The following is a 135,950-nucleotide window of genomic DNA, read 5'->3' on the forward strand; positions in this document are numbered from 1 at the left end:
CTCCATACACACGGTCAAATAGGAAGTAGGTAGAAAATAAGGGCGGCAGCAACTGTTGATTGTTCTCATTGTCAAGTTTGGCAGAAAAATGTTGATCAGTGTTCAACCCAGGTTGACTATAATGTACCCAAATGTCCAAAGACTGTCCTCCAGGGGAATTAATTTTGCAGCCAGTTAAAAAGAAGAATATCTTATCTTAGCATGTGGGACAGGATGAGCAAAGACGTCCAGGCCGGCTGGTGTTAACAGAGATATTGTTTCCCCTCCAGGTAATAAGAACGCCACCACCCTGCGCTCTCTGTACTACCCATCAGTGAAGTGCGAGGAGGCCAAGGAGGGGCAGCTGCGATGTGGAGAGCATTCAGACTACGGCTCCATCACCCTGCTGTTTCAGGGCTCTGAAGGACTGCAGGTGACACCATCAACACTTCCAGACATCACTGTGGATGAAGCATTTTATAAATCTATATTTCTCAATTAAAGGTCAAAAAAATATACGATCATTCCTCAGTGGCTGCTGGTTTTCAAAAACACAAACAAGGTAAAAAAAAAAAAAAAGCAAACAAGGTAAAGACTCAGGTAAGCAGGAGTTGCTTGGTGTGCTGTGGATCTTGTTTGCTTTTCTTACCTGATCTTTAGTTGAGTTTAGGTTAGTTTATCTTTTATCTTCTTTCAAATTTCTTGAAAGAAGAGTCAAACAAGAAAATAAAACATGTGCAGGTGACGTAGAAACCCATGAGGGCTTATCTCGAAACATCACCTTAAGAGATTAAACAAAGTTAAAATAAAATACAGTAAAAATAACAAAGTAAGAATATTTACTATCACAGATAAAAATTTACCCAATTGAAAATTACATACAAACATTGAAAACATAAAAATAGAGCAAAACAGGACATACAGTATGTAGACAATATAGCAAAATCAGGACTATTCACTACAAATCTTTCTGACATCAAAGCATTTGTGAGTCTCATTTTGTATCTAGAAGAAGACAAAGAATCATTAAGTAAATAAAGATGCGTGTTCCATAATTTGACTCTACGGTATCTTATTGAGTACTGTCCTCGAGATGTATGACACATTGGTCAGTATAGGTTATTGATTTGTCTAGTTGTAATAGTTCACTTGAGAATTACAAATGAAAAATGCTTTAAAGCTTTCTGGCAAGTTTGCACTCATGTATTTAACTTTACAAATAAAGCTACTTATTTGAAGAATGTTATTATCAAAGATTGTCAATATGTTACACTTCAAAAAAAGTGGGGAGGTTGCATCACAGGACTTGGATAAATTTGCCATTCTGACAAAATGTTTCTGAAGTAATAGAATTTTACAAAGATATTTTTGAAAAGGGCTGAAAATCTATATTTCCCACCTTAAAAACCCTTAGATGTGTTTTAATGTTTGTGACTTGTTTCCCTCTAGGTTCTCAGTCGGTCGGGTGAATTCATCGATGCTCCTTGCATCCCCGGCGCCGTCCTGGTCAACATCGCTGACCTGATGCAGCGCTGGACCAGCGATCGGTTTGTCTCTATGGTGAGTTGAGATGAGGTTTTTTTTTTTTTTTTTTTTGCATCAAAAAACTGTGTAAAAAAGTTTGATTTGCTTAAGTTGCATGTAATACCCTCCTCTATGTACACACATTTCTTTTCCTACCTCTTTTGGGTCACACTTTTCATTGAAGACAACAATGCAAAATGCAAATTTGACGTCAATTTAGATAAAGAACTGCAGCAAATATACAGAAACATGTTATAATCATACAAATCTGAACTCAACTAAAGAAAGGCAAGCATTAGTTATACAGGGAAAATAAAAGATATTATCACCCCCCCGTGCAGTCGGGGGCCAATTAAGACAAACTATTCAGACTGTTGAGGAAATTATGTAGAAACTCGACTTCACACAAGAAAGATTCAGGAGACTCGGATGGCTTAAGTTGAAGAAGTGTATATACTGTAAGACTCTGGAGGATGAATGACATTGACAGCACAGGCGTGATACAGTTTCTTGCTGAGCCAGTTCTGTCAGACTGTCCCATAGGCTTTGTATTTATTCTGAAGATAATGCTAAAGTCAGGGGCATGTTACCCTACCTGTTCTACGTAGAACTTGAATGTGATGTCTAAGACAATTGAGAGCAGACTCAAAGTCTGTTTCTTGGACCAGGCTGTAAACATGTTAAAATCTGGCTCTTTTGAATGGGGGGGTGTGTGTGTGTGATTTCCTCTGCTTCTACATAACAGCCTCATGTAGACATCAAGGAACTGCAGGTTTCTTGCCCATCAGCATCTGCTTCATTTTTCATCCCCAGAGGTTGCTGCCTGTTGTAAATGTGAAAGATGTTAATTTGAGCTGTCTTGTCCCTCAGCGCCACAGAGTGTTGTTGCCCACGGCTGGAGACGACCGCACACGTCAGTCCTTGGCTTTCTTCGTCCATCCGGATGATGAGGCTCTGATCAGCTGCTGCGACGGCTCAGACAAATACCCACCAGTCACAGCAGGCGCTTACCTCAAAGAGCGCTTCAGCAAATCTTACGGAAAAACCTGAATTTCTAATTAGTTTTTAATTTTTACAGTTGTAACAGTGATGGCATCGATTCATGAAGGAACATTTGCCCTGCTGACATTTGAGGTCACGTCTAGAAAATCTGTCCAAATGGTTTAATGAACTCTAATCAATGAACTAAGTGGTGAATATTAACTTTCTCACTAGTTTTGTTTTATTGTGATTTTTACAGATTGTGTTTTTAAGAAAATCTCTGCATTAATGTATTTCAAAGTGGATAAATAATAAGAGACACAAACCTGCAATCCCATTCACTTTATTGTCCACATTCAAACCTTGCACAACAGGAAATGAGTCGGTACACGGATGAATCTGCTTTTTGAAAGAGACATAAAGAAAATAATTTAACTGGCCTATTTTCTCTTGGCGGTGAACTGAATAAATAAATTAAAAGAATCATAAAAAACAATTGACACACAAACACGCTGCACATACAACCACTGTAGTATTGACACAACTGTTACTTTAACACCATCATCATTATATTAAATTAAAAATATTAAAATATACATGTTATCAGTAAAATAAATACTCTCTGCTCATATCTCTTGATCCAAAGGAGGCAACAGCTTGAGAGATCAGTAGAAGGATTATGTTTTGAGTTTTCATAACTATAAAAAATAGAGAAATATAATGGTGAAACCAAAAAGTGTGTAACGTGTGGAACTTGGAGTCATGATGTCTTCTACGTGTGACGTGAGGATTTCTGAGCTTGTGATGCACGACCAATTTTGGTGCAAACGGACAGTAAAGTGATAAACATTGTAAGAGATTAAACGGGACAAAACCAACTGATTTAAATATTGATTAACTATTTAAAGGTCACATATTCTCCTCCTCTTGAACCAATTTCAATAAGTCTCAGAGCTCCCCAAAACGTGTGTGAAGTTTCTTGTTCTAAATCCACTCTGATCCTGTATTTGATCATGCCTATAAACCCCTCTATTTCAGCCCTGCTCAGAACAGGCTGTTTCTGTGTCTGTACCTTTAAATGTAAATGAGCTGTGTCTGACCACACCCCCTCTATGGAAGGGCTTGGATGGCTGGGGCTCGCTCCATGTCTTATTGTTTACAGTGAGAAGGCAGACTCAGAGGGCAGAAGAAACACCTAGCTGTGGGAGTGTCACCCACCTGGGGGAGGGGTTACTGCCCTTTGTGATGTCACAGAGGGAAAATCTCCAAACGGCCTGTTTGAGCACACATTTTCTGAAAAGTGGAGCAGGCAAAAGACGGAGAGGATGGACTTTCCTCATAATTGGGGGGTTTGTAGACAGACTAGGGACACACTAGAGTTGGAGAAACCTGGTGACGTCTATTTTGTATAATATGTGACCTTTAAATATTCTTTGTCACATCTGAAGGTGAAACTAGAAAGAAACGCACAAATGATTGGTTAAATAAAAGTTCTGAAAGAAAATACCTTCATGGATCCAGGAAGTTTGCTGTTTTAAGTGATGTTTTGAATATGTTTTGTTTCTTATAATTAAACATTTTAAAATATTATTTTACTCTGTACACTGAATGATTGAAGTCATTAGACAGCCGCACTAAATCAACTCTACAGTAAAGTTACCAACATTATTTTTTTTTACTGAATATTATCTCCTTTATGGAATATTGCTGCCTTCAAGTGCTCTTGGTAAATATGATATTCACCGCATTTACGAGTTATGAGCCCATTAACAGCCTTCCATTGTCTTGATTTCGAGTGGGAAAGAAGTTTCAGTGATACATGTGTTGCAGAGTTGTGACTTTTCAGGTCGGGATAAAAACCGGAAAGCTTGGAGACAGTGTCAACAATTAACTGAGACAACAAGCACGGTGACAACACCTACACAGTATGCTAACAAGCCTAATTTTAGCAATAAAGCTAGCTAGCTAAGCAAAATGCTGCATTCATGTGGTGTCAGACAAATCGGGAAAAACTAGTTTCTGAGTTGTAAAATTCACATGAACACCTTCTCAACTCAGAAACTCAGAAAAGAATTAGGTTCCCGACCTGACATCAGAATCGTCATCAAATGGGAGGCTCTGCTTACTTCTAGCGTCCATGTTTGTTGCTTTATTCGACCAGAGCACTCGAACGCGTGTATGTTGTCATTATGACTGCACAACTGGGAAGTACAATGTTTCCGAGGAGCACATGAAGGCAGCATAAAAAACAAAAAATAAAATTACTCTTAAGAGACAGTGACAATGACCAACAGTGTGTCTACTAAACTTCCACCTTTTGGGCAAGAAGGTTCCTCATTTCACCATGTAGTACTTTATAATCAGAATCAACTGGTCTTGTAAAATAAAATAAAAATAGGGTTAATTATCCGCATTAAAAACTGGACCTGCTCGACATTTCCGCTCTGATTTAAGCAGCCGAATCAGCAGTAACAGGCGCTGGCATGAGATCGGAAGCCTGAAGTCATATTCTCTGATATTTACGGCATCACTTTGTCAGGTGGTGTTATAAAAGTAATTACCAAGAACAGCTTCAAATCATTACAAAGTAAAGACACATGCGTTCTCTCATACTCTCACTCACATTGCAGCACACACTCTCTCACTCACACACACACACACACAGAGAGAGTATTCTTCAATCCTGCTAAGAGTGGCCTGGCACCGGGACGTCCTGCACTGGTTGACTGTTTACTGGAACAACTGGTGCTCGGTCATGTTCAGGAACAGTCGCTCCAGCCTCTGCAAAGAGAGAAAGTCACATCGTTCATTTGATTTATGACTTTAAAACAAATGAAAATGAAAGAAGTGTGGCTTATGTCATCTGATTGGACAAGAGGCATTCCATGAGAGCTGATATCGGCCCTGTCCCAAAATCCACACCTCCATAGGGTGTCTCTAGTGTTGTTCTAGAGGGGGGCTCTTGCCTCCTTAATGCACCTATTCCATAAGTGCGCATCAGACCTCACTGTGCTCAACCAAAATTCCTGTGATGTAGGGAAACAGCTAACCAATCGGGGGAGGAAAATGGTTGTTTCCAGGTTGATCGAACAGGGAAGCCGAGAAGAGAGACGATAATAATAATAATAATAATGATAATAAATTAGATTTATATAGCGCTTTTCGAAATACTCAAAGATGCTTTGACAGGAAACAACAAAAAAAAACAAAGCAAAAACGAAGAGAACAATACAAAATAGAAATAGTGTCAAGGGAAGAGGATGAGAGTCAGTGGTTGTAGGCGGTGATGAAAGGATGAGTTTGAAGAAAGTTGTTGTTTAGTGAGTGTTACTGTAAGTGATATATGAGCAAAAATATGAGCTGACATGAAGCTGATACACAACATTATACTCGACAAATTTCACTTTCTTTTGCTTAACATAGGGACCGACAAGCTGACGTATAATTTTATCAAATTCAGGGCTATTCACAGGGTACAGAAACGCCTCTACCCAGGGATATGAGTAAGTTCACTTGGCTGATCAATTCTAGAAGGAGTACTGGGAACAATACCACTACGGCCAGTGACATGTTTCCTGTTTGGACCCCAAACAGAAATGACGCATTAATGTCTCAGTTCTGCTCTTAACAGCTTCGGTCCCTTGCAAACTTAGGCTCCACTTTCAACAAATGTGCACATTGAGGAAGTGGGTGGAAGTGCGGATATTGAGACAGGGAGATAGAGAACAACATCACTTGGACTTTTCACAGAACGTATGCCTCCGCCTCAGCCAGGTGTTCTGAATACATGAATGAACATTACAGCAGAAAGTCTTTATTCATCGATCTGATACCTCCAAACCGCACAGCAGACTCTGATTTCACCAGTTGCATGATGCATTCAAATATGCAAATATATGATCATAACACAAAGCAGCAGGGGAGTGGTAACAACGGTCAAAAAACAATTATAGTAGCAAGAGTGCAGGAGAATGTTTGGGTTGCCTGGCAACAGTCCAGTTTCAGTTAAGTTGTTGGACAAGATGAGTTGGTGGAGTTTTGACTTTTATTTGCCACTTGTTTAACTGGATTAAAAGCACGATCACATAATAGGGAGAGATGTTGTACTGAATATCATCATCAGTGTGTTGTTTAGTGACACACAAGAGGCTGCAGGCTGAAAATAATCACAAACATGCAGATAGTCAGAGCAACATCACAACCCTCTTCTCAGTTCTGATCATATCATGCAGGATACTTGACCCTGATAATATAATAACAGGTATCTATAATAAGAGGTAAAATCAAGGTCTTCCAATACAAACATATGAGGATGTTCATGTTCTTCAGAGAAATGCTGGTGCAGAGAGCACTAGGGAGCTAGCCAGACACATAGAGGATTAGGATGACTGGAAACGTAGCTTCCTGAGGACGACTGAACGGATGATCATGATTTGCATCGGAAAGTAGAGACGAACAGATTCTAAACACTAAAAGTCAGGATTTCTTGGGCTTTATACCTTGATAGTTTTTGTCTCTTGAGAGTCCTTCAACTTTATAGAGGCTCAATCTTTTCCATTTATTTATTTACTTTCTATTTATTTGGGGGGGTATTTTTCTCAGCTATTTGTGCATTTTTTTAAGAGAACAGTGGATGAGTCGAGTGAGGGGGAGAGAGAGAGAGGGGAATGATGTGCGGGAAAGGAGCCACAGTTCAAATTCAAACTCAGGTCGCCTGCTAGGAGGAATACAGCCTCAGTACATGAGGCTTCTGGCGCCCCCTAGAGGCGCAATCTTGATCAGCAAGTCTAGCCCAATAATTCAAGAGTGTTAGTGTGAATGTCTGTGTTTGTTTAAATCAACAGAAATCACTGCGTTACTTACGTTTGACTTCCGGTTTTGTGTTTTGGGATTTTATCCTCTCTATGTCTTCTACTGCCTGATAAAAAAAGGGAAAGGGAAAATTTTAGAGCATCACAAAATTAGAAGGAACACTTCTCAGTTTTTTTATGTGAAAATCTAGTAGGAAAAAAAACCCATCACTGCATGATGAATTACTGTTTGATGCACATCAGTATCTACCAACCAATGATATAAGAAGAAGTTAAAGGAGCAATATGTAACTCTGACACGCAGAGTTTAAAATGAATACTGCAGTCTGAATTTAAAACATTAGCGAGAGAGCTGTCTCCCCCCGCCCCCTACTCTCTAGAGTCGATGTGCACACAGGTCACCATGTGGTGAACACTGAAGCTTCAGTGTTTAGCCAGCTCTGCATCGGTCTGTAAACCTTTCTGTGTTCTAACCTCTCTCCATTTTTCAAAAAGCATCTCCAATATTGATCCTAGTTTGAGCACGTTTCTGCTCGTGGAGCTTATTAGAAACATGCAGAGGCTTTTTAGGTCGAGTACAATCACTTCTATCTTGCCCGCTTCCATCGCTGCAACACCTGTTGGTTTGACCTAATAACTGGTCTCATCTCTGACAAACCAAGGGGCGTCCAAAACAGCTATGTGGGGTTGCCTTAAAACCGCCTACCTTCTCTGGTCCAAACAAATCCAGAGCATTCAGGACCAGAATCTAAAGTTAGAAGGAGGACATACTGGCTGCTGAATTGTTGTCAGAGAAGCCAGCACTTCAACACAGCATGTTTCCTTAATGTCTGATCATATAGTAAGGTCACTTTTATCATTTCATTCAGTAGATATTTTACATATCGGTCCCTTAAGCGTTGGTGTTGTTGGCTCTTCCCTGCGTAATGCAACTCAAACTTCGAAGCAGATACAAGAAGCAGAGTCTTCTGGATATTTTTCCATCTACTGTCCTTAAGCAAATGCAGACTTTGTTTATGTTCTTTGTTCACCTGTTGTAGTCCCAACTTCTGAGCATTAAGTTCTTCCTGTTTCCTCTCGAGCTCCTCTCGCTGTCTCTGCAGCTCCACCGCCTTCTTGCTTATGTCGTTCTCCTCGTTGGTCAAATGCTGTTCAAACTCTCTCAGCTCCTCCTCAGTGTACAGGGGGTTATTGTCTAAAGTCTGTGGACAAGATAAATTCTGGTCAACTTCTCAAGAAGGATATTACAACTCCTTACTCAGCTGTGAAAGCATCAGTGTCTTTAGGTTAGCCTCACACATCTATCAAACCTTTTCTTGAATCTAGCTCTTACCTCCCATTCATCCTTTTCCAAGAACTCATCCTTCTTCGTAGCAGCCATGAACTCGTTCAGCGACACGAGTCTGTCCTTATTGGTGTCCACCTAAACAACAACCCATAAAGCAGCTTGAATCAATGTCAAGGAAGGCTGGTAATTGGTCTTTATATAGAAAGAATGGCTGAAATTTAAACTCTCATCTTTAGCCCTGTTCAACATCTGTCACTCTAACACATGTGTTTAAAGTAAACATTCATTTTAGTCCACACTGAGGCTGTTTCATGTATATTAATGTGGGCAGAGGCAGAAAAGGGGGGGGTGAGATTTGTGCACAAAGTGAGGATTTTACTTTTCTCAGTGTATGATATGTACAGCCAGGTGAGCGTGTGTTAACGAGGCTGGAAATGAATGCTGGACGCATGAAGCATGGATGAGAGACAAACCGAGATACTGCAAGTAGCCCATGCTACACTGGACGACCTCTTGTAGCTTAATTTAGGAAGAATGCTACAATATATTTTGTATTGATCAATAATGAGAAATTTCATTTCCATTTCCATTTGAATGGGAAAGCCAACTCTAAAAGGAGTTTTTGTACTGTTTGTTGGTTAAGAGGGGAGAATACTGTGTGAATTGAAGACATTTGGATGGATATCTAACACAATACTGTTCAATATCTTACGCACAGCCGTTGGTTGGAGACTACAGCCTGCGACATATGGGACGCGGGAAATAAGCGCTAAGCTATCCTGCGCCCCAATTGTAAAACACTTATAACTTGTTTTTTTTTAAAGTGCTGTATAAATAAAGTTTATATAGTTACTATACCTCCCACAGAAAAAGTCAGAATCTTGTAACTTTCTGCTTTCAAAGCATGCCTGTATCTTTTGCGATGCCGGAACATCATCATTAAAACACTTGAGAGAGGCGTCACCTGTGTTCTGTTATTGCTTACCTCGTTCATCACATGCTCTCTCATCCGCAGCCTCTCTTCTTCCATCTCAACCATGTCGTCTTCTTCATTCTCAGGGTTGTACACCTTCTCCAGCTTAGAAACACAAAACAAGATTACGTTTTTTACCAACTAGGTTTCATCATTTGTGTAATAAATCATACAGAATCAGGACGTTCAGATGAAAATACACTGACTTAAATACCTCTTTAGTGAAGAGAGCTTCAAGCTCGCTCTCATCTAAGAAGCCGTCTCCGTTGCTGTCTGCAACACAAATCAGTGAAGGGAAGACTCTGGTCACTAGACTGAAGAGTTACAAACATGAAAACCTCCGATAGGCGGTTTGGGCTCTTTGGACACATATTTGGTCTCTGGTTACCAACCGTGCATTTTGAAGAATGTCTTGGGATCGAAGTCTTCTGGGTCCAAACCATCTGCCTCCTGCCACACCTCTTTCAGCTGGTCCCGACTGCCCTGTACACACACACACACGCACGATAGCAAGTGTCAGGTCATGGTTGTGTGCATCACCTCACAGCCTCGCTCTTTATCATCTCTTTTCCTGTTTTTATTTTCAAAATATTCCTGTATGTTTACAAAAAATATTTTCCAGTGTGTAAGAAAATGGAGAGAAAACTTTAAAAACTCCTCTTAAAGCTTTTTCACTGGAGGAGTTGTAATCCTTGTTTGCATGAATGAATTTCATCACAGCAGGAGTCTTACAGGGTGGTGAACTTTAGGATGGTCGGCGTGTTTCTTCTTCAGCTCCTCGTAGTGCTCCTCCTCCTTCTTTCGATCCTCCTCGGGCATGGTCTTCAGACGCTCCCTCCTCTCGTGCTCCTTTATCATCTCGTACTTCTTGAACTCCTCGTGTCGGTCCTTGTCATAGTTCTCCAGGTCTTTGGTTGCCTAAAAATAAAAAAATAAAAAGTTAAGAAGCTAAGTTAAAACTAAAGAGAACAGCTGGTACGCTCATTTGACTAAAATGGAGGGGGGGGGGGGGGGGGGGGGTACGGACATTTGACAGGCTGAGGGCTGGAGAGGCAAACACGGTGTGCACTTAAAAATCTAAAATGGCAGTGACAAAGACCCCAATCATGAACTGAGTGTTGTTATTTTTTCCTATTTATTAAAGATTGGGGGACTTTGTTTTTGAATCTAGTTTTTTTTAAGGAACATTTAAAAAACTAAGGAAGTTCTTGTTGATAAATGAAGAATTGGATTTTCACATCCTTGAGAATCAGGCGTTGAATGTTTGTACCCTGGAAGATACATCGCCAAGAAAGGGATATAAAACACTTACATTTAACCATTTGTTTCATGGTTTTATTCTCTATAAATAAATATTATCAATTTGTGAAATATTGATTACTCTTAACTTGAATCCTAAATGGTTTTTTTTTTCCGGTTATTTAAACTAGTTTGCACATTTTTCATGGACAGCAACCTTCATTTCCAGCTGTTCTGAGGGAGTCTTTGCATCACCAGCTGGTCAAAATGTTTGCAAAATGTTAATAAAGGGTCATCACAGGGATGGTTGTATAAAAAACAAAGATTTTTGGTTTATAATTGGTAAACGGGCCAATTAAACTGCAACATATCCTGGGAGAGACAGACTCTAATATGGAGAAATAAATTATGAAATGGTGTTATTCCAGCCCATTTAAGGGTAAACTAAATTACTGTAGTTAAACTTTCACCAATTGTTTCGAGTTGATGTTGTAAATATTTCTAATAGGAACAGAAAGTGTATAACCTCTGTTCCTCCGTACTCTGCAGCAGGTGGTGTGCTTTGTTGTGGAACCCAACTGATTAATCGGCCAGCCGATAATATATCATTTCAGCATTTCAAGTGACTATCGGCATTGGCCTTATTTTATCTGGGATATGCGCGGATATCACTAGATTTATTCACCAGTCAAACATAATTTCATTTGAGTTTCATTGTATTAAACTATCAGTTCTCTTTCACCAGCAGAGGGCGCTATGGATCACAACAAGCATCACCACCCTCCATAGTGTGAAGCGGTGATGCACCTACATGCACAGTTATTTTCCAGTTGAGTGACCATCTTGTTTTCATTATATATCTGGAGTTGTTCTCTATATCGATCTATCTCTAAAGATTGAAGACAGATCTAAAAAAGATGTTGGCTATCAGATTTGCTCCTTGTACCAGATCCTTGCTTGTGTTGTACTTACTCTCTGATGTACGTCGCTTTGGAGAAAAGCGTCTGCTAAGTGAATTGTAGAATTTGTTTTTTGCCCCTTTTATCAGTATCTGCCCCAAAAATCTCATATCAGTCAGGCCTTAGTTTGTTGATATGTAATGTAAAACTTTCTATGCGCCTTTTTCAGGTATAGCTAATCACAATGTTTGCATTTTTACTTTAAGTGTACTTTTATGCCTTATGGCCATAAATACACATTTAATCATCCTTTAATGTCCTAATAAGTGTGTTCAGGTTCAGGTTCAGGTTACTTTATTTGTACCCGTAGGTAGATTCGTTCGCAGCCAGCAAGATCATCCATCATGACACACAGATTACAAGACAATTGTAACAATGAACAACACATAAGAGAGAAGGAGATCTAAACCAACTCAAACATGTAACTAAAAAAGATAGGAAGTGATAAAAGCACTCAAGGTTCCACCAATCAGGGCATAGGTGAGAGAAATCTCCACCAATAAGATCAAGTGTAGTGTAGAGCAGAGCAGTCTATACCTGTTGATACCTAAAGGTGTATCTGTTTATTCCTCAGCCATGCATCTGCTCACAGTGCATGAAAATGTCTCGGTCATTGAAAGTTTAAAATCACATTTTCTCACAAAGTATCGTAAATACTCAGGTCTACCTGTTGATCTTTACGTTTTATACAACACCCTTGTTTGCAACATTTCCCTACTGAATCCAACAAAAGTCCGAAAAGCATTTTTTTCCCCACATTGTCACCAGTTAATCTGAGAGGAGTTGATGGCTAGCTCGAGCTCTCAGGTGGACAAAATATTCTGCTAAATGAAATAACAACATTGAATCTTCATCTGGCTGCATCAAAATGGTGTGAACGTATGGCTGTTATACTCATGGTGTCCATCCAACAGATAAAATGTACACATGCTGAGTGAGAGAACATGTTTCAGTAAAACATTCTTTGTTATTACTGCGATAAATTCAGATACCTCTGATGTGTTTTTTTGTGAATGTTGATATTGTCATAGTAAATGAAGTTGGTATTAATTGTGCAGCCCTACAGGAAAAACATCCAAACCTACAACAACACAATGAAATATGAGGATTAACATGCATTCGACTCCACTGTAAACCAGACAGCCACGTAAACCAAGAGCTCGCTTCCCCTTTGTGTTTCCTTAATTCACAGGAAACCTCGGCGTCCCCTCATGTTTATCTCTGATGCACCATCATCCTCAGCTCTGAATCACCAATGCTTCAGAGTTGTTACAACATTATCTAAGACAGTGGTTCCACTTTTACCATGGAGCCACCTCAACCTCGGCTATTCTGAAGCCTCCGCTCTCCTCTAGCGGCACACCTCCAACCCCCCTCCACTAGCATTCACATGAAGGAGTTATCAATTATAATGCACCATAATTAAGCACCATTAAGCGCAGGAGGCGGACAAAATTGTTCTTTACTCGAGCTGCAATCGCCTGTGTCCTGCATTGTTGTGTTAGCATGCTAATGTTAGCGCTCTTCAGTTAGCTCATAGCTTCATATTGCACATAAATAGACACAGAATGACCGAGATCTAAAGACACTTAGGTGACATTCAAATAATCAGTGAGTATGTTCTTCTTCTCTCTAGTCCTTGACCAAAACAGCTTTTATACACAAGGGGAGGAGCCGGCCGTCCCGTCCATGTAAACACGACTCTGACAACAACACAGCCAGCGGGACTCGAGCTTCCCACTCATTGTAGACACTCATGACTCAGAGACACATTTACACAGGATAGACTGGATTTCTGCTTTCTTTATGTGTAGAATTTCGCACATTCTAGCTTTAAGAAAAACACATAAATACATGTGAAATATGTCACACAGATATCCCAGTAGTACTGACACTACTGACTGTGTTTATGGCTGCTATGTGTGTAGACGGGAGGCTGAAACAGCTGAACAAATTTGTGCTAGTTGAAAAGTCAATATGTCCAGAGGCTACAACGGTTCATCTTCTGAAGTGAGTGGTCTGTTTATTTTGGCTGTGTGTGATGTTTGCTCACAATGCCAGAAAGGGTATAAAAAAAAAAAGAGCCCGTTCTCAGTGGGGTACACTTTGTTCGTTATTAATGGAGTCACTCTATATTATATCACATTATTAGCTTTCAGAAGAGGGAGGGCGTTAAAATCCTTGACAGGAAAAAGTCGGATCTGCAGCAGAAAAATCTATCTTATGAACAGTGTTCAGGTTTTTACCGATTTGATGAGACGGTCCAGATCCACCACCTCAAACGTGTTCGGGTTCATGTGGTTGAGGTGTTCAAACTGTTTCAGCAGCGCCTGGTGGTCCACTTTCCAGCCTGCAAGGAGAGGAATAGTGTTTTTTTTTTTTTTTTTCACTTAACACCGCCAAATGTCCAGTAAGTACTTTGCGGCTGTGGCTCAGTTGGTAGAGTCGGTCGTCTCTCAACTGGAAGGCTAGGGGTTCGATTCCCAGCTCATGCAGCAGCATGTCCGATGTGTCATTGGTCAAGACACTTATATAAAGAAACAAATTGCTCCTGCTGCTTTGTATGAACTGGATTAGTTACTTCTGATGGTCTCTTTACACAGCAGCCTCTACCATCAGTGTGTGAATGTGTAGGTGTGACCTGCTGTGTAAAAGCACTTTGAGTAGTCAGGAGACTAGAAATGTGCTCTACAAGCTCAAGTCCATTTACCATTTAATAATATATCTGACCCTGTTATGTCCTCAACCTGTAATTTAGAGCTTTGACTTGCATGACTTTCATATCTAACATACAATTCATCCATTCATTCATCTGCTCATGCTGGTCAGTATAAAGTCAGTGTTATTTGGTGCTGTGTAACATCAGCATCTAACAGCCACATCCTATATTTGGTGATGACCCAACCTCTAGTGTGTGTTACAAAACTTCTTGCACAACTCCAAGAAGCAAAAAGTTTTGAGAGAGACACGTCAGCACGGGATGCCGAGTACCTACCATTCCCTCCCTGGATGTCGTGTTTGGCTTTAATGAGCATCCGCAGCCTGTTCATCTCCTCCCTCTTCAGCTCGTCCAGCTTTGTCCGGAAATTGTGGTGAACAAAGTCCAGCTCTTTGGAAAGTTTACCGCTCTGCAAGCAGAACATCAACACAATGCAGGTTGAGACTAAACGTTCAAGTCAACAAAGGGCTTACAAATCAATGGCATGTACCTTGATGTCATCCATGTTGGCATTTTTTAGCTTTTCTTTAAAGTGGGGGTCTTTCTCAAGGAACTCAATGACTTCCCTGAGGTAGCGGTCGTAGTGTAGCCCAGTTTCCTGAAGCATAAACAGAGTATCAGTTGTTGTCCATACTAAATGTTTTAAAACAATACAATCTCATTTATTTTTATAATCCACAGTATCAAAAAGTACCAAACATAAGAAAAAACTTCATATCTGCAGACATATTTTAAATATGTCTGCCACAAGTGAAAGAAAGAGAGAGAGAGAGAGCACTGTCTAAATTGCACAAATTCAGAAATGTTTTCAATGTATTTCTGCTATTAAGACAGTGAAGACTGGGATTTTTAGTAAATAAAACTAAGAAATACCGGATAGGGGGTGCATAGGACTTCTATAAAACAGGTGTTGATATCATTTTTTACCAGTATCATATTGAAGTTTATAATTCTGGTATCATCACAACCCAAAGACTGTACAGCCTATGTGACGACTATACAGTGTGATAAGCTATATGACCCTGTATGCTACAGTCATACTCACAGCACTCTGTGGTGGCTCCAGCTCCTCCTTCTGAGGCTTTTCATTTGTCTTGTCCACACTGATTGGAACTGACTGGATACAAAGCCACAAACTCAGCAGAACTAGCCCGCAATGGGCCAGCGCTCGACCCCTCACCATCTGCTCAGGAAGGTAAAGTGAGAAAAAATAAGACATCAGTTCATTTTTAATGCTACATGAATAGGATATGATAGGATAGTACTTTATTGATCCCTAGAGGGGAAATTCAGGGGTTGCAGCAGCACAGACAAGTAAGGTCAAAACACACATGGTATATGTCTCTCAAGACTTCAAGATGCTTATGTTTTCTCTAATAGTGGTGTACAATCATCTGAAATTCTTATGCTGGGAGGCACCATGGTGGGGATTAAATATAAAAGACAGACAATGTAGTAGCTATGATGAAATAAAATAGATTTGAATAACCGAATAAAGGATGAAAATGTGGGGTTTTAAGAAAGAAATGTGCTTTACAGTACATTTAAATCAAGTAAAGTTCAAGCCTTAAAGTACATTTAAAGCAGAATATGTAGGCTACATTTAAATCATACTTCAAATCTTTAAGGCTAAATTGTGTGACCATCACGGTGAGTGCACATGCTTTCTTCTCTCAGAAGAGGAGCATTGTGGCAGAGCTGCAAAACATAACTTTATCTTCATGCAATATGTGACGATCTTGTACAAGTCCTAATCCCAAGCAACTCTTTGCCACTTGCTGTGCAATTACAAAAAAATAAATAAATACATTTCTACCATAGCAATGCAACAAAGAAAGTGCTGTCAACCTGTAATTTCGTGATAAATATCCCACTAATGTTTATTGTTTTACGGATAAGGTGTCTAACAGATGGTTCAGGCAGGATGGCTCCGTGAAGATGGTAGCTAATTTATCAACCTGTTGAAGTACAAATCGATAAAACAAGCTACTATACATATAAAATAGCACTAACCTTTTGACTGGCGCTTATTCTGTGTTCCTCTTTACACCGTTTATCCCCTTTCACCGTTTAGTTTCGCTCCAACTACCTGAGTTCTAGCGGCGCTTGTTTATAGCTGTCATCTATCCACACTGCAAGCCTCATATGGCTGCAACCTACAGGGGGGGAGAAAAGATTGTGTTCACCATGGCAACGCCCCGCCCTCGCCTGCCCCGATTGGATAGAAAAAATTTCTACTTTCGTTGCAAAACAGTCGCGTTGAGTTCTGATTGGACGGTTGAACTGTCAATCAGAGTGTGTCACAGTATCAACCCGTGGCTTATGGTGCATTCATTAGGTGTCGGATACATCGGAAAAACGACTTTCCGAGTTGTAAAATGCACATGAACACCTGCTCAAGTCGGAACAACAACCCGGAAACTCGGGTGCCCGACTTACCGACTTGACGTCAGAATTTTCATCACGAGGGGCTAAATATTTTTGTTAATTTTAACATACTTTTTATTAGGCGAATTCACGTATTGCAAATCAACATTTTGCTGAAATATAACTTGTATCAGAGACATTCAGACATCCCGAGCTGAAATCACGTGAACACACTGAAGCCGGAAGACCGACTTCACAACTCGGAAAATGGGTCCATCCGAGGAGCACCTGAATGCAGCATTAAGGTGCTTTGAGAGCATAGAGAGCTGCTGTACGTGGCGTTCAGACAGTCCCCCACGAGGGCTGAGTGAGAGTTTCATTCAAGTCAAAGCAATAAAATGAATAGAGATTACTCATGTCTAAATAAATATTTCTGCATGACATCATCTGCCAGTGCAAAGTAATCCAACAAAGATGGAAAACATCATTCGTTTTAACAGAAATAATCTAAATTCTCTTGATGTTTGAGGCGAAATTGCTCGCTCAGTATACATTTACATGGAAAACAGAATCAAAACAACCAAAGCGCGCCGATGAAATTCTGGAGCGATCAAATACAAAAAATAAAAACAATAAAAAGGTTCATTTATTTGCTTGCGCTATAAGTCCGAATTGATGATCGTTAAGATGTGGATGTTGTTCATACTATGAAGCCTGCAACATTTGCTTTACAATAAAAAATAGAATTATAATAAATAATCTCCATCTTTCAGACACTTAAAGACACTGAGCACAAGTTAAGATGTTAAAATATCAAAAACAGCATAGTATAATAAAACTAAAAAGCATATCTGAGTCCGGTGCAAAGTCATGTCGAGCCTTATAGATTAATACATTTATTTTAAAATCAACACGAAAACTGCCAGGCAGTCGGTGTAAAGGTTTTAAAATTGATGTAATGTGTGCTCTCCTTCTGGTCATTGTTAGCCCTCGTGCTGCTGCTGTGTTTTGAATTAATTGCAGTTGATTTACTGTATTCTTTGGTAGACCAGAAAGCAGAGCATTACAATAGCCTGCTCGTTATAAAAGCGTGCACCAGTCTCTCAACCTGTCTGATAAATGATTGCTGTCAGGTCACTCTACATTTATATAGTGTCGATATGAATGTCAAAGAAACAGCAACAGAAGTGTAGGAGGAATTATGATGCACTTGCACTGTAATTGAACTTCCATCAATCTGCTCATACTATATCATTTATCTATTCTGTTATATTATATATAGAGTTTATGTTTTTGTTTTTACATGATATTGCTCCAATGCATTGTATGTACATACATACTGTATGTTGCTTATTTCTTATATAGCCTATAGCTTACATTTAAAAAAATAACATTTACAAATTTTAAAGAATGCTTTGATGACAACATTTATCTCACTTTTAAACGTTTCTGTATGAATTAATGTTACTCACTTCTTAATCTTCATAACAGCCCTCTGGGACTTACTTTCTAAAATAACTTTAATTTCATTTACTTGATTCTATGAAGTAAATTAAATTTGAAAGCTAATTCTGAATATAACATGCTGATCTTTTGAACATGCTGATTTTCTTTTCTTACATACTTACATAGATTCAAGATCCAAGATTTTTATTTGTCACATGCTCATACAGATGTGCAGTGAAATGTAAAGACTGTTCCGCAAGGCCATGCAATAACACATACGCACATACAAACTAGAGACATGCTTCTCACACACAAGGGCCTGAATTACAAACATGAACAAACAGGATCTGTAGACATGCATTAATGGAGAGCTGTCAGAGTGAGGCTGCTACACAGTGAGCGCGCCAGAGCCATTTGGGGGACCTTGGCAGTACTCAGGAAAGGACCTGGCACTTCTCCAGCCAACTTCCGTATTTTGGTCTGCACACTCTCGTTCCAAACCCAAGTCTCTACAGCCTGAGCTACCCCAAAATCCTGAACTCATAATTGTTGGGAGATACATTTGAGATGATCAATATCAGTTTGAGAAGACACAGGCCTGTTTCTCACAACCTTAATCAATATTCTGATTTCTTGCCAAACTTCACAAACATAAAAGCAGACTGCTGCAAACGGCCTCTTTTAATTAAAGTATGAACTCTTCTTTGGTCTTTCTGTGAATTAAAAACATCATAAATCTCTAAAGAAATTTACCTCTTATTAAAATATGTAAATAAAGTCAATCATTTGTGTAATTAAGGCTTTATTTTTTATCACCCTTGTACTGTCTCCAACTATTGTTTTATGTTTCTATTATTTATTATTTGATTTCCATTATTCTTTAATACATATACAGAAATGAAACATCATACAATGTTATGTTATTTGTAAAGTACAATAAAAAAAAATTAAAAATTAAAAAGTTAAAAATAAGAAAAATGTTGTTGTGTGCTCAAACAGGCTGTTTGGAGATTTTCCCTTCATGACATCACAAAGGGCAGTAACCCCTCCCTCAGGTGGGTGACACTCCCACAGCTAGGTGTTTGTTCTGTTCTTTGAGTCTGCCTTCTCACTGTAAACAATAGGACATGGAGCCAAGCAAGAGTCAAATCGGCACAGAAACAGCCTGTTCTGAGCTGGGCTGAAATAGAGGGGTTTATAGGCATGATCAAATACAGGATCAGAGTGGATTTAGAACAAGAAACTTCACACACATGTTTTGGGGAGCTCTCAGACTTTTTTTTAAAACTGATTTAAATTGAGGATAATATGTGACCTTTAAATAGGTAACAATCAATATTCAAGATAACAGCTGGTTTTGTCCCTTTTAATCTCTTAAAATGTTTAAGATATCCCTTTTTTTTCCTTTTGCACCAAAATTGGTCGTGCATCACAAGCTCAGAAATCGTCAAATCACACGTAAAAGACATCATCATGACTCCAAGCTGCACCTGTTACACACTTTTTAGTTTCACCGTTATATTTCTCTATTTTTTTATAGAGTTATCAAAACCCAAAACATAAAAATCTTTCTATGGATCTCCTGAGCTTTTGTCTCACTTGGATCAAGTGCAATGAGCAGAGAATATTTATTTTACTGACGACACAACATGTAATTTAATATGATGCAGTTGTAAGAATAACAGTTTCTTTAAGAAACTTCACAGACATGTTTTGGGGAGCTCTGAGACTTCTGTGACGTACTGTATGATAAACAAAAATAACAAATACAATCAAAACAGGATGAAATAAAATTTACAAAAATTATCTTCTGTTGACATTTATATCAGGAAGTGAGACCATCAAAGAAGTTACATTTGGGTGGATTGGTACTGGAGAAAATAAATAAAAATTGCAGAGGAGATACGAATTCCCTTGGGCTACAAAGCCACAGGCTGAGATACATGCAAAAATAGTCTCTTTAATTAAGACATGAGTGGTCAAAATTACAAGGTGCAACAAGGTGAATAATAAAAACAGCAGCAAGCTTTTCAGTCCTTGTTTTGACACTTCCCCCGTCTGACCACACGGTGGCGGTGCTGTCCCATTTAACATCCAGCACATCGACTCATCCGAGCGGAGAAGTAATCCAACCAAAACTCCAACCAACCTCCTCAACAGGAACTGACGTCCCCTCAGTGCAAGTGGACGGAAAAAAAAAATGCAGCTGCAGGAAAAAATGGCTCCAAACACCGCACCGCTAAAAGGTGAGTAACTAACCTTTTGTACGGTAAATGTTTGCGAGTTAAAGTTTTGTTTTTCAGTTGCCTGAAATCGTCGTTCGCGGCTCCATAGCAACCGACCCCATAGTAACCGACCGTTTCCCAGAAGAAGAAAAAACTGCATCTCTTCCTTGTTGTGAGCAGTTTGCAGTTTCCTTGGTGATTTTTTTAGATTAATATATCAGTGTTGTTAAAAAAAAAAGTACAGAGCAGGCACATTAGTGAAGCTGAATTCAGCCGTGTTATTTCTCAGTGAATGGTTTGTTTGCCTGCCGTTGCGTGCCGTGCTGTGCTGTTTGGTTCACGGGCTAACAAACTTAGCATCCAACAAAGTCTGAAGTTAAAGTTCCAGCCGCTCTCTAAAGTATCAAGAAGTGACATTTGATCTCTCCTGCCGCGGTCACTTAGCTGGATTTTAATTCGTATTGTCTATTGATACCCCCAGATGTATCTGCTTTTATCAAATCAGATAGCTCTTGCTTGTATGTGTACAACGTGAAAAGGACGAACGTACATAACTTATTGACATTTCACTCCGCATCTTTCATCGTGAGGTGAGCATCAGCCGAGTTATCTTAGTCATCTAGCCGACATGTAAACAGATAATGTCCATGTCAACTGTTTGGCATTTTAAAGCCTCAACACTGACAAAAGGAAATACCTACTCTACAGGTTGTGTAACTGCAACACTTGTATTTCTGTCGTTTAAATGTCTACCATAGTCAAGAATCACCCCTGATAATACAATACCTTAGTGCTAACCATTTACACCTTGAATTAAATACTTTGTTTTGATAAAATTGATTAATGATAATTCCTGTCATCATGTTGTTCATACTCTAAAGCATGCAACATGTGCTTTACAATTTCATTAATTAAAAAATATGATAAAAATAAATAAATAATGATATGTTTTTTATTTAAAAAGCACATTTCAGACTCAAAGACACTGAGCATTAGTTTTGAGTTAAACAAACATTTAAACACAACAACAAAGGATGAACAAATGAATACTTGGCGACATTACACACAGGTCATATAATCAACAACAAACTATACAACATGTAAAACAGTATGCACATTCACAAACATGGGTACACATGTAATTTTTATTATTGTTTTTGGGTGAGCTTTTTATAGCTCATTCAAATCTGTCTATCTGAGCAAGGAAAAGACGTGATGTCAACTATCAAGAGAGGCAAATCACACTCATAACCAAGCACAGATTCTACCTGATTTTAAATGTTTGATCTTGTTCTGTTTTCTTATTATAATGGACACATTTCCATTTCTGAGCGTGATTTATGAGAGATATGCTGCAGCACGTAGGCCTTGTTGCTTCGCATGCATTCTCTGCAAGAAAATATTTTTTTTCATTGTTTATTAATATGTCAGCTATCTTCAGCAATGTATTTACTTTCCAATTAATTTGTTTGTATTGGGACATCAATACATATAGGCATTGTTACGTCTAATTACAATGCAACTGATGCAATGTTTATTCTGGCCATGGCTAATTTACAATCCTTGTACCTGGTTAGTCTTCGAGGAAATAACACACGATACAACAACACTGAAATAGACATCAGAACTGACGATTGTATGAGACGTATAGGCAGTGACATACATATGTAAAAGCTAACAATAAAGCAGACATAGACGGGCAGATTGATGATAATGACTCATAAGAAGTTGAGAACATGATGACGGTCTGTGTTTCTCAAAGTCTAATGAGAACTCTTTGGATGTCCAAAATGTCTTGTTTTTGTCTACATACTACAATATTTCAGACTTTCTTTGAGAGTTGTGTGAAAAACACCTGAATATTTTCATTGAAGACCATATTACAAGATTATAACCTTTTTCCTACTAAAAATAATTCTCAAAACAATTAACAATCCTATATACAATTAAATTCTTTAGTTGTTGTGTCTCAGATATATACATTTTTTGGAGGACATTTCATATTTCTGTCCCATAGTGCTCTTAAATTGTCATTTTTGTTTCTTATTATGCAACATATGTTCTAAAAAGGTGAGGCAGCAAGAGTTCAGCTGTGTTTTTTCCTCATTGAAAAACCAATTAACATATCTTAGGAATCTATAAACTTGACCTGGTTACTTATTTTCCTTTTTAGAGATGCTGCACTGTACTTTGCTCAGCTGCCAAGTTTACTGCCAACACCTGCACTTTTCACAGCTGTGAGAAGCTTAACCTGAACTCAGTCCCATAAGAACAAACCTGAACATAAAGGATAGGTTCACAGTTTCCAAAGACAGTGTTAAAACAAGAGCCCAGTGCCCTTTATGTACATTAAAACTGTACTCTTTACTACTGTTACTGCTAGATACCAGGAGATCCCTATTTACTGTCACAACAGAATTTTAAACTAGAATATGATACTTGTAAAAATCAAACAAATTTTACACCCGTTTCGATACCACAACAACAAAACTTGTGTAGGTCATAGTAGCGCCCGTTTTTAACAAACAGGGACAGGACGGACATACAGTGCTTTTCTTCTCAGCGCACAAACGCTTCATACAAGCGCTCCCGAGCGCATAGTGCGCTTTTCTGATTGAAAAAACTGCTAGGAGGACATGGGGTCTTAGTAAGCACAGTCTAAAGGTTATTTGTCCAATCAAACTGATTGATGCGACCATAAAACATGTAATCAAGGACTTAAAATACACACTTAGCTTTATTAAATTGAAACCAAAACAAGACGATAAAGAAAAGTGTGTGAGTGTGTGTAACAGAGAAAAATTAGATGTACAGACTGTTTCTAAAGGGAAAATTAAACTGTACGTTTAGTAAAGAGAAAACATGACAGTGTATCTCTTAAAGGGCAATCTGTTATTGTAACCTCTGCATTCTTACATTTCTAAACTCAAGCAACCTGGAGGTTCTATCATTTTCGAACTACTTGAAAGGTATTTATGTCTTGCTCAGACGTTGAAAGTATCTTTTACAGGACCTCGGCTCTACCATCCTCTTCCATGGTGCAGATGAAATGAGTTTGCAGTATTGTTCTTGGCTGTCGTTGTCTCTTTTTTCCCCATACGTTGAGTTTGAGCTTTTCTTCCATTCTTTGCATGTCTCATGTTGCCATATATTGACTTTAAGCATATGGCTATCTCTTGAGTCAGGATCTTACAGTAAGACATCTTTTTGGTAACCTTAATGTACAACCAAACCCCATACTTGATTTGGCACTATATAGGACTGATGAGACCGATCTGCAAAGCTCTCTATTGGAACTATGTTTATTACAAAGTGTAATCATGTTCCATGCTTTCTCAGATTAGCCCTGTGTTTACATGCAGAATCAGGAAGTAGCTGCTGTTAAATGTCTGCTCCAGGTCAGGCTTTTTGACCTTTTGACTTTTGAACAGTGACTTCAACTACAAAGCGTCCATCTCTCAGTACATGCACTCTCACTGTGTGCAGAATCAATGACATACGGATGAGCTGCTTTGGCCAGACCATGTGAGGTTTTTGTGCACAGAATTAAGCTCTCGATGCCAACAGGCTCTACAAGACTATGACCTTTGTTTTCATGCATTTCGTGCCCTCCAACTGTGTTCTTGATGAAGTTGGCTCACAGATCTCTTGTTTGTAATCTTAATGAATGCAGCCACATTGTCGCTGCCTGCTGGTGTGAGCACAGCTGATAAGACAGTCTTGGGCCATGGTGCTAACATAATGCTAACAGAGTGGGAGAAGGCCAAAGGAAGAAAGAGAGAAAGAGGGAGAGAGACCCGTTGGGCTGCTTAGCATGCCAAATTCCTCAGCTGCACAATAGTGCTAGGCCAGCCTGAGCCCCAGCACAGCCAGCCTTCTCCACCACAATGGGAGGGGAAGCTCAGGAGAGGCCGTGACGCCTGGGGAGGGAAGGAACTCACTCAACCCTGGGACTGTGATCATTCGATGAATGGTTGCTTTGAGAAGGCGCTGTGTCATTTTAGGACCACAAAACAGTCTTTGCAGCAATGTTTTAAACAGGTCCTAGATATTCAACCCTGTCTTCTAGATTGTATGTTTGTGAAGACTAAACTACTTTCCTAATATGATATAGTGACAGGATAATCTTTGGCAGGATTGAGGTTGTTACAAATCACGATACCAGAATTTTACACATTGATGTGATACTAGTAAAAAATCAAAAAATATCAACACCTTTTTCAGTTCCACGGACAAACAAAAATAGAAGTCCTAAGCTCTTGAGTTTGTTTACTTTCTTGTTTTTGACCACTAAGAATTGCAAAGTTTCTGCAATTTCGGTACCAAACAATTGCCAATGTTTTTGTGCAACTTAGACACTGTGTCTTTGATTGCTTGACAGTATGGTATAGACCCATTTAAAGATATTCCATTATCACCAGTAATCCAGTTGAACCAACCTGTGGATTTGGATGGACTACAGCTCTCTCCCAGGTCACGCTTGTCAGTTTTGGATTAAAAATATTTGACCTTACCTATACTATAGATCATTAAAACAATGGAGATTGTATTGTTTAAAAACACATCACTGTTTCTCCTACCAAATTAATGGTAGTGGACCTGACCCCCCCCCCCCCCCCAAGTTAAGCATGAGTTATGTTCACCTCTGTTGAATGTAGAAATACATGATCTTTGTACAGAGCTGCCACACCAGCGTCCAGAGTTTGACTTAAATTTGACTTTAAAAACTCCAGGCTAAGTAACTCCAGGCTTTACGCTTCAGTCAAGTGAAGTCAACGAAAGCACTTTAGTTTAGTTTTCAGAAAGATTGTGTTTTTGGTTAGAATTCATTTATAATCTAATGTAAATCCTTACGTTATTCTGTAAGAAACCACAGCGAATAAGAATAGTGCTGCTGTCACTAGGTGTGGTTAATGTACTGCAAGATTGCAAATTTAGTCAAACCATAAATACTTGTTGGTCAACATTGTTCTTAAATGTTCTGTAACATTTTAACAACACACCTTAAAAAACATTTCCTCACGTTAATAGAATTAATTAGTTAATTGGGTCACTCTCTCGTCCAGTTTTCAGCATCAACTATTTTTCAGAGTTTGTTGGCAACACAAGCACAGCAGTTTTGCATCAGAGAAAAGCATTGGTACATGAATTAACAACAAAAATAGTAGTGAGTTGCTTGTGTGCACAGTAGTAGATCTACTAGTCTGCATGCCAATATGAGTCATCACATTTACAAATCACTTTGCACAATTGTTTGAAGTCTTTATTAGGTATGTGGTAAGCCTGGCTGCTCTGTCAAAGTGATCAACATAAAGGTCCACTAAAAGAGGAGCGTTCTCTGAGAGTAGGCTGATCAATTTAAATAGCCTGAAAATGCCAGATATGTAGACCATGCTGTGGTTATGTAACCTAACCATTGCCCTTGGCCTTCAAAACAAATAAGAGTAATTATTGGCTGTCAATACACGACAAATGGCAGCCAATCAATGAGAAGTCAAATGCTGGTTACAGTAACAAGGCCGGGTGAAACCTTATATAAAGAACTGAAAATCCCCTTCCAGAGAGGGGCGTGGTCAAACACCTCTCTCTTGCACATCAAGCTACAGACACAAAGATTGTCATTTTAGTTTTTATAAATCTGCAACGTGGTTGTTATTTCGGCAAACTTGAGACTTGTTTATGCAAGTAAATCACAAGATAATAGGTTTCTTTTTTTCGCGGTCATATCTCTAAAGTAAGCCAGAGTGAAGCCACTCTGTAACTTATTATCTGTTGAATTGAGACTCACAAGAAACAGGTGAACATGGGCTACTCAAGTGAGATGGATAAAGAAATGATGGTGGTCTTGTCTGCAACGTAAACACCACATGGAAAAGGAAGAAGTCTTGGCCCAAAAGTTGTAATGCTAACCACTGGCTTTACTGGAATTACTGAGAAATATAGCCGAAGGGATCAGAGTAGAGGTGGGCGATATGGGAAAAATATCATATCACAATTTTTTTGGGGGCAAAATCACGATCACGATTTTATCACGATTTTTTTCATACTGATCTTTAGACAAATTTGTAAATTACTGACCAGCTCAACCAAACTTATTTCCCTGTATAATGTTTTTAAATGCACAAAAACTGTGCTGACAAGTTTAATCTATTTGAAAAACATCTTTGTAGGAGGTCTGGAGGTCTCTCACCCAGAACATCTTTAGCAGCAGAAATGTCTTTCCTTCAATTTGATCGATATTTATGAACAATTTGAAGGTTTTCCTCACCACTTTGAAATTATATGTCCTCTTTTTATGTTCATCAGGAACATTTTCACACAGTGATGCATTCATTTAAAAACATGTAGACTTTGAGTTCTTGTGTTCCTGTTCTATTTAACCCTGCAGAATTCCTACAGCTGAAGCTCTGCAGCCTTTGTTGTTTTTTATGACATCATTGGACTAACTTTAGTTTTGTTTATATATAATCAAACATATTACAGAATGTGTTCATTCTGTGACACATGATCAAAGTAAGTTTTACTGACAGAAGAGTTTAATTCATAGGGGGTGGGACATTGTTGATTGACAGACAGACAGTCACTATGGTTACTCACTCTCACTTGCCTGCTGCTTTGTAAAATCGTTTAGCCTAATCCCTATAGGGATCACAAAGCTTCGGGTGGAGAGGCTTGATAAGTAACTTTTAAAAACTGAGAGAGAGCAGAAAACACTGACAGCAACATTTTAAACACCGGGGTTATATCTCCCATCACTGACTGTCTGAGCTCTGCCCTGTCTGTCTCTGATTGTTAACATCTCTCCGTGTCGCTATCTGAGATGTAGGCTAATCTTAACTGTGCACACTATGCAGATAAGTTAACTGTTGCTCACAGCGTGTCGGTTTGGAAAAATATCAGAACAGTTGCATATAACCGAGATGGAGTTGTTTTTGCGGACGTCATTTTTAAGTTTTGTTTTCGTTTTCACCGCTGCAGAGCAAAAAAGGGGGAGATGCGTCTGTCGGAGCATAAACTGCAGCATGATAGAATAAACACATAAGCCCGGTTCTACGATCTCTCTGCTTTGGCAGATCGTCAGCAAGTTAAAATCCTTCACGATCTAAGATCGTTATATCGCCCACCACTAGATCAGAGAATTGTCAAAACTTCATATTTCTGGTCAAGGCTTTGTTAATGAATTCTTGAAGCTCCTTTGAACCTGTTTGACCTCCTCTTCAAGCTACCTAAATTATGTTTTTCTCTTTTTCAGGTGTTTAAAACATTTTAGCGGTACCCCTTGGGCCACTCTGACTTAAAGGCTGAAACACCCATGGCACCTTTTAGTTGACAGAATGGCCCAGATTTCAAGTGGTAATGGGTTCAAGCTGGATGTCCCCCAGCCGAAAGGGGTTGTGGGTAAAGAGGAAGCCCTTCGCATGGAGGAAGAGGCTTTAGCGAAGTTGCAAAGGGATAAGAGACCGACCCTATCAACTTCAGCCCCGTCGTCTTCCTCTGCAGCATCCTTCTCAAAACCAAAACCATCAAAGTCGACCACTGCTGCTCCTCAACCATCACCCTTGACTCACAGACCAGAAAAGGACCTCATTGTCTTTCCAGAGACCAAGAAGCAGGCAGAGCAAGACCAGTTCAGTGACATTGATGTGGACAAACTGACTAATGAGGAACTTGAAAAGCTCCTACTGGACGAAAACTTTGGGGCGAACAGCAAAGTGCCCCGGCCCTCATCACTGCTGGGGTTTAACCTCAGTGCCTCCTACCCAGGGGGCCATGCCTGTAGTTCCTCTCCTTTCCAGAGTGGCCAGTGGACCCCTGTTCTGTCCACCCCATCTAGCTCCAATGTGTCCACTCCCACCCATCAGCCTATCCCAGTTTTCCCCTCGGCTCCATTCCCCAAACCAGGCACATTTCAGAACGGCTTCACTCCAACCATGTCTCCCTTCATGACCATGTCGGCACAGCAGCCATCCTTCATGGCATTCACTCCCATCCAGCCTGCTGCTGCCATGGTCTTCCAGCAGCCAGCTGTGGACCCGCAGATGGCCAAACTCTTCGACAAGATTGCCAGCACCTCAGAATACTTGAAGAATGGCAAATCATCCAGCACTGACCTAGATTCCTCTCAAGCAGGCATAGCTTCCCTGGCACCCAACCCACCACCCCAGCAGCCAGCAGTGACGGAGTCCTCTAGCATTAGTCGCTTTGACTGGCTGGATCTGGACCCACTTACGAAGCGTAAAGCTGATAATGAGGATGCCTCCCCGGCAGCAGGAGACCCCACACAGACAGCACAAGGACCTTCTGCCGGGGATCCTTGGGACGCAGTGCTTGAGACTGAAGGGAATAGCACAAACAGCAGCAGCCCACCTCTGGAGGGGAAAGCATCTCTGTCAGTTCGCTCACCGGCCAGGAGAATTTCACCAGGTGCTGGTGTCACCAGGAGTCACTCGCTCAACATCCCAGGGACCTCCTCTCAGCACAAACCAAACAATCAGGTAGGAGCTCTGTCACAGAAAAATGTTTGAAACTGAAAATGTTTCCTAACTGCTGATAATTCAGGCAAAGTCAACTCTGTTCCACAATTGGCATCATGTCCTATCAGGAAAATTATTAACATGTAGCTTTTTATCCTGGCACTGGTGTCCTAAATGAACACAGATTTCTCACACAGCTACCTTTCAGTCTGTACTCTTCCCACTGACACGGCTCAGTTGAAAAGAGTTTGTTACATCCTTCTGTGAACTGCATCAGGATCAGTATCAGTCTCATTATTTGTATACAGGGAAGGAAAGTATCACCTGCCAAATGCAGGACAAATATTGACCTTAGCAGGCTAAAATTATGGGTCTTTCTTCTTATATCATTAAATGTCATCTTTATAATGCAATACTAAAATAACAAATAGTCAAGTTTTAACTTTACATGATATATGTGATGTTTCTGTCTTATTTCTTTTGTTCTCGATACCATACAATCTCTCTAATTTGAATGATCGATGTTATCAAAAAGTACCAAAGCAGAAAGAAGTCATAATCTCAAACAAAAACTGCCACACTGTCTAAATTGCACAAATATTGCAGGTACTGAAACGTTGCAAAAGTATTTATGCAATTTAGACAGAGTTCAGGAATTTGCCTGTATTTTATGGGAATTAGAAAAAAAGAACTTGCCAAGGACTTCATATTTTGTTCCTGTGGTATCATAACAGGTTTTGATTTCTACTAGAATTATATCAGAGTTTAGAAATCTGAATGATTGGAAATGTTTAGTCACATGTAACAGTGGCAGGTCAAGAAAACATTTAATTTCAGACCCTGTTTTATTCTATACACTGTAAAGTAAAGTGATCAAACAACACAAACAGTGCTCTAATTAAGCAGATTAGCTGAGTTTTAGAGCATTAGTCTAAGGCTCTTAATTATTACTCATTCACTTTTGGGTGTTTGTTGATATTGGGAAAAAAAACTAAGTTTGAAATCAAGTTTACAGTTTTTGATAAGGGGGGTAATGTGAGTGAGAGTAGTGGGCCCTGAACAATGGAAATATGGATTCTTGCTCAATGATATGACACAACACTGGGCAGAATCGTGCAATTCTAGTTTTTTTGCTATCAAGGAATTGAGCTGAGAGGTCCAGCCATCTGTCTTTTTTTCTTTTAAGATTTATTTTTGGGCTTTTTGGGCCTTTATTAGAGAGACAGGACAGTGGATAGAGTCGGAAATCCAGGTGGGAAAGAGAGAGAGAGCGTGAGGAAAAACATGCAGGAAATGAGCCACAGGTCTGATATGAACCTAGGCCTCTGTACATGGGGCGTGAGCACTAACCACTACCCTACCTGCTAGACTGTCTGCTAACTGAATTGTACTACCGGAACCCCCCCCGCAGTCTATCTTTGTAACAACATACTCGCAGTAAACTTTCAAATGAAACCACAGCTATTACATTAGTGAGTCTAAAGTTCACTCTGAGCACATGATGGTAGATCTTCTTGTTCAACCAAAAACACTCATCAAAGTCTTTCTAGCTATTGCATGCATACTCCTCAGCCCTTCCTAGCACATGCCCTTACATCCTCTTTCCCTATGATCCCTGTAATTAAGTTTTTCATCGTGGTAAGCTGCCCACTGTTTCACCCCACAATTTTCCACAAGCTGCATTTTGTGATTAATTTTGCCATGCAGGACTCGCGAGATCTAACCCCTTGTGATGCATATTTAGAGCATTCATTTGGGACAGTGCTAGGGGCAAGTGGCATGGGATATTGTACCCTCTAAATCTTTTTATTCCCCCCTTAAACGAGTCAACCATCTGCCATTTGGCTGAAACAAGACAAGTGTTTGAGTCTTCAGCAGCACACCCGTCATCCAAACATGAACTTGTCGCCCTCTATTCCTTCCTCTTTATTCAGTATTGAAGCGTCAGATCATTTCAGAGTTGTAGATCTTGTTGGGAAATGAATGGCTAGAGATATGACATGCTAGTTCATCAGGATAATACTAACCCCTGTTCCTCAAGAAATCTGCTAAGAATTTTAAAGCTCTGAACAATCTGTTCTATCATTGTGTCAGTTCTTTTTGCGGTTTTCATGACACACACTTCCTGCTCATTGTGTCCTGCTCTGTGTCATGACCGAACAATTAGTCTCTGTGGGAAGTTTCTTACACCAGGGAGATAATCAACCTTGCAGTGCTGTACAAGGAAGGCCCTGGTTTCAAGAATTCCCCTTGGTTTTTGGAAAACCAGGAAATGTGACATCATTTTTGAACACAGTGTTTGGGAAGATTATAGGTCAGAACAGTAAAAAATGTAGAGACAGGTCTTAAACATGAGCAGCCGAAGCTTTTTCAATCTACTTTTCTAGTTGGTTTTTAGTCTCATATGTGGGACTCGACAGACATATACTTAGCTACTCATCAAAGGCAACTTATCTGGTCTGTACGCCCTGCTGTGTCTTCCAGGGATGAGGAATGTGTGCCGCTTTGAAAGGGTGAAAAGGTGTTTGTTTACACTTGCCTATATGTTATGTCTAGGGGGGAGCCTGCGTTAGTTGGTTGGACTGCAGTGTTATGTAATTTGAGCCATTTGAGTTCAACATCCAACCCTCTTACACTCACTTGTCTTTTTATTTGTATACAAATTACCTGCAGTCTATATGAGTTTGGGATGGTTTGTGTGTTTAAGTTGCCCCTTTGTTCCATGTGCTTTCCCTGGCAGTCTGCACCCAGGAACAGGAACAAGCCTGTACAGCTCACGATCAGAGCAATCTAAGAAATGGCCCTCATACCGATCCGTGCCAGCGCCACTCTTATTTAGACTCAGGGCAGAGAGATGCTAGGATTACAACAAATTAAGATTTGAGTGACTGGGATAAGATCTTGCAATGGTGGGAATCAACACAACGCACTTCAAAAAGTGTGGAAAGTAGGGTCCGAACCGATTTGTGATTTTTATTGCTGATGAATTAGGGAGAGTGAAAAATCTGATACCGATATATTGACCGATATCTTTCTTTGATCAATGTTTGAAGAGATAGATACACATTTTTATTGTGTTGATGCCTCAAATGCAGTTATCAAACACTTGTGTACAAGGAAGACAAGTTGGTCACTCATCTGGAAAGTAACTGCGCATGAACATGCATCACGGCTTGACACTCTGGAGAGTGACAATGCTCGTTGTAAACTATATAAAATCCTCTGCTGGTGACGGCCAGAAAGAGAACAGTTAGTGTGTCAATGAAACTCAAATTAAATGCTATTTGACTAATGAAAAGAAAATCTAGTAACATCGGCATATATCTGAAATAAAATTAGCCGATACGATAGTCACTGGATAAGCTCATATCGGCCGATATTATCAGCTGGTCAATTAATCAATTGGGCTCTTGTGGAAAGTTTTTCATATGAAGCAGCAGTTTGAAAGGTTGAACACCAAACATAAATCAATGTTTACTGGAGAGCCATAAGCAAGGGACCATTTGAGTGAAACTAGACTTCACCCAAAGAGACTAGAAAACCAGGAACTTCAAACCCCATAAAGAGTCCTTTCAAAAAGGGGCTTTCTCTTTCTCTGCCTGCATGGAGCACACAGGTCAGTGTACAGTGATGACACAGCTTGGCTGAGGTGTGATCCAGGTTTTGCCTCACTTTCAAAGAAGCGGACTAAAGCATTCTATTCAGCAGCAAATAGGTTTTTTACTTGCTTCCGTTTAAAGACCAAACCAATGTTTTGCATGGATTTTGCCCACATGTTATGCAATAACTTTGCTGCAAAAACAGATTTCAAAGCAGGCACTTATGTGGTAAATATTATTCAGGGGTTTTCCTACAATTTCAGACGGCTTCTGAGTGAATCACCTTACAAAGGATCTGAAACATTTGTAAAGATGCATCTGTTTTTGTTGTTGTCAAAGAAACTTTATCTGTAACTTAACTGTTTAAAATGTCAACTTTCATTGACTAGAGGCTCCAGAAACACAAGAGCCATGATGAGAGTGAGATACCAAACAGCATTTTATCCATGAGCTGTGAAAGAAGTTCAAACACATTAGATTTAAAAACTGTGTTGTTAAGAAGCCAAGTGTTTTCATGCTACTATTACTCATTATTTTCATAACAACCCACGGTAAAATTATTTCTTTATTGCACAGACTTCCTCTCAACAGTGTGAGCGATGAGAGCGAACGCCCACCAGAGTTTTAAAAATAACTCTGCACCACATGTAGGATGATTAGATAGAGACGATGGTCTGAGTGTCGGAGCAGATACAGACATTTACACACGGCTTAACCCTTTGCATTAAAAGCTGAATCAAATGTAATAAAAAGCTTGCAGCACAGTTTGAAGCACTGGTTCTATTCACGTCTTGGATGCAAGTGAAAAATGTCTCTACAACTATAACATTGCATCTCCATTAGCTGGTGTGGTAAAAAAAAAACAATACTCTGTAATGTATAGTCTAGTTGTGGAAGCTAACAAAAAACAGTTTTCCCTTCCGGGTGGAACACCTGACCAGTAACAAAGGTTCCTACCTTAGATAACCGTAAATTACCCTGTGAGATCCTTTTTACTAACACCACATTATTTTGATAATCTGCTCCTTAATTGGTTTTTGTGTAGGAATCAATGCAAGGGACAATATTTGTATGAGTTTTGTTTAATGTCATTCAGTATAAAGCAAGACTGGCAACTAAAGGAAACAGAATCCTCGGTGGGATCGCCTTTGTTTTGGAGGTTAATTCTCTCTTCTCTATCAATTGACCTGGGTTTACCTCCAAATGGGCCAAAGAGTCCGTGTAGTGTAGTGGTGGGGAAACTCAGAATTCCTCATGAATTGCACCACGTATGATTGTTATTGCTGTACTCCATTGATTCACTTTTTCTAATATGTCTGAAGGACTTTTTTTGGATGACTGTACTCAGCCTGAAGTTCACGATCGTTGTTGTGGTTGACAGTGTAACGTAAGATGTGGTGGTTTGGGCAGAGATGCACAATGGAACAAATGAATGGAGGCTTAGTCAGAGCCGGGCTATCGGCCATGAAGTCACACCAACTCTATGATAGTTTGCCTTCTCTTTCTCCCCTTCATTTATCTATTATTATCAGTTTCCGCTCTGTTCTATTTTTCTTTCTCTTTCTGTCTCTTCTGACTTCACAGTGTCTCACTTAATGTGTTTATCTTGATCACTTTACTGATTACTGTCAGCCCTTCTTCTTCTGTCCTTATATTCACTCAGTGCCTCTTGTGTCTGGTTACTACTCACTTGCTTTAGACTGTAAAAGCAGGTTAGTGATAATCATCAGTCAAACAAATATTTCCATCTGCACTTAAGCTGTTACACCTCACTGCACCATCGCCTGTTCAGACCTGGCTCCTTCTGTTTACAAAGCAGCTGTCTCAGTAAATGCATCTTTAAGTACAATCAACACTCAAACTGGTGTTAGACAGATTCATGTCGGTTATTGCCCTAATTGTTTCAAGAAGGGTAGCTTCACTTCATTCAGTGTGACTTGTTTTTGATCAAGCAGTACATCTTGAAATCCAGAGAAATGTCAGGATTTTAGTGAGACCTGTGCGTACAAGCTAGAGATGGGACTGATCCGATCTTTTATCGGTATTGGGTCTGATATTGACATATGGACTGACGGTGCTGATCATCGTCACTGATCAAGAACGATGGTTGGACACTTTAAACATTCTCAGCTCGCACAGTCTCTCTTTGAAGTCGTTCAGATTGAACTGTAAGTGTCCACAAATCATCTCCATCATGACGTTCAGACGAGACGGAACAGGATCAAAAGTACAATTCTTACACTTCAGTTTAAAATATTTATTTTGAAAACCTGACAGTTGTTGCTGCTTCCTGTTTGTATGTGAAGCCAGCACAATGCAATGCAGCAACAATAACACTATTGGTTCCGATATTGGAATCGGATCGGGACTGAAAAAAAGCGGATCGGTGCATCTCTAATCCAAGCATTAATGACTGAAATGTAGAAGCAAAAAGATGAAAAATGCAGGACATTTGAAGCAGCTTTGTTGGTCAGACTAGATTATTTATTCATCTTTTACGGAACCAGTACCTAGGGTTGCACAGAGATACAGTATAATAAAGATCATGATTAGGTTTAATAACCAGTCAACTAAATGAAATGTTGTGCAGCAGTGTTAACACACATTAACGTACTTTGCACGCCCTTTTCATTGCACTCTAAGCGAACATGTCTGTACCTGTGTTTTCTATCACTATCACTGATCCTTCAAAATGACCCGCAGGCTTTTAAAAAAAAATCTCATCATGTGCTGTGATCCAACATCACATATCTCTGCTTGAAACTACGCTACACCAGCATGCATTGTACATCTTCCCAACCAAGTTATGCACAGTCAAATCTCTCCTCCCCCCGCAGGTCTTCAGAAGCTCTATAATTTCTCTCACACCTCCGCACCATCCCACTCCAGACTCTGCCCCATTTTCTTTCAGTATCGTCTAATTACACCTCAGCACGACTGTTAGACGAAGCAGCAAACTTAACACCCTCTTAAAATTAATATTCCAGCGGAGGGATTGCAAGGTTAAAACATGTTGTGCTGGGATGTGTGAGTGTGACTCACTGGGCAAACAGCTTTTGTGTGTCTCATAACCTTTGACTTTGTTTAGTCGCAGAAAAAAAAACAGGAGACATATTGTGGACTAGGAGTGAGGAATCAGGTACAAACCAGACACTGATGCACATAACAAAAACAGAGCCAACGTGTTCGGGGGAAACATTTGAATTATGCAATGTTTTGGAGAAAAAACATTCCAGTGAGTGAACAGATTGGAAGCACATTACTCAGAGCTCTTCCAATCATAAAATAGCAAACAAGGGCTCGACAAGGTGGCAAAAGAAATATGATCGTGATAAGGGCTGAACGATGTTAGAGAAAACTTGCGTTCTGATTTGAAAAATGCAGATAATTAAACCATAAATGCAGTCTAATTTTTAAGTACAGATTAGGCCTGTATGATATAAGAAAACTGTTTGATATGTTTGTTTAATATTTTGATAATGAAATGAAGTGGGTATGGCTGGGCGATATATATTGAGTTTTTATGATTTATTAATACATTTTAAAACAAGATATCGAGTAAGACGATATTTTTAATATCGATATGGTTTGTGTTGCATTAAATAATGTTATACATGTAGAGCCGCCAGTTCAACTGTTTCAGTTTAAATTTATGTCATTGATTATGTACATGTTGACATTGTGCAGCTGACTCATTTGGGGTTAGGCCATGTGGTTTTGACGAGAAACAGGAAACGCTGCGAGGAGAAAGTAGGGGGAAGACATCCAGCGAAGGGCTCGGATTCGAGGGGACTATAGCCTCCATATATGGGGCACGCGTCATAACTGCTGCTACCTGCACCCCGTAATAGGCTGTTTTTAGGTTGCATTCCTACAGTATTTGTCTTTCATAACACAAATGACCTGCACAGGCACCCCCCACTCTGCTGTATGATTAGCTTTTGATATGTCCTTATATTGTAAAAATCTAAAATTGGGGGTGCCGTTAGCCGAGTGGTTAAGGTGTGCTCCCCATGTGCGGAGGCTGTATTCCTCGGGGTGGGCAGTCTGGTCTTTGTTATCACATATCCTTACAGCAAACTAATCAAAGTGCGTGTTTGAGAGCTTGTCTGTCCCTTTTACCACGGGGAGTTCAATTCATCACACAGGAAGTGTGAGTTCTGTCACTTCCTGATTTAGAGAAGAAGTTGATGTGTGTTTTCTAAGCTGCTTGTTCCGCTCAACTGTGGCGTCTCACAGGCACCCAGTGGTATCGATTGAAACAGTAGTGTTAAAAAAAAAATGCTCTTCACGTATGCAGCCAAAAACATTTTAGCCCCCACTAAGAGGTTGCTGAGTATTCACAGCCCGTTAAAAATCAATCCTCATCTCCTCACTAAGTGCTGGATCAGCATGAAGGCATCACTCACTATTTCAAAACAGAGCTTTGTTGTAAATAAAGCCTGCAGCAACAGCACTACACTGTGAAAGGTTGAGACTTGCATGTTGCAACTCGAGGTTTAAACTTTTTATTTGACACATTTTTGCTGCTTTTCTCAGATTTGAAGTTCAAGCTTCAAGCTCATGATACACTGACAGTCCAGGTTTCCTTTGCACAGTCCACAGGCTAATTGTCATTAAGCTGGCACAGAGAAGAGGAGAGGAGGTGTCTGATGTCTAGATGAGTGCTGAAACTCAACACTGGTGTTGGGATTGGAATTACACGCAGCCGCAAGTCGTGGCTGAAGTCTTTCAGTTCTGCTGCTGAGCTGAGACAGGTCTGAGAGTGTCCCATGGGAGATACCAAAAAGGCTCTCCATCTCATAGGTTTTTTGTCTGTTTCACTCCAGAGTCAACACAATGATTATCTGCTCTAGTTTGACATCTGTACTTGATTAGCAGCTAAACAAGGAAACGCTTCAAAGTGATTAAGTGTTTGAAAGGAGGTGTTTGCACATCCAAATATCACAGTACTCTTGCATGGCATCACTAATTTATTATTGTCGAGTGAATTGCTCCCGCTGCTTCGTCAGCGGCGTATGAATGTGTGTGAATTGGATTAGTTACTTCCAATGGTCTCTTTAAATAGCAACCTCTACCATCAGTGTGTGAATGTGTAGATGTGACCTGCGGTGTAAAAGCACTTTGAGTAGTCAGAGGGCTAGACAAGTGGTATACATCCATCAGCATTTACAACACATTTACAACACAAATATAATGTACGTTTCATTTATTATGCAAAGGATAATAAAATGGAGAATTGTACATCTGCTCTTTGTTGTCTGTTGGTTTATATCACATTTATCTAAAAAGAAGAAAATCAAAGTTATATATCATCATCAGCATAATGGTTCAAACTGCAGATATTGAACCTCCAATAACTCAGAGTTTCTGTTCATAGTAAATGTTACTCATGAGAATACCTTGTGCTATCTTATTTGTAACAAAGGTTTTATCAGCATGTCCTTCTTCCTGCTTTGTTTATATCATAGATATGTTCATGAGGACATGGCTACATGTGTGCACCACATTTCTTTTTTTTCTTTTTTTTTTTAGAAAAAGTGCCCAATTGGCACCAAAGAGCCTGTGACTATAAGACATCTCACCATCCCTGTAGTTTTGGGCTCATGTTGTTTGTCCATTAAAGGAAAAAAAAACTATCATCATTTAATATGTCTAAAAAACTGTTGTGTAACAGTTCTCTTCTGTCAACTTTGAGGTTAAGCTGCCCCAGGAAAATAGCATGAATAGTTTGATGTCTGTGTCATTTAGTAGAAATGACATTATCACTTTCATTATTTGATCAAGTCTCACTCTGGATCAGAATGTGGCCAGCTAAATGATGAAGGACATCCAGGACAAAAAACTCCTCTTAAACACGCTTGCATATTTCCAATACAGACATTTGTCCAAACAGTCTGTCCTATCACTTTGACGAGTTCCTTATCTTGCCTGTCTACAAGTTAGGAAATAGGCATCAAGGAAATCATCTATCTTCAAAAAAATAAGAAGAATTTCACATCATTGTTGGGAAACATATTTAAAAGATCAACGTAATTCACCAGTTTAACTAAGAGTATCTTAAATGCATTAATATTGTTCACGTGATAATGATAGGGGGAAATATTGATGTAGCATGTTTTTTTTCCCAATATTCTAGTCCATCCTGTCTCTATGACAACACTGTTGACAACGGCCGCTGTATGATCAACACGGCTCTGTTACTTTTTACTGCATATTTTATATTTGAGATCGTTTATTTCCCAATCAGACACAGAGCAAAGAGGATGTGGGTACAAGACACGATCTGTAGGCTGCAAAACTACAGGGAATATCATACATTTTCAACTTGAGCGCTTGGAGAGACCACACAAAAAAGGCAAAGTGCTCGGAAATTGGACGCTGGCTGCTGCGCACGCTCTATCCTAATTGAAAACAATTGAAAAGAAGATGCTGGCGCACAGAAAAAATCACTAGGTGGTCTCAGGGCCTATCAGTTACAGTTTGAAAGACAATGGATGGAAATCTTCATAATGACAAAGATGTTTTAACAATATTTTATCTTTCGGCCTCTGGCAATCCCCAAAGAAACAGTACCACATAATAATGGACTTTTTTACATATTAGGGTCATCTCTGTTTAGATTTCCATCATTAAGCAGCTCAAACCACAGATCACACACTGCAGGTCCCTATCTCTCTCTGACCCTGAATACCAGCCTTCGTTACGTTTCTAATCGTCCTTCATGTTGTACAGTGTGTTCCTGAAATCACAGTCACTACTTTGACACATCACAATGAAAGCAGAGAAAAGGATAAGTCAACGTGTGAATCATATGAAGCCGTTCTCATGACTTGAAACACCAGGAGCTCTACGTCCGTGTCCAACAAAAATCGATAAAATGAAACAAAGCTGGGCCTGTCCCACTGTACGGCCTGCTGAGTGTGTGTGTGTGTGTTGTACTGTGACAGCTAAAACGACCTCTTTTGGAGTATTTGTCCATGTTTGTTTTCACTGCAGCAAACCTAACTCAAGCATAAACACTTGGAACATGCTCTTTTAGTCTACTTCTTTCTATTTTTGTTTATGTTTCCTTCAGCTATCTCTATAATTTTTACTCCCTCTTTGACCTTTTGTTTTATGACCTCTAAACCCTTCTTATTTTGTTTCTTTCCCTATCTCTGTCACCTCACTCTGTCACATAATTTGTCTGTTCTTTAGACTTTTTTTAAATTTGTAAAGCTGTTAAAAAGGAGGGAAAAATGGAGACAGAAATTGTGCAAGCAGGAACCCAGTGTCCTCTCTGTGCCTTGCTGGGAGATGCAGGTGGTTTGGTGTCTTGCTTGGCCTCCTTTCCAGGCTCCATGCTGACTTAGAGATTTCTATCTCCTGGTGGTTAGTCAGCTCATCTTTGAACAAGACGTCTCTGCTCTCAGAGCTGCACTGTTATGGTCTAAATCAGGGGTGGGCAACTGGCGGCCCAGGGGCCACATGCAGCCCCCATCAACCTTAAACATGGCCCTCAGGTCAATTTTTACATATCTATTAATTGGAAACATGAAGAAAACATGACAAAATCTGCCATGAAATCATGAAAACCAGAAAAATATGTCCATAATAATATTTGATCACTGGTATATGTTGAGTTAAATTTGAGACATTGACTGTAAACATTTTTGTATTCTACAATTTGGCCCTCTGGCAGTGAGACTTTAATGAATGTGGCCCTTGCTGTGACCAAAGTTGACCATCCCTGGTCTCAATGATATCTTGGGTAACTGTTCTGGACGTCATTGTCGATCATTTTCTGTATTTTGCTTCTTACAGATAGTTGTAGGTCACAGAAAACAAGGAGAAATTAAACTATTTGTATTAATTCATGAAATGTTTGAACTTGCTCCACTGAACACAGAAAGTATTGGTGTTTTGAATTCAAAGCAAATTGATTATCTAATTGGAAAAAAAGAAATTGGCAGGAATTAGGGCTGGGCAAGAAATGTATTTTATCGATTAATTCTTATTTTAGGCTACACAAGTCTCTCCCCCCTCATAGCTAATTGTATGGTTTGCCATGCATTCTGACTTCTGTGATTTGTTTGTTTTAGATGCACATATTGCAATAATAAAGAAATTCTGATTAATTGCACCGCCCCAGAGTAAAGCACATTGACTGTCCTCGTACACTGAAGCATGTTTTGAGCAGGATTCATCTATCATGGCATCCCAAACATTTCCCTTTTCTCTCCTTCTACTGCTCTCTCTCTCGTTGGGATGATGTCAGACTCACAGATTTCCAACCCATGACAGAGCATTTTTGCAGACAGCGCAGAGCTTAGTACAGGAAGGGGCAGGTCCCTTTCACTTCTCATTTCCTGCACCAGAGGAAGCGCATTCCTCAGCGACTGGCAGTAAGACAGCAGTAAAAAAAAAAAAAAACGTCGAGTGTAGCTGTGAGTTCCCGGCAACAAGCCAGCCTCCTGGAAAGAGGGCTGTCTCAGTGACTCTGTGAGTGAGAGAGAGAGAGAGCGAGAGACAGACAGATATAACTCTTTCAACACAGTTTTTTAATGTCTATGAATTTAAAAAAAACTATAAAATTATGTTTTCTTTGCTTTCTTAAACTTTTATTACTATAGAAAGCCAGATAATTGAGAGAAAGAGAGACTATGATTGAAAACTAAACCTTAGTTAAACGTTAAACTAATGGGTTTATTTTTTCATTCTAGGAGACAAAGTGAGAAAGAGCTGGAGATAACTTTAGCCCCTTGCTGACATGTTTTTCACTCTGTAGGATTCATAGCTCAGAGGTGCTTTTAATAAATCTGCCCCTTCTTTAATCCTCAGACACAAATCACCCTAAAGACGTCGCCTCAGCCTTGTTGTCCTCAGTCAGTCCTGTCAAACTGATAAACGGGGCTCAGATTTGCTCGACAAACTATAAATGACAAAGGCAGTCACTCAATGTCTGCATATCCTGTGACTCTCTCATAGCCTGCTTTTGTTTGCAATATATAATATCTGCATGTTTTCCATGTGTTCTACTAGTTCCCTGACTCTGTCTCTCTTTTTCTCTTATAGGAGAAGGGGAAAGGAAAGGGCTTGGTGAAGAATGCTGCCCTGGAAGAGCAGGACGCCCAAAACCTGGAGGTTGTCGCCTTCTGTGAAGACGTAGCAACGTAAGATCCTTCCTGCTGCCCTGAAATTAAAGCTCTCCTTTAACATGTCCTGACCCTTTTTGGTTTGTTTCGTTATTTTGTTCCAATTTAAAGATGTATTAAAGGTCACATATTTTACTCATTTTCAACCAGTTTAAATAAGTCTCAGAGCTCCCCAAAACATGTGTGTGAAGTTTCTTGTTCTAAATCCACTCTGATCCTGTATTTGATCATGCCTATAAACCCCTCTATTTCAGCCCAGCTCAGAACAGGCTGTTTCTGTGTCTTTAGCTTTAAATGTAAATGAGCTGTGTCTGACCACGCTCCCTCTCTGGAAGAGCTTGGGTGGCTTCCAGAGAGGGAGCTATGTATGTCCTATTGTTTACGGTGAGAAGGCAGACTCAGAGGGCAGAACAAACACCTAGCTGTGGGAGTGTCATCCACCTGGGGGAGGGGTTACTGCCTTTTGTGATGTCATGAAGGGAAAATCTCCAAACGGCCTGTTTGAGCACACATTTTCTGAAAAGTGGAGCAGGTAAAAGACAGAGAGGATGGACTTTTCTCATCATTGGGGGGGTTTGTAGACAGACTAGGGACACATATTAGTGTAAGAAAAACATGGTGAAGTTTTATTTGCATAATATGTGACCTTTAAAGGTTTAATGTGCTTTGCAGAACTGCTAACCTGCTCCACCTGGAAGAAAAGAAAGTAATAACAGATATTGTCACGATATTGACATTTTAAAATAATTAATGATACTAGTACAAATCAGACAATATGGATATCTGTTTTGATGCCACAGCAACAAAAAACAGAAGTCCTGGACACCCAATATTCCTTTTTAAGTTCAGAGGCTTACGTCCTCGAGAGCAGGCGGCCCCAACCTGTGGCTCCTTTCTAGCATGTCAGTCTCTGCTCTCTCTCTCCCTGGTTTCTGACTCTATACACTGTCCTATCTCTTAAAAAAATAAAGGCATTAAAAAGCCAAAATTATCTAAAGTTGCAGGCAAACTCCTGCACACGGTCTACATTGCACAAAAAACATCCGCAAGATTTATGTATTGAATTTTTGTGCAGTTTAGACAGTGTGAGGGAGTTGGCCTGCAATTTTTCTTGGAGTCATTACTCTCCTACTAACCTATCTTATGAAATAGATAGAATATAGAATCACTGCTATAAGAGAGATTCTATCAATTTTAAAAATGTAGTCGAAAAATCCAAATCCTTACAAAGGCTTTTGAGACATTTAACGGCACCTGAATATGAATATCAACGTTACAGTGGTAGGAGCAGAGACGCTGTTGGTAATCATCATCTGGGAACAATGAATGGCTGAACCAAATATTTTGCCAGTCTATTCAATATATGTTGAGAAAGTAAAGGATAATTGATGAGTGAGCTTTCTGGTGAAAAGTCTCATGAGACCACCACAGTCAAAGGGATTCATTCTTCAGGGATGAAGTAGTTGTTTAGATATTTATGTCAAACCAACAGGGTCCATGTAGTATGTCTGGAAATAGCATTATTTTGTTTTTTGTACGTAATTGTAAATGCATCCTTACACATTTCCATGTATATAACATAATTGCATGTTTTGCGATCCCTTAGTTTCCTGAGCTCGCTCGGTCTCTCTCTCTCCTGTAGTTAGTTTGGTTGGAGTGATGATGAAGCTGCACTTAGGGAATCTACTTTCATTATAACACAGTCGACGCCTGCTGAATGTTCTGGGAGTCCACTGCTTCTTTGCTGATAAACACACATGTAGTTTGTAATAAATACATTAAATCTCTCATAAGACTGTAAATGAAAGAACGTACATAATGTTTTATCACCTTTTACCCTCCCTCTGAAGATCAAGCCAAACATATCACATAGTTAATGATTACAGCAGATGGACACTAGATATGAGGAATTTAAATAACTTCATCAGTACATCACTTCCACATGCCAGGTTGACTCTGGCGGACTCTGATGTGTTTTCATTGGCAGAGTAGATCGAAACAGGGGGAAAAATGTTGACTCTGCTCTGTAATGGGTTTTTTTCTTCCCTCCTACCAGACTGCGCTCCAAGTTCCCTCATGTCGACATGTCCACCAACCCGGGCTACGTCCTCAGCCCGGTCATTACCCAGAGAGACGCTGGAGGGGACAACAGCTGCTCTGTGAAGGTTTCTATAGAGATCTCTGAATCTCAGCAGCCGGTTACCTTCACCTGTGACGGTAAGCATCCAGTCACAAAATATGTTTTAAAGAACTATCTTTGAACCAGACTGGATAGAACTGCATTTAAATTTTTCTAACTGAAGCTGTTTCACACTTGCACTCATGAAATAATCTACATATCTGTCTGGTTATCTTCTTGACTAGCCTGTTCGATTATGTTCCTCACAGTGGGAGGCTTTCACTTTTGGTAGGTTATCTACTCCGCCCACTCACTGAGATTCATTTCCTTGAGAATTTCTTGATTCATTCCCACAACGGCTCACCCCGACTTCATACCTTTTTTGTCTTTAAAATGGCTTCTTATAGATGACAAATCATGCCATATTCCTCTGCTCACCCCGAACATTTGCATACATTACTATGAGTTTTGTGCATGTGTAAATAGAGCTTGATTTTAAACGTTACCTACTCTTGAGACACTAAAGCACACAAATCCTGGATGTTTCAATTTCAAGAACTTGCATCAGAATTTATCTAATAATCAAAATTCAACTATTATCATGGTCTTTTAAGGTTTTAAAGATAAACCTCTATCCAAATGTAATACCATCACATTGAAGTCAACCCAAAAGAAACCTTGTACCCTCTTTGCCTTTAAGAGTGAGCAGCTCAGATTGCAGATATGAGAGTTCTGAAGAAGGAAACAACATTCACAGCTGCCAAACTCTTAACCCCCCTCCCCACCTTATTTTTTTCTTTTGGGTTTTTTTTTCAGTCGTGGGAAGTACACTTTGTTCCTTTTTCCGCACAAATAAAGGTTTGTCCCCGCGCCATAGTGTAGCCATGTTGGGCAAAAGGGACTGGAGTCTTGTTTTTTTTTTCCAAGGCTTCCTCCCCTCGCTGTTTGAGGAGCTGTTATTTGCTAACCCTTCTTTGTACACACACAAAAGTGCAACTACTGTGATTGACATGTCTTTTGGGATCTCGAGCCAAGTACACTAAAGGCTGTCTGCCAATGCAGCGGGCTTTTTTTGTTCGACATATTATCCCCAACTGTGCAACCAAGTTCACCGCTGTCTCAGTGGGTCCCTAAGGATCAGCAGAAGACCGCTGTATGTGTGTGTGTGTGTTTATGTATACGTCTATGTTCTCATGTCTGCCATCTGCTTTGTGTTTCTACGTCTGTGTGTATATTCATCTGACAGTTGTTTCTTTTCTAACAGCCACTGCATACATTTATGCATAAGTGTGTTTATGTAACTGTCCTACTGACCCAGACTCCGCTTGTTCAGCCCACTTTAACAGAAACAACCTATAGGAAGTTTATTTACCACTTTCCCTCGATCTCCATCCGAAATGTTCTCTCCTGTGTCGACTCCTGGCTCACTCGTCTTCCTGCTCCTGCCAGAGTTCGCCTTCTTTTCTACCGCTGCCTCGGTCACTTCCTCGATGTGTTTCCTTCTTTCCTAATATGCTGTCTAGTTGGTTGTTTCCTGGTTCACATCCTATGTTGTCAGCAGCAGCGTGTTGACCCACATTGTTGCTGTTTGGATTCCTTTACCGGAATCTGCTCTCCGGAACAATAGGGCTCAGTTCTGGTCAAAGCTTGGATAGAAGGATAAAGAGAGGGAGAGAAAGAGAGGACTTTCTTCTCCTTTTTCTGTCACCCTCTTGCTTTATCTCCTGTCCTATTTCTGTTGCTTCTCTCATTCTGATTATTATCTCATCTGATTATTTTACAGCCTCACTCTTCTCCTTCCAGAACATAATTTTCCTCCACCTTGATTTCTATGTAGAATCTCCTAATCACTCCTTCTCTCCTCTTCCTCCCTCCTTTGCTCTGTTGTCTGCCTCAGATTCTAAATTTGTGGTGCATATAATTAAGAAATGTATCAGCCTCTTCTCTCATGTATCTCTCTGCAGTCATATTCTCTCTCTCTCTCTCTCTCTCTCTCTCTCTCTCTCTCTCTCTCTCTCTCTCTCTCTCTCTCTCTCTCTCTCTCCTTGCCCCCTTCTCACTTTCTGTTTCCCCCCTCAACAGTATATAAAATATCTACTGAAACCAATCATAAATAACCTTAATGTATTATCATCAGTTGAAGTGTTGGTTTCTCTGACAACAATGCAGCAGCCAGTATGTCCTCCTTCTAACTTTAGATTCTGGTCCTGAATGCTCTGGATTTGTTTGGACCAGAGAAGGTAGGCGGTTTAAAGCCTCCTCCCACATGGCTGTTTTTGATGCCCCTCGGTTTTCCAGGCAAATTTCAAACCAACAGGTGTTGCAGCGATGGAAGCGGGCAAGAGAACTGGTTCAGATAGAAGTGATTGTACTCGACCTAAAAAGCCTCTGCATGTTTCTAATAAGCTCCACGAGCAGAAACGTGCTCAAACTAGGATCAATATTGGAGATGCTTTTGAAAAATGGAGAGAGGTTAGAACACAGAAAGGTTTACAGACCGATGCAGAGCTGGCTAAACACTGAAGCTTCAGTGTCTGGGATAGGCGACCTGTGTGAGCAACGACTCTGGGGAGGGGGGGGGGGGGGGGGGGGGGGTGTGGCACAGCTCTCTCCAATGTTTTAAATTGGACTGCAGTACCCATTTTAAACACTAGGTGTCAGAGTCGCATATTGCTCCTTTAATCATCTTACATTTCTTGTTCTTTTTGACTTCATTTAAAGCGCTGAAGGATACATTTTGTAACTTTGACTCATTATTACAGTAACAGTTAACGCATTAACGTTAGCCGATTGTCTTGTGTAATTTAATCAGAAGTTACAATTAAAAATGTAGTTTCACAAGATTGTTCTTTTGATGAACTGCAGTACAGTCATTACTCCCACTCTGTTGTTGCCTTTTTTTTAAACTTAAGGTACTATACTTTTTCTCAAGAGCCGTCAGAAAGACAGACATGCGATTCATCCAGGGCCGGGCTGTGAACTAATTGGCTTCTGAGGATTCCTGACATACTGTGGTTGAAGAAGGGAGAGGGGAAATTAATGCATAGAAAGAATGAGAGAGAGAGGGAACACAAAGAGGGGTAGGAGGATGAGAGATGGAGAGAAATCATGAGTGGGTGAAATAGGAGAAAGTGGGTGAGACATGACTTCATAAACAATCCCTAAACGTTTTTAAAAATTAATAAAGGAAAAATTACAGAGTGGAAAAATGCTGGGAGTTAGGCTCTGGTTTCTGTCTGTGGCTGAGAGGGTGTTAGAATGGAAGAAACACCAGCGTGTTCAATTAAGAGACAAGACCTTCAAGGACCCCCAGAAACATTTATTTCTGAGAGTAAAGAAAGTGTGCAAGGTATCTAATGAAGTATTTACTGAGTTTGAATTATTAAAGGCTGTGAGTCTACCATGATTAAAGTAAAAGGAATGATCCAACCTGTTTCACTGTGTCTCAACATGCTTCAAAGTTTAAGACATTGTGCTGTTTTGTTTGCATTTATGTCGCGCTGCATGCAGGAGATTTCAGATGTAGGTTACAGTTCAGGACAACAGATGCTGACATGGCCGAAGTGAAAAAGAGAGGAACATGTGAGATAAGTTCTCAGCTTCTTAGAGTCACATCAGTTGGTTCAGTGTGTCTTCATCAAGATGATCCTCTATACTATGTGTCCCTCCCTTTGTCTCTGAATGTGTTCCCAGAAGCAGACATGTCTGTTTGCTGTGAGTCATGAACTTTAGGATTTACATCATTTCTCTTTAACACCCGACACATGCTGTTCCTGTGAGTTTAACAAGTGCTGAGTGACTTCTTGCCTTGCTCTGCTCTCTCACTAGCCCTCACGCTGTGGAGCCCACACTACTCTGAGAGGACCTGAAACATATTAAGTTACTTATTACACTAGTTACAGTGCTAGATTAACTATTCCCTCCCTAGTCTTAAGATGTGTGCATGTGTTTGTGTCACACTGACCTTTAATATACTTTTTCTTGTACCCTTTTTTTTTTTTTTTTTTTTTAAACCTCCTAATGCCATTTCCCAACCTGGTGTGGAACAAATACTTTTCGATACCGGGTGTTTTTAAACGATACACCTCTTGGCTTAATGATTAATAGTAGTGCAGAAGCTACGCAAGGATTGAAGTCATCAAAAATTGCAAGCAAACTTCTAAACTCTGTAAAAATTGGCAACATGTCAATGTTTTTCAGATTTATTTTAGTGGGCTTTTTATGCCTTTAATTAGAGACAGGACAGTGGATAGAGTCAGAAATCAGGGAGAGACAGTAGACACAGATCAGATTGGAACCCGAGCCGTCCACATGGGGGAGCACGGCCTCCGTGCAGAGGGCCACGCGCCAACCACTAGGCTTCAGGCGCCCCCGTATTTGTGCGATTTTGACAGTTTTTAGGAGTTTGCTTTTGCAATTTTTGAAAATTGAATTGAAAGAAAGTTCCCGTATTGCTCTTGTTTTTGTTGTTGTTGAAGTGAAATCAAAGCAGGAATCTTTTACTGGCATCATATTGAAGTCTAAAATGATGGTGACAACTTTCGTTTGAAGTGGTTGAAAGCTTGATGGAGGAACGTTCGCCTCCTTAAATTGGCTCCTTTAAAAAATGCCAGACAGGGAATCCCCTTCCCACCTCAGCACTTTCTCAAAATGAGGTGTGGTCTGTTTGAATTGCTTTGTTTCAAAACATTGTAGCACGTGTAAAACCCCTGCGACCACCCTGCCACAGCCACACAGGCATGCAGGACCTCAAACTGAATCTATAAGAGTGAGAAAAAGACACGCCATTCTTCTGAGGGGCGGAGGTTCGTCCTTCTGGAGCCAGGGGTGGTCTCCCTGCCTGTGTGTCTGTGTGAACGTCTAATAAGTAACCTGTGCAGTTACAGCTTTGAATGAAGCGTCCTCTTATCTGTCTGCTCAAGCTTACGAGTGTGTTAAACCTCTTTGTAGAAGTAGCCAAAACAGCAGAATAATCCGCCAGGTGTCAGGTTACCCTCTCCATCTGATCGTCCTTTAGTTGGACACATCAGATATCGGAACGAACGTAAACACCACAAAATCCCCCCGCTTAGTATTGTTCCACAACACACACACACACACACACACACACACACACACACACACACACACACACACACACACACACACACACACACACACACGGCTGTGAGTATTCAACACATTCAGGAACAGTTTTGAGATGAAACCTGAGCCGTTTTGAAACTGGTAAAGAAACTTTCCAGTTGGAAAGTTGTGAGGTCCAGAGTTTAGTTCCCACAGCAGCACAGAAGACTTTATTTTAAAAGTGAAAATTATGATATTGTAGCACAACATGACCTCTAATTCCTTATTAAAAAACATGACAAACTCATACAAGTGCTGGGCAGGGATGGACGACCACATCAATTTAATTCTTACTGTCGGAGGGTCAAATTGTACGATACTCTCAATGAGAAGAATATATCTACTTATATATATCTAAAAAAATGACCAAATATATGGCTTTCATCAGATTTATTATAGTCTACCATCATTTTTTTATTTTGTATACTCTTAACGGATTACTTTGAAAAACTGCTGGTATTTAGGCTGCTTCAATTCCTCAGACGCTTTATTTGAACCTTTAAAGAGCCATTTCTTGTCTATAAATCTTTTATTTTGTAGCTTCCCAGTTGCTTTAATTTCCCATTATTGGAGTATAGTGTTGTTGTATTTTCTAGAGTATTCAACATCACTCTGATTACATCTTCTCTCTCCCCCATCCCTCCCTCTCCACCGTCCCCTCACGTCTCTCCCCCGTCTCATGTTGTGTCTTTCTTTCTCTCTCTCTCCATCAATATCCTCGATCACTCTCTTTCCCTCCCTCCCTCTCTCTGCCTTCATCATCCCATTATGTTCACCGGCCCTCTTCATCTTTCTCAGTGAGTTCTCCGGTGGAGTTGCTGATCAGTCAGACTCTGTGCTGGGTGCACGATGACCTGGACCAGGTGGACTTCTCCATCTACCTGCTCAAAGTCTGCGGCCGGGAGGAGGTGCTGCAGAAGTGAGTACAACACAAACAAAAAAAGTTCAGATCAAAAGAGTATTACTTCATCGAGTGGTTGTAGGAACGGGGTTAAATTAATTGACTTTTATCTGACTAAACATATTCCTGGGCATTATTTGTTTTCTTTTGCCCTCTGACTCTCTCTCTCTCTCTCTCTCTCTCTCTCTCTCTCTCTCTCTCTCTCTCTCTCTCTCTCTCTCACAGTTTTTTATCTCTCATTTGTTTTCTTGGCTTCCTCCCAAAGTCGTGTACAAAAGGGGGCTGACGGATGTTTCTATATCTCACCATGTGCCCTCCTCCAAATTCTCCTCTCCCTCTAATCTTGGCTACATGGGAATGGTTACTCTCATGCCCGGACTTAAAGGCCCAGTACCAGCAAATTATCAAATGTGTCAGGGTTATAACTGCCAAACAGATGGATGTTGTGTACATGCTGTGAGATCATATGTGGTTCTCAGCGGGGCAGTTAGAGAAACCAGATACACACATTAAGAGCCTTAGATGTGTAAAGACCTGTAAATTAAAATGATAATGGAATATTTGATGCATTCAGCGGCTGTGGCTCAGTTGGTAGAGTCTCTCGTCTCTCAACCGGAAGATCAGGGGTCCCCAGCTCCTGCAGCCATATGTTCGATGTGTCCGTGGGCAAACCACTTAACCCCAAGTTGCTCCCGCTGCTGCGGCAGCAGCGTATGAATGTGTGTGAATGGCATTAGTTATTCCTGATGGTCACTTTACACAGCAGCCTCTACCATCAATGTGTGAGTGTGTAGGTGTGACATGCGGTGTAAAAGCGCTTTGAGCAGTCAGAAGACTAGAAAAGAACTATACAAGCTCAAATCCATTAAACATTTACCATTTACATGATTGCTAAGCTCGTAATAGTAAAGACAGCCCTCTTAGATTGGCAGATTTAGTATTTAGTGAGAACTCCCACACAAAACTGTGGTTACTCTTTAAACGGTGCATCTGATTCCTTTGTATGCAGATTTTTGGACATGTTTCAGTCAAACTTTGTCCCACCAAAACGCACTCCACATGTACAGAGGCTATAGTCCTGGCAGCGGACGTGGGTTTGAATCCAACCTCGGCCCTTTTTTGCATGTCATCCCCCACTCTCTCCTCCTATCATTTCCTGTCTCTCTTCAGCCATCCTATCTAATAAAGGGCAAGAAGTGCCCAAAATATAACTTTATTTTTTGTTGTTTTGGCAGATGTTTGTTTATTTTTCTCCTCAGTAGGTTAGACAGTGCGCTGGCTGGATAAATTGATTGTGGTTATTATGGTAGCTTTATGCCAGATGGAAGCTGTTAACAACCTTAGAGACTTAAAGAATACATCATATCGTAAATGGTTTGATTTCCCATCGAGTGAAATGTTATTTAGCTTTTCTAGGAGGTGTAGGAATAATTCAGTTATTGAAGTTGACCTAAACGTATCTACTGAGGGTGTATTTACGCCTCGTGTTGTCGCTCGTTATTTCCTTCCACATATACTGTGATTTTCTGACCCTTGCCTCTGTGTTGCCCCGTGCCACAGTAAACACAGCCTCGGCAGCCATGAGTACGTCCAGAACTGCAGGAAGTGGGAGAATGAGATCACATTACAGCTCCTCTCTCACTCCACCATGAGAAGAGACTTGGCACGCACTGTAAGTCACTCAGTCACGCTAACATATGAGCTCATGTAAACTCTGTGAGAGGTTTTGATGAACTGTGACATAAAACATGTCACACTGTGCCACTGAGAGTCATTTTAAACTTGCATCCCTCTGCTGAAAGCTGACAACACGTAGACCTTATTTTAATGCATCGATGATCAAGATCTCATCGTATCACTGTGGCTTACTTACCTGCTCACCTGTAATCTTATATGCTTGGTGTATAAATCTTTGATAAATGTTTACTACTTTTGTTCAGGTGGAAGATGACAACTCTGCGATAGATTTAGAGAAGCACCTCAGCCAAGTGGAGCGGCCTTTCAGGGAGAACGTCACCAGGTACAATATATATAGCGCTTTCAATCAAGGTGATGTACATAGCTCATTTAAAAATACATTTTTAAAGATTTCAGACAATTTAAAAATATTTCAAAAACAAAAACACACTAAGACTCAGAACATCAGGGAGACATACAGACAACTCATGACTCATATGCAACATTAAACAAGTTTAGCTTCGATCACCTCACCAAAACATACCGCCATAATGTACAGAGGTCAACTGTTCAATAAAGTTGGAGCTCACCAACTGTCTTCTTTTTGACCTTTGGGACACTCGAAAGACCAGTCCCCTGGAAACACAGAGCCTGTGCAGGCACATAAGGGTCACCATGTCAGACAGGTACTCTGACGCACTGCCATTTACAGTTTTACAAGTTAACAGCAGCACCTTAATGTTTCCAATGAAGCCAACACCTGGGCGATATGGTCATATTTACACGCTAGGGTCACTCTGAAAACTCTGCAGAGCTTCTTTTGCAGACCTGAAAGTAAAACATTGCAATAATCTAACCTAGAGGACACAAAGGCATGAATAATGACCTCGGCATCCTCAGATGACGGGATTGATCTGATCTTCGAGATGTTTCTTAGGTGTCATTCTTTTCATGTCTTTTAATTGGCACCAATTAATCTGAGGGTAGCTGAGAGCTCAATTGATCTAGTTTTTATTTTAAATATTTAGTTACAAGTTTCATTTTATTGATTGAATTTACTAATGATACATTTTGAAGTCGTTTTTTTATAAGATATGATCTGACCCAATGATAGTGGGTTTTCTCTCTCAGTGCTGTCTGTACATTACATTGAATTTTTTTTTTTTTTTAATGTTTTTAAGTTCAAATTCAAACAGAGAGTTGAAACATTTAAATCTTTGCTTAGCTTTAGTTACATACATATAACTTTAGTATTCTGTGCTTATCTGATAATAAACTAAACACAATCTATGTCCTTACTTTGTTGTGACTTCTCCTTCTTGGTGTCTTCTTGCAGACAAGGCCTGGCTGACTATCTAGAAGGCTATCACAATCAAGTCAACATCTGTCTTCAGAATGAGGTACATGTGGTCCTGTGTGCTGGCCGTGAAGTAAACTGAAAGGATTATTGGGAACAATTTAGCTTTCTTTTAACAAGGTTTTGTATAAGGTTAAACAAAAAAAGGGGGGAGACCAGGAAGTCCAAGCAGGAATAATGTAACTATGAGGAAGGAAATACTGAAATGCACAGTATGTAAATTCTACTGTCAGGGGAATAACAAAAAGATGACAGTTGAGGCTGGCGGGGAATCATGAGAGTGATCCTCTCTGCTTCTCTAACCCTGATGAAAACAAACTCCGAGTTGATCGTATATGTTTCCAGACGAGCTAATGTTTCAAATTATAATGTATATGACGTTTTTATCACAGCAGCACATACAGCAACAGTTCGGCAGCTTTCAGTTGCAACTCACGCCTCATTATGCAGCAGTCTTCAATGTAACATCTGGTGTTTCCGTGGCAACGATAAACATTTAGTTTAAACATTAAGACACGTCCCGTTACGGCTCTAAAATAACATATTTCTCTGGCTTTGATAACTGTTGGAAATATTTGTGGTAATGTAAGTACTGATTAAAAAAATATATTCTATAACATAGGTTCAGTCTACTTTTAATTAATTTAGACATTTGAGTGTGTAAAAATTCGAAATATTACACCTTTAAAAGGCCTTCGTTTTAACGGCTAAATGAACAGTATTTACAAATATAAATAAGCCTCACATTTTGTATAGTTATATTTGTAAATATTGTTCATGTATTCAATTCCCTTTGTACATCGCTTATTATTCCTCAGATATCTTACTTCAAGTACTTATTCTATTTTTTCTATTTCTATGTTATTTCTATATTTCCTTCTGCTATTTTGTTCTGTTAAGAGTAACTGTAACAACAAGCATTTCTGATTCTGATTCTGATAAATAATTTAAAAAGATGCCTTGTTTCGGCCTTTGAGGTCTTCATCAGGGTTTACACCTTATAATATGAATTTATATTTGTAGACCAGATGCTCATATGGCCACTCCATCTGCGCTCTGGATAGTGTGACCTTTAATTACTTCAACAACATTTATTTTCGAGAATAAATAAAGCTTTGAATTGAAATTGCTCACAGTACTAGTGTTGGTAAACCAGGACATTCCTGGAAAGCAAACTTTCTAGAAACAGCACATCTGTTTCTCAGCCAGTGACTCTTATAGTGGAGTAATTGAATGCAGATTAAAGTGAGGACCAGCCTCCGCCCCCAACCCAAATAACCGTAGCAGTCAAGGTTATGAATGTACCCGTAGCATGCACAAGTTGTTGTTTGGAGCCTTGTTTGTACAGACTCACACGCACACGCGCACACACACACACACACACACACACACACACACACACACACACACACACACACACACACACACACACACACACACACACACACACACACACACACACACACACACACACACACACACACACACACACACACACACACACAGTAGGCTGGTTTGATTTAAAATACTGGCCAGATGATAATTTGTTAGATGTGTTGTTGCTGCTGACCTCCTGATGTGTTGTTCCCGTGTTAAGCAATGGGTTTCAGTGTTTATAGACCGGCTGGAAACAAACTTTCACAACAAGCACCAGTGAAGATTGATTCAGTTGTTATGAACTATATGCTGTATCAACCTGCCCTGTCCGTCTGCATTCAGAGTACCCAGTATAAGACCGTGGACCGGTTGGTGCAGACGATGAAGAACCTGTGTTGCGCCCTGGACGAGGTGGAGACACAAACTATCACAGAGGCCATCAAGAGACTGAAACACTCCGTCAATTTACCCAGGACACGCTCGCCCAAGGTGAGCTCTTAGATAATTTACACATTCAGACATTTAGATTTTTTTTAACATGTCTTCCTAAAAACCAGCATGTTTTCCTTTTTAGTTGGGGTCTTCATCATCTGGTCAATCATCAAATGGTAAGTTGTGGACACACAGTCATTTATGTATCTGAATAAAGATCTCCAAATAAAAACAAATGCACCAACCAATGACCATAAAATCAACATGGAAACTTGTTTAAACACCTGGGATTGGTATCATGTAGTGTCTGGTACATACATGTGTACATAGGTACGTTTCTGTCCTCATAAAAAGATTAACCCTGAACACATGTGGGGTCAGAATAATCTGTAAAATACTGTAAGTCCCCACTGCTAAAGTTCATGTGAACGTTTGAGGGAAGTTTTGCTCCCTGACTCACCGAGTTAAAGAAGCTGTAATAATGTTACACATAAATAGAGCTACAAAAATAAATGTTGATGGAGAAACTTTTTTTTATGAATCCACGTTGCATATCTACAGAAGTCCTTAGAGGACATGCATCCATACATTATATTTTACTCACTTTTCTAGTCACAAAGGGCCCCATTTATTACCATGATACCTCTGTGAATTCACACTCAATCATCGACAGGTCAAACCAGTCCGGTGGAGGAGTGCATGGCCTCGCTGACGCAGGCTGTGTACGACCTGGGCAAGCTCTACCTGCGCTCCTTCTGCCCCCCTTCTGCCTCGTTCAGCTCCCCTTCGTTACCCCAGCCTGCAGAGGGAGAAGGTGTAGAGGGCAGGAGCAGCAAAGAAGCTTCGGGCACCACAGACCACCTTCAGTTCACTCTGTTTGCTCTGCACGGCATCCCGGCCAACTGGATCAGCAGGTAAAGAGAGAGCGGAGGAACAGCTCTACGCTCACATGCATGATTAGAGACACAGATGACAATTAAGAGGCACAGTGATGGTTTAAATACAAAATATAACTGCATCTGTTTAACACATTTAAAATGGTCAAATCTTAGATTAATTGGATATCAAGAAATTGATTAGCTGAATTTATTGATCAATAAAACAAATGAAATTCTGATGCCTGAAAGGGGAAGTGAAATCACTCATCAGTATCGCTTGAAATATCTATTTGCATGAGTCAGTAGCAGAAAAAAATGAAATTTAGTACGACTCTGAGGTAAATAATTGTAAAGCCATCTGTGCAAAACAGCCTGAATACATTTTTTAAAGGAGTGTTTATCTTTGTTGTAAATGTAGAAGTTTGAGTTTAATTTAACGAAACCAAGATCACTTGCAACTGTATTCGTTGTTGCTACCCACTTAATTGTACTGCTGCATGTTAGGATCAAAGATGAAGACAGAAGGCAGCTCAGAATTATAAGCTCTTCATTTTTCATGTATAAAGCAGAATCGCATTAAATCCACATGCAACCACTAATACTGCATTCAAAAACATTGCTTGTCTTTAGAAAACACGGAACACGAAACTATTTATTGGTAAGCAAATCGGACCGAGGGGAGTCCTGCTGGCTGTGTTGTCACAGCAGATAGTCTTGTTTTCTTCTGCTAAACAAACGGCTCCTGTGTTGCTCCCTGTGTCTTATTTTTCCGTGCCAGTGTCCTGTTTCACTCTGACTTTATCTTCTGCGTGTGTCTGGAACAGAGCTCAGCCAAATTTTCCGTTCCCAGCTCTCTCACGCATCAGTGGCCCGGATCAGTACACTTTAGACGAGCCCTGCCACAGACAGCGGCGGCCTGCGTCTGGAAGCTCGAGAAATGTAGAAACCTTGAACTCCATTGGTAAGAAAAGGATGGAGACTAAAGAGGGAGACTAAAGAGGGAACGATACATTTTTTAAAAATCTGTCTCATGCAGTTCCTCTCCTCCATGGTAATTATCTGGGCGGTCAGTGATGCCTTCATAAAGACGGAAACTGCTTAATAACAGGCCTATTTACTCCAGCACTGCCTCTTCTAGCTGCTATTTTAAGCCAGCACCAAACATTGCTGCAGTGACAACCATTCCTTCAACACATCCAAAAATATTTAGCTCCTCTCAACCCAAGGCCAGAGACACACAGCGAGTACAGTGCTCCCCACACAGAGGAGATGCTCAGCATATCTGTAGCCGTGTTGTGGTTATACTGTAATGCGCCCTTATTGCTGGCTCAGTGTTTGGACTTCTTGTGGATCATGTGTCATCCATCTGGAGCTCAGTAGTTGCCGGGGCACTGTCAGCATATTCAGACACCATGACTGGCTGTGGAGCTGCCAACACAGATGGCTATGAGCAGCGGCTACCAACTACTGTAGGGGTTAAAAAATGTAACTGATGTGATTTTATATTCAAACCCATAATATATGTAGCTATGTTTCTACTGATGCAGAATGAAGCTTGCAGATTTGTCATGCTTTATTTATATTATGAAATAAAGTTCCTTTCCCCGTCTGGCCTGTAAATAAAATGCACATCAAGGAAATTTTCCTTGTATTGTTGCAACATGATTGCTGACATGGTGTCTCTACATTACTCGTAGGTGTGAGTGTGGCTGGTTGTCTGTCTCTGTGTGTCAGCTCTGTGATTGACTGGAGAACAGTCCAGGGTGTACCCCGCCTCTCACCCAATGACAGCTGGGATCGGCCCAAGCCCCTGCTGGTATAGATAACGGATGGATGGAGCGTAGTCTTACAGTTTTTTTTACCTTTAATTATTGTTACATAGCCATCATTTTTAATTACATTTACAGCACTATATGTATGTACATTTATACATGTAGAGATGAGGTTTTCGTGTTGAAGCTTGTCCTGCACTCCCAATGTGTTTAATTGGAAAAGTGATTTTCCGACTGGGAAAATTCACCCAAATCTGAACAATAAGCCTGAAAATCGGAAAAGAAAATGTGTTACCCAACCTGCCATGGTGACATATTTGATTTAAATTATACAGAAACATGGCAAACCAAAAGTATGGGCATTTAATTTTGAATCATTTGTTGATTGTAACTCAATAAAAGCTTTAGGGCTCTAAAGGACTCATGCACAATATGAAGAATATAAGTAGCCATTGATTTTCAGCACTTCTTCGGCAGGTCACAGTTAAAGGAACACAGCTGTAAAATAGCACTGATTAAACTAGAGAAACACACAGATATACCAAAAGGTTACACAGAGCCGTCTTTCACACACACACACACACACACACACACACACACACACACACACACACACACTTGATTTTATAGCTGCAGGAGCTTTTTGTGAACGTTCATGTTGTTTTCACTGATACATCCTTACTTTTGTTTTCAGTTATGTTACCTGATGAGTCCCCTTCTCAGGTCTGTTTGTGCAGGTGTTTGTGGGTGTTCAGGGCCTTATAATGCTATAATGGCTCTGGTTCCCAAACTTTTCTGGCTCGTGACCCAATTTCACAAAACTCTGTCTCCCCGGGACATCCAAAACACATTCAGCTTTTTGCTCAAATTGATTTGTTTTCAATCGTGTAATAGTTTTACTATGGTGTTCAATGTAAACGTTCATTAAAGACCACATTAAAGCTTTCTCGTGTATATTATTGTGGACTGAGCAAGAAAGGCTGGGTCGACGTTTCTGCAAAATGGATGACTGACAGACAGAGACTCTGCAAAAGGCCCGTAGTAACCTGTGTTCTATATATTTTAATATACAATATATTTTTTAATGATAAATAAATAAAGATTTTAGGCGACCCCATTTGACTTCCATGAGACCCCACGTGGGGTCTGGACCGAAAGGTTTGTAAACCCTGTAATATGGGTTAATGTTATCATCAGGTTACTTTAAGTTGCCTTTGCTCTTCAGCAAAGAAAAATTGGAAAGCATGCGTTCTGATAGTATCATGAGGTGAAAAATAAACTCAATATGTTTAATATCTACATACACATGCATTCAAGAAGGGCTTTCATTAAGACACTTCCACAACAACCTGGACTCGCTGTACTTTAGCAATACTCTTAAATGCTCATGTCCGAGCAACCAATGAGAACGAACCTCACCAGCAAATTTCTACCATTCAAAAATGTTTAACAATGTGAGACGAGCTTAGGGGCTGGTTGTTTCACATGTCTGTCGGAGCCTCCGATCAGTTCGTAGTAACACTTAAATTTGTTGTTTCGTTGCAGTTATGAGAAGTACTTCCTGATGTGTTCGCTCACCCACAATGGCAAGAACCTGTTTAAACCGGTCCAGTCCAAGAGAGTGGGCACGTACAAGAGCTTCTTCTACCACATCAAATGGGACGAACTGTGAGTCATGTCCTCTTTTCTTCTCCTTTTCTTAATTTAATTACTATTTCAAATTCCACAAACAGCAACATACCTCCCTGGTCGTACTAAAGTTGGATACATTTTTAAAAGTTTGATACATTTCGACGCCACTAGAATTAAAATAATACAATCTCCTTAATAATATTAATGATCGATAGTATTTAAAAGTACAGAAGCTTTAAAAATGATTCAGATCCAGATGTCGTATCAGATGCATTTTTTTGTTATTAAGAAAATAAGAAATGAACCAATATTGGCTGCTCAGGACTTGTGTCTTTGTAGCCGTTGTATCGACACAGGTATCAATATTGTTTTATTTTTCCTATAATTCCTATAATATACGTTTTTAAATCTGGTATTATTACAACCCTTCCATCCTTTTAACACTGTCTCTATGTCCTGCAGGATTAACTTCCCCATAGCAGTAGCTGTCCTCCCACTGGAGTCCATACTGAGCCTGACTCTGTTCGGGATGCTGAACCAGAACGCCAACGGCTCCCCGGACTCCAACAAACAGAGGAAAGCTCCAGAGCTGCTGGGCAAAGTCTCCATGCCGCTGTTTGACTTCAGAAGGTGAGGGGTCTTTCAAGTCGATTTCCAACTTCTTATCGACTTTTTGAATGTCTTAAAACAGCTGTGATGATTGGTTTGGAGTTTTTTGTTGTTGTTTATTGCTGCTTTTTGTTTTGTTTTTTCGTCTTCAGGGTGCTCGCCCGAGGCAGCAGGTTGTTGTGTCTTTGGACGTCGGCCCAGGGAGCTGCTGCTGCTTCTGCTGCCAGCTCCACAGCAAGCCGCAAGAGGATGCCCACAGAGAGAATAGTGCTACAGGTAGGTGGTGGTTCTTGTATCTGTTTAAGTATCATTTAATATTTGTAATGGTTTGACTGTGGTGAGTAGTGACTAGTGATCGTACTAGAAGTAGTGTTGTTTGACTTCATGGTAACGCAGGGGTCTTAATTATTTTTAAGCAGCAGTGGTACAGTAGCAGTATTGGGCGTCTTTCTTACTGACTGGGTATTTATGTTCCCCTCAGGTGGACTTCCCCAACTCACCTGTGGATGTTTTATATGTGGGACCAAAGGAAGACCCGAGCCCGGAGCCCACGGTGGAAGAACTGGACCCGGATCTGCGACGTAAACTTGAGAAAATCTGCAGCAGAGCTTCTAATTTTGGGTAGGACATTCTGTCTACATGTTTCACTGCTTTAAAGGGGAGATGGTGATTGAAGAGTCGAAACAATCCACATTTCTAACTTCTGATGTGTCCTTCTGATCCATTCTGTCTTTCTCTTTATTTCCAATACTTAGTAGGGAAATTATGTTTGCAGAAATACTTTGAAATGAAGCGTTATTTCCACCAGAGAGGTGGTCTTAATGCTGCTTAGCATGATGTGCAAAACAGACACGCCTTTGTACAAACACAATAAAGACTTGAAAACAACAGCTGAAATCACTCATCAGTAACGCTTGAAATATCTATTTGCATGACTCAATAGTGGAAAAAACAGAAATTTAGTACAACTCTTAACTAAATAATTGTAAAGCCATCTGTGCAAAACAGCATGAATACAATTTTTAAGGAGTGTTTATCTTTGTTGTAAATGTAGAAGTTTGAGTTAAATTCAACAAAACCACGATCACTTGAAATATATATAACATCCGATTCAGATTTTTTATTTTTGACACTTGTTTTGCAGCAGGAGCACACAGAAGATAACACATAAAATGACAACATCAACAGTAGAATCAAAATTAAGACAAAGTTAATACAAATCAGACAACACAAATTAAAACACCTCAATAAAATCAGTCAAGCGCTCAAACCAACATGGACATTATTACTAAGTCATTAGAGTGCAATGTGGAGGTGAGCAAATGTGCAATGAAAGTGCAAAAAGAGTAACCTAAGGGCTAATTGCTATTTAATATATTAATCACACTGGGGACAAATGAGACATGGAGTCTTTGAGTTTTCCTCACATGAGCTCTAACGGCCTGAGGGTCAAAGCTCAAACTCTCTGTGAAGTGGATGATTTGAGCAGACCACCATAGCCTTAGCTCTTCTCGGGACCTGCTGGTTATAATTGATCAGAAGAAGCCCAGTCTGACACCTCCCTGAGATTTTGCTACTTGTTTTTTACAAGCCTCCCAAGTCTGTTCTTATTGGTCAAGTTCAGGGATAAAAACCATGCAGCAATACAAAAATTAAAAACAGATTCAAATACAACTTTTATAAAAGAAAGTCATCATCTCAGAAGAAACACTGCAAGATTTATATTTTTTATTGAAGTTTCATCATAGTGTCGGACTCTCCTTTGTCTGCCATTTCTGCGTTGTCCTTGTAACGTCATGTCCTGCCTCTTGAGACCCCTTCCCTTCATCCCTCAGGTGAAGTCTCTTGCAGTAAGGTGCATATATGAACAGCCAAGACGGGAAGATTTCAGAGGCAGCCTGTCCGAAAATTGTCAAAGGAATTTTCAGGAGTGCATTTGTGAAAAAGGTTTATGAGCAGAGTCAAACAAGCATGCAGAGAAACAGTATTTCTTGGTGCACTTTCAGCCCCGGCAGACAGATTTTTGGCGCTCTCTCAGACCACCCATAATCATTTGGACTTACTAGGTTTAAGAAGAGATTTTTAAAAGATGCCTCTGACTCTTGCCAGCCTCAGTTTCCCCATAAACGCTTGTATACCGTCTTCTCCAGCGCGTCTGTTCTCTTCCAGCTGCTGCAGGCCCAGCTAAATGCTCTCTTACGCCTGCTGCCAGCCAAATCTCCTCCACGCTGCCAACATCCATGAGACTCAACTGGCGCTCCAGCACAGAGCGCGCTCTCACTGGGCTCCCTCGCCGCCTGCTTTCTGTCCTGTCCATTCATTCCTCCAGCCCTTACCAGACTTGTGGAGCGATACTTTCACGGATCTGTTGTGTGTTGTTTCACTTTGTGTAAAATTCCCTAATTCCCTTAAATGTAAAATTGATGTTTTTATGTACTCGCAGGACAAACGCTGCAAAAAAAATTTAGAAAGTGTCTTAAAATGAGATGCACTAACTTATGCAGCTAAAGACACTCAGCAAGAACATTTTTCTTCTTCTTTTGTTGCTTTTTATATCTTGAATATAGGGGCATTTTTGCCCTTATTAGCTAGGACAGCAGAAGAGAGGAGAGAAAGTGAGGGCTGACATTTAGTAAAGTGCAGAGGTTGGATTCGAACCCGCGGCCACTGCAACGAGGACTATAGCTTGGCCTCTGCCCTGTGCATGGGGGGCAAGCGACAAAACCGCTAGGCTATCACTGTCCTACTTAGAAGCTCCTTTGTTCCAGCAGCAGTCAGATGTTTTAATGAGCATTTTTAAGTTGTGGCTCTGACTCATGGCTGTAAATTATGTCTCCAATGGCTTCAAATGAGGTGTTTATTATTGATTTACTCGTTATGTGTTGTGATTTTATTGTCTGTGTGTGTTTGGATTGACCAACAGGCAAATGAGTTTCCCCACTGGGAATTAATCAAGTTTTTTAATCAAATTTATTTCATGTGCTTCAAGCTACCCTGATGAAATACTAAGCACGGTTGCAGTGCCGACATTGATGTCGGGTTCTTTTGCTTTGCTTTTGTGTGAAGCTATGACAAAGCTTTTTATTCCTGTTGGCAGGATAAATAATAATGACTAAAACAGCCAAGTTCAAATTTCTCAAACACACAATTCAGTTAGTTATATGTTAGTACTTCATGTCTGTCGTTTACCTAACGACAGACAACTAACCCTAACCCTAACCCAAGTAAAAAAAAAAAATGTGGCTAAATATGATGGCTAAATCAGAAAAAAACTCATAACACAAAAATCCTTTGATATTCCTTTTTATTTGTATATGCATTTTTTTTATTACAAAATTAAACTTCCCCTCCATCTCTGTCTGCTTTCTCTAGACTAAAACGGGCAGATCATCAGCTCCTGTGGGACCACAGGCTCCACTGTCGGAGGGACCACCCCAGCAGCCTCCCCAAGGTGCTGGCCAGTGTGCCCAGCTGGGACTGGGCCAGCATGGCTCACATCCACTCCATGCTGCACCACTGGCCCGTTCTACCTCCCGTCACTGCACTGGAGATGCTCGAATCGAAGTAAGAGCTCTACTCTACACACTTTGTAATAGTTTGAGTAGATGGTCACATATTCTCCTCCTTTCCAACAACTTAAATAAGTCTCAGAGCTCCTCAAAACATGTGTGTGAAGTTTCTTGTTCTAAATCCACTCTGATTCTGTATTTGATCATGCCTATAAACCCCTCTATTTCAGCCCAGCTCAGAACAGACTGTTTCTGTGTCTGTAGCTTTAAATGTAAATGAGCTGTGTCTGACCACGCCCCCTCTCTGGAAGGGCTTGAGTGTCTCAGGCTTTCTTGCACCATGTCCTATTGTTTACGGTGAGAAGACAGACTCAGTGCAGAACAAACACCTAGCTGTTTGGGTGGGTGGGGGGGGGGGGGGTTACTGTCCCTTGTGATGTCATGAAGGTAAAATCTCCAAAAGGCCTGTTTAGATCACACATTTTCTGAAAAGAGGAGGTAAAAGACGTAATTTGTCGAATAACTGGGGGGTTTGTAGACAGGATAGGGACATAGATTAATGTTAGAAAAACATTGTAAAGTGCATTTTGCAAAATATGTGACCTTTAAATCCTAACTATACTCAAGTCAGGGTGTAATGATAGAACCAACCGTTCACAGGCCCTAAAGAAAACAGAAAATTAACCCCAGATAAACCTAACCGCAAACAGCAACAACAAAAAACCACAAACTGAGCAGATTCAACTTCTGTGTTATTTAAAAAATGAGGCAACAAAGACCAAAGAAAAGTGCTTATTCCTAAAATTAAGAATGCTCCTGACATCACAAGAAAAGAAGCTTCAATTCAACATCATGTCTGTCTTTTCTTCAGTTAACAAACACAAACTCAACAGCAGTTCATTGAGGCACAATGCATATCATTTTTAATTCATTTAAGCATTAAATGAATTAAAAATAAGGAAATGCCATTAATGCTCACGTTGTAAAAGAAAATCAAGAAATACTTGAAATATCTGAAATAACTGGAAATACAGTATTTCTCAGTCACATTTCTCTAGACATTTTAATTAGCTATTTTTGAGAAGCAAAAGAGAGGATGGATAAAGAAGTTTCTGTATTTTTAACTCTTTGAATCATTGTCATAAATGTGTAAATTTTTTATTGCGAACCTGTGATCGAAGGTTTGCAGACACAGAGGTGAGGAGCGTGGCGGTCAGTTGGATTGAGAAGAGCAGTGATGATGAGCTGGCTGACTACCTGCCGCAGCTAGTTCAGGTACAGCTGGAGTGGGCACACAAACACACACACACACACACACACACACACACACACACACACACACACACACACAACTTTATTTTCTTTCTTTATTGGCAACACATCACAGATAAAAAAAAAAACAGAGATGCACTTCTCTTATGTCTAAATGAAATACAACTAACAGCTTCCTGTTCTTCATTTATACACACTCTCACATTCTCTCTCAGTCAGTCACTCCTTCACTTACTCAACTTGATTTCCTCGTGTACTTACTCAGTTCCTCCATCCATTATTCACGACCTTTGTCTGTTTCCAGGCATTAAAGTTTGAGTGTCACCTAAAGAACGCCCTCGTCATGTCCCTGCTGTCCAGAGCTCAAGGCAACATCAACATCGCCCACTACCTCTACTGGTGAGTCTAAAGAAGCGCTGAGACCACAAACCTTTTCATTGTGCAATTCTGCATCGACGCCGCAACAAATCTCCTCCATCATCAGCCTTAAGACATTCATCATATTGATCCCGCAATGGTGTAATATTGATTTCCCATTCTGTGAATTCATAGTTACGGTGTTGCAAAACTCCCCAAAAAAAGCATGGCATGGTTGGAGCTCCACACACACACACACACACACACACACACACACACACACACACACACACACACACACACACACACACACACACACACACACACACACACACACACACACACACACACACACACAGTGTTGTTCCTCCCTGCTGGCTCCACCCATCCTGTCTCGCCCCTGTGATGCCTCAGTTACTACCTCTGAAAGCGGCAATTAGGGGGGACCACTTAGTTCTTCAGTTCTGTGTCCGCGTCAATCATATTGAAGGTGAAACTTCACAGGGAAGTAAATACCTGATAAATCCCTGATAGGGATGGGAACACGCTGTCCGAGCTGTTTCTTAAAAACATCTTGACTCTCTTATCTTGTATCCCATGATTAGCAAAAGCACAAAACAAACATTGAAATAGTCTTCACTTTAATTATTGTTTTGTTCTTAAAAATGCCAGAGAATTCAACCGATATCCCAAGAAGAGAAGCTTTGTTATCTCGAGATGAGTTAAACGAAGACCTTATCATTGAAAGACATTTTTATGTCAAGATATCAAGAAAATAAACGGAAAATGTAGTAAATAAAATTAATTGATGCATGTCCTCGTAAGACTTCTGTACTGAAGTAAATGAACAAGCTAAGAAACATATCTAAAAGAAGTGTGCTTCAATTAGTGCACAAATGTATTGTTTTGGTAGCCAATTTATTCAATATTTATCTTTCTTTGATGTTAATAGATTTACTGTCAAGTCTGAAACATCCTTAAGTTCCTGTAATTTTCTGTGCTGTTAACTGGCTTGTAAGATTCGTCGCACAGCATCAGTTTTTTTTCTTGATATCTAGAATTAATGGGTTCCTAAGGATGCGTATTTAAACTTAGATCTGTTGTGTAAATAGTCTTGAAGTTTTTTTTTTTTTTTAATGATCTCAGTTCTCTCTGTAGAAAAATGTAAAACTAGGAGCTCACTTGTTGAATCCAAACACCGAAGCCATGCTTGGATGCTAAGCTGGAAATAAAAGTGAAGGACAGGCTGTTAAAATGTGTGTAATTTCTGCAGGCTGCTTAAAGACGCTGTGCAGGATCCCGCCTGGGGACAACGCTACGAGCGAGTGCTGGGTGCTCTGCTGTGTCTGTGCGGCGCCAAGCTGAGGGCGGAGCTCGAGAAGCAGACTAACCTGGTGACCCTGCTGGGAGCTGTGGCCGAGAGGGTCAGACAGGCGGGGGGTTCTACACGACAGGTTAGTGTGGGGTTGAGATTTTACTGTAATATTATGTTCTGTGTGTGTGTGTGTGTGTGTGTGTGTGTGTGTGTGTGGGATATAACATCTATATATTTGTGTTTTTTGTGTGTTCAGGTGGCGCTGCAGGAGGGCCTTGAAAACGTGCAGAACTTTTTCCAGAGGAACAGCTGCAGACTTCCCCTCAGCCCCAGTCTGGTGGCCAAGGAGCTAAACATCAAGGTAAAACACACAAAGACACACACACACCATTTCAAATTCAAATTAAAAAAACTTTATTTGTCCCTAGGCCGCAATTCAAAGGCACATAGAGCAGTAACATGAAAACCATCACTCAATATGTGTCTGTTGAGGGTTGTTGATGGACTAGCTGTTAGGTCGTGCCCAATATACGGAGGCTATAGTCCTCCAAGCAGGTGACCCAGGTTCAAGTCAACCTCTGGCTCCTCTTCCCCTTGTCTTTCCCCACTCTCTCCTCTATTTCCCACTCTATCCACTGTCCTATCTAAATAAAGGCAGAAGCACAAAACTAGTCTGTTATTCTGTTAGTCTGCTTTTCATTATAACTGTATTCAGGTATTTAAACCTTTCCTACCATACTGTATGTACCCGATCCACAAAGATTCTACTCTCGTGACCAAGGTTGAATAATTTGTCTCTGCTTTGATACTTTTTGATACCACATGTTTCAAATGATACAATCTCTGTTGTTGAAAAGTACCAATACTTAAAAAAATACAACAGATCATCAGTCTGTTGTGAGTATGAGAGAGAGAGAGAGAGAGAGAAGCAACAAAGAAAGACACGATTGGATCCTGTTGTAAAGCTGAGACTTTGCAGTATACTGTGGTGTGGAGGATGAAATCATCTGTGTGTGTGTGTGTGTGTGTGTGTGTGTGTGTGTGTGTGTGTGTGTGTGTGTGTGTGTGTGTGTGTGTGTGTGTGTGTGTGTGTGTGTGTGTGTGTGTGTGTGTGTGTGTGTGTGTGTGTGTGTGTGTGTGTGTGTGTGTGTGTGTGTGTGTGTGTGTGTGTGTGTGTGTGTGTGTGTGTGTGTGTGTGTGTGCGTGCGTGCGTGTGTAGGCCTGCTCCTTCTTCAACTCCAACGCAGTTCCCCTCAAACTGGCGCTGGTCAACGCCGACCCACTGGGAGAAGAGATCAATGTTATGTTCAAGGTGCTGTACCCACACGCTGTTATGTCAAATAAACACACATCAGGGGTTTAAATGTATCTTTCAAATGTACTCTATCAGGTTTAAATAGGGGGGAGTTATCATCAGAACTGGTAGTGTCCTCTGTTGTTTACATGCCTCTTATCTGAACCCTGCGCCCCCTGGTGGTTGAAGAAAATTCCAGCTGGTGAGTGGCAAACAAAAGCAGAATGTTGTTTTGATTTTGTTTCTTGTTTGGGGTGTTTGTGTGTCAGGTCGGAGAGGACCTGAGGCAGGACATGTTGGCGCTTCAGATGATCCGCATCATGGATCGCATCTGGCTGCAGGAGGGGCTGGACCTCCGCATCGTCAACTTCAAATGTATCTCCACTGGAAAGGACAAAGGTGACAAAAACTGACCTCGTGTACACGTTTCATTTTAAGTTCATGGTGGCAGATAAAGTCCAAGTCACCATTAAGACATTTTAATTTATTCGCTGTCTCCATTTGCGCACGTGGTTTGAAGTGAGTCTGCCTTCAGTAGAGAATGCTATGGTCGAGATTCAGATCAGTCTGTTTGGAAAGAGGCAAAAAAATCCAGAAAGAGAGACTAAACTCTGAACTCAAACACTTCAGTTATCACTCAACCAGTTTGGTAACTGCTAACAAATATCCATAAAGTAACACCAGCATTTGATTTAGTTGTATTTACCTCTCAAGCCCTGAATCCTACCTCTGAAGTTCGTTTTAGCAGCTTGATTTCAGTCCCTTAAATACTTCTTGAATGCATTTACTCTTAGCTCTGATAGTGATCCTGATGATCTTAAAAAATAACAATGTGAGCCCAACAAGCACTTTTAAAGGACACATTTTGATCAGGCTGATTTATAACCCATCACTAAACCTAAAGGAGCTGCAGCTTTAGGAGTAGGTTTTACTGCTGTCGGCTGAAGCAGCTGACTTCAATAAGTCTGTCACGGCCAGCTCAAAACCTTCGACAAATGAGTGTAGGAGACAAGGAGTTACGCTCAACAATACATGTAAGTTTATTTACACGACACCAATTTAAACCAAATTATACGGGGCATTGGGGAGCAGCCTCTCTCCCCAACCTCTTTCTCAAAGTCTCCCCCCCCTCGAGGAGGAAGCGGGGCCAGCTCTTATGGATCACACACAGACACTTCCACTGGCACCTGAAACAGAGAACAGCAGAGACGGCAAAACAAGGAACAAGGAACCAAACTTATTTTTTAAATCATGACTCATTTTGGCCCCAAATTCAAAAAAGAAAAAAAAAGAAAAAAGAAGAAAGGGATGATGAGGAAAACTGTCAACTCAGAAACTCAACTTTTATTTGTGCCGTCTTTGACCAAATCCTAAACAAACTGCGGAAACACTTCTTTAAGACAACCAACAGGATCTTAAAACACTGCACCATGAGAAGAACAGAAATGCTCTTCATAGAGGTGTTCAATTATTGTTAAAATATGATTATTTCATGTAATCAGCCTTTGATTTTGAACAGACTCTTTCATTTTGATGATCTGTGTGATGTCATAGTCATCAAATCGGAGGGTTCTGAATGATTGTCTATTTAACATGATGATTCATGGTAATGTATTACTAGTTTTTATGACCAACAGGGTTCCCCAAGCACAGTCGACCTACACGCTCAGGTGCCTGTCGGTTGCAGGAATACAATCAAATCGCTAACCTGAGTGTGCTACAGGCGTTAACCTTGTTCAATCACAATAAAGTCACCGTAAAGTCATCTTCAGTGTGCTGTGGATTGTTTATTCAGTTACTGTTTTTTTATGGTTTTAGTGACATTTCTGATGTATTTCTTTTTAGGCATGGTGGAGCTGGTGCCGTCCTCCGACACCCTGAGAAAGATCCAGGTGGAGTACGGCGTCACCGGGTCCTTCAAGGACAAACCTCTGGCAGAGTGGCTCCGCAAGTACAACCCTGCTGAGGACGAGTATGAGAAGGTAAAAACACACGAAGTTCAGCAGTGTTGGTCCTGTTTTTCACTCAGAGTAATGATTTTAAATTCATTCTTAGTTTGACTGCTGAGCTGCACTTTGATGCTTTGTGTCGTAAACTTGAAGGTAAATCAAAACACTCGCTCTCCGTCAGTAACTTTTATAGGTGCTGAATCCTTAACCAAAACATATTATTATGTTTAAGTATTTCAGGACAGAAAACCAGAATCTTAAATATCTGAGTTTGTTTGCCTGAAACCTTTTAAAGAAGGCTTGTGTCTGAAACGTCTGCTGCAATAAAAACAAATAAGAGTGGATATTTAAGATGTTGGTGTGATGTCCTGAAATACTTCTGGTAAACTTCAGAGTGAAACGGCTTACATATTAAAACCATAAATATTGTTTGGCACAATGATTTGGCCGTGTTTAAAGTAAAAAAACACAGTTGCGGAATCTTGGAGGTTTATAGCAGTTATAGAGCTTTGTGACCTTTGACACCAATAAATGTGAAATCGTACTCCACACTCTCAACCTCTGACCTGAAAATCTAACGCACAAAGTCTGACCCTGAACTTGAGCAGGACACGGGTATAAATTTGTCATCAGAAACATGCATAGACATAGAGCACTACTGTTTTTAAAGCTGCAGCTACACCGCTAATGTTAGGCCACTTTAGGAAGTCTGCACAAAAACTTCTGCTTTTAGTAAACATCTGGAAAAGGAGGTGATTTGTTTTTGTCTCTTTAGTCAGTGACTTCACTTTCTTTAAAACCACCCGGTCACCCAAGAAGTCAGCTAATAATATAGCTAATATAATATTACAGGCCTTTGCTCTCTCTCTCTTCTCCCTCTCTTCAGGCGTCAGAAAACTTCATCTACTCGTGTGCAGGATGCTGTGTGGCGACCTACGTTCTGGGCATCTGTGATCGCCACAATGACAACATCATGCTGCGCTCTACCGGTCACATGTTCCACATCGACTTTGGCAAGTTCCTGGGACACGCGCAGATGTTTGGCAGTTTCAAGAGGTGAGTGTCAGATGTGCTCATGTGCACGTGTATGTGTGTTTGCATGTGGGGGCGTGTCGGATAGATATGATTACGTGCACTATCAGGGTTTTCATATCATCCATAGAGGTCAGATTGTTTCCTTTTCTATTTATGTTTCATTACTAGGCAGTTAGGAGATAACCAGCGTCTTTTAGAAATACATCATCATAAAAAAATTAATGAAGTGGCTTGACATTTGGTTTACTGATAACATGACATACTGGGGCTGTCACAATACCAGAGTTTTAAACTTTGATCGGATTCCAGTTAAATTCAGACAATAACAATTACCTGTTTCGATACCACGGCAACAAAAATAAAAGTCCTCAGCAATATTGGGTAATTTCTTGTTTTTAATGAACACTTTCTAAATTCTAAAATGATTGAAGGAGTGCTGGATAGCCTCGCACTTCCCATATATGGAGGCCACAATAGTCCTTGTCGCAGTGGTTGTGGGTTCAAATCTGAACTTTGACCTTTTGGGGGGGGGGGGGGGGGGGGGGGGCGTATGTTATGTGTTTTTTTAGTATTTTCTTTAAGGTTGTTCCTGTGATAGATCTAGAGTTTCTTTACTTTCCTGATCCTGATTTTCCAAAGGATTAAAACCAAAGACTTTTGAATCACAGACTCCTAACTTGTCTCCCAGTTTAAATCCTCTCCCCTTCTTTCCCATCAGGGACCGAGCTCCATTCGTGCTGACCTCTGACATGGCGTACGTCATCAACGGAGGCGAGCGTCCCACCAGTCGTTTCCAGCTCTTTGTAGACTTGTGCTGCCAGGCCTACAACCTCATCCGCAAGCACTCCGGACTTTTCCTCAACCTGCTGTCACTGGTGAGACACAAAACACACACACACACACACACACACACACACACACACACACACACACACACACACACACACACATACACACACACAGTGATTTGGAGCATGAAAACAGAAACGTGGCAGCTATTTATGCACACATACATGAAAGAGACAGCAGATACATAGAAAGAACAGCAGACCAATCTGTTTCAGATGTTTCCATGAAGCTGATTAACTCATTTTTAGTATGGCTGTCCTCGTTTTTTCAGCAAGGACTGAAACTTTTGAATGGATTCAGTTTTTAGTCTAAAAAGTTTTAGAAACAAGTTCATTTATTTATTTATTTCTGTTTGAGTTTAAAATGACTCCAGTCTGGATCCACTCTGCAGGTAAAGAGTCCACATGTGGATCCCCTGAACAGAAAAGGCGGTTTGTCCCAGTGAAGATTTATGAAAAGTCTCCTTTACAGTCTCAGTTAGATGCTCCCCGTCTAACAGCGGAGTGGAACCACGAAATTAAAAGATATCACAATTTCCTCTTTAGGTGTCTTTCATTTTAATATATTCCAAAACTCAAAGATGTTAACTTTATGACTTTGAACCTTGTAGCTGATTGTTTTCATGTTTTATTTTTCTACTTATTCTTCTTCTGTGGCTGAACTGATTCTTCTTTTACACCTAGAAGAGCCAGAAAAACCAGAAATGCAAACCAAGCAGTTTTGATCTCATCATAGATCTGTGTTTCACCGTCCTGTAAATGTCTGTTCATACTTCATGCTCTAGTAGAGGACGGAAGAAAGCTCACAGGGCTTTAAACGAAGAATGATGAAATGTGAATGTAGCTAACTGTCGTCACACAGACCCCTCGTCAGTTTGACCCCAAAAAACAAAAATAACGAGTTTCAAATGAAAGTGATTTTAATCCATAATGATGCTCCTGTTTTGTGCTCTCTAATAATTTGTATTCAATAAGTCTTCTTTTATAGATTTTATACTATTTAGAAGGTTTGATCCTCTGTGTAATTCCCAGAACAAACGAGACAATAATCAGACAATGTTAGCTAAACATACATGATAACATGCACAGCAATTTACTGAAAGTAAAGTACAGATGAAGATAATAAATGACCTTGATGGCTGCATGCTACAAGAGAGAAACTTAGTCCATCATAAACTCTGATCAGAGCGTTGGAGTCCATGCTTAATGTTCTACTGTGAATCTAATTCATGCGAGAGCGGTCCAAAGTTACGTCAGAAGCAACTTCAAATTAACTATCATAGCATGTGCTCAATAAAATAATTATCATGAATAAATATTTTACCAAAACCTAAACATTCATGGAATCATTTTCTTAAAAGAATAATAATTGTTCTCTTTGTTTTGTAGGCTATACAATTTGAATGTGATAATGTTACTTATTTGTGCAGCTGTGCAAAAACTCATAGATATGTATCTTAACCTGATTGGTTATCTCCTCTCTGGTCCCTCTTTGTTACAGATGACGTCCTCGGGCCTCCCCGAGCTAACCGGCTCTCAGGATCTAAAGTATGTGTTTGACGCTCTGCAGCCAAACAACACAGACGCTGAGGCGACTATCTTCTTCACCAGGTAAACTTGTGAGCTTCGTTTCTCCCACTGCTGAGCCAAACTCATCTGCCCAGTCTGTTTTAGTAAATTAAAGAAGTGTGCAGTTTGTGCAACATGTTGAATATCATTTAAGTCTGACAGAAACATCATATATTAAAGTGTGAAATCAATACAGAGCTGCTGTCTGGTCAGTGATGTTGTTATTATTATTATGAAGAGATTCAGTTCAGGGACAATTGTTTGATTTCTTTTTGGCTGCAACAAATTCCAACTCCACCAGGTGGCAGTATAGGTCATTTAAGGAAAAGTTAAGCTGTCTCAGATAACAACAACTTCTGACACAAGATAACGTGTCAGGTAAAGCTTATCAGTTACATTTCAGAGATTTCCGTCTAAAGTGTTCAACCTTTATTCCTCTCCTACTTTCCCTAAACCTCGTCCTCGTCCTCATCCTTCTTCTCCTCCTCCTCCTCCTCCTCCTCCTCTTCCTCCTCTTCCTCCTCCTCTTCCTCCTCCTCCTCCTCCTCCTCCTCCTTCTCCTCCTCCTCCTCCTTATCATTGCAGGCTGATAGAGTCCAGTCTGGGCAGCGTGGCCACCAAGTTCAACTTCTTCATCCACAACCTGGCTCAGCTGCGATTCTCTGGACTGCCGGCCAACGACGAGCCCATCCTGTCTTTCTCCCCCAAGACGTACACTCTGAAACAGGAGGGACGCATCGTGCACGCCTCCATCTTCTCCTTCCAGAAGAGATACAACCCCGACAAGCACTATGTGAGTCTTATTAATTAGTTCTGCATGCTCCATCGCACACCTCAGTGTAAACTGACAGCTGATTGGCTGTCTCCCTGTCCTCTCTGTGCAGACGTATGTGGTCAGGCTCCTCAGAGAGGGTCAGAACGAGCCGCAGTTTGTCTTCCGCACTTTTGATGAGTTTCAGGAGCTCCACAACAAACTCAGCATCCTCTTTCCTCTCTGGAAGCTACCCAGGTAAGACATCACCTCTGAAAGGGTTATCCTGAGTTTTAAACCTGCACACTCAATGACTTACTAACAAATGGTACTGCTATACCAAGTAAACTTACTTTATTTTAAAGGCTCAGGTGTTATTTAAAATGTCTGACATTATAAAAAAGTTTTATGGGAGGCTGTGGCTAAGTCAAAACAGGGACAAAACTAATAAGACTGCCCTTTACTTTGTCCTTCAGCGATCAAGAGTGTGATACAGGACTTTCCTTTATTAACCCCGTAAGATTTACTTAGAGAGAGAATCCAACCGTCACCTGCTGGGTGAACACACATGAACCTGTCACCCACTTAACTTCAGCTCTGTCATTGTGTGTTGTTGCCATGCAGCCTCAGAACATAAACACTGAGGAGTTTCAGTGGAAAAGCAAACACCCTTGTTTCTCCCATTCTCTCTAGTTTTACCAACAAGATGGTGCTCGGCCGCACTCACATTAAAGAAGTGGCAGCAAAGAGGAAGTTTGAGCTCAACAACTACGTCCACAACCTGATGAGGAGCTCCACAGAGGTCAACCAGGTACACAAACACATCTGAAATCTTAGAAACCTGTAAACTCAGCGGGGGAATGTGAATGTTCTCCAGCAGTCAATTAATGAATCTTCTGTTTTTTGGTTTTTAGTGCGACCTGATCTACACCTTCTTTCATCCGATTGCACGGGACGATAAGACAGAAGGTTTGGATGCCACCTCAAAAGCACCAGGTACATCTTAACCTTTAAATTCTTCATAGTATGATGGAGGAATATTGAAATTTAAACAATCTGATTTATGGAGAAAATCATTTCAAATTTTGGTTATAATTGACTAACAACGATAAGGTCTACATCTACCCAAGAGAAAAGCCTTTGTTGTTTTCATAATTTCAAAATGTCCTCTTGGTGGGAACAGCTTTACTAATGTGATGTGTCTCATTACTGCAGAGCCTCCACTCAGTCCCACTTCTGGTCGAGTTGAAGGAGAAGTGAAACTCTCGATCTCGTACAGAAACAGCAACCTGTTCATCATGGTCATGCACATCAAAGATCTGGTAAACACAGCAAAGATTTTAATCCATTTCATAACATGCTGCCTTCAAAGATTATCTTTTTCATTCCATCGTTGTTTTTGTCTCTATCTGCTTTTAATACAGTCCCTTCCTGTGCTCCTTTCAGGTTTCTGAGGACGGAACAGATCCAAACCCATATGTGAAAACCTACCTGCTTCCAGATCCGCACAAGACTTCCAAACGCAAGACTAAGATCTCGAGGAAAACCAGGAACCCGACTTTCAATGAGATGGTTAGAAAACAGATCTTATACATATACAGTATATGCTGCCTAGAGATGAAACATATAGACACTAGAGCTGGGAATCTCAGGGTAACTCAAAGTCAAAATTCCCAATCTTAGCTAATAATTCAAAAAAACTGGACCAGTAGCTTTCAGTAAGTAACCCCTGCAAGGCTTCAAAAAACACAAGAGATGGGTTTTAATGTGAAGGCACCAATAATCCTAAAATAGATCACCATGAGTTTGGTTTAAAAATATCAAATACATTCTGTTAAAGGGAGAGTCAGTAGCAATGTTCGTTGCAGCTTGTAAACACAACTTTCAAATTAGGCCCCTCCTCCTGGGCTCATCACCACCAGAAGTGCACGCCCACTGCCGAGTAAGAGCGTACGTTTACTGCTGGTACCTACACTGCAAGCTACTGGAGAAAATTATACTTGTTGTAATGGAAAACCTGCTAATTTAGCACGCTAGCAGAAGCTAACCGCATGTTCAGCGCCTGCCTGTCAAAAACAGAAAGCAGACCACCTCCATGTCCGCAGGTGAAAGCAAACCCAAGGTTGAACCTCGTTTTAGAGCAAGCTTTATCCGCTCAGCATTTTGCCTCACTACGATTATATTTTCTCCTCTTTGTTAGTCCGCAATGTTTGCCAAACTTACCTGTGCGCCGTCATTGGCTGGGGAAGCACACACTTCCTGTCCTGAAACATATGGACGTATGTCATGTCATGTTGATTGAGCAGGATAGACTCTTCATTCACCTTCTCCTCCTCTTGCTTCACAGCTGGTGTACAGCGGCTACAGCAAGGAAACCCTTGGCCTGCGCGAGCTCCAACTGAGCGTGCTCAGTGCTGAGTCGCTGCGTGAGAACTACTTCCTGGGCGGCATCACGCTCAGACTCAAAGACTTTGACCTCAGCAAGGAGACGGTCAAGTGGTACAAACTCACGGCTGTCCCCTACTTCTAACCCCTCCCCCTCCTTCGCCTGCCTCTCCTGAACCGTGGAAAAATGACTCCATCTCCCAAGAAAAACAAAATCAGATTTCATGCATTATGGGAAAGGCGGTAAAATGCAGCCTGACTGGAAAATCCTGCACACCTCAGTTTTTAGTTTCTAACAATATGATTTCAGAGCTTCCAAGATTTGTGGCTTTGACCGTCTTTGTGAGGATCTTAAATCCCTCAAATTGGAATATAAGAAGTGATATTTTCATTTAAGGTTGTACACACCAAATGGACCTTTTCTTTAGTGTGAATCATGTGATAATCATTGTAATCCTTTAGACGCCATGGCAGGATGTAGCTGAGCTTGTTGTGGATACACATGCATGAAGAAATACATACGTGTTGAATATCTGATCAGAAACCACCGGATTCCTCAGAACTTCATCATCCTGTTATTGCAGCTTCACACAAGGATGGACACTGATAAAATGATCATGATACTTCGGTGGTTATTCCCGTATGACATGAGTGCAGGTTTAAAGCCGCCTCCAGGTGCACCCTTATAAGGACGATGGAGCAGGAGGATTCACAAACCTTGAAAGGGGAGCCTGCTCTGCTTTTCTTTTTCCCCTCTCCCTCTTTAACTAATCATGATTGTTTCTGTGACAAACAATCGCTTCTTCTTTTGTCTCTTTTCCCCCACTAAACTATAACAAAGAGCTGTAATGTTTTGTACATTTTGATATTAGAGGACCAAAACGGCTTACTTTCAGAAGAGTATATATAGATTGACACGTTTATTTTTTAAGGAATAGAAAGGGGTGGGGTGGGGGTGGGGGTCTTTTTACATTTTCCTTTGTTTATTTTCTATATAGACAAATAGGAGGCATCAGGGTTTCCTGCTTTGCAGCAGACACTTCTGGGTAGAGTAGTCCAACACACCAAGATCCAGGAAATCAACAGTGACCTTATGATTCCCCCCGAGAATGTGCCAAAAGTAACGAGAGATGCGGCACATCAAACCACTCTCCTGAGTGAGGGAGCTTAACAGGGTGCCTTTGTTTGTGCTCACAATCTCTTTGAATGCTCAACTTGGCCTTATTGTGATATAAATATATTTTATTAACGATCTAAAAATTTCCTTATTAAAGAAAAATCTATATTCTGTAAAGCTATATCAGAAATTCTTCCAGAGCAGGTCAGGTAAATTTTCTAACAGTGGACTCTACCAGGTCTCTCTCTCATGGTATTACTTGACTATTTTCACACCTTAAAAGGGGAATTTGTATCTCAAGCTTTGGCACGCTCTTTTCTGCGATCTGGATGACGAGATTACGGTTGCCTAAAAATGCCGATCATAACCGAATCAGCAGCTCAGACTTTCACAAATCGGTTTATGGACCGAGTTAAGACTGGAGTCTGGATGTGAGGCTGTTTCAGCTAAGACATCAGTACCACACTCACTCACCGTGCCTAACAGTGGTTCAGTGATACAGAAAATTTTGAGAAATTATCTGTAAGAATAACTGCCAGTGAAGTCCAGATCCAGTCTGGTCTTATGATATTAAAGTGAGAAAACGTCCTGGATGTTGAGGGGAGCGATCGGCGCTGCAGAGGCAACTGGATCTTTAAACATCTTCACAAAAAGGGAACACATCCTGTGCAAGAGATTCGCTGCTTCTCCTTCCACTCGCTAACTATAAAATGTTGTTCATGTTTAATAAAGAAATGAAGATGAATTTATCTGACAGTTTTTTTATGAGATCTACAAGTTTGTTGTGATCAAAGAGTAACACTCACACTATGAATACTAGTGACTTGATCCTCTCCTTTAGGGACTGTACAAAGAACACGAGCAGAGTTTGTATTAACATGGCCAGTTATTTATTCTTAATTGGTGACCTGTAACCCGGATCAGTGTGTACTGTAATCCCTCTTTCCTCAAGCAGATTAAATGTTTTTGGATCAAATATGATGATGTGACACTTTGTTTCTGTCATGTAAATCGCAATAATCACTGACATGCTGCATTCCCATTTTTCAACATGTTTTAATCCACCTTTACCCAAAGACTGCATTACACAGTGATACACTAAGTGGGGTGCAGGGCTTCTAAGGGGGCTGGCAAGGCTTAAAGGTCATATATTATGCTAAAAACACTTCACCATGTTTCTCTCACACTAATTTGTGTCCCAATGATGAGAAAAGTCCATCCTCTCCATCTTTTACCTGCTCCACTTTTCAGAAAATGTGTGCTCAAGCAGGCCGTTTGGAGAGTTTCCCTTTGTGACATCACAAAGGGCAGTAAACCCTCCCCCAGGTGGGTGACAACCCCCAGCTGTCAGTTCTGCCCTCTTCTCAACCAATGCCAGCCAAGCCCTTCCAGAGAGGGGGTGTGGTCAGACACAGTTCATTTACATTTAAAGGTACAGACACAGAAACAGCCTGTTCTGAGCAGGGCTGAAATAGAGGGGTTTATAGGCATGATCAAATACAGGATCAGAGTGGATTTAGAACAAGAAACTTCAAAGACATGTTTTGGGGAGCTCTGAGACTTATAAAAACGTCTTGAAAAGGACATATGAAATGTGACCTTTTAACAGAAACGATGCACACAATTCTTTCCTGTTAGGGCAAACTTCATGAAAGGACCTCCAGGTAAATATAAGGCTGAAAATGAATCTACAACAGATGTCCCAAATGTGGAGGTTTCATCTTACTGTATCACTTTTAATTGCTTTCTCTTTAAAAGTGGCTCGTTAGTTTTTCAAGTTTGTTGTCTTACACGGTAGTTGCTTCTGTCATTTTCACAGGGAATGTTTGAGATCAATTCTATGAATATAGGGATTTTTTTTCAAAAAGTGACTGACTGTGTGGACGTCGCCATACAGTATAGCCCCCTTTCAACCAAAGGTCCCCAAAACTAAAAGCTTTACACACTGCTATATCATGCACTGGAATACAGACGCTAACTTTGGAACACCTACTAAATCCGTCTGAACACCAGTCACACACAGATTGTGGAAGCAGTCCTGGACTTTATTTCCTCTGCAGGATTACTCTTTAGTCTCTTTAGTACTATTATTATTTACTTTATTTACTAAAAAAAAAAAATACCAAGTTTCAACTAAGAGAGGCAGCAATGTGCCCTAAGGGATCTAGTCTGCTGGAAATATAAAAGTAGAAGAAGGTCCTCAGAACTTGTAGTTCCAGGGTCTTCTCTCTCCCAGGAACTAAATGGTTCCTGTGGCTCATTGTTGTCAGCATTTCCACCGCTGCCTAAATTCAAATTGATTCATTGATTAACAAATGGAAAGATGAGTGCTGGTGGTACAGAGGATTTAAAATGCCTCAAATGCTCAATTTGAAGCAAGACAGATTTTAAAAGCCATTGCAGAGATCTTCACTGAGTCCTTTTAAGGAAGATTTCTGAAAGATTTACAGTCACCAAAGTTTGAATATAGTAATTAAAGATGGTGTTTTAATGGAGGAGTTTGGCTTGTTCAGTGCTACAATTATTTTTATTCTTGGAAAACTGAAGTAGACCTGAGATTAACGACTTGTCCTTAATATCCTTGTTATCTATCTGGAGTGAAAACAATAGATCTATATAAAAATTGGTAACACACAATAAAATAATATAAACTTTGTAACAGAAAATATCCTAAAACTTTACAGCGAGTCCATATTTTGTCTTTAATGTTTGCCTTGCCAGGAGTTTAACGCACATTTCAACATCTTGGATCCACGCTTGTTTGACGTTGACTGGGCAGCGTCTGAAGAACGCTTCTCAACGTCATTGCGTCACATCCGACGCAGGCGCAAAATACCATTTTCTGTCGCGTGTGCGGCCTCTCTTCCTCTACCGCCATCATGGGTCGCATGCACGCTCCCGGGTGAGCTCTCCTTTTACGGTTTTAAACTAAAATATTGTGTCTCTGGATCGGATTTACGGGGTCGATATTGCTTGTAAACACGTTATGTATACAGGAAGACTAAAATTAATGGCTTTATTCAACATTGGACTGAGAAAAAGACTTAACAATACACAGCCTCAGATCGACATCCGTCTCCAGCTAGCTAGCATTAGCAATGCCCAATGGCTGCACACCACGATTCTGCTGGACAACTTAGGTTTCAAAGTTAGACAGTGACAGAAACGTGTTCGTATCCCAAATTATAGAGTTTTCCTGCTATAAATGATAGAAATACGCCATTGCAACGTAATTTTTTTTTGTCCAAGTATGTAAAGTAACAAGCACACTGTACCTAGCATTAGCCGGCCCACCAGACCTCGCTGGGTTGCAGATGATTTTCTTTCTTAATTTGCTTTATTATTTAATACACCTGTATTGCTGATATTAACGTATTGTCTTTCTAATCTTCTGATGTGTTTTAACTTATCTCATGATGTTGTTTCCCGCAGAAAGGGCTTGTCCCAGTCAGCTCTGCCGTACAGGCGCAGTGTTCCCACTGTGAGTATTAAGAAACCTGTGTTTGCCTTTGACAGTATATTAGAGAGAAACTATGCAGAGACTTGTTCAGGTGTTAATGACATAATCGATACTTTCAGTGGCTGAAGCTCACTTCTGACGATGTCAAAGAGCAGATCTTCAAGCTGGCCAAAAAGGGTCTGACCCCCTCTCAGATCGGTAAGTTTTAAAAGTTAAACTTAACTGTAGGTCCAGGGATTTACTAACATGGGACACATTTTTCTCTGCCACAAGACATGGCCACTTAAAATGTTTTACTAAATGAAATACTTTAGTGCCCCCCCCCCCCCCAAAGGAAAATAGATATGATTTACATAGTTGTTACAGGAATACATCAAATGAATCTGTTTTGCCTCAGTCGCTCCAAAAATGGAGGTCGGTGCTCTCAGAAGGACTTTGACATAAAACATTTAATTAATTGAATTCTCAGGCAGAATCCAAAGAAAGAACCTGATCACATAAATCACTCAAGGTTAATGTAATTGGGTGCAAAGGACTCTAGTGTCGACGCACATCTACCTTAAAATCATCCGTCTGTGTCCATTAAATTATATTTTGTGCATGTATATGTAAATAAACACAATGCCTAAAAGATAATCCCTCATAGTGGTACACAACAGTCAGTGTGGCAGTTAAATAGCGTCATTGGCTGAGGAAACAAAGCTCTTTTTGAGAGGACCTATTCAAATGAAGCTGATTCTGCTTTCTATGAAGGATGTAGTTATCCAGACCACATGCAGATGTAATAAATCAGATTTTAACTTGTGTAGAATTGGCTGAATGTTTGATGGACTGCAGAACAAGCACACGTTTATCACAGTGTGTCTTTGAAAACTGATGAGTAAGTAGTAATATCGTAAGTTTGTGCCCCATAAAAATCCAGAAAGTATATTTTTTTTGTGAAAGGGAAACTGATATAAGAAAAGTGCTCAATGCCTGTCAGGTCTTGTTGATCAGGTGGGACCTCTGTTAAATTTTACTCAATACTTTGTTAACAACTTGGCCAGACTTTTTCCACAACATTCATAAACTGTCTTTCAAAGCCCCCCCTAAAAAAGATATATATACTTGAATCCCAAATTGAAATCGCGTTGACAAAGCTTCACTGATTCTTCATAATAGATCCAATGAGGTCAGAGGAATCAATAATGTATTTTGCTAGTTTTAGTCTGTATAAATCATACAGACTATTTTTTTGTGGCACACTGGGAAAATGAGTGTGACGCCTGTTCACTGGAAAGAATTATAAAGTGGTATTAGTTCAGCACAACTTTCTTGCATGAACTGTTGAAAGACACCTGTATCAAGAAAAAGCAGTTTTCTGTAAGTCCTTTTAAAGGTTAAGATCTATATTAGTCATTGAGCATATGACACAATCTTTCTTTAAGAGACATTTAATAAAGGAACTTAAAACATGTTGAAGTTACTGTTTGAGCCAACACCATACAAAAAGAGCTGTTTGTCGGATTTTTACTTTAATGCATGACACCACTGAAGTTTGACATTTTTGTAGTTGCATTGTGTCTGCATCATTCTGTCTGCTACAGTTTGTAGTCTAGTTGATTAAGTATTTTAATAAATGACAGACTGCGGATGGGGCAAACTTCACGTTAACACTCGTACTTTCCATCATATGGGGACATTTGTCAAACATTTAAAATGGTCCTTTTATAAATAAAATATGTATTTTGATTGCAGCTTTTAGTGGAGAATGCTTTCTCATTTTTAATTTTATTTCCCCCCCCACTTTTTAAACTTTGAGTCTGTTAGCTTAGATAAGATGACTCATAGCTAATGCTCCAAGATTTCCTGTTGTCACCAACATTTAAGTTTTATGATACATTTCTCATAAGAAAGCTGACATGTGAAATGCATTCAGCCGTTTTTATGAGCAGCATCCAGTGTCGCTGTTTGAAGCCTTGTCTTGTCACATTGTCTAGGTGTGATCCTGAGGGACTCCCATGGTGTGGCCCAGGTACGTTTTGTCACTGGCAACAAGATCCTGAGGATCCTTAAGACCAAGGGTCTGGCCCCTGACCTTCCCGAGGATCTGTACCACCTTATCAAGAAGGCTGTGGCAGTCAGGAAGCATCTGGAGAGAAACAGAAAGGTACAAACATGACACCATCTATTTTATATTGCTTTTTTTTTAACACTCAAAGTTTTTAGGGGCAAATTTTCACCCAGTAAAGCAAGCTCTCTTATCATGAACATGCATTACACTTCATTTCCATAACTTTTATTTTACTGTGTTTGTAGGACAAAGATGCCAAGTTCCGCCTGATTCTCATCGAAAGCAGAATCCACAGGCTGGCCCGTTACTACAAAACCAAGAGAGTACTGGCCCCCAACTGGAAGTAGTACGTATCTGATCTGCTTTGGGAACCTTTTTTACTTGTTATAATTTGGTTTTAAATGCATTTTCCAACCTCTAAAATGTTGACTGATTCTGTATGTGGCTGAGCGGTAAACCTGCTGTTGTTTTTGAAGGCAGTTAAGTCAAATAAGAATTGGCTTATATAAATCTAATATTACTGGAAGTAATATTAGATTTGTTGTAATAACAGAATGCAAGTTGAACTTTATAATGTCTTAACAGCAAAACTGAACATGTTATACATTGACTCTAGAGATGCACAAATCATTGTCCTGCTCTTCCTTCATTGAGAGTTGTGATATTTCTGTTGTGCTAGAAAAAATGGAGGTAAATTAGCAGAGTGGCTACATGGTGCCACATCTGCCAGTCCCCTTCGTACAAAAGATTATACATGTTGTTTTCCACTGTTTGCATTGGACTGACTGACACTGGAATTTATTATTCTGCCTTGATCTAAATATATGAATTTGTTGCATTGAATTTAAACTACATGCTGATAATTTCATGGACAGACACTCATTTGTACTATTTTTTCCTCCTAGTGTAAACTTGTCCCCCCTCTCTCTCCTAGGAGTTACACTATGTTCACTTTTAGTAGTGCGCCCTCTAATGGTGTGTTTCTCTTTCTGTTTACAGCGAGTCCTCTACAGCTTCTGCTCTGGTGGCATAAACCCTACACTTTTTGGATAAAAAATAAAATGAGTTGAAATTGGAAATTGTTTGTCTTTCTTTGTTGAAATCATATACTTGTTTACAACTCTTCTGTAAGAGGATTTTAAAAGTTAAAAAAAATGTATTTGCCTCTTGAAAATATTTGCCTTTTTTCCCTTTTGTAGTACAAACAAGATTCTTAAGTTATCAAATTTTGAATTAAAGAAATATAGCAATCCATTTTTATTATTTTTGTTGTTTCATGTAAAGCTCTCTGCCTTTAGGAAGTGCTATGTATACAAAGTCATTAAAGTTGTTTGTCTTGTAAAGTAGTGTTGCCTAAATCATAGCACAGACAATAAATATGGGAAATGTAGATTTAATGCTAAGCAACAAATCGACAGTCAAATCAGAATGAGAAATAATTTTATTACCCAGGAGGAAACTTGTTTGTAAAAGTTGCTCTTACAATAAAGGAGCAGAAATGTAGTGATGAACATAGAAATAGGAATTAAGAGATAATTCAGTAAGTGAAAATGAGTCATTGCACAATCCTTTGGGAAACTATGGGACAGTGAAAGCCTTTGTGGATTTTGCCTTTCTTTATCTATGGGAGTTTTGAGAAATCCCTACAGTTTATTTCTGTCACCAATTTCGTTTTATAACCCCTATTTACTACTAAATGCACGTGAGGCCGCTTAAGGGCTTTCCTGATAGCTGAGGAAATTACGGGCACTTTCTATGCGTCACACTTTTGGTAAGGGGAGGCGGGGCTTGTTGCTGCGTACGTGACGCTTGGAGCGTGATAGCGACTGAATCCAATCAGAGCGCGGCCTGACGTCACGCTTGTTTATTTTAACGGACGCTGTTGCAACAGCGAGTCATTCACCTTTTACTACGACGACGAAGACACATCGACTGACAAAAAATGGAGAAAATACACGAGAACATTTGACTAAGGAGATCACAATATGGCGCGAACTTGCCAGAAAATGAAGCGACAGTACATCGACGCCTATCGGTCACTGACAAATACAAGAAATCTGTTTGTTTTTGTCGAAGAATACCAGAATACGTGAGGTCTTTCTTTTTTTTGTTTCTTTTCATTACCATCCCTGTCATCCACGGAGAAGAAAGGAGTACAACATGTCTACGATTCGTGGTTCCGAGGAGGGTTCTTGTGAACGGACGGCTCTGGAGAGGTTCGGTAGCGGAGGGATGGCTCTTCTTCCCTGGACTAAACAGATGCTCACCGTGCTGTGGGAACAGCTTCGGCTGCTGGTTCAGGTCATTTACTACACCTTCATGTCAGGTAAGAATGAAAAAACTCAAAACTTATTATTCAGTGTTATTCATCACCGTTAGTTAACCTTTAAAGTCCTCTCCTTTTATTTTGAAATTACAAGTTATAAAACTCGTTTTTTAGTAGATAATTCCCCTATTATCTATTCTTGTCAGAAACATAAACAAATGCTGGTCTTCATCTTGTTTACATCCTACAGTAATCCTTACATCAGCTCGATTATAAATATCCTTTTGTTTCTCTGTAACGCCAAAGATAGATTTATATCTCATATATATATTTATATCTGTTTGTTAAAAATGCTGATGCAACTTTAACCGGTCGCAGTTATTTAGTTTCGACTATTTCATAATGTGTAGCACTGCTGCTCACATGTGAACCTCACCTCTCATTAAATAAATCTTTTTTTAGTATCTAAAGAAATACAGATAGTTGTTTGAAGTCGATGAACTGCAGTGTTGGTCTTCCTGTTGCTGTAGAAAGAAGGAAGAGCATTTTTTAACTTGTGCTTGTTGTTTTTCTTATCTGGCTTTTTAATAACAGAGAATGCAACTTCAACACATTCGCAAACTTCAAACCCTTTTTAATGTCTTCCTCCTGATTTCCCCCCTCCCCCAGTTTTCCAGATGTTCCGGTTTGAGGTCCATCTGAGAATCACAGACGAGACAGGGCAACACATCCAGCACATGACCGCAGCGGCCAGCCAGACAGATTCCTTCCTGTTTTCCTCGCTGTTTGACGGAGAAAACGGTGTGATGGTCGGAGGTTCCAATCCCCTCTCTAACTTCTGTGCTGACGTCCCTTTCACCGGGAAATCGACTGCCGAGGCCCTGCTGTCCAGTCTGCGAGCCGACGACCTCTGCTGCGGATTAGTGGACGACTTTGTGTCCAGAACAACCAGCAAAGAAGACAACATCTTTCTGGGACACCAGTCCAGCTGGAAAATGGGCTTCCCCGGCGACTGGAACTTCTTTTTGTCGAGCAGTGACAGCTCCAACGACGGCTGCCACCAGAGTTGTGAGAAGAATTTCAAACAAGACACATCAGAGGAAGAGAGGAGCTCTCACTGGAGTAGTGAGGAAGACCACAACGTAGTAGAATTCGACAGTGAGGAAAGTAAGGCGCTTTGGGAGTCCCTGTCAAGATCCAGTGATCCCTACAACCCTTTCTTTTTCTCTGCCTGCATTTCAACAAACACAAACATGATGAAGAGTAAAAGTGGGGCAAAAGACGGCAGCGCTACTGACGTCATGTCAGTGAGCAAAGCCACCGAGGAGATGTTCGGGCCTCGAGGCCTGAACATCTGGGTCAGTCGCTCTGACAGCGAGAGCAGCTGGAGTAGCTGGGCCAGTTCGGACAGTTCGAGCCCCGACATCGACAAGGAGGAGAGCGAGAGGCTGCTGGACTTCTTCACCAGCCCAGAAGACCCCTACAATCCCATGTGCTTCACTGCCTGCACAGTCACCAACACATCAGCTAAAACCACCAACACCAGCACAGTCTCTAAACCCTCTCCTGCTCCTCCTCCCAAGTCAGACACAGACACCGAGGAGAAGACCAGCAGCTTCCCTCCTTCATCTGAGGAGGACGAGGAAGAGCAGCTCCTGTGGAAATCCCTCTGCCAAAAGGACGACCCGTACCACCCTCTCAACTTTCAGGCCTGTCTCCAGAGCTCCCCAACAACAACAACAACACTCCAGTCTGGAAAAGATCAGGCTCCCCCTGATGTTCCAGACACTAAAACCCCTCCCATGAAGAGCAAAAGATGTGAAAAAGAAGCTGAAACACCCCAAAAATCCAGAGCCAAAAAGCCCTCACTTCCACAGAGGGTGTTAAAGCAGCACTCCCATCCAGACAAAACTCTGGTACCCTGGAAAAGACCCGGACAAACACCTCCATCAAAGCCAGAGGAGAGGAAGGAAAACAAGGCTGGCAGCACCCAGAAAAAGGTCATTATTAAATTCTAATTTATAATTAAACTGCCTGTAAGGGTTAAACACAGCATCCAATGAGAGACATGTAGAGTCTGTCATAAGAACAGCTGTAAGTGCTCCTCCTAGTCTTAAGCACTGAAAAGGGGTTAAAACAGCAAAACAAAGGCATCACATACTTACATATTCAACTCTATTCAAATGGTTTTTACTAAACTTAAAACAATCTGGACTCTATCCCTTTAATTTGTAATGCAGAAAGCAGATACATGGGAGCGGTTAATCCCTTGATTTTAATTAAGTACATATTTCATAAGGGAGTGTCTTCTGCTGACTGCTGCAGTTTCTTTTGACACCGCCAGTCTAAGACGAGGTTTACTTCCTCCTCCAGCAGACATGTTAATGTGTTAGGCTGAGCTGTTGTTTGTTGTCGTTTAGCAACGCCGCTGGTCGTCATGACTAAGCCAGTCATGACTGCGGCAAGTCAGCAGAGAGCTCGACTTCCTCATGGACTAAATAAAGTTGCAGCAGTGTTGCAAAGTCATTGTAAAGCCGTGAGGATTAAAGGCCTGTTTCGTCAGGCCCCAAAACATAAAGCCAGAGGCAGAAAGACACAAAGTCTTTTCCTGATAACGAGCATAACTAAGAACTCTGCGGGCTGCTGGGAAAGTACATCATCTCTAAGGAGTCTGTGTTAGAGTTTTCTCAGTAACAAGCTGTATAACTTTGATATGACACCAGTATCAGTCTAATGATACTGATGCCTGTTTTGATACCATGACAACCATTACCATACCATTACAACCTATTGAGTCATTTTCTTGTTGCAGACAAATTCCTAAACATAACCAGCTCACCCTGCAACATGTTGGTAGTGTACCAAGTGTAAAGTTGCCGATGTAATTGTGAAATTTAGACAGTATGCAGGAGATTGGCAGCAACTTTTAATGGATTAATTCCTCTCCAATGGCTTTAAAAAGTATCAAAATGTTGACAGCTGTAATCAGTGTAGGGTGTTTATTACAAAAAGCCCTGGGTGAGATTAACCATCTTTATAGGGACTTTAATTTGAAGTTTAGAACCAGCAGCGGGCCATCAACCCAAGATCACACTTTAGAATAAATTCAGCATTTTTTAGGCATGAAACAACAAAAAGACAAAAATGTCCATTATATTGTTCTGACATCATGTCACCATCAGTATCCTTTTTACAGAATGTATTAAAATGTTGTCTTCATTTTCTGCTCTTCAGGTGCGATTCTCTCCTCTAGTCCAAGTCCACGTCATGCAGACCTGGCCGTTTGCCCGGCAGGCGTCTCGCAAAGGACACTGGGAAGAAATGGTTCGAGACCGGGACCGCTTCCGAAGGCGGATCCAGGAAACGGAGCAGGCCATCGGGCACTGCTTCACCCCGCCTCACAGAGAGAGGATGCGGGCGTATGTGGACGGTGCCTTGAAATAAAACACACACAAAAGAAAAGAGTCCTGAACACTGAATGTTTAATTTCCTTTTTTGGATGAGAACTCGTGATTGGTTGCAATGCAACAGTGATTTTTGATTTAGGCCAATTAGAAAATGGATGTTAGGCCAACTTTAATGTTGTGTGTGGAGTTGAACAACCTTGTACCTCAGAAGGTTTTTTTTGACATTGTGTGCACTGACTGACACTTTCTTCTATTAACCTCAGCATTACTGTGTGGAATGTTGTTTTTGTATGCCTTATATACTGACCTAGTAATGTAACTTATTTATGCCCTATGGAGCTTGTTGTTTATTTTGTACCTTTTTGTATCGTGTTTTCATACGTGTGAACAAACCTGAGTGGTGAATCTAGAGGTAACAAGTAGATCAGTGGTTTCTCAACTGGTGGGTCAGGACCCAAAAGTGGGTCGCAGAGCCGTTTTTAGTGGGTCGTGAATTTGTGCCTGGAAGAAAAAAGTTGTCAAGTGCTTTTTTTAAACAAGTTTGTGTCATTCAGTTTCTTCTTTTTAATTATTTTAGCATTTTTGACTTTATTGGATAGGACAGCTGAAGAGAGACAGGAAATATTGGAAGGAGAGATGAAATACAGAAAAGGGCAGAGTTCTGATTCTGTCACATATTTTGTTCAGTCTGAGGTCTAAACTGCGCAATCTTTCTTTAAATACATCTGATTGATCATTTTTCCCGACGTAGTAGTTGGTGGGTCCTGAGGCTCTACCGGTTGAGAACCCCTGACGTAGATTTTATCTTCTAAGCAGGCAGAGTTTTATGGTTCAAGGTGTTTGGAAAGTTTTAGCATGTCGGAGACAAATCATTAGTTCTGGTGCAATCCTGGTCGTCTTGTTCAAATCTTTGAGTTGTTTCAGATGTTGTTTTGTCTTGTAATCTATTTATTTTGTATTTTTTGTGATGGCACTGACTGTGGAGATGGACTTCTGTATTGTGATATTTAATGGAAAGATTCAAACACTCAGTTGTTCATGGCGACAACATGAGCCAAAAATAAAAACTTGTCAAAAAAGCTAATTTTGTCAAAAGGTGCTTTTTCAAATCAATCAAATCTGTCAGAATGAACTTCACTGTTCCCTGATTTTGGAAGTTTATAATCGAAGTAAATCAAGTTTTAAAAAAAGAGGGAGATGCGGGCGATACTTCAGATTGTTTCCTACCTTGCTAAGAGAGACAAAAAAAACAACCTTTTTTAACCCTGAACGTTTCTTCCTCATGCATGTGTATGCAAATGAAATGGAGTTGAGCGTAACGCTGAAATGGAGAACGTACAGAGTGTTCCTGAAATCTGAGAACAACACACACGTGATATGTTTTCACAACAGAGAGTGCATGTTACAGTAAACACGTTGGGACAAGTTGTTGGGAAATGTTCTTAGAAAAACAGAAATGTAACACCGTCAGCCTCTGGTCAAAGAAACCAGTTTAACCTCTCCCCCAGTTTGAACAAACCCAGTGTACACACCTGTGCATATCTGTCTGTGCACAGGTGTGTATAATGAGACTGCTGCTCACTGGACTGTGGACCTCCATGCTGGCACTCATTTTATGATCAGCTTCTTGGAAGATTCTAGCAGGAGGGGCTCTGAGGAGAAGATGTAGGTAAATGTCTGCCCATGGCGTGTTACAAAATACTCTTTATACAGGATCTTTTGCAGCACAGCTTAAAGTGTAGGACTCCATTATCCCCTTCCTTCTGATGATACAAAATCTGACTCTCTCTCTCTCTCTCTCTCTCTTTCCCTCCTCAACACTCACACACACACACACATACACTCGGGGCTTATAATTTCCCTGAGGGTCTGTGGGTCTCCGTGCTCTGACTGCTGTAAGGCTTTCGTAAGACAAGGGTTAAAAACACAGAGTATGATGAAATGACTTTCCAGGGGGATGAAATCAATTAACAGGTCTCCATCGTTCTCCCCTCCCACACACACACTCACACACACACGCACTCTGACACACACACACTCACACACACACACACACACACACACACTCTGACACACACGTTTACAGGGATGGTGCAAAGGTGAGCAATGTCTGACACTGTTGCTGTGTGTTGCTGTGTCAACTCAGCGGTGGGTCTTTTGCTGGTCTCGTCCCACATGGTGCTGCTGATGTAAATGAATCTCCTGCTGCTGCTGCATGCAAAGAGACAAAGGACCTTTGTTGAGGATCATGACTTGAAAGGACACTAAACGAACTTGATTTAAAAACATTGAATATCTAGTTAGCTTTCTATGCGAAAAGAAATCCCTCATGTTGGAATATTAATTCTCTTAGTTTGCATTTTATCTTTGTCACAAAGCTGGAGCGGTTTCTGTGTCGCTTCAGAAAAACCTCCTTGTTGTCATTCCTGCACAGATTTAAATCGAGGGCTCCATTTTCACAGAACTGTTTTCCAAATCAACTAAAACTCTGTTTAATAAATGGGAGTATTGCTGCAGCATATAAAGACATGAAATAAGGTGTTCAAACAAAAACAACAATAACATGTCAAGCCCAGAAATTCAAAACCAAGCAAGCATGAAGAAGAATGCCACAATGAATATATATATTATCTTTATATCAAAAGATAATACACATACCTCCGCCCCCTCACTAAAATACTGGAAACATTCATTTAACAGTCCAGGGTGTAACCCCAACTCTCGCCCAATGACAGCTGGGATCGGCTCCATCCCCCCATGAGATGAGAGATGAGATTCAACTTTATTGTCATTACACATATACAAGTATAGAGTAACGAAATGAGGTTTGACATCTCACCAGAAGTGCAAATAAGCAGAAAGTGCAAGAGTCTGTGCTATGTACAGTAATTACAAAATTTACAGATGTAGACAAAAAAAGTGAATTATTAGGTAAAAAAGTGAATTATTAGGTAACTAATGACTCTGAATGACCATGACTCTGAATGGGAAAAAGGGATATAGATGATGGATGGATATTCAGAAATGACACTTTTGTTTTATTATAGATAAATGCACATCAAGACCAACAGTCCAAGGATTGATGGGATTTGTAGGCTGTGAGCTGCAGAACGTTATAAGTGAGTTTTGGCTTTTTCCAACATTTGAAGACAGTAAAAGGTCCATGAGTTCATCCTTTCTTTTTGTTTTTAACATCAAATCCTTTGATTAATTAATAACCTGATGTTTTTCTTTCCCTGCTGATGGTTTTTAGAGCATGCATCTTTTATTTATTTGCAGCTATCAGGGGTTTTCCCATGATGCAACCCTGAAGAAGCCTCTTAGTCAGGAGGGTACGTTTCTTCGAAGGAGCTGTGCTGTTGTTGCTGGGGCTTTTGTAGCCGACCTGATTGCATCAACACTGAGTCAAGAAATGAAAAGGAATATGTGATGTTTGTTTTTCTATGGTATGTGAAGACAAAGCGACATTTTGATGAATTTGTTTGTCTATCTGAAGCAGCTTAACATGAGAATGACACTGGTGCGATAAAAGGAAAACTGTCTCCTTCACACTCACTTCCACTCTCCTTTTCTTCCTCATTTACTTTAAGCCCACTCCTCTCTTTGTATCTTTGTCTCCATCTTTCCCCTCCTCATCCTCTCCCAGCATCATTAGCTCTGTGGCCTAGGCGACCCCGTCTCCTGGCAACCGGCGGGAGTGGCGAGGGCGTTGAAAGGATTGCAGGTGATTGCAGCAGCGCCAGAATATCAGCAGCAGAGGCAAAGGGTTTTTCCTCCCAGACACACACACACACACACACACACACACACACACACACACACACACACACACACACACACACACACACACACACACACACACACACACACACACAGGGCTACCCCTTTACTCTCCTGCAAGAGGAGGCTGTTTTTTCACATTCGATTTAACCTTTTACTGAAGGAGAAATGTTCCCAATAAAATGCTAAAATCTCTTCAGAGAGGGCAACATAAGAAAGTCAGATGTAAAAAAAAAATCAACAACACACTTCTACATCCAGGAATGACATCTCCTGGGTCACAATTAGCTGATGATGCAATCTAGCAGCAGCTATTGTGTCTGACACCGACTCATGCAGACAGACTGCACAGAGTGCAAAACGCAACAAAGGCAAGCGTCCTGACTGGGCTTTGTTCGGTAGAAATGATCTACACCTCGTCTGTATCTGAAGAGTGTTCTTCAGAAATATCTTCACATGACTTTTAATCATGTACAGGACCAAACCTTTTCATCATGTCGGACATTGAACTAAACCATTATGCTATATTAACGTTAACGTTACATTATCTATATTATTATCATTTGTATTATCATCGAAATTGTTAAAGTCCAATCTGATGCAAGGTTTGGTTATTGTCAGTACATCATAATCAACACAGTTTGTATTTAATTTATACCCACTACCAACCCCTTCAAGGAAAATCTGTACCTACATTTCTAATATTTTCAACCAATCTGAATTATTTTTTAAGATTGTGCAGTTTGGACCCCAGAAGGTACAAAACACACAAGCTTCAATTCTAATTCACAGACCTTTTAGACACATTTCTTTCTCAGTGCACATTCTCTACCCTCTTTAGGGTCCTGACCCATCGGTTGAGAACCACTACATTAGCCCTTCAGATGCAGAGGGCCCACAAATGGTGCTCAAGTAAAAAGGGTAATGCAAAAAATATGAAGGTTTGCTTTTCATCTTTTCAATATTGGTCTTATAAATCCTCTACATCCTGTAAATTGAGCTTTTTTAATGTTTATTTTATAAATGTTTTGTTACTTTGTTGTTTTTAACTCTGCTTTGTAAGGTGACTGATTATTATTATTATTATTATTATTATTAATAAATTACTTTTCACCTCGACTAAATGAATTAATGACTAAATCTGCCACTGGTATTCATTTATCCTTTATAATTATTTTTAATTTGGCATATTTATGAACCCATTTTAACTTATTTAAGAAGAACTTATTTAATTGTTTTCATGTTTATTTTTATTTGTAGAACAAAGTAGGCATAATGTATGTTACATTTCATATTTTCAATATGTTTTAAAGCAGACTTATAAAAGTGTGTACATAAAGGCTACACTGTTCTTTGGATTTCATTGTGAAAACAAGCACTCTGTCAATAATCTTTTAAATAATGTCTAATGTACAACAACATGTGGACCCTCAGGGGCTTCAATATTTCACTTACATCCACCTGGTCTTGCTCAGTGATTAACTTAATGGACTTGAACGCCCCTTTCAGGGGCTCAACCTTCAGTAAATAAAGAGATTACTCAATTAATTTTAGGAAGCTAAATAAAAACAACACTTTCAGAGAATATCACTATTATATCTTGTGTGTCCGCAGCTCACTCCGCTCATTATGAACCAGACGGTATAGACATAATGTGACAACACTTCTTTACACAGAGTGCAGCTCCAAGTGCTTTAAAAACATCTGCATTCTATGTTCTTGTCAGATCTCCATAGTTTCTACTTTACCTCTAAATGTTCCTAATGTGTCACAAAATACCATCAGTGATTGAGACTTGTTTTAATAACGCTCAAATGTAGCCTACTGCGTCTCAATGGACTGGATATTAATGATTTAATCTGGCTTTGAAATGATATCCCCAGTCTAAGGTTTTAATTTCATCTTTAAAAAAAAACAACATATTTAATCCTGGTATATATTTTGATTAGTTTTTTTTATTTATTTATTTTTTACAATTTTAATTTTAACATTTTATCTATTATTTTTGTAGTTGAGCGAAATTTCCTTCATTGTTCTAATTTTCCCTCTTTAAATGGTTTTTCAAAAAACTCGAATTGAATAAAAATAGAAATCAAAACACATCACAGGCACGTAAAAAAGAATAAAACAGGCAATAAATAAAAGCAGGCGGGGACATTTTTAATATAAACAAATAATAAGAGTGATATTTAAGTGATAAAGTGAATAAAATAAAGTTTTTAAAGGAGAGTAAAATCCTTTGTCTGCTCTCATTCTATAAAAAGGAATCCAGTCATCATTGAGATTAGTCAAGCCGCTAAATTTAGGTCACCATGGCAACAAAATTCCTCTGTTTACTGTCTCAGTGCATTTAACTTGTTTGGCGCTTCCTTCCACACCCTTCTGACCATATATGGGCATACAGCATCATCGTGATCTCAGGCAACAGCTATGTAACTCTGCTGCCCTCGTGTGGCTAAACTGAGAGCTGCAGGGGCCCAAAATGGACAGGGTTTAAATGGGTTGCTTCTCCTTTGTGCCTCAAAATCTTCCTCTTAATAGAGGAAAAGACACAACCAGCTTTAAGCCATGCTTTTTCATTTAGGCTGTAATCATCTAACTCTCTCCTGTATCTTTCACTATTTATTAAAGCTAGTAGAGAAGAAGAAGAGAACAGTTTGTGGCATTAGCACACATATTCTGTTTACCAAGATGTGGAGGCAATTGTTTTTTTAACCCCTTTTATGGTCCTGCCTTTGCCAAGATTATTAAACTAGGAAACAACATGCTCAAGTAAAGTCACCAAATAGCTTGTAAACAGGGGAAATCATCCTCAGTAATCCAACCACTAAGCTGCTTTCATGAGATTCCCCGCTCTGATCCTGCTGATGAACCAGCCTCAGATTAACCTGCAGCAGTAGTCGTGTCATCGAGGATCTGAGATTATGATCTCAAAAAAGTCAATCCCAATGTGTTTGGGCAAAGAGCAGTAGGATTTATAAACTTGCTTTCATCATTTGACCAGAGTCCTTGTTGTATTTTCAGGAACCATAGACACATTTCTCCCAATAGTACCAAAGACTTTAACTCATACAGGAACTTCCAGCCATTGTTTCCAATGAAGTTTTATTCTGGGGATGAGGCAAGCAGCTGCTGTACTCAACCTATCATAAATGTTCAGCATGTCAGGTACTTTTGGAGAATCCTTTGGGCGATAAAACGTCATCCCCAGCTCTTAGACCCTGGTCCCTGCAGGTTCTCCAAAAGTCCCTTGTCCCGGGGGAAAGTTCCCTGAGTTGTTTATCTGGTGGGGGTGTCAAAGTGTTTCAGTGTCAGTCTAATGGGATTTCTCAGCACAGAGAGGAATGTTTAATCATCATCATAATCATCATAATGTTTAATGTGTTAAAGTGACATCACTGTTCAGTTCCCATCATTCTGTCAGTCAGGGTGAATCAACAAAGTTAATTTAGGATGGTGTGAAACCCTCAGACTCTCAGTGTTAGAGCTGGGGCTTATCATGCTAAAGTTAGCCTCACTTGTGTGATTCACCCAACAGCAACATATTTATCATAGTAGAAGAGAAAACTAATGTTAACTTCTAAGGCGTACCTCCTCTGACTGACCTTTAACCTAGCAGAACTCCAGGGCTGAGAAACTGAGTCGAAGCAGAAAATCTGCAATGTGCCAATTAAAGGCGTCTAGCTATAGTCTCGTCTACTCTGTCGCCCCCTGGTGGTGCAACGAACTACCAAACTATATTGGCTCTGCAGAGTCCCTTTGTACCTCTAAGAGAAAAGAAAGACCTGGCTCCTTATGAACACCTATACTCACTAAATCATATTCATGATGATGATGACGGTATTTAGGATGTTTCTGATTCTGATTAGAACTCTTTGGGAAATGGATCGAGCCAAAAGGTAAAAGCATCCAAGAAGTAAGTGAAATGATCATCCTAGAACAGTACTTGAGAATGTTATCCCCTGAAATTCAGGTTTTGATCAAAGACCATGACGCTGATTCAGCAAAAAGGTTCCTTTTCTAAAGCACAACTAAGTTTTTCATAATCATCTAACAAGAAGAAATCAATATTAATGGAAGACATTTTTTCTAAAAAACATGTCTGATAGGGGCGATGGTGGCGCAGTGGTTAGTGCGCGCGCCCCATGTATAGAGGCTGTGGTCCCCCAAGCGGGTGGCCCAGGTTCAAATCCAACATGTGGCTCCTTTCCTGCATGTCATTCCCTACTCTCTCTCCATGATTTCCAACTCTATCCACTGTCCTATATCTCCAATAAAGGCATAAAAAAGCCCAAAAATAAATCTTTAAAAACCCCAAAACATGTCCTGTTGCTCCCACTGCTTCGTCGACCACATGTGAATGTATATGAATGGGATTAGAGACTGATGGAAAATTTACGCAGCAGCCTCTGCCATCAGTGAGTGAATGTGTAGGTGTGACCTGCGGTTTAACGGCACTTTAAGCAGTCAGAATGACGAGAACAGCGCTGTACAAGCCCGAGTCCATTTACCATTTAGTTAAAATACTTCCTACAGCATTTTGGACAACTGGAGCCGTCCGATAGCATCTTGGCTGGGGAAGGAAAGAGAGTTTGATTCCCCTATAGCTCAGTGTTTGGCTCCAGACTGAAAAGAGAGAAGAAGAGTTATGATGAGAGCAGACAACAGATAGAGTAGAGATGCATTTACATACTGCTGGTCGGTTATTCAAAACTTTATAGCCTCTGGACTTATCATTGGTTAGAATGAAAACGGTGTGAGCTACCTCTGTTTGTACCTCAAACCCAAAAAAATGATATTTCCCACCACTGAGTATGAATCAGATTCAACTGTATGGGAAATTCTTTTAAACTATCAAATGGATGTGCATCATTTCATATTTGATGCTAAAAGCCTAAAAGCCGTGTTTTTCATTCATTTTATCTGCAAGTGAAAGACAGACATTAGCATCACATTATTGGTTAAGATCTTACATTTATGCTTACCTTAGCTTGCCTCTGCAGTGTTCTGTCCTGAATGTCAGGGGGCCGAGCTCTCCACCAATCAAATCATGAATATTCCCCTTGATACTGGACACATGGCGAAGTTCCATCCCTCTAATCCTCAGCGCACATGCACCTATACCTGGAAACACTCACCTGGCTTTCTGAAACAGACCTCTTGATTTTCATTGCTTACAAACACATTAAGGTAAGGCACATTTTTACAATTAAACTTCACCCTATGCATGTAAGTTGTTAACCTTTGTGTAATAGTTATGCACACAATGTTCTCCCTGCATGCATACTTATTGATTTGGTGTGTATAGCTATTATTTTGAATATATAAATGAGCAGTTTGATTCGTCTGAAAATTGCACTTTGACCAGTTCTTTGGTGGCTCTCTGTTTGTTTTGATTCTTATATTTTGCTGTCATATATGAGCACACAGGAGATTGCGAACTAGCTTCATCCTCTTCTGTGTTGTCTGTGCTGGTTTTTCACCCCAAGAGGCCCCGATCTCCTGGAGATGGCACACCTGCCTTTCAGAAGCCATAGCAACTTTCCCCAAAGACGGGCCACCCTGTTTCCTGAGGTAGCCAGGTGTAGAGTCACGCTGACACTGGAGGCCGAGTCATGGGAGACTGGTTCACATCCAGCAACAACAGCAGAGGAGCCAAGCCTCCCAGCAGAACAAGTAAAAGACACAGACGCTGTACTATTTAACAAATGGCTGAGTTTTACTGTGTTGTTGGATTGGAAGAAGACATGTCAAATAATTACTTATATGTAACGTTAACTATTATATTTCTCAGATGTGAATGACACCAAATCTCTATCTTTTAAATAGCTCTGCACGTCTGGATCCTGTGTAATAAAAAATGAGTCTTGCAACGGAAAGATAACCACAGCCTCTCCTTCATCTGAAAAACAACAAAAACTCTCAGCTTTATTAAAGAGATTAAGGTAAAGTAAAAGAACATGTTAGGCCAACAGAACAGCATGGAAATCATATTTAGAGGAGTATTTTGAGATTTAAGGATATATCATTCTTCTCTTTCTGTCAAGAGTTTAATTGGGAGAATGTGTGTACATAAGGAGCTGAAACAGGGAGGAGCTTAGCTTAGCATCTTAGCTTAGCATTAAGAGTGAAATAAAAGTTTGATCATAATTAGGGTGTTTGTAGACAGACGAGAGACACATGTTAGAAAACCACAGTGAAGTGTATTGAACATAATATGTGACCTTTAAAAATGGCCCTTTAGGCTTTCTGTAGTTGTTTTGTGTGCTCTCAATCAGGAAGCTGATGTTCATTTGTTTCCTAATTTGCTGATTTAGAGCTGATATCTTACAGGTTGAGCGGTTGTAGGCTTGTAGCCACCTTGTATTTAAGATGTCCTGCCTGTTTTAAGAAACTATTTGCATGACGAAGGTCCAGTACAAGTTCCCGATAGGCCACATGTGTTTACAAGACACTGAATATGTGATGAAAAAGCTTACCCAACCAAAGTAAAATGTCTTGCTAGTGCAATAAAACATAAACATAGAATTACAGTATTCATCTCTAAGCCTTCATTTATTCCTCAGGATTCACCCAGAGGCCCAAAGAATTCTGGGTACTTCCTGCATACCTGTAGTGAGCTTGGAGCAACTGAACCTGCAGTCTGTGTCCTTATCATGTCTGCAGCCAGTGGTGTCTCTGGTGCGACTGCCATGCCAAACACAAGCAAAGATCCACAACGACGTCTCCTGCTTGAGACATCCTCCTCAGGTATAAAGACAAAGATTAATAAATGTACAATAAAAGTATTTTAGGGATTATTATGAGCACTCTTTGATGATTATCGCTCTCCTCTCCTTGTCTTTTTCTGTAGCCTGGATTCAGTGAAAATGAGGACGATAGTTTGGATATAACTGAAGCTTCTCTTCAGTCTAAACCTGCAGAATCGTCAGATTTCAGTCGACCAGAATCATCCTCCTGGACTGAACCCTACTGTCCCGACAGCTCCCCCTCTGAAGGACCAGAGCAGGACTCGGGCTTTGACTGCGAATCTAACCCGGATCAGCCGTACATCCTGTTTGAGTCTGCATCGGAGGAATGGGATCTAGATGTAAACATTGACTCAGAGACGTTTTATCTGGACCCAGATCCAGAGCAGACGTTGGTGATAGAACTGGATCCAGAGCCAGAAATGGATCAGGATCAGTCCCTTGAGCTGGAGGACGAACCTGAAACAAACTGTGAAGTAGATGAAGTACAAATGGAAATCAGTGACGATCAAACACCCGATCAGTGCTGCTCTCAGGGGGGCGGAGACTCATGTATCCAGCAGCCTGGACCTGGATCAGGGCCTGAGGAGATGGAGAGTGACGACTTCTGTGCTGTTTGTCTGAATGGAGGAGATCTGCTCTGCTGTGACCACTGCCCTAAAGTTTACCACCTGGCCTGTCACATTCCCCCTCTCATCAGCTTCCCTCTGTGAGTGCTGTGTGGAAACCAACCGGTGATACATTTATTCAGATACTGCACTTTGGTTTAACAATTATTTAGACTTAAAGGCAGGGTTGGTAATTTCCTCCAGATGCACTTTTTCAGATTTTGGTTGAAATTGTCTTTAGGTCCTGACAGAAATTTATTAATTTCATTAACTCGTGTGCTCTGAAAAAGGAATGAGGAAAATCCGTCATCTGTAGCAGTTGTAAGCGTGTAAAAACTTTGACCAATATCTGCCACGAGGTACCAATCTGATGAACCAATCAGGCCTCCCTGTCTCCCTGCTCGCTCTCTTTTTAACTTTTTATCTGGCAGATCGGATAAAAGATCCGACCTGTGACAAAAATCCGTGATTCAATCAGAAACATGACTTTTGTGATCTGTTGCCCTCACTAGTCAGATGAGGAATCTGATCCATTGTAGATTTTTTTGAATTGCCCCCCGGGGACAAATTAAGTTTTTTGAATTGAATTGAATACTGCTTATCCTAACAGAGCTCCTGTGTGTCTTACAGAGGCGACTGGGTGTGCTCGCTCTGCAGAACGGACCAGGACCCCGAGGTGACGTACGACTGTGAGGACACACACTCCTGTGGTGGAGTCAGAGCTCCGTACACACTGTCAAACCAGGATCAGAGGGTGAGCCGTGTGATTTCTGTGCTGCTTTTTGAGTCCCATCAGATGCTAAGGAGTAGTACTGTTTGTGTAGGTAGGACAAAGGCTATACCTAAATGTAGAACCCAGCACCCTAAAGAAAGCTATAATCATGTTATCAGAGCATCCAGAGCATCAAAATAACATTTGATTCAATAAGTAAATGATCAAGTGTTTTCAGTGACTGTGTGTGTTTGTGTGTTTTTCTTGTGCAGAGGTGTGTGAAGCTGACTCTGCTGTTGTATTGTCACACACTCAGCGCTCCGTTCCATGAACCTGTCAGCCCTCTGGTCAGTCCGACAGTTCATCACTTCAAATACAAACTGTGACATGTTTATCTTTATTTTAAAATCATATCAGATGAAATACTCTGACAGTCCTAAATAACATTCATGTTACTACAGAACTGTGCAGGTATGTGTCACAAATACTTAAGGATTTATTTATTTATTTTTAGCTTATAGCCCTTACATTTATTTAGACATTACAGTGGATAGAATAAGAAATCAGGGAGGGAGAGTATTGAATAACAAGTAGGAAAGTAGCCACTGGTCTGTCCACAGCTTATTTATTCATATTTGTAAAAGGACCATGTGTAATATAAAATATATAAAATGTTGCCATTTAAGGCATTGAACCAGAGTTAGCTTAGAGTTGGTTAAGATCTGCAGTCCCCCTTCTGTACATGGGGCGCGGCACAAATGCTAGTCTATCAGCCTTAGCAATTATCAATTAGAATATGAATAAACCAGATATCTGTACCTCAAACTCCCAACAGCAGCTCTCATTTAGAGCACTTAACATAGCAAACATTCACAGGCTGTTCAGTTAAACAGTTACATTTAGGTTTGGGTTTGAAACATTTGGTAGATTCTCGTGTCTTTAGGCTACATAGTTTGCAGACTTTGAGTAGTCAACTTAAATCTTTGTAGTTCAGCTGTGAACCCCCCTCTGATCTGTCAGGACCGGCTGTGTCATGCTTTACTGATATAACAAGATGATGCATCTGAAATGCATTCAGGCTGGCTGAGCAGAGACTCAAGAGACAATAAGGCCAATGCTGTAAAAACTGGATCAACACAAAGTGCAACTGAGGAGCCGATGTTGTTCAGAGAAATGCAAGCTCATTATAACTCATATTTCTGAGATTCTTATCTCGTAAATACAGAAAGTCAGAGCTGATTTTATTTTCTCATGGGGAATGCCACGCGCTCGTGTATATAATCTACATAAAAAAGAATACAAAGTCAGAGTCTTATTTCAAGTCCAATAGCCCAATCCACAGGTCATCTTTAAGACTCTGCATGGCAACAACATGACAGCAGTATATGTAATGGTTATGATAACCTAAATAGAGAAATCTTTACTGTGCATACAAAATGTTCTACTTAACCCCTGTAACAGACAGAGTGGTTAAAATGAAAACAATGTCCATGTACGATGATCTAATGTCTGTAAATTCGCTCCAGGCCAGAAACTACTACCAGATCATAAAGAGGCCCATCGACCTGTCGGTGATCCGCAGGAAATTGGACAAGAGCAACACGCTGCACTACTTCACCGCCGAGCAGTTTGTCGATGACGTCCTGCTGATGTTCAAGAACTGCTCCACCTTCAACTACGTGAGTTTGTCATAAGGTCATTAGTGTCAGAGGTGGATTTCCAACTTTAATCTAATTTCTAGTGTAAGTGAATCATCTGTGAACTGTAGCCTGCAGGGAATAAGTTCCACATGTATCGAACTGGGACACATTTCCACTTTTGATTTCTGTAGGTAGAGACGGCCAATCAGGCTGTGTCAGGCTGCCAGTGAATACAAAACCTCAGGTGTTATTTCTAAAAGTCAACCGCCATGATGTCAGCTCCATGAGGCTCTTCTCTTTGAGCTACAACTGTAAATGCTAACATCAGTAGACCGATTTCATCACTATGATCAGAATGAGAAATACTTTAATAATCCCTAGAGTGTAATTCTAGGGTTGAAAATGTTCTTGTACAGAATTAAAAAGGTATGAGATATAAGTGATCACAATGCTAAGATGTGTATTGTTTGTATGATGTGAACCATGATCTAATGGTTTAGCGTGTAAGCGATCTGATATTTGATTATCACACCTTTCAAATAACAGCTAAGCCTAATTATAATGTTTAAAGAGGACATATTATACTCCTTTGTCACCTTTTCAAACAGTCCCCTTTGGTCTAAATGAAACATCTGCGCTGTGCTTTGGTCAAAATATAACATGAATCAAGCACCAGAGGAGGTTTGTGACCCTTTATAAACCAGCTCTCTCAGAACACTCTGTTTTGGTGTGTGTGTCTCTTTAAATGCAATGAGCCCCCCCTGAGTTTTCTCACATCACTCCTTTGCTAGCGAGAATAAAAATAGCAGACGTGCGCACAAGTTTTGTTCTAGGCTGGGGGTGGAATCCATGGGCGGAGGGTATTTTTTTTACCATAATCCCATTGTGACGTCACAAGGAGAGCACATTTGAAATTTTCTCTGTGTTGTAAGACTTATGCAGACCACAAACAAAGGACTGAATGGGTTTATTTCACATTTTGTGGGTCGGTAGACACTCAGGTTACCCAAACCAAATGTTATAAAACATAGTGAAAGTGGATTGTTCATAATATGTCTACAAAATATGTCATTTATTAGCAATCAGATCTTTAAATACCTTCTGCTAAATGTTTAAATAAACCAGTGTGAGAGCCTCTGAAATGATGTAAAATGAGTTTGAACTAGTCTGCTGTTTGTCGAGTACACGCGGATGAATTAAGTTTTAAAATGAAAAATAGCTTTTGATAATTGTTGCTACATTAAACTCTCTTTGCTGTGCAGCCAGACTCCGAGGTGGCTCAGGCCGGTCGAAACCTGGAGCTGTTTTTCTTGAGCAAGCTGAGGGAAATTTTTCCCGATCCAACGTTTCTGTCGGCCTGCCGGGACAGAACGGACGGAGCTCGCCTTCAGTGGCTCAGGAGGAGGAGGAAGGAAAACTACAAGAGTCACGCATCAAGCGGGAAGAAATATTTACTGTGACTTATCTATTCTCACTACACGCAGGGTTGTTTTTTTTTCTTACCTTAAAACATTTGAAAAAGAAGAACATGTAGAGTTGAAGTACAACGACCAGAATTTACAAATTATCACAGGAACTAAAGTAAATCGAATGTATGGATTCATGTCCACTTGGGGCTTCAGTATAATCCCAACCTTCCCAACCATGTAATGTTGTGGAAACTATAAATAAACATAAAAACAAATCAGATCCATCTGGTTACTAAAGTTCTGACTTACTTTCAGCTTAATGATGGAAAAAATGTCCTTAAAATAATGTGAGAAATATTATCAGTAAATAGCAACAGAGTGGATTTTTTTAAATCTTTATGTTACATCAAAATAAGTTCATCTTAAAGGGATATGACGTCAAGTTTTTGTCTAAAAAGGCTTTACGGTCTCAACTGGTCATGAGCCACTCCAGGCTGTCACTGTGGCAGTACTTTACTCTTCCACCAGGGGGCGAGCTTTCATCTAAGCCTTTATATGGGAGCCATATCTTCTAAACATGCTGTCAAAGGTTAAAGAATATTTAAGGACGAAAAATATAAATGGCTTAATAAGCAGAAATATGTCACTCAAACATAAAAAGTTAGATCAAGTTTTTACCTTTGATAAAAAGCTGAGCAAATATTCTTTTTTTATTAAATCTGCTCTGTGGATTCATCCATCAGACGTGTCAGCCTCTGTTTGTCCTGGACTCTGCTGCACTTATTGGTGGTCTCTGTTCATTGTGTGTGTTGTTACTGTCAGTTTGATAGTGCTTTTCAATATACAGCTCTTAAAAAAATGAAATTCCTCTTCTTAAGACGGTTTGTTCTTCCAGGATTCACCTCGATCATCATTTGTCAAACAGCAAAGACCACAAAGTGACTGCATGCCTTCTGATAGTGCAGACATTTAAGCCAGGAAAGCTGTCATAAAGTTATGCCAAAATGCTCCACTATGAAATATAATCCTTCAAGAAAGCTGCACCATATGTGATATTACTCCCTACAGCTTATAAAAAAATTCAAAATGGACAAAACCTTGCTGATAAACCGGCTCCATGCTGACTTTAAACAGAGTTTGGCGTCTTTTATCTGCATGTAGGATGTATAAAAATGGTCAGGCATTGAATGAGGAAACACAGAAACATGAGAGGGAGATTTCAGGGGCCGGCAGCCCTGTGGCTAATGTTCAGATAAAATGGAGGAAATTGACCGTGATATGCTTTCAAAGGGAAGTTTATTCCCCTCTTGTGTCTTTTAAACCCACTTTATTCAGGCCAGTAAACCTTGGTCACATGTCTGCTTTCCTTCTTTCTTCTTCTGTCTTTTCCCCCCCTGTTTTGTAATGTGCAGATGTTTCATTTAAGGACATCAAAAGAAGCTCTCATCTCTCCTCTCTCTGTCTGAAATCCAGTGACTCACTAATGCACAAGAAAAGAAAGAAAACGAGGAACAGGCCGGAACTCCTCTGTCTGCAGCGGTCTTCTTTGAGATAAGACGTGCGTGTAATGTTTAGAGCAGACTGGGGAGCATGCATTAGTCTGATTACACACCTGATATGTTTCATTTATCTCACTTTGTTGTTGGAGACGTATGCCTCCTCCAAGAAGCTGCCTGCCAAGATTTGAGTTGGTCCTTTTTTGTGTTATTCAGACTCCTTTCCCCTCGTTGCATCTTTCTTTATGAGATTTTACATTAGAGCAATACTTTATTAAATTATGGAGTCTGGAAGTGAGATAAGTTTATGAAGTTTTCTACAGACGGTGCTGAGAGCATTACTGTGGAACCATATATTAAACCTTTTAGTTTTAAAGGATAAAGGATAAAAAAAAGTTGGTTCAGTAAAGACAAAGTTACTTGTATTTCTGACCATATGTCATCATAAAAGCTGTAGGATTTCACACAAAATCTTGTCAGTGTTTCACATCATTTTCAGAGGTTTACCTTAAAAAAGCACTCTTCGTGATCTCTCTGTGTTAAATTACAGTCATTTACTTATTTAGTTCTGTACAGTTTGGTAAAGTTTGGTACGGTCAACCCTGAGCTTGCTTGCGTTTCGACAGCCAACCGTACTCCAATGCCCCGTGTCTATCTAGCATTTTTTTCTGAGCGCCAGCATCTTTATGTTTTTACTTGTTGTCAATGAGTAGAGAAAAAAAACCCAGCGCCCATCATCTTTTTTCCGAGCGCTCTGCATTTCTTTGTGCGTCCGCTCCGAGCGTTTGAGTTGAAAATCTTTCAACTTTTCAGAAAGGTGCTGTTGATGTTACCAGTTCTCCAAATGTATGATTCACCAAATTTTGTACCGACATCTTATTTGCTCCTCGTCTGATTGGGAAATAAAAGATCTCAAATAAAAAACATGTAGTAAAAAGTAACGGAGCAGTGTTGGTCATACAGCGGCCGTTGTCAACAGAGTGTTGTCATAGAGACATGAGGGACGGACAGCACTTCTCTTCTCAGCGCACAAACGCTTTATGCAAACACTCCCGAGTGCACAGCCAGCGCGTTTCTGCCCGGAAAAAACACGAGGTGGACACGAGGCCTTACTTAACGCTAAACTACGCTTGGCGCCCCAACAGAGAAAAGTAGGCTGGTACAGATTAAGGTGCCGTCCAAACGTTTGCCCTGTTAAGGAAAGATTTGATAGCTATGGGCTACATTTTTTAAATTCATCATTTTAACATCCTTTCTAACCAAATTTGGGAAATGAAGAAGAAGTGTCAGAAGAGAAAGGAGAAGAAGCGAGATGAAAGGTGTCACACATACTGGGACTGTGGTTCAGTTACATCATCAACATGTTGGTGTGAATATCTGACCAGTACGAACTGATAAATGGACCCAGAACTGAAGAGGGTGATTACAGGTTTAAAAGGTGCATTTTTAAACGTCATTCAGATTAACTACAATATTTAGGAACAAAAACAAGTGTGAGACCACTTTAAATGTGATTAATGGGCGCCATCTGACGTATGTTGGTGTTTCTGTGAAAGTGGCCGAAGCTTGGGATAACACTTTCCATAAGTCCGGACATGTCCTGTAAAAATAAAAAACAAAGGTTTTACTGAAAAACATATCAGGCCTAGTGGAGAAGTTTCCATATATTGACTGCAGCTGCTGGAAAAATCCTGAAAGACAAAAAAAACAAAAACACATTTTACATTTTGCTTCTCAGCGTATAACAGCAGAGAAAGTAACTAAATGAAGCTACTGAAGTAAAATTTTGTTCAAAATCGAGCTCAGCTAAAATAGTTAGGGCTGTGAGCAAGATGGATCAAAGTCGCCTCACATTCTCACACAGATTGACAATGTTTCCAGATACACACGTGGCTGTTTCAAGATTTCTTCATTCCTAGAAGGCAGTCATTTAAAAAATATTTCCCAGATCACAAAAACATAATTTGGAGGGTTAGAATAACTCCACACTGACTTTAGTATCCCACAGGAATCGGACACAGAGCGTTGTTCAATGAAACCAGTTTGTCTTGACAAAACCAGGAGCCAGCTGCAGAGCTAACGGGTATCACATCAACTTTTTCTTTTTACCTTTGCTTTTTGCTGCATATTTCAAGCAGGCTCAGACAAAAGGGATTTAGACTGTCATCATTGACAGCAATAAAGAATATATGCATGTTATTAAGGCCCTGACACACCAATGAGATCGTAGCCGTGAGCGATCGTCGCCCTAGTTTTTGCGGTGCGTCCAGCCCCATCAGTACTCGTTGGTCCCCGTCTGCCTTTTTCCGGCCGATTCGACATGTTGAATCAACGTTGGTCGGCGCGGTTGGTGAGAGGAATCACTCTCTGTTGGCTGTGCAGCTAAGCAAATCATTGCACAAGAGACTTACTTCCTTTGGCCGCCGGCTGTAGTCTTTGCGGTGAGTTCAAGTGCAACCTTTTTGCCAAGACAAAAGGCGTCTTGGCGAGGTCACAGGCGGCCTTCGTCGCCACTAGTTCTTTGCCATCTGTTTGGTTTGTCAGGGTGCTTCAGGGCCTGCTATAAAGAAGGAGCTGTCATGTTTGATCTTAATCATTTATTTAACTTGTATTTGGGTGTTGGGTTGTTTTATTCCTGTTTGTCACACTTTCTAATCTTCCTGTCTGTCTGATTACACACAATTCTGGTGAAGCCAGTGGTTAGTGTTAAACGACTTCAAGGCAAAATGTATTTTAGATCTGCAGAATGTAAGTTTTACAAAGCGGTTTCTGTGTAACAGCTTCATATGCATACCACGAAAATGAAACCAATTTTCTTGTGATTTACTTTCAATTTACTGTAGGGGTCTTCAGGGGTCTGCCGAAATAACAACATCATGATGCTGAATTGTAAAAAGTTATGTTGCATGCCCCATGTACAGAGAGTATGCTTGTTACAGCGGCCATGGTTTCCAATCTGAATGTCATCACCCCCTCTCTCCTCCGGACATTTCCTGTCTCTCTTCAGCTGTCCTGTCTAATAAAGGCAAAAAAATAACAGAACTAAAAAATTGTAATCGTCAGCCACTGGAAGGTTCACAGTCATTTGAATTGGCGTGCAATTAATATTAGAAGATGTTAGGCCATGGAGGATGGACAGGATGCATCCTCCATGGCCTTAGAAAAGTAGGAAGCATTTTTTAGCGACATCAAAATCGGGACTGCGGCTTTGACGCCTTTCAAAGGATGCAGCTGCTGAACTGAGACACAGCTTGACTCTTTGTGTTCCCTGTGGATTTTTCCTCTTGGCTCTTCCTTGATGGAGTTTTGGTTGGATGTTGTTTTTCCTCATAGATGTTGGATTCCGGGGCTGTTTAACAGTAAGCCTTTGTTTTTTTCTTGTGTTTAAAAAAATTATTTAGAAAGTCTGTTCTTGGGTCCTCTATCTTTGTATCAACCCTAATTGAGATAGGAACAAGAGGAATGCTGTAAAGCAGTAGTTCTCAACTGGTCTAGCCTCAGGACTCCCAACCAACTCACTCATGAAAAATCACGACCCAGATTTCAGATATTTTTTTAACAAATCAGATTTGTTCAATGAAAAATGTTGACACAAGATGAAACAGACATGTTTTAAAAGCGCTTAATAGACTTTTTCACACAATATTTTTTCCAGGCACACATTCAAGACCCACTGAAAATGGCTCCGCGACCCACTTTTGGGTCCAGACCCACCATATGAGAAACTCTGCTGTAAAGAATGATCATGTTAATTTGTCAGTTATTAGATTTATTCACCGCCTTATGCTCTTTCCCATTTATATCTAATTTTACAACTGAAAGTCCTGCGCCATTTGGTTGAATCCATTTCTCCTGACTGACACAACAAGTGGACTTCATCAGTCTTTCATCAGTCTTTCATCAGTCCTGGTGGAGGCTAAATGATACATTGTGAATCTGTACGAGATGCTGCGGCCCGTGAAAGAGTGCCGGTAATTTGGGGACATGGGAATGAGAACAGGCTGGTAAACAACAACTACTGATTATAGTTTTGTGTTTCTGGAAAATGTATCACGCTGCCCACTTAATTTAAAATGACATCCAGAAACAGCAACCATTCAGTTTGGCAGTGGCATCTCCTGTTTTGGCAAACAGCCATGATGAAATTGTTCAACATCATTTTTTTCCCCATGTCATACGTGGCAGATAATCTCATTAAAAAGAATAATAAACAGAAAGCTTCCGGACAGATTGCTGGTGCACAGACGCTATGCAAAGATGATGCTGATGTGTTGATTTGTTGGGGTTTGTGTGTGTGTGTGTGTGTGTGTGTGTGTGTGTGTTGGTACGCAGCTGGTGGGAATAACTTGTTTCTTGGTGTGTGTCGTTTTGTGGGCACATGACGTTGTCCCATGTGAAAGCCTCTCTGCAGCCACGTGTTGATCCTCTCAGGAGAAATGTTTTTTTTTCCTTCTCTGCCTGATTAGAAGCTGCCATGGATGGCTGGGCCGTCCATTGTGTCCTCACCTTAGAAGTCAAACACAAAAATTTGTTTCTTCCTGATTGCAACAGGATGTTTTGACAAAGAGACGCATGAATGGAGACGTTATTTTATTACAACTTTTACGATGTTGGAGAGTAATGCCGTTCTGAAGTAAAGTGCATGCAGCTGATTGAGGTCATGAAGATCAAGTGTTTCAGCATTCAAGGCTGATTAAAATTCTTACTTGACTGGTTTGAGATTAGGAATGATTATTACACTGTCCACTGCAAGGGAACCTTATGGGACACTTTAACCCCTGCATGAAATTCCTTTTGAAAATTTCAGGACAGCCTGCCCCTGACATTTTCCTGAGGTACCCTTTCACACACACATATCACCTCACAGCAGGAGATTTCCCTGTCTGACCCATGGCAGACAAAGCAACAGAATCCAATGCTAAGATGACAAATGTTGCCGTTATATTAATGCTGCATGTAATTGGACGTTTCCACAGTTTCAATGAACAAGCAGAGAAGAGCATACTGAGTATGAATCAGCTTTATACATGCACAAAGATCAATCCTGTTTCTTATGGGTAACAGGATTTAAACATTATCACCCCCGCTAACTGGAGGGGTGTATACTGAATACTTCCTGCTGCGTTCACACATCAGCTCGAAGCTGACTTATTGGGGAAATGTTCCAGGGGGGGAAACAATCCAGGTCAAGTCAGGGTAACTCATTTGGCCTTTGTATTCAAACATGCATCTTCTCCTGAAAATGTTGGGATGCGTGAAAGAGGCTTTTTGTGTTATCTTCATCAGAACGACAGCGTATCATGTTTTATCTATTAGATAAGCACCTTTGGGGGATTTAATCATGATTTCTCCACAGAGGGCACATCTTGTTCTCCTCAGCTGATGGTGGATGACAATCAGCTGGGAGGTAGGTAGAAGTTTCCCTGCTCAGTTGGTTGTGTGTCTCCAGAGAGTCAACACCATCCGTTGGCTTTCTGTGTTTTGTTGTTGAAAATCTCAGTTGTGTGTTTTTTTAAAACATATCTTTCTTTCAGCCACTTGTGACTCCTCCCATTACCCCTCACTGACTCCCATTTCTTTTGCTTTGGCTCCAATTTAATGTTTGTCTATCATTTTGCTACAATCAGTGGGTGGTCATGAAGGGGTTTGTTATTCTGCCACCTTTAAGAAACCAAAGACTAGTAACAAGTGCAATGTTTTCTTAGTTCCCCAACTCGTTACCCCTGTCATTTAGATTTTGTTTTCTGCTGAGAACGTAACACTGACACTGTAGGGCTTTTTATGTTGAATATTTGTTTCGAATGTGGTGGCACCACAGAGAGGAAATATTTTCTCAATGCACATAGTTAATGCCATCTTTTCTCAAATTTCCCCTGTATCATGATGAGCAATTTAATGTATTTATGTTCTGATGATTTCAGTCCTGACCTGAACTCATAAAACGTAAAGTTACTAAGTATTTTTTTTTTTCAAATGCAGTCAAATGACTTAAACGACTGAAAAGAGAATGAAATAAACATTTCAAAAGCCCAAACTGTTTGTAATTCATGAGTGGATCATCAAGAAGAATAGAGGCCACAATAACTTCAAGGAAGGCGGTTTTAAAAATGTTTTTCACTCTTTCATTGATTGACAGCTTTCTTGATGCAAAGACTAACATATGGAATAAAAGAGGTTGTTTATACAATGATGTAAAAGCCATGTTCACATACATTATGTTTCAAGGGACTGTGGGCGTATTCAGTCCAACTAAAGTCATCACAAAGAAAGTATGTAAACACACCAAAACAACCCAAACTAAGGGCTTAAAGCTACATTTCAAGTGAAATGCAGTTAACACCAAAACAAGTGCAGCCAAGCCATGACGGCCCTCTGTAAAGCCGAGGGTAAAATTTAAGACTTTATTTTGGAAGAGGGTCACTGACTCTGCACGCACGTATACGAGATCAAATGAAGCCAATTTGGAAGAGAGCCCGCAATGCCCAGAACGAGCATGATGCAGGAGGGTCAGGGGGGACAGAAATGTGGTTTTAGTCTAAAGTGTATTCATTTTGTTGGCTGACGGTGGTGTGTGTGTGTGTGTGTGTGTGTATGTGTGTGTGTGTGTGTGTGTGTGTGTGTGTGTATGTGTGTGTGTGTGAAGTTACTGGAGGGTGATTTATCGGCCGTGTGTGCCACATTTTGTGCGGTGGTTGAAGCTGAAGGAGACGAATTGCTCGTCTGAATCTGTTTAGTTTGATGTCAGGAGTCTGACTGATGCTCTAATCAGTGTTTTCATTTATGACCCTCTCTGCGCTCAGAGCCTCGACTTCACTGTATTACTTCAGTCTGTTGAGCTGTGATTGCGCGCTTGAAAAACGACGTAACCAAGGTAATGAAAATGTTTTCCTGATCATATCACTACCTCCCCGTGATGAAAACATATCGACTTCCGAGAAGGCTGAATGTTATTAAGATCTGACTCAGCAGGACGGTGCCAGATCTTATGGAAGAGAGGTCAACAATAACTCCACCACCAGGGGTTATAAATATGCAGCTTTCTCCTTTCTGACTGAATGCAAAGCCACATTATATGGAAGCACTTTAATGCCAATTTTTGAAAAAAATCGGGCTGTTTTGAGATATTACCTTTGTGACATCACAAAGGGAAGTAACCCCTCCCCCAGTTAGGTGTTTGTTTGCACTTAAAAACAACACAACACAAAATTGATGAGTGCAATGCAGACAGTTTTGGTGGATCAGACATTTTGACAATTCATCCATCCATACATACCATTTCCCATTTGAGGTCATTTGAGGGGCTGGAGCTGATCCCAGCTGCCAATGGGCAAGAGGCAGGGTTCACCCTGGACTGTTCACCAGTCAGTCAGGGCTGACATGTAGAGACAGACAACACGCCACACTCACATTCACTCCAACGGGCAATTTAGAGTCACCAGTTAACCTAACGAGCATGTCTTTGGACTGTAGGAGGAAGCCGGAGTACACAGAGAGAACCCACACATGTACAGGGAGAACATGCAAACTCTACACAGAGAGGGGATTTGAACAATGAACCTCCTCGCTGTGAGGCGACAGCACTAACTACCGCACCACCGTGAAGCCAACAATTCATGTTTTTTTTACATTTTGATTGATGTATTTATTAAATATAAATATTTCAGGTGGCAATTCCCCCCGCCAAAATTCTGATTTTGTTATTTCTTCTTATCATAAGAAGTTCTGAACATTAAATGGATTCATCATTTCTCGTCTTTGTGGGAATGGGCCTCCATAAAATAACACCAAGAAGAATTACAGTAATGTCTGTAGATGGCAGCCGGACTACAGTTACAGTGCCAGAGTTTGAATAGCACAATAGGTTTAGTCAGACATGACCTTTAAGTAACCTCTACAGAGGAGGGGGGAAAAGAGAGCTATATGGGAGAAAGAGAGGGAAGGAAAGAAGGAAAACAGATGGATTGAGAGGGGAAAGGAGGGCAGAGAAAGCTTTGTTGGTTACAGGAGAAAGAGAGAAAACAGAGAAAAGAGAGGTGTGAGAGCGTAGAGGAGAGTTTGGCACACGGACAGACACGCAGAGAAGAAGGGGGCGCTTGTTCCCCCCCACCCCCCCACCCCCCTTCACCTCCTCTCCCTTCAGCTTTAAAACAGCTCTTTGAAGAGGAGGAGAGGGGGGCCGTCCTGTACACCCCCATCCAGCCCGGACTGTAAGGAGCGTTTAGTGAGCCGACGTGAACCCAGATCCCAGATACAGAACAGAGCTGAGGAGCTGACAGAGCGCAGGCATGAACGACATCAAGCTGGCCCTGCTGGGGAGCCCGGGGGCCGGGAAATCAGGTGAGGGGCTGGAAGTGATTCTGTACATTTCAAACAGCTAAAGAACAATACCTGCGGTTATTCAATCAAAAGCAGATTTAGAAAGCTTCTTTAGAAAGTATGTTGCAACACTTTTTAAAAAGCTTGAGACTTTTCTACCTTTTGTGTGAAAAAAACCTAAACAGGAAGTAAATTAAAAGCCTGGATAAGTTGCCTTTATTTGCTACAGAACATGTTCAACCTTTGGAAGACTTTTAAATAATAATGTGTTGTGACCTCTTTGGGATAGATTGTGAAAAACTGGAAGGTATTGCATCTGATACGTCAAACAGTTTGTGTTTAAAATGCAGTTTCTAGACGAGGAAAGTTTCTTCATTACAGTAGAAAAGTTTTAGACTTTTCTGATTTGGTTTGAGTAAAAGAACTTAAACATAAAGTACATTAAATTAAAAAAGTAGTCTTATTAACTACATTGCACGTCAATCTTTCACATAATCTTTCTTTTTAAGATATAAGGGAGGAAAAAAGGAAGTCATAGATAAAGGTATTTTCTCCCTTAACGACAAAATGAATTGGTCAAAAATAAGCATCAGTGAATACAGAAAAATGTGCAGAAATTTCAATTTCAAGGTGGCATGCGCAGATGAATTATTTTCTATAACTAGCAGACCAAAACACAAAGATATTCAGTTTGATCATAGACATCAGGAAACAAAAGCAGCATATCTGCATGCTCGAGAATCTGGAAACGGAAACTGGATTATCACCTCATCTATTATTTGACCTTGTGTCCCAGAGTTAACCTGCATGCTTTTCCATTAGAAAGCTCTGTGATTCTCTGCTCTCAGTTCTATTTGATTACATCCAAATGCCCCCTGTTTTATCAAGTTGCTTTTTAAATAAAGGGATTTAGTGTTATCAAAGGCCTAATCAATCAACAGTGACTGTATGATGAATGAATTACACATTTCCCCTCAACGAGGGGAAATGTGTAATTCATTCATGCGCTGAGGACTCAGCAAAGACCAACGATGAGCGGATCTCCTCATCAAATGTTACAGTCTCATTCTTCAGCATGACGCATAGATCACGTCTGCTTTGGAGACTTTTTATGGCGAACTGTTGGTGCAGAGTGACAGGGTTTGCATGTGAATTTTCAGGCTCCATTAAAGCATATAACAGCTCCCCCTCAATGTGTGAAACGGTCTCTAATGGTCATGGTGTTCAAACGGCGACAGCAGGAACACATTATGACGAGCAGCTCTTTTAATGACACCCCACTGTTCAACATACTTTTCTATTTCTTTGCCTGCCGTTCTCTCAAAGTGGATTGACCTTCGGATTAACATGTGTCACTGCTCTGAGTCAGCTGAACCCTTTTATCCTCACTGACTTCAATTAGTTGTGTTTCCATTAACTGTGTTGAATAACACGCACTTAAAGGCAAAATATGTAGAATCTTAATCTAAGCTTTTACACTAAAATATCAAAATTACTAAAAGAATGAACTAAACCTTTGTTATGTTTTTTTGTATAGTACATACATTAACTCAAAAACTGTTATCCAAGCAAGACAAATCTGTAATTTTAGAGTTGTGTCTTGCCATTACAGACATGACATGTTTATTGTTGCTGTGGAAACACCAGATTTTATGTCAAATGTCAAAAGGAAGTGTGAGCTGCTACTGAAAGCTGTCGTAATGTTGCTGTATGTGCTGCTGTGATAAAAACATCATGCCAATTATACTCGGATACATTAGCTCGTCTGTAAACATATTCTCTTCCTCAGGTCGGTTTCAACCGTTCATCTTGACTACGGTCAGCTCAGAGTTAGTTTTCATTGGGGGTTGGGGTAGCAGAGAGAATCACTCCCATGATTCCCCGCCAGCCTTGACGTCCTTTTTTGCTATTATTTTGATTGAGAGCCCCCTAGTGGCAGAGTTTTCACACTGTGCATTAAATGGGATATGCAAACATCTCAGACAAATAACTTCTGATGTACAACAGACAACAACTGAACCATTCACACTTAAATCAGAAGGTGCTCATAAAACACCTGGAAGCATTCATCTGTCCATCAACTATAAAAGCACAATTAAAAAACAATTGTGCAATAGAAATAAATTCCTGCTGAGAGCTCCCTGTTTTTCTCCAACAGAAGGGCCACAACCTCCATTTCTTCTCCTAAGGTTATCAGTCATGTGTAAAAAAAAAAAATGAGGCCGAACTTGAAATGCCTTAAACCTGCACGCTTTCCTAAAGGCCTGCAGAGGGCGACTACACTGATTGCTCCAGTTAGTCTAGTTTCCCTCCACTGGTTCTGTTTATGTTGTAATTATCTACATGAAGCTTTCACCTCTGGCTCTGCTCTATAGCCCTGCTGCCACTTACATTTTGTTTACATAAGACACAATGTGAAAGAGATCTGTACTATGGGCTGAAAAACCTCCAAAGAATCCACCGGAATATTTTTTCCGACACTTTAAGCTGTTTATTTGACCACATTCCTTAGGTTTTATTTCAGAGAAAATGTGCCGTCTAAGCATCACAAGGCGAGTTATTGGACCCTTGTTGCTGTTTGGGGTCTTGTTGCATTTACCAGTGTTCAGTGTGTCTGGCTCTGTGCTGTTGCCAAGCTTCATAAAACAATGGGACGTCTCCACTCGCTCAGCCTGGCAGTGAGGCAGAGCTGTTACTGTGGAGATGGATGTGTGTGTCGGGTTTATATGTTTTCTCTCTGCGTCATTCTCCTTGTCTTGTTCTTGTTCTTCAGAAACACATAAGTGTTAGTGTTTCATAACTCAGGAGTAACGCTATTGTGTTTTTAAGTCTCTGAAAACACACATTTATGACTTTTAGCCATTTCACAAATGCACAAAATCTTTTTTGGACTTGTTCTGTCCTGAAATGTCCCAGAAATAGTCAGCGAGTCTGTTGGGGCCCTAGGAAAAAATCTATTGAGGGGCCCTCCAATTTTCTCTCCAATAGACGGATAATTCCTCTTCATTTTTTTTTTTACTTTCATTGACAAACTTTAGTTTTTACTAGAATAATGCATGCGACACTTAGCAGGGCAACAAGAGTGAGTGCTGTCAGATAGAGCCCCCCTTATGGAGGTTTTCTACTGTCATTGCAAAATTTACACATTTTTGGTTTAAGTTTGTGTAGCCCGCAGGGACAAGCAGGTCCAAGCAGTTGCCTAATGCCTGTTAACAAACAACGCCTCTGATGGTCATGAGTGCATGTGTGAAAAGGGCTACAGACTCTAAAAAGTAATTAAAGGTAGTTTCCACACAATTTTAAATATTGTCATTTAAACTTTATTCATTGGCAGAATTGGTTAAGATCTGAATTTTTCAGTTCAACAGTTCATTTCTCAAACAAAGTCTTATGTGTTGAATTCATTTATTTCCAGGAATGCAGGCATTCCTGGAAATAAACTGACTTTTAAGGTCGTTGCCGTATTTGTGCGACCCCTTAGTTACCCATAAAATAACCCCCTTCAGAGCCAGCTGACCACCATCAGCAACAAACCTCAAGAGTTAAGCACTTGAAACTTCAGCCCTTAATGGTGACTGATTGTCTTTGGGTTATTTTATGTGCAGCTGGCAGTCAGGAGATGAAGCAGAGGGGAAATATCACCATGCAGGGTTGCCAAATATGCACCCAGGTCGTCCAGAAAAGCCACACAGCCTCTTTTATGATAGGCTACGGTTTCACAAAGACTGTTGGCACCTTACTGCGCCTGTGGGAGCGAATGAGGGTCATTTTACCCACCAGTACTGCCACCTGTGAGGAGAGAGAGTGTAATGATGCCTTTAGTCATTTAGTGGGTTTTCATCTTGTCTGTTTCTTTCAGCTGTCCTCGTGCGGTTCCTGACCAGACGCTTCATCGGGGAATATGCCTCAAATGCCAGTAAGTGTTTCCACATTTGATGAAAGCTGACTTGCATGTAAGTTTTAAGTCCTGGAGAACACTTTGTGTTACTTGGATAGGTGTTTGCATGCTGTATGCTTTTTGGTTTAATTGTGTTTTTTTTTTTAACTTGTATAGATGGATGAATGCTTTTAAATATTTTTTTTCTCTTGCAGATGTTTTAACTTTCTTTTGTCAAGCACTTTGTAACTTTGACAGCATTTAGCTTCACTCACTTACTTACAGGTATTTTAAAAAATAGAGTCAAAACACCAATTTTTATCCAGCTAGAGGCATAAGAATGCTTTGTTTTCCACTAACTGGAGAAACATGCGCTGAAAATATGAGTCACATTTTCACCTTGACCAAATTCTGTGCTGCACGTTATTATCCGGAATAAATGAAATAGCATACTTTGAATCTGTTTTGATTTATCTCATGCCAGTTTATGAACAAAGGTCCAATAGTAATCCTCTGAGGGTTATTTCCAACGACGTGAAAGTAAATATCTGTCTTTTTATGAAGACACAAAACAGTCAACTTGCTGATTATCACACCAAAGCTTGCTTCACAGCCCCCTTCCCAATTCTTAAAAAAACAAAAACTTTAATCTGACCTCAGATATCTAACCTCTATGCTAAAACACTTCAAGAAAACAAAAGAAGAAGTTTGTAAATCAAAGAGACATTTCTCACACGAGTCCAATGATCTATTATAAACACAAAACGTCTGACTATTGCAGTTTCAAATCAAGTTTTTTTTGCCAAATCTAGCTAAATATAAGACCTGAAAACTAGCAAGGACAGAAAAGGGTCAAAACATTTTAGGAATGACTGACACCGTCACTGAATGTATATCACAAAAATCCTTTCGATTTCTGAATTCTTCTTCCACCAGTGAAAACTTCACCAGTTAATGAAACTGTTCATTTGTTTTTCTGACTCTTTCTGATCACTGTTTTTTAGATTCCTTGTACCACAAAAGGCTGTCGATCGACGGCAGGCAGCTGAATCTGGAAGTTTTTGACCCCTGCTCTCAGGTTTGCCACATCACCTACACACACGTTATAATTCATATTTGTCAGCAGTTTTTATCAGAAAAGCAGAGACTCAGAATGTTCCTGTCTTGAGATCTCCAGTATCCTATCTTCCCCACTTCCTGATTCTGAGAAACGATTAGTTAAACAAACGAGAAACTGACACTGATGACTTATTGTCAAGAGAATACACTAAAGCAGTCCATTTCAGAGTTTCATTTGCTTGACTTTATTTTGATTTATCAATATTTTTTTACCTGTCCTATGATTATTTCCAAAGGAGGAGATACATGATAAGTATTGGAAGAAAACCTGCTTTCTCCAAAATGCCAAGAGGAAAACGATGCTCTTCTCTTCTGTTTTCAGAATTATTTTAAGATTTATACTCTGTGGTTGAAAGATTTTTTTGAGCCCAAGTATGGAAGAATTTTCCTGAATTGATCCTCCTTCTGAGGTTTAAAGCTTAATAATACCTCACTAATAAAAACTCTGCACTGTTTTTAGTCTTTTTCGGGCAGCACATGCACACGACCCTGAGTGAACTGTGATCAGATGTCTACCTTCGGCCGGCACGTGGACAATCCATACTGCACTCAGAGTTAGGAATCTAAAGACTTTATGAGAATATCCCGAGGCAATGTGTGCCAAACGGCTGTCTCGTTGAAGAACAGAGTCATATAACTTGCCCACTTCTCCTTCAAGACCTGAGAGGCCTTTTACTGCAGTTTGGATTTTATTTGAATACCTCTCCTCAGGAGAACAAGAGCCTCTCATTGTCTTTGTGGGATAAACTCACAGTAACGCTCGCCCTTTCATAAAAAGGGTCAAAGTCCTGCCCTTCTGATCTGCACTGCATGAAGAAACTATGGAGTCAATAAAGACAGGTTGAAGAGGTTTTTTTTGTTACAGTTGTCAGGCATTTCCATGTCCTTCCTGCTCTGTTTTTGTCTCCTCAAGGTCGCTGAAAGTCATTCCATTCTCGCTCTGCACGTGTCTGCATGCTGGTGTTTTCAAAAACAGCTGTAAAAATATCTCATTGGATAACTGTAATGTTTTAATGTGTTGGCGCTATTTACAAGTTTTATACGGTCAAGTAGCATTTTCCCACATGCACAGGCTGCCCCTTTCATGCACCTCTCTCTTAGAGGGAGACCTTCATGGTTGGACAGGACGGTTTTTGGTTGGGGGGTTTTCAGGCGGCAGGACATGAGGTAAAAACGAGATGGCAGATGAAGCGACAATGTCTCATCAGCCCCCCTCGTCTGCTCAGTGTCTGTGAGCTTTGCTTATAGTATTACCTGCTCAACTTCACGTTAACTTTTTACTGGAAGGCTGGTGGGAAAAATTAAGCGTAAATTTGCAGCAGACAGCAAAAGATCCAGTAAGTTTTCAGGAGTTTTGCATGTGTATGAAGACTTAATTTGTCTAAACTTTACAAGACCTTGGACTAAAAGTTCTGGGCGCTTTTAGTGGAAACACAGTTTTACTGTAAAGCCTTTAAGCTAAGAATCACGGAGCATGGAAGGTTTTTGTCTCTGGTTTCATCTCCCCCAGTTAAAAACACCACATTAAGAGCCTGTGCTGTGCTGTCTCTGCAGAGCTCTGAGGCCAGGTGTATCCTGGAGGAGCCGGTGGACTGGGCAGACGGCTTCGTGGTGGTGTACAACATTAGCGACCGCAGCTCCTTCATCAACGCCAAGAACATCCTGCGGCAGATACGAGAGACGCGCATGGACAACTGCAAAGGGTCAGAAAAAAAAAAACAGTGAGGCTATTTATTGTAAAAGGACTTTGGAAAACCACTTCAGGGTTTTAGAAAATTAAAACGTGGAGGATCAGAGCAGCTGCCAGATTATTTTTTCAAGCCTTTTTTTTTCCAAAAACGTTGAGCTGGATGATGTAACATGAACCGTATCCTGTACCGAGGCAGCTGAATGGTTTTTACAAATATTGTCTTGTGAATTATGTGCTCTATGGGGTTATTACATAAAGGTCTGGGTCCAAACGTATATAAACAATCTCAAGAATGTGTTCAAATTGAACTAAGAATCTGGCATTCCTAGTTTGAACATCCTTTTTTGGTGAGTATATACCTCATAACTACAGTCTAACAACAAATGTCAACAGTCCCGTTTGTGAAAATGGTAAATGGACTTGAACTTGTATAGCGCTTTTCTTTTATCCAAAGTACAATAATGCCTATACTTCATCAAATCAAAATGGATGAGTTGAAAAAAAAAATCACCCACCCTGTACAGTTTGTGCCGATCGAGCTATGGGCTAACCAGGCCATTAACATGTTAATTTCTGCTGTAAAACTGGCTTTTAAAAAAAAGGGTGCATGTGTATGTGACTTCAAATGCTTCTGCAGCCAGCCTCAAGCGGACCCTCGATGAAAACTTAGACTTAGACTTTCTTTATTGTCATTCAAACTTGTACTTTACAGTGCAGATAAGAACGAAATTTCGTTGCATTTGGCTCATTGTAGTGCAGGATAAAAACAGCAGCATGTATTTACATATAAAAAATAAAAATAAGGTGCAGATATAAATAGATATAAAAAGAAAAACTATGAGTAAAAATACTATACAGATAAATATATTGCACGTTATATTGTGTTTTACAGTCCAGTGAGGTAGTCCTGTGTGGGGGTTTGAGGGGGAATGGAGGGATTATTTTTTCCTGTTCAAAAGTCTTATGGCCTGTGGGAAGAAGGATGTTACACTTCCACATTGGTGTCATTTTTCAGTTTAAGTTGACAAGCTATGACTTACCATATTATTATATAACATGCTGTAAATAAAACAAAGCAAAACAGCTGTATTGTCTTGAAATTAAGCAGCGTTGGAGGTCCAAAAGTGATAAAACTGATGAATAATTCATGATAAAAAGGTTAGCTATTCACTCTCAGGTATCTTGTAAAATTGGTTTGCTGGGAGAAAAAAACATCCATCAGGCGGTGTGTCTTGGACTAAATCCTCGTCATGATGAGGAGGGAAGAGATTTATTGAGTCTGTGAGAGTTTGGGAGTAGAAAAAGAGATCAGTGAGTCTTAATGGAGATAAAAACAGGAATTATTTGACTTGCTTTTGTTTATGATCGCGTAAATCAAACACACTTATTGCCAAAACTATATAAATAGAAGAAAAAAAGTGGTGAAACAAAGTTTAGGGAGAGTTTTGGAAAGAAAGATGTTTCAATAAAAGTGCCTCAAAGTAATACTCATCCTTTAATCCTCATATTACATACTTTATCTGAAGAATTTAAAAGAAACAGATGCTTTTATTTGCTCTCAATCCTCTACGTCCCAGCTCCAAGGCCAACCTAAGATGTTTCTCACAGGGAACATCATTTAAAACTCTACTGTGCCTGACCGTAGAATCCTGGAACCTTGAGAAAGTAGCATCCCCCTAGCAGGGTCTTTTTTAGGGTCCTGCGGTCAAAATGCACATAGTTCCTCAAAAGGCCCTATAGTTCTTGGGGTAAGTTCCTGCGGTTGAAAAGGGGCTTCTTTCTTCTGATTCAAGGAGGTAGAGGTTGAAAACTATGACATTAGCTATACTGTAAGGCGCCATGTGTCTTTGCAAATGTTAAACCTTTGGAGCTTTACTGCAAAATAAAAAACATGGACAAAATCATCCCAGTGATGGGTTCAAGAAAGTTGAAGAGGATTCAGATTAAATCACCCCATGCAAAGAAAAACCCTCCAGGAAACGGAAGCTTTTATTGGCTCTCAAATCCACTACATCCCACCACCCAGCCCACCCTAATATGTTCCTCTGTCTCTGATTCAGGGAGGTCGAGGTTGCTGTGTGTCTGGTCGGCAACAAACAGGACCTGTGTCACGCCCGGCAGGTCCGAGAAGACGAGGGCCGCTGCCTGGCTCAGGAGAACCACTGCAACTTCCAGGAGGTGTCAGCGGCCGAGAGCTACCAGGACATCGCCAACCTGTTCACCCAGCTCATCCGGCAGGTGATGGATCACCTCAAGTACAGGGCTGACCGACGGCGCTACAGCGGCTCCAAGTCGATGGCGAAGCTCATCAACAATGTTTTCGGCAAGAGGAGGAAGTCAGTGTGATTCCAGAGAGAAAGGGACTGTGATTTATGTTTGCTTAAGGGACCCTGGCCAAAAGGTTACAAGCTGCCCTGGAAAAGTGATTTAGCAGACAAATTAACCCTGCGTTCACTGTGAGCAACATGAAAGGCCATTGGAGGGTTAGTATGGTGTCTGTTAGCGTGACGCTACCACCTATATTGGCAATCACAAGTCATTTACAAATCCTTTGTTTGTTGTTATATTTTTGCATTGGATGTATTTCTATGCCACTTTAAAATGACTAATGAAATTGTTCTGAAGCAAAGCAGGTTGTTGGGGTCAGGACAGACAGAAGGACTTGCAAGGTAATAAACAGGGCGTAAAAAGCATGAACCGTTACGTTGTACTGATGAGGATGAAGTGGGGTTCAACATACCGTAAGGCTTTAGGGTGTCGCAAGGTTGGGAACAATTTAATGAGGGTAATGCTCAAAATATTTCAGTGTCAGAACCAAATTGCAATCACCAAGAAGGGCTGAGAGGTGAAGCAAACCGCAGAAGAGCAGAAAACTGCAGTTCTTCAAGTGGCCACTTGGGGCTGGCTCCAAAAGTGAGTCAATCCCCACTAGGCCCCATATTAATCTGCCCGTTGTTTCAGCAGCAGTAATCATTTTTATAGTCTTTTTTTTTTTTATCAGCTTAGCATATGTTTCTACTTATAGATATGATACACTTTGTTGTCCTCTTAGGGAAATTTGTCTTGGACTCACAGTGCTGCCAAACATTCAGCTGCTTCCACTCGAATACATAAATAAAAACAATAGAAATACACAAGCACATGTAAACAGAAAGGCACATACCAATGCAAGACAACTCAACATATATTGCACATTACCAATATTGCAAAAGATCTGCATAAACACAGCATGAGAGATGCTAACTGTACAGACGCTGACGTTTAACTCACCCTTTTAATTTATATTCAGGCTTATGTCTGCATAATTAATTGTGTAGTGGGCTCAGCTAGCTGTCTGCAATGCTTCACCCCAGATAATTCAGTCAGAGTGTGTGAAACACACAAAACACACAAAACAACAGTTCCATTGTTTTGCTTTTTATTGTACAAACAGTGAATTCCTAGTATATGCTCATCTGGAGTGTAACTCTAGTCATATTTTCTTGATATTGTAGCACTTTTTAACAAGCATTGGTGTTCATGCTCACCATCGTTGGCTTGTTAGCTTGTTAAGTATTTGTTGTGTATTGATTATTTTAAGGCTGTCAGGGGATATAAATCAATTTTATTGGTGGCTTTTCTGCTCCTGATTTCAGGCCCCTGAACTAAATTGCGTCTACATTTTATTGTTGCAGACTTTTTTTTATCATCTGCAAATATTGTTCTCCAAAGAATCAATATAATACTACTAGCATCCACAGCCTTTTAAATACATTAATTTTGGCTGGTTTTGCTTTTTATTTTTCCACATGAAACCTGATAACTAATAAAAAAAAGGTTTTAAGAGTTTTTAATATTGACTTAAATCTGCTTTGATTGTCTGTATTTATCATCGCTCATCAGAGACACCATCATAGAATGAAATCACACCTTGCAGGAATTGCAAGTCTCCCAAAAGTGGGGCTCCGGACCTCTTGTGGGATTGTGAGCCACAATGTAAAACATTTTAAAATAATTTAAAATAGTTTATTTGACCCATTATTGTAAATATGTGTGTATCATTGGTTCAAATAAACTCTTATAAGTGAAATAAAAATTAAATAAACATCTTTCTAAACATCCACACACCTGTGTGTCTTTTCACTGAGTTCAGTTTGTCTACTTAGTGCTACAGACTTTAAATTAAAATGACTTGTATTCTGCTTCTTACTTTTCTTACAATAAATCACAATATACAAAAAAAAAAGTTTTCTTTTGACTCTTGTGTTCTCTTGTGTTAAAAGTGTTTGGATAAGCCTATAAGCTTGTGTGCGGGTCTCTGTGATGCATTGTGCCTTGACCACCTCTGGGGGTCTCTGGTACCTTTGTTTTTGGGGTCGCGACCTGAAAAGTTTGGGAACCCCCACGTTAACAATTGTTGATTCGCTTGTGAAGCCTACAACTCCAGCTCTGACAGTACATACAGTATGTCTGTGCAGGTTCTCAGTCATCCAGGTCATGGTGAATACAAAGCTGGAACTGGACTGGTAGAAGATCTTGAAGACGTTTCATGTGAGTCCTCCTTGATCAGATCCACAGAGGCTTACATTTCTATCTCCGTCCACCAGATAGTTTAGAACTGAAGAAGCATTTCAGAAGAGGAGAGTGAAACGTCTTCAAGCTCTTCAACCAGTCCAGCTGCCTTTGGATCAAACTTTGAATTTCTTTCCCTTGAAACTTTTCCGATCCATGTGCTCACTCTGTGAACAGTTGGCTGCAATTTTAAAAAAGTTGTTCATGAAGGTCTTATTGACTTTTGGTTAGTAAAAAGTCTGTTTTTGATTTTACTTTATTGACACTTTTATTAACTTTTTATTGAAATATTTTCATTGCATACATCTCTTTGGGAGCCATAGTGTTTTTTAAACTAGTTCATTATATGTTGATTGTAATAAGTACCAATTAAGTAGGCCCTATTACACATTTTATTTTTTTTAATATGTTCATAGTTTCAGAGTAATTGAAAAATATCTCAAACGTGATCAACACCTTAAAACTTGATTTAAAAAAAAAGCACAAACCATCTAAGGGCATGAACTCATTGTGTTGTTCCTCTTAAACCAAGTTATGTCACCATGCACAGAAAGAATGTACCACACGTTGTGAAACATACGCAGCGTTTCGTGGATGAACGTGTCTTTTTTATTTTTAGTAAATACTGTAAAAACATCGGCTGTTCCAGAGGAAATTAAAGCCAAACACTGCTTAATAAGACGCCTGTTTTGGTTCCTCAGAGGGGCGAGCTGTTTCCATTTGAGCTGAGCTTTAATTAGAGGACGAAAGCTGCCGGAAAAATTAGGAATTTCCTGTGTTTAGCTGCTAAGAATAGCCACTTGAGAGGAAGGAGATACGAGAAATGCTCCATTATAACGCTGAATTCCCTAGGCGGTGTTCCCTAAAGTGACCACGAGATGGCAGCACAGTTATCCAAACACAATGATTTGCTCTCTCTCTCCCCCTCTCTCCTTTTGTAATGATTTCCTGCTCATGGAGCCTGACCTATTGCTCACTAAATCGATTCAAATTATAGAGATAAATGAGAGTGAACAATCAAGGAAGCACACGAGGGAGAAATTAAAGGGAAACCTGTTCAGTGGCTCCTTTTCAGTGACAGTAATTGCAGTTCATTTGTTTCGCCAGGCATTTATAATGTTCAAGTATTTTTGTTTAAAATGATCTAGTAGTTACAGCCGACTAAGAGAAAATGTATACAGTTTGTTTGGTTCCTCAATGAAGCGTCTTTTCGGGTCTGATGGATTTGGAAGAAATGCAAACATGAACCACAAGTGGGAATTTCTTATTATCCAACCATAACATATTGTTTGAAAGATATTTCTTGGGGACCCTTTAATATTTATGAAATAAGACAGCTGAAGAGAGACAGAAAATGTTGGGAGGAGAGAGGGATGACGTGCAGAAAAGGGCAGAGGTCAGATTCAAACTCACAGCTGCTGGCTATAGCCTCTGCATGGGTCATGCGATGTGACCATTAAGTTACAAGCGCCACAAAAAACATGTTCTTTTAAAGCCAAACAGTATATGATGTGTAACATGTTATAGACACATGGAAGTATTTTTTCCATCATTTTAACTATTGATCACGGTGTAGTCTTCATGTAAAGGTCAGTTTTCTCATCAGGGCTTGCCTGCCGTCATTTTGATGTAATGGTGTTTTGCTAACTACAAAAATCTTAAAGAGATATTTCATACCTGCTATACCCTTTTCTTGCAAGTGAAATAAATGTCTCGTCTGATTGCTTAGAGCCTCTTTGAAGTGATGGACGTCAAAGTTGATTCTCTTCAGGAGTCTTTTTCAAAATAATTCAGAATCAGCTCCATCGTGAGGTCACGGCTCAAAAAGTCCTTTAACTTAACCCCCCCACCCCCTTTCCCCCTATGCCATTCACAGACACACATTTAAGGTTTCCTTTTGGCTGTTCATTTTTAAATTAAATGACTGACCCTTGGAGCTTTTCAGAGCGATATATTTCTACTCACACTTTGCATCGACGTCTTCCTTGCTGCACAGAAAGTCAAGCATTTCATATTGATTGATTTACTTTATCGATCCCAAACTGGGGAATTACTTTGTAACACTGGCAGCAGGTTATCCATGCATATCATAGTATAGATCAATAAAGAATACATCTACCGTGACAGGAGAAGAAAGAAAGATATACCAGATAGAGAGACATACACGACAATAATAAGATATAATGATGAGATATAATAAGACATAAACATACTCTGTAGGGAGGTAGACACACAGTGTGCAGTGTGTGCTCCAAAAGAACCAAAGCATGAGAACGGTGCAGATAAAATGAGATAGAGACAATCAGGGTGAGAGTTTTTCGCAGAAACAGCAGCTTGCTTTGAATACATGGAGGTAACATGTAGTTGGCAGTATTAAGTGTTCCCATCTTGGCTGGAGCAGAAAAATAAAAATAAAAAAGAGCTCCACCTACAGAGAGTGAAGAGAATATCTGTGAGGAAAGAAATCACAGAGCTGAGTTTGAGTGACAGGTCATGTCTGCAGAGAGCAGAAACACTGCTGGCATCAGGACGTGATGACAAACACTTCAAGAAAATATGTTTGAAAATAAACAGCTTGAGTGTGAGTTTATGATGGAGCAAAATGCTTAAACTCTTATTTAAGTCCCTCTCTTTGTCCTCCTCCTGCTGTTCTCTTTATCCATGGACAGACAGACAAACCGAGAGCAGCTGACAAGACAACATAAAGAATAAAACAAACAAACAAAGCTGGCAGTTAAGCATAAAAAATAGATGTAGGTAATCAGAGAGGATATCATAGCACTAGTTTATGTCTGTCTACATTAACCCCGACAAAGTTAACAAAGAAGTTATATTTAAAATGCAAATAACTAAATAAATAAATTGACTCTCTCTTAATCCACAGGATATTTAAACATGTAACCTTTATTATCGCTGTCGCACGGTAAGTGACAATTCTTTTGACCAATAAACAGACTGCGGTGTGTGTAGCTCGACCCTTTAGGGTCAGATCAGTGAGCTTGCCACCCTCAACATATGGGTTTAGCGAACAAAGTAGGACGGTACGGATTGGTTACTTACCATTACCAACTGTTGACAGGGGAAACGCTGATAAATGGGTACCAAACCCTACAGGGATTAAGTAAATTGTAAAACATAATTACAGATATGAATATACAAAATGGGCCATGTTGAATAGTTTAGATATTGCATGGTGTGTTCAAGGCTCAATAAGACATTATCCAGCTTTGGGTCAGTATTGCATACATGTGTCTGAACAAATTGTTGACCGGTTCGCGGACAGACACAAGTGCAAACATTTCATATGAGAAAACAAAATTAAACTCAACTAACGTTCCAGAAATGTTGCACAAAACCGGTAGGAAGCCAAACAAAACAAAAACAAAGAGATTCAATCTTTTCATTGAATACTGAAGGCTATACCAGACAAGAGGACACATGAAACAAACAAATCCAAACTTTAATTGCATAAATCATCACATGTAAACCAGCAAAAGACAAACAAACAAAGGTGGATTGTTTGTTCAGGATGTCCATGTTTGAGTGAGTCTGGGTTTATCACCTTAAAAGAAACGATAAAGAAAAACACATGAAAAAAGGAGCAGGACAGAGGGTGTGATGATGATGTAATCAAATCAATAAATTATGGGATTGTGGACACGGATGGTTAAATGATTGAACGAGAAAAGAGTCAGGGAGAGGAGAGAAAAAAGAAAAAAACTGAATGTGATAAATTAGACAAACACTTTAGCTAAGTTGATAAATGAATACTTCTCTGTGTCCTGTTTTTCAAAGAAAGGATGACTTCAGCTGAATGGAGACACAGCCTCCGAGCATGGCCTTGTAGCTTCAGGTCAGCAGTCTTATTTGGCCCCCGTGTGGAGGAAGAATTGGTTTTGGCTCGGCCGAGGACAATCATCCGAACCGAGGGGATTGGATGCTGCTGGGACACGCAGAGAGCCAATCAGAAAGGCCATCGATCAGTTCCCCTTAATCTCACAGCTGGTGAGCACATCCCCGACTCCAATCTCAAACTCTGCAGCTTACTCAGACTGACGGACGGGGGATTGGAGGGCGTCCAAAAGACTTCAACCTCCACCGAAATAGATCCACAAAGGAGCAGGAAGAGTGTGACTGCAACATCACACAGCTCAGAGCTCAGCATCCATTCCTGCAGCTGCAATCTTGACTGTGAAAATAAACAGTAGTTAAAGTTGTTGAGCCTATTTAAGCCAGAAAATCTTCTTTTTCCTGAAAAATGTGGAAACAATATGTCAGTGTGGTTTCATAATGGATTGTTTCCAAGCTGAAACCTCCAATTAGTCCAATGCGGAAACTGCAGTTCCTGGAGTTTCCACTTGAAGCTGGCTCCAAAAAAGCAGAGAATTCCAATTATCACTCATTAAAATACTGATTTTCACAATAGATATACACCTGTTTACAGCCAGGTTAAGAAAACAGTTATGTTCTGTTTGATGACATTAAGGCTAATGGTTTTGATTAATTTCTATAATTAAAGGGTTGACTGAGTAAACTGAATGAGGCTTAAAGAGGATTTATTATCCCCCTTTTCCACCTTTTCAAACAGTCCCCTGTGGTCTAAATGAAACATCTGTGCTGTGCTTTGGTCAAAATATAACATGAATCAAGCACCAAAGGAGGTTTGTTACCCCGTATAAACCAGCTCTCTCAGAACGCTCCGTTTTGGTGTGTGTGTCTCTTTAAATCCAATGACCCCCCACCCCCCGAGTTTTCCCGGTAGACATCACTCCTCTGTAGCGAGAATAAAAGTGACAGACGTGCGCAAAAGTTTTGTTCTTTGCTGGGGGTGGAGTCCATGGGTGGATCTACCATATGTAGGCGATACTCCATCGGAGGGCTTCAAAACGCTTCTTCAGAATCCAAAGGATGACATCCAATGAGTCCGTTAACATAGACTTGGGTGTCACGGTTTGAGTTGAGCCTTTATGACTTGCTCCAGGGGAGTTATTTTTTTTTGCCTTACATTTGGTGTCATGCTGCATGAGTGCACACAGTGATTGCTTGCAGGATGTATACATATAAATATACATTTATATATATTTACTGTGTCCGAAGCGGTTGTTTCCAAATGAGCCATTGGCCCTTTGAAAGATGGGATTCCTTTGTCTGCAGAAATCCTTTTTTATTTATTTGAATTTAGTGAGTGTCATGAGCGCTCATTTTTGATTACTTACATCTGGATCATCTGGTTTTATTTTAACACTGAATGAATTTAAAGACATGTATCGTGGAAGGAATCTTATTTAATCCTTTTCATATGTTGTATGAATTGTTCTACTCGCTGTCCTTCCATCTCATGTTACACTGAATGTGACGTGCTGCTGTGTGAGCACTGAATAATGCTCTGTAAGATGATGGGCTCCTCTTACAGCAATCCTGCCAAATATCTGCAAACAAGGTGAATCTGATAAAGAACTCAGTAACAGAAAGAGGTGATCTGAAGCTTGTTGTCAACTGTTAAATCAATGACTTTACAAATCAGAGAAAAGGAAAATCCCCTCCCCCTCAAAAATAGGTACAAAATAAGATACTCATAGATGAGCACATGAAACAACACAAAAATGAAAAGAGAATTCAACACTGGGCTGCACGGTTGTGCAGGGGTTAGTGCTCTTGCTTCACAGCAAGGAGGTTCCCGGTTCAAATCCCCGTTGGACATGACCTCTCTGTGTGGAGATTTATATTTTCTCTGTGCATGAGTTCTTCCGGGTACTCCGGATTCCTCCCACAGTCCAAAGAAATGCTTGTTAGGTTAATTGGTGACTCTAAAATGCCCGTAGGTGTGAATGTGAGTGTGGCTGGTTGTCTGTATATATATATACTATATGTCAGCCATGTGATTGACTGGCTAACAGTAACCTCTCGCTATAGAGTGCTGCAGCTGTGGCAGGTTCTTCCCCTTGCAGAAAAAAACCCCGTTATAATGTTTACTAAAGTAAAATGTCCTGTCCTTGTTTTATTTTTACACTGAACATAATAAAGATATAGACTTTAGACTTAGACCTAACCCATGTTTTCCACTTCAACATGCATTCAATATCAACCTGTTAGTCCTATATGAAAGCAAAGAGTTAAAAATATTAAATAGGCTATGATGTTTATATTAAATTGATATAAAGTTCATTTCTGAAGGCTATCACAATATTTTTACTTTGGCTGACATTATAAAGACCGTTGATTTTATTTTTAAAGGGGAACGACGGTAGGGGAAACAGGAACGGTTAAGGTGTGTACTCCAAAACGACGCAAAATACGGTTCTTTCTGTCCATTAAAGCACCTAGCTGATGAGGAATCATTTGTTCCTGTTGTAGCTTAACACGTAGTGATTTGCATAATATTGTCTTTGTCTTGTTTTGCTTAGATAAAACAGAAGTTAGTTTGTGTAAGCTAGCAAGGATGCTATGTAGCCTACCGGTTGTCTTGGTAACAAGCAGTTAGCGTTCATAAAAATTAGTGTTCATGTAGACCAACGCGCTTTTTAACCACGGAAGTAGGCCTTTGCGGGCAAATTGCGCTTCAATAAGGTTGTTAATAAATGTGTTTATTTAATTTAATTAAGTTAATAATTTTTATTTCATTTACTTCAATCAAGGTAATAATGCACACACTTAAAGTAGGCCTAACAAAAAATAAAGCTTATTTAGACTTAAAAGGACTAGTGATACATTGTGTATTGATTTAAAAGGATAGAAACATATATATATTTATTCTTTTAGCTCATGTTGTTCTCATGATATTCACGGCATGTTAAAAGAGATAACCAGTTGTTTGAGAGTTGGACAGATAGACTGAGAATATGGACAACGCATCTCAAACCCATTCTGATGAACAAAATTGAAGTCAAAATACTCCTCCAACAGGCACTGACATACTGCACTGGTGACATCATTTGGATGTTGTCTTTTTTTTTTGCTCCGTGTCTTGCTCTTCTTTCCATCCTCCGTGTTTATCTTCCTCTAAACGGATTTAGTATCAGAATGATTAAAAATCCCCAGCGATGGGGATTATAAATCTTTGAAGTGAGTCAGATCTTATGGCTCCATATAGTTTCCTTTGCGACGCATAGTAATTCAAAATTTAATACGAAGGCACCTGGACTTCTTGAACAATTTCTTCCAAAAGACTGGTGCAAGAGTGTGAAATGACAGCCAAGAACCAAAACTGAACAAGCATTTTAAACGAGAGGCAAGATGTCTTCAAAAACTTCAACCAAGTCCAGTTGCGTTTTGGATTAGACTTTTTTGATTATATAAAATCTAAAAATGAGGTAATGTTAGTGTACTGAACAAAAACCATAACATAGGCTTAGTCTATTTTTAATTAATTTAGATATTTTAATGTAAAAATTGTCATAAAATCCTACATAATGCCTTTAAAGAGGAGCAGTTGAATTGTGGCTTAAATGATAACAAGAGCATCTCTCGAGCACAACTTAACTCCCCTTGTGTTGTACCAAAGAGTAATTGAAAATAATCAGATCATTCCCCAATAACACTGCAGGGTCAGCTAAAGCAACAGAGAAAGGAGGGAGCGACATTTCCATCCAAAGAGCCACACTGCAAGTCTAAAAATCTAAAAGAAATCAAGAAATAAATCCCTACAAGTTTAACAAATAAGTCCCATTGATTTGCATCTCATTAGCCAGGGTCAAGATGTCTTAACATTGCATTGCATAAAAAAAGAGGTAACATGATAAGGGCTGTTTTTTTTTTTAACTTGATGGAAATGTAAACAGAATATTAATGGTAGAATAAAGGGCTCACGGTTTAACAAATAGACATTTTTCTTCTTTGAGTCTGACAAGAAGCAGCAGGCTTTGGTTTCATATGCAAAACAATGTGACCTCGCTGCCACAAATTACAGCGGTTTTCTTGTCTCCCCTTTCTTTAAATTCAGCTGTAACAGTATGAAATGTTCTCCCGCGGTGACCCGGCCTCTCGTGGCATTATATCTGACAAACAGCCTTTCCACGAAAACATCGCCTAAATTTGTCTCTGCCCTTTTCACACAGAGCGAGGACACGTCCGCAGCAGATGGGCCAAAAAGGCTTCCTATTTCCACAGCCTGCTAATTAGAGTCCTTACCGCAGCTCACCTTTAATGTCAGCCGCAGACTGCTTTTAGCGCAATTAGCCTAATGGGGTCTGGGCCTGTGAATAGCCTGTAATGTTTAGCCTGGATTCAGCCATTGCATTGGAGTCTGTATGTCAAAATGAAAGGACAAGAGGGGTCTATTGCAGTGCACATCCATTTATCACAGCAGCAGATAGAAGACGAGACAGTTACCATGATTACCCAGAGAAACTATTTAATTAGATGCATTAATAATTGAGCTAATTAGCTCCCATGTGTCTCGCGAATGAAGAGGGAACCCGGAGCTCCACTTGCACCTCATCAGCTGATTAATTAGTCTGTTGATCGTTAGCTGTCTTGACGGCCTATATGCGATCAGATGAGAGGGCGGATAATGAGGGAATTGTCGGTCGATGGTGCTGGTTAATTAGTGTGACCTGATCCAGGGGCCATGTTAGAACAGTTGTTTATGCCACAGCTTCTAATGAGGAGGATTTAGGGCCGGATGATCTATTTGGAAACAGCTCTGCAGCGTTGTTTATGGGACCAGGGCTTGTGCTGCCCTTGAAAACCCCCAAAGAAAATCAGTGTAGTGTTCCAATAATCTATGCACAATGGACTAATAATGCCTCTGTGGTGTTCAATATTAACTTTAGAAAATGACTTTACCATACTTTGTGGTGTTTTAATCCCTGAATCCTCAATATGGTGACCTTCAGTAGATCTGGGATTCAGCATTAAAGGCTATTACTATTCCATCTTTGGTGTTCTAGTTACATTTTATAGTACTACAAGGACTTTGTACTCTGTGGTGGGTCTGTTTTATAGTTATTTTTTTAGTTATATTAATATAGGTTAAAGGCCTGCACTATAGATTGTAGTTGCTTATTATAAAAATACTCCAACAAAATATATTTAGTCTATATGTGAGTTTATAATGCCCCATGACTGCTTTTCATTGTATCCAGGTACTGCAAAATTCTGCCGCAAGGGGGCTCTCAATCAAAACAATAACAAAAGATGACGTCGAGGCTGACAAGGAATCATGGGAGTGATTCTCTCTGCTGCTCCCCCCCCACCCCCACCGCTGTTGAAAACGAACTCCAAGTTGTCCGTAGTCAAGACGAACAATCGAAACCGACCTGAGGAAGAGAATATGTTTACAGACAAGCTAATGTATCCATGATGTTTTTATCACAGCATCACAAACAGCACCATTATGGCAGCTTTCAGCAGCAGCTCACACATGCTCATGTAGCAGTCTTTGACGTAGCATCCGGTGTTTCAACGGCAGCGATAAACATGCCGTACCTGTCATGGCGGCTCTGACTTGGCGGCCGCCTCGACAAGACACGTCCTGTTACAACTGTAAAATTAAGGATTTCTCTGGCTTTGATAACTGTTGGGAATATTTGAGAGAATGGAACTAATCAAAAAATATAACAGGTTTAGTCCATTTTTTATTAATTTAGATATTTTATTGTATCTTTAAGTTTCCCGCAGTAATAACAGTTACAACTTATGATTTTTTCCCCCGGATTCATCCAAGGACTATCTTCTTTTCTTATGACTATTTTCTTAAGTACTACAATATCTAGGTTGTACTTTACCTGATGATTCATTTTTAGGCCTTTGCCTTTATTTAGAACAATAGAGTAAGAAATCGGGAGCGAGAGCGTGGACTGACATGCGGGAAAGTAACCACAGGTCGGACTTGAACCCAGGTTGCTAGCTTGGAGGAAGATTAACCTCTGAGTGCGACGAAACTGCTAGGTCATCAGCGCCTCTTTTTAATGTTAGTATTTAAGTTATAAATTGAATACTTAAAGGGATACTTCACCCGTTGAAACATGAATCTGTATTGACATTGGTTCATATATGTAGTAGAAATGTGAAATACATTTTGAAGTTGGTGCCTCTTTGGCCGAGCAATGGCAGAAAGTGTCTTTTTGGCTTGTGGATGAGAGACACCAAATCCCAGAATGCACAGCACCGCAGGCCACTCCCACTAAGGTCAGGTTTACAGACATGTTTACTTCAACACAAGGCCATACCTTCAACTGATTCTGAGATTTCTTTCAGAAGGAATTGTAAATTCCTGTCAGAAAACAGACTTTATGTCTGTGTTCATAGGCAAACAGTGAGAGCACCGACACTACCAGTCCGCCCCAGCTCGAGCCGGCTCCTCGTCCTCACCGCCGCCGACAGGCAGGCTGCCAGCAATATAGCCCCGAGACGGTTGCTGCCGACAGGCCGGTTTTGTTTCTCGGCTGCTGCGGACAGTGGTGGCCCCAGCGGCCAACGGCCGAAGCATCCAAAACACAAGACTGGCCTTTCGGCAGCAGCCGTCTCGCAGCTATATTTATATTTTTTCGCCATTATCAGCTTTCTCCTTAGAGCCTGTTAGCACAGCTTCCAAACAATATGGCGGACGTTAAGTTTAGATTCTGGGAGTGAGTTCCCACCCACTGATCTGTGATAGGTCTGTAGCTTCAGTGGTCGAAAATATGAGGAACTAGCGTTGTAGTTTCACCCCGCTAACTGCAACAGCTTCCAGTGACACAAAAATCTTAATTTTTCGTCACTGGAAGCTCCTTTTCAGACTTAGAAATACAAAGATTTCCCGTCTCAGGGGAAAATGACGGCGGGATGCACGACCATTCAAAAATACTACCAGGTTTCTAATGATACAAAGCTAAATGCAAATGGGTGAAGTATCCCTTTAAACTTCACAACAATTCAGTACTGAATGTGATTTGTTTTACTCCAATTGATTATTCAGAGCACATTCATTATGTTAGATAATTTACACAGTATAAAATCAAAGCGATAACAGATAAAGAGGAAACTTTATTGAACCCTGAGGGGAAATTTACAAGCTACTCTTCAGTTCGATCAAAATAAGAACCTATTGTGATTGGTTAGATAGCCAACTGGTTAAATGAATATTGGACAGCCAATGAGATGTCAGGGATGGTCCCATTGCAGGTCCCCTCACTGGACATGTACCTGGTTTAATATTGTTAATCCATTTTTTTTCCTTGTCACTTCTGCCATATGTGGCCAAGTGTTTGCTCATGGTTGATTAATGTGGGAGTAGCCTAAAGTCTATAGGCTCTTTTTGTAAAGTTTCTTGAGATACCATTTGTTATGAATGACACTTTACAAATAAAAATGGATTGATTTAGTAATTAAGGACATATCATTAATGTCTAGTACTTTAAGTTGATTCACAGAAGACAAAGGCTAACTAAATCTTAGCAATTTAGTATCACTCCTTTTATGTAATAGTCAGAGTATGGTTTTATTACAACTTGACCGTAATGTATTAAAACCACATGGATCTGTACAATATACAAGTATTAAAACATAAATCCATAATAACTTTTAAGTGTTTTTTATCTTATAGTCTATTCCAGTGTATTCCAGTTATCATTTGCAATATTCCTCAAGGAGTTTTGACAGAGAGTATTAACCTTTGTGGCATCCTGTAATACTTAAATATTGAGTATTTCTTGCCCTCATCAAGTACAACTAACCTTCTGCTTTTGAAAGAAATGTATAACGTGTGAGTTTACTGAATATGTATGTCATATGCACGTGCTCAGACACAAACGCATATTTGCACGTGCACACCCATATTAAAAGGAGCTGCATCTGGCGCGCTGTAAAGCCTCTGCTTTGACTACAGGGCGCCCTGGA

At 40.2% G+C, this 135,950-nt stretch overlaps 7 protein-coding genes and 1 non-coding gene across 8 annotated transcripts in view; 7 read left to right on the plus strand and 1 right to left on the minus strand.

Moving 5' to 3' along the window:
* Positions 1 to 4,074, plus strand: part of LOC109985992 (uncharacterized) — a 7,368-nt gene extending 3,294 nt beyond the window's left edge. Inside the window, exons 4-7 of the mRNA XM_020636470.3 lie at positions 1 to 25; positions 270 to 412; positions 1,429 to 1,539; positions 2,374 to 4,074. The exon at positions 1 to 25 is cut by the window's left edge and continues 120 nt beyond it. Of these exons, the coding sequence (XP_020492126.1) occupies positions 1 to 25; positions 270 to 412; positions 1,429 to 1,539; positions 2,374 to 2,553 (459 nt within the window). The 3' untranslated portion in view covers positions 2,554 to 4,074. The remainder of the gene's footprint in view (positions 26 to 269; positions 413 to 1,428; positions 1,540 to 2,373) is intronic.
* Positions 2,812 to 16,630, minus strand: LOC109985991 (nucleobindin-2). Its single transcript, XM_020636469.3, has 13 exons — positions 16,487 to 16,630; positions 15,519 to 15,656; positions 14,964 to 15,071; positions 14,750 to 14,882; positions 14,001 to 14,104; positions 10,289 to 10,474; positions 9,949 to 10,039; positions 9,771 to 9,829; positions 9,569 to 9,661; positions 8,629 to 8,718; positions 8,327 to 8,497; positions 7,348 to 7,402; positions 2,812 to 5,265 (listed from the first exon to the last, which is right to left on the minus strand). The coding sequence occupies exons 2-13, from the start codon at positions 15,654 to 15,656 to the stop codon at positions 5,171 to 5,173; spliced, it is 1,323 nt and encodes a 440-aa protein (XP_020492125.1). The 5' UTR covers positions 16,487 to 16,630; the 3' UTR covers positions 2,812 to 5,170.
* A 3,789-nt stretch (positions 16,631 to 20,419) lies between these two features.
* Positions 20,420 to 77,981, plus strand: pik3c2a (phosphatidylinositol-4-phosphate 3-kinase, catalytic subunit type 2 alpha). The gene is made up of 33 exons (XM_020636452.3): positions 20,420 to 20,532; positions 27,764 to 29,006; positions 41,642 to 41,739; positions 43,778 to 43,938; positions 49,763 to 49,883; positions 51,426 to 51,537; positions 51,806 to 51,885; positions 52,879 to 52,942; positions 54,619 to 54,765; positions 54,851 to 54,884; positions 55,382 to 55,622; positions 58,904 to 59,026; positions 59,453 to 59,620; positions 59,752 to 59,875; positions 60,081 to 60,220; positions 62,972 to 63,163; positions 64,290 to 64,383; positions 64,685 to 64,779; positions 66,011 to 66,191; positions 66,309 to 66,413; positions 67,272 to 67,364; positions 67,616 to 67,745; positions 69,192 to 69,328; positions 70,182 to 70,351; positions 71,049 to 71,205; positions 72,680 to 72,789; positions 73,333 to 73,540; positions 73,632 to 73,756; positions 74,192 to 74,309; positions 74,413 to 74,494; positions 74,714 to 74,820; positions 74,945 to 75,070; positions 75,846 to 77,981. The coding sequence occupies exons 2-33, from the start codon at positions 27,846 to 27,848 to the stop codon at positions 76,026 to 76,028; spliced, it is 5,187 nt and encodes a 1,728-aa protein (XP_020492108.1). The 5' UTR covers positions 20,420 to 20,532; positions 27,764 to 27,845; the 3' UTR covers positions 76,029 to 77,981.
* A 1,879-nt stretch (positions 77,982 to 79,860) lies between these two features.
* On the plus strand, positions 79,861 to 83,592 carry rps13 (ribosomal protein S13). The gene is made up of 6 exons (XM_020636544.2): positions 79,861 to 79,902; positions 80,433 to 80,481; positions 80,580 to 80,658; positions 82,440 to 82,609; positions 82,759 to 82,859; positions 83,513 to 83,592. The coding sequence occupies exons 1-6, from the start codon at positions 79,880 to 79,882 to the stop codon at positions 83,544 to 83,546; spliced, it is 456 nt and encodes a 151-aa protein (XP_020492200.1). The 5' UTR covers positions 79,861 to 79,879; the 3' UTR covers positions 83,547 to 83,592.
* On the plus strand, positions 83,132 to 83,259 carry LOC114920396 (small nucleolar RNA SNORA19). The gene has a single exon (XR_003808722.1). It is a non-coding gene; the product is annotated as a small nucleolar RNA SNORA19 (small nucleolar RNA).
* An 811-nt stretch (positions 83,593 to 84,403) lies between the features above and the next one.
* ppp1r15b (protein phosphatase 1, regulatory subunit 15B) lies at positions 84,404 to 89,270 on the plus strand. Its single transcript, XM_020636528.3, has 3 exons — positions 84,404 to 84,839; positions 85,449 to 86,779; positions 88,014 to 89,270. Exons 1-3 carry the CDS (start codon positions 84,674 to 84,676, stop codon positions 88,221 to 88,223), a joined length of 1,707 nt encoding a protein of 568 aa, XP_020492184.1. The 5' UTR covers positions 84,404 to 84,673; the 3' UTR covers positions 88,224 to 89,270.
* Positions 89,271 to 97,092: 7,822 nt separating this feature from the next.
* On the plus strand, positions 97,093 to 103,826 carry LOC136179691 (E3 ubiquitin-protein ligase TRIM33-like). The gene is made up of 9 exons (XM_065956776.1): positions 97,093 to 97,156; positions 97,456 to 97,642; positions 97,796 to 97,911; positions 98,533 to 98,716; positions 98,820 to 99,424; positions 99,954 to 100,077; positions 100,308 to 100,382; positions 101,562 to 101,714; positions 102,938 to 103,826. The coding sequence occupies exons 2-9, from the start codon at positions 97,475 to 97,477 to the stop codon at positions 103,133 to 103,135; spliced, it is 1,623 nt and encodes a 540-aa protein (XP_065812848.1). The 5' UTR covers positions 97,093 to 97,156; positions 97,456 to 97,474; the 3' UTR covers positions 103,136 to 103,826.
* An 8,830-nt stretch (positions 103,827 to 112,656) lies between these two features.
* rerglb (RERG/RAS-like b) lies at positions 112,657 to 123,796 on the plus strand. Its single transcript, XM_020636493.2, has 5 exons — positions 112,657 to 112,917; positions 116,756 to 116,812; positions 117,778 to 117,851; positions 119,447 to 119,595; positions 121,643 to 123,796. The coding sequence occupies exons 1-5, from the start codon at positions 112,866 to 112,868 to the stop codon at positions 121,926 to 121,928; spliced, it is 618 nt and encodes a 205-aa protein (XP_020492149.1). The 5' UTR covers positions 112,657 to 112,865; the 3' UTR covers positions 121,929 to 123,796.
* Positions 123,797 to 135,950: the final 12,154 nt, after the last annotated feature.

This window comes from Labrus bergylta, chromosome 7, assembly GCF_963930695.1.
Source record: "Labrus bergylta chromosome 7, fLabBer1.1, whole genome shotgun sequence".
NCBI lineage: Eukaryota > Metazoa > Chordata > Actinopteri > Labriformes > Labridae > Labrus > Labrus bergylta.

Coding starts and splice junctions, on each gene's coding strand:
- LOC109985991 (XM_020636469.3), bottom strand. CDS start 15,656: ATGGTGAGGGGTCGAGCGCTGGCCCATTGCGGGCTAGTTCTGCTGAGT. Junction 15,072..15,518: donor TGGAGCCACCACAGAGTGCT/GTGAGTATGACT, acceptor TTTATGCTTCAG/GAAACTGGGCTACACTACGA. Junction 5,266..7,347: donor CACAAAACCGGAAGTCAAAC/GTAAGTAACGCA, acceptor CTCTCTTTGCAG/AGGCTGGAGCGACTGTTCCT.
- pik3c2a (XM_020636452.3), top strand. CDS start 27,846: ATGGCCCAGATTTCAAGTGGTAATGGGTTCAAGCTGGATGTCCCCCAG. Junction 29,007..41,641: donor AGCACAAACCAAACAATCAG/GTAGGAGCTCTG, acceptor TTTCTCTTATAG/GAGAAGGGGAAAGGAAAGGG. Junction 74,310..74,412: donor GCTCCACAGAGGTCAACCAG/GTACACAAACAC, acceptor TTTGGTTTTTAG/TGCGACCTGATCTACACCTT.
- rps13 (XM_020636544.2), top strand. CDS start 79,880: ATGGGTCGCATGCACGCTCCCGG. Junction 79,903..80,432: donor GGTCGCATGCACGCTCCCGG/GTGAGCTCTCCT, acceptor TGTTTCCCGCAG/AAAGGGCTTGTCCCAGTCAG. Junction 82,860..83,512: donor CTGGCCCCCAACTGGAAGTA/GTACGTATCTGA, acceptor TTCTGTTTACAG/CGAGTCCTCTACAGCTTCTG.
- ppp1r15b (XM_020636528.3), top strand. CDS start 84,674: ATGTCTACGATTCGTGGTTCCGAGGAGGGTTCTTGTGAACGGACGGCT. Junction 84,840..85,448: donor TTACTACACCTTCATGTCAG/GTAAGAATGAAA, acceptor CCCCTCCCCCAG/TTTTCCAGATGTTCCGGTTT. Junction 86,780..88,013: donor CTGGCAGCACCCAGAAAAAG/GTCATTATTAAA, acceptor TCTGCTCTTCAG/GTGCGATTCTCTCCTCTAGT.
- LOC136179691 (XM_065956776.1), top strand. CDS start 97,475: ATGGCACACCTGCCTTTCAGAAGCCATAGCAACTTTCCCCAAAGACGG. Junction 100,383..101,561: donor ATGAACCTGTCAGCCCTCTG/GTCAGTCCGACA, acceptor AATTCGCTCCAG/GCCAGAAACTACTACCAGAT. Junction 101,715..102,937: donor ACTGCTCCACCTTCAACTAC/GTGAGTTTGTCA, acceptor TTTGCTGTGCAG/CCAGACTCCGAGGTGGCTCA.
- rerglb (XM_020636493.2), top strand. CDS start 112,866: ATGAACGACATCAAGCTGGCCCTGCTGGGGAGCCCGGGGGCCGGGAAA. Junction 112,918..116,755: donor CCCGGGGGCCGGGAAATCAG/GTGAGGGGCTGG, acceptor TGTTTCTTTCAG/CTGTCCTCGTGCGGTTCCTG. Junction 116,813..117,777: donor GGAATATGCCTCAAATGCCA/GTAAGTGTTTCC, acceptor ACTGTTTTTTAG/ATTCCTTGTACCACAAAAGG.